At 44.3% G+C, this 130738-nt stretch overlaps 4 protein-coding genes across 8 annotated transcripts; 1 reads left to right on the forward strand and 3 right to left on the reverse strand.

Annotated features, from left to right (window-relative positions):
- Positions 1 to 36535: 36535 nt before the first annotated feature.
- USP24 (ubiquitin specific peptidase 24) lies at positions 36536 to 97285 on the forward strand. 4 transcript variants are annotated; one of them, XR_013775246.1, is made up of 68 exons: positions 36536 to 37037; positions 48931 to 49096; positions 50041 to 50108; positions 51514 to 51657; positions 52168 to 52290; positions 53169 to 53204; positions 53776 to 53841; positions 55349 to 55414; positions 56216 to 56290; positions 57003 to 57161; positions 58232 to 58346; positions 58853 to 58956; positions 60087 to 60194; positions 60663 to 60758; positions 60844 to 61005; positions 62237 to 62281; positions 62851 to 62958; positions 63564 to 63713; positions 64356 to 64487; positions 64967 to 65078; positions 65260 to 65336; positions 66196 to 66336; positions 66489 to 66542; positions 66724 to 66839; positions 67539 to 67605; positions 67757 to 67867; positions 68242 to 68340; positions 68419 to 68589; positions 69112 to 69197; positions 69327 to 69420; positions 69664 to 69819; positions 71922 to 72019; positions 72758 to 72853; positions 73007 to 73235; positions 74035 to 74194; positions 74473 to 74628; positions 75174 to 75244; positions 75981 to 76141; positions 76492 to 76553; positions 76888 to 77079; positions 77330 to 77447; positions 78756 to 78900; positions 79611 to 79730; positions 79959 to 80084; positions 80294 to 80392; positions 80603 to 80685; positions 80899 to 81040; positions 81365 to 81484; positions 81868 to 82088; positions 82500 to 82624; positions 83171 to 83312; positions 84181 to 84331; positions 85306 to 85401; positions 86033 to 86136; positions 86221 to 86334; positions 87076 to 87172; positions 87376 to 87492; positions 88102 to 88194; positions 88516 to 88618; positions 89517 to 89618; positions 90065 to 90178; positions 90416 to 90481; positions 90700 to 90766; positions 92695 to 92773; positions 93343 to 93418; positions 94128 to 94214; positions 94535 to 94645; positions 94802 to 97285. XR_013775246.1 is itself a non-coding variant. In XM_079313474.1 (68 exons), exons 1-68 carry the CDS (start codon positions 36732 to 36734, stop codon positions 94862 to 94864), a joined length of 7839 nt encoding a protein of 2612 aa, XP_079169600.1. In that variant the 5' UTR covers positions 36537 to 36731; the 3' UTR covers positions 94865 to 97285. The 4 variants fall into 4 exon arrangements, 3 of the variants coding, with proteins under 3 accessions (XP_079169600.1, XP_079169601.1, XP_079169602.1); XM_079313474.1 differs by having other exon boundaries at positions 36537 to 37037; positions 89497 to 89618; XM_079313475.1 differs by having other exon boundaries at positions 36537 to 37037; positions 88105 to 88194; positions 89497 to 89618.
- Positions 97286 to 98816: 1531 nt separating this feature from the next.
- On the reverse strand, positions 98817 to 104294 carry PCSK9 (proprotein convertase subtilisin/kexin type 9). The gene is made up of 12 exons (XM_079314261.1): positions 103402 to 104294; positions 103134 to 103319; positions 102906 to 103029; positions 102607 to 102740; positions 102124 to 102265; positions 101852 to 102048; positions 101564 to 101747; positions 101132 to 101302; positions 100763 to 100911; positions 100512 to 100677; positions 100084 to 100265; positions 98817 to 99853 (listed from the first exon to the last, which is right to left on the reverse strand). The coding sequence occupies exons 1-12, from the start codon at positions 103537 to 103539 to the stop codon at positions 99689 to 99691; spliced, it is 1938 nt and encodes a 645-aa protein (XP_079170387.1). The 5' UTR covers positions 103540 to 104294; the 3' UTR covers positions 98817 to 99688.
- A 3820-nt stretch (positions 104295 to 108114) lies between these two features.
- Positions 108115 to 111069, reverse strand: BSND (barttin CLCNK type accessory subunit beta). Its single transcript, XM_079314329.1, has 4 exons — positions 110814 to 111069; positions 109766 to 109845; positions 109209 to 109451; positions 108115 to 108547 (listed from the first exon to the last, which is right to left on the reverse strand). Exons 1-4 carry the CDS (start codon positions 110988 to 110990, stop codon positions 108307 to 108309), a joined length of 741 nt encoding a protein of 246 aa, XP_079170455.1. The 5' UTR covers positions 110991 to 111069; the 3' UTR covers positions 108115 to 108306.
- Positions 111070 to 111750: 681 nt separating this feature from the next.
- On the reverse strand, positions 111751 to 115077 carry TMEM61 (transmembrane protein 61). 2 transcript variants are annotated; one of them, XM_079313547.1, is made up of 2 exons: positions 114680 to 115077; positions 111751 to 112877 (listed from the first exon to the last, which is right to left on the reverse strand). In XM_079313547.1, exons 1-2 carry the CDS (start codon positions 115024 to 115026, stop codon positions 112466 to 112468), a joined length of 759 nt encoding a protein of 252 aa, XP_079169673.1. In that variant the 5' UTR covers positions 115027 to 115077; the 3' UTR covers positions 111751 to 112465. The 2 variants fall into 2 exon arrangements, with proteins under 2 accessions (XP_079169673.1, XP_079169672.1); XM_079313546.1 differs by having other exon boundaries at positions 111756 to 112880.
- Positions 115078 to 130738: the final 15661 nt, after the last annotated feature.

The raw sequence follows: 130738 nt of genomic DNA on the forward strand, positions 1-130738 counted from the left end.
CATGACCTAAACCAATGCCTATGTCACCTGCATTTCATTCAGACATTTCTTCAGGTCACAGACTAGATTTAGTTAAGTCACCATTTTTTTTCCCTGATGGCTCTCTGGTTTAATTTAAACCCAAGGATTTAAGTTCAAAATTTACTATAGATATTTAAGTATTTTTTCCCCCTGTAATTGAGCTTTTCTACCCAGAGGCAAATGCAATTTACTTTTTGCATTATGTTTGACAATTTAAAATGCATCTTTTGTGCTGTTTTTCAGTACAGTGGCTGCTAAGCCAGCTTTTTGTGACTCCAAGGATCATCTTATCAATGAAAGTAAAAAAAAAAAGACAGTTAAATACATGAATCATAGTAACTTCAAATAATTGTAATTTGAGTAACTGTGAAACTGTCAATCAAACATTGCACCTGTCTAAGGTAGTAAATATTCTTTTAAAAGGTTATTCTTAAAACATGATGCTTCTGGACCTGAAAGGAGGTTTAATCCATGGGTATTCATATCTCTGCCACTGATCACTTCTGTATGAAATGAACACACAATCCAAACAAGGATTAGATCTGCCAGTCAGGTGGTGGCAGTAAAATTCTGAATTAAAAGTTCTGACAGTGTGTCAGGCCACTCCTGCAATGGGAACTCTGCATAAATCATGGCAGTGCTCTGTGTCAAATGTTCTGTAGGAATAAAAGCCAAACTAAGTAGTAAGTGACTTAAATAAGACTACTGGCTTGCTTCAAATTATTCCAAATTAAGTCATTTTTGAACTTAAAACCTTTGGCTTAAAATAAACCAGAGAGCCATAAAGGAAGAAAAACCTGATTGCCATGAAAAGTGAGCTCTGAGTTCATGGATATGATTCATTTTCCCCTTTTCCTTTCCATCCATTCAGAGGCCAGCCAAATGCATCTCTTACCTGGCCTTTCTTTACCCTGAAACTCAGAGTAATGGGAGGAACAGAGGAGCTGATGTGGCAGGATGTTTGTAAAAGGTTCTGCTGTGGGTGTCCTGTGAATATACATATATATATATATATTTGTTTATACAGGTATAGTGTAGTGATAGAGAACATGGGCCTAAACAATACTTCTGGGTGGTATTAATATAGGATTTGCACAAAATCACATTTCTCCATTTCTTCTAAGCTGGGGATGGAGAGATCCCTCACACACACACCCACAAAACCCTCTCAGAATACGGCACGAACATCTGAAGCCCCCATGACTTCAATTTTTGTTGTTGATGCTCACTTTCATCACATCAGCTCTGAGCTGACTGCTTCTAAGAACATCACTCTCCACAACATGCATGGATATTAATCTTCCAAAGAGGAATTCAAATGGCAGAGTGGACCCTTCAGGGGAGGTGATGCCCTGGCTGCTTTTAATTAGAGCCAGCTTGTTTAATGAGGTAATGTGCTGTTGTGCTGGGTTATCTCCTGGAAAGACAGGGCAGCAGGCAAGCTGCTGGGGAGGGACACTTGAAAAACATCACAGGCAGGCTGTTTAATGTTAGCAGCATCATTCATCACCCAGGCTCTTTGGAGAGCCTGACAGAAGGAGCACGTCCTGTGGGGACTCCATCAGCCTCTGGCGTGCTGCTTAATGCAATTTAGCCAGATGTATCAAAGCAGCAGGCAAGACCCTGCTATTTGGACAGCATTTACAGCATCCTGGGCAAACAGTCAGGAAATGTTCAATAATGTGCCTTGCACAAGTGTGGCAAGAAGCAGATTCTTGGAGTGACGAGTTGCCAAGAGAAATCCTGGCAGTGCCTTTTAGTCACATGCTGGGTTTGTTGTTATTGTTTGAGGGGTTATTTCTGAAAGGGCTCTCTCAGGCTGAGCTTTCCAAAGACTGGATTTAAGGTGTCTTGAACACGCCCAGCTGGTTCCTGATCAAGAGGATGAATGTGAGCAGCAGGATCCATCCCTGGGGTGTTTGTGGTCTGGGCACAGTCTGCTGCAGGGCTGGGGCACCTTCCAGCACACAGAGCAGGGCAGAGCTGGATTCTGCAGCAGCCCCAACACCCTGCTCCCCCTGCAAAAGGGATCAGAGTTGTTTGGGCAATCACAGAGCAAACACCAGTACAGACAGGGAATTTAGTGGGGCCTCTGGCTACATCTCCAGGCTACAGAATCCAGTCTGGTATGCTGACAGCCTCTGTTTTGGAATCTGAGAGGGGTTCTGCAGAGTATAGTTCAACTACACCTAACTGTTTGACACTGAAATATTAATAATCCCCAAATTTTGCCTTATGGACCTCTTCCCAAAGTCTTGAGTATACCCACAGAGCTGTCTTTGGTTCCCAGTGTGGAATATTGTGTCTGTGAGATCTCTCCATCAGTTACACAGTTGGGGGATTGATCCCTCAGGAGAGCAGAGCCTGCAATAGGGACAGCAGATCCTCTGGGGAAAACAGGTCTTTCTGCTCCATGTCCTGCCCAGACAGGTGGCCACTGCCACCAGAGAAACCCTTGCCATGATTCCTGTGGGTGCTGAAAGCAGGTGGGGTTTTGCTATTTAAGCCTACAGCTTCTTTGCCAGCAAAGGAAGAAAAGAGCATGGTTAATGCACTGCCCCATGGGCTGCTGGCAGGAGATGTTTAACTTCTAAAGGGGGAAAAGTTCCAGTGGGCCTGGAAAAAGAATAGCTGTGATGTGTATTTTCATTCTTAAGCCAAAGCCTCATTAAATTCCCAACATAGAAGCAAAGCTGTCCATTGCACTTATTGCTGCTACTATTATTATTATTATTATTATTATTATTATCATCAAAGCTCTACCCAAAACCACTTTTCTGAGAAGAGCCCCCCCACTTCTCCCAGGAGCCAGAACTGCAGCTGGGGTGAGGGACAGACACACAACCCAGACACCTCCCCATGTGCTGTGGTGTCAGCTTCACCTGTGAATTCAGCTTTGGCTCAGGGCTGGTGCATAAAGATGTAAAATCCATCTGGGCCTTGCAGTCTTGGAAAGCTCTTTGATGGTGTTTCCAGCACCAGAAATGTAGCATGTGCAGAGCCTTGCATCCTGTTGCTAATAAGTCTGCTTTTACACCACTCTGCTACACTTATTAACTTTCATTTACATATTTTTCCAATAACCTTTTAAACAAGTGACTAGATGACCATAAATCCTGGAGAGTGAGGAGTGCAGGGTATGTTGGAAGAACAAGTGCTTGGGGCTCAGTTTAACCCCTTCAGTCCCCACTGGAACAGCCAGGGCCAGAGCAGCAGTGTCCTGCCCTGTGCCCAGCAGAGAAGGTTGGCAAGGAAGGGTAAATGCTTCAAAATTAGCAGGATTTCTTCTTGTATTAACCCAAGAAAAATACAAAACCTGATGCTGGTGCCAAGCCCCAAAATGCAAATTAATGCAGAATGGGGAATTTGAAATATTTTGCTAGCAAGTACACGCTGTGGTTCTGCATTGATACCCAGCTGTTGATGAAATCCCATCCTGGATTTAGCAACCAGGTTCACTAAACCAAAAGGCCTTTCCTACTTGATGATATATGAGGAGGCAAAGGAAATCTGGTCTGGCTTTTTAAGGCAGGACAGAATAGGGACAGCTGGGTGGAGTGTGTCAAACAACAGCACTATCCAGAGCCACAGACTCCTGTGTCAAAATTGGGGATTATTGGGGTGGAAAGGTACCAACCCTGCATTTCTAGGTTTGAGTTCTTCCTCCAACTACCCCTGGAATTCAACCTCCTCACTGAGAACATCGGTGACAGCTTGAAAGATTGTCCAATATATATTATTATTTTTTATACATATATACACATAGTTGCTTCCAATTACCCAGGAATAACTGTTTCCTCTACAGAGCCAGCTGCATAGATGGCTGAACAATCTGTCTGTTCAAACACACTTCAGTCAACTCTCTCTAGCTGATTTGGCAAGAATTTTTCTTCCTAGGACTGGATCTCCTCCAGTAACAACTTCAACAGCCTTTTGACTTTGGGTCATGGCTGCACCACACTGAATCCTTTCATTTGTCTATCTGCAAGTAATGATGGGAAAGCCAAAACACTGCCATGACCCTGGTTGAGAAAGGATCATTTAATTCTTTGTGCCACACATCCAGGTGTCAGCTGATTTTACACCACAAAACAGGATGGGTTATCTCAAAAACAGAGATCTGGAGTGGCACTCAGGGGCTCAAGCCCTGACACACATCCTGATAATCACACATTTTGGAAGTGACTTCTCACCTCAAAAGGTGCAAAGGATGATATTCTGCTATGACTGGAGGGTTCAGTGCAATGATGAGCATCAAGGGAAAGAAATCTCAGCTCCATGTAACCAAGAAAGATCTAGAAAAAATCTGCCAGCAGCAGCAAGGGTGAGCAGGAAGGGACAGTGCTGTCATCAGACTGTTCCCCCCTTCCCAGTCCCACCCTTTTGTGACAGTTCTGCTTGGGCTGTGGCTCTAAAGCTTTGAAAACTTCTAGGCAGGTTGTAGCACATGCATTTTACATGTGTAAATTTACCCTGCTCTCTCTAAAACTTCAGCTTGGAATGACAACCATTCATAAATATTTCACATGACACAACTGAGAGGGCAGAAGAAAATCTGGCCTTGATTAGCAACTGTTAATCAACTTCCCTTTCAATTAAATTTTGTTGTTCCAGATTCAGAGTGAGACCACTCAGTTTACAGTGTTCCCAAACCTTATGTTGCTGCTTGGCATGAGGCAACCAGACCCCAGCCTCCAAGGCTGCCATCCTAGCAACTTCCACAAACAGTGAAAGGCTATTTTGACAAAAATCAGCACTTTTCTGCAGCCATTCCCCTGATGACTCAGGGCAATCTGCTGGGCCTGAGTTTGATAAGGCCCCCTGATCTTAGTAATGCAGCTTAATCTCCAAAAGCTGGATTTCAGCACTACCTAATCACATTGGGCTCCTTTGCCTTTGCCAGCCCATTATGTTGCTGCAGGCTTCAAAGATTTTGGTGGCATAATGACATCTTCAGACCTACCTTTATGTATCTCCAGAATTCCCATCCAATCCCATGTGCCAAAGAGTATCAAGTTATTTTAATTGCCAGCTTGCTGCTTTAGGGGCACCTTCCTTCATAACTTCTGCTCTGCTTGTAATGATGAGATCTCTTGCAGATGCAGTTAATCAAAAAGATTACAATCACTCCAGAAACACCTGCATTGGAAATAAGTCTGGCTTTTATTACTATGAATTCCTACTGCTGACAAGCTCTAGGAGGAGAGAATGGGGGAAAACCCAAGATCCCTTTGCACAGCTGGAATATAAATGTGAAATTTTCTTTCCATTTATTTTTCTTCTGTAAATGGTTTAGCTGCTATTGATCAAGATTACCACCAAATAAAAATCAGAATCTACTAGCTTGTGGTGTTTTGTGTAACACACTCATAAAACAAATTTATGCCTTCACCACTGGAACAGGCCCTACTTTTTGCTAGATTATGTACAGAACTGGAAATAGTGTTCATTGTCAGGGCTCAGCAAGCAGACATTCAGGAGCAGGAAGGATCCTGTATTGGGATTACATATTGCATATGGAAGACAAAATACTCTAGCTGTTCTCAGATCCTTCATCTTCTTTACCCTTATGAAATTAAGGATAAATATAAAAGAGCTCATTAATTGTATGGATAGGTGCAACAGGAAGCAGAAAAGTCAGAATATTAAGGGAGCAGAACAAAGATGTGTAATTCACTGCAGGGTGGAAAGGAGTCTTAAAATTGTTGCAAACTCTTCAATTAATATCCCTATTACTGTGAATCTCTCTTTTTTTTTTTTTTTTTTAACTGTTGGGTAGGTGCCAGCATGGTTTTTCTGAGAAACATGAAGTTTTCAACCTTTACCTTACAGTGGTAAAGGTGACACAGTATTTCAAAATTCCAATTTTCAGATAATCAAAGATCTTGGGATCCTGAAAACTGGCAAAACAAGAAATAAAATGCCATTCCTTACAGGAAGTGGAAGGACATCCATGTCCACCAAGGACAGAATGGCAACAGTCTGAGAAGCAGCTCAAGGCACATTTATCAAGGAATGTTAATTTATTGAAGTCTGCTATAGCCCCAGACTCTGGACACAGAACTTTTTGAAAATTAAATATTGTATTTAAAAGCCATAGAGGATGTTCACAATTTTTATAGTTTTTTTAAGTAGCTGCTAAGCCCTGCTTCTACAGTGATCTACTAGCAGGGGAAAAAGGAAAATCCAAGTGTCCCCCTGTCTCAGGACTGAACTCTCACTGCCCACAGAGTCACTATGAAATGGTTCAAATCCACAACATCCTGCTCTCTCTCACTGGATAACAGCTCAAACTCAATATATGCCCAAAGGAATGATTTAGTTTAGTCTGTCCCACTGCTTCTGCAAGAGCTGCAGGAAAGAATCTCTAACACAAAAGCAGAAAATGTGGCCCCTTTACTGACTCCTGATAATAATAATAATATTTTTTTTTACCTTCTATGGGTTCTTAGCTTAGCTACATTTTCAGATTCATAACCCATCAGAGGCTGTGCTGGCACAGTTACTGACTGGTTTTAAATGGATGCATTTACCATGCATATCCATGTAATTTCATTTAAATAGCCTGGAATTGGTAGTAGACAACTAAGAAAAGTAATGGCCCTATCAGAGAAGATGCTCCATTAATAGCAAGGTGACATTTCATATTTTGAGCAGAAGGATTACTTAGGGCCAGATCCAGCAAACCACTTAGCTACCTACAGCTCAAGATGGATGTGTTGCAGATATCAGAATCCAACAAGACAAGACACAAACTCCTGCAACCTGACAGATTCTGAATTTTGCATTAAAGACACACACAAAGTAAAATATTCATACAGCATTGGAAAACAAGCCTTCTGTGATATGAGTAATGCTCCTTCTGGTCCTGGCAGCTTCAACAGGAGAGCTCATCCTAAGTGGTCTTCCAGTATGAAATTGGGAGAGGTGGATCAGAAGGGCTGAGGGAGGATTAAAGAAGGTTTAACCCTGGGCAAAAGAAGGTTTGAAGTGTACCTCTCCCACCTCATCAGGTTTTATCCTTGTGCTCTGCTGCAGAGGAGGCTGTCCCTGCTGTGACCCCCTTTAGGACCAAAGGAGCAGAGAGTACCACGGCTCTCCAGGACACTGTGGAGCACAACCTCAGTGAGCTGGAGAAATCCAACCTGCAGGAACCTTGGGTAATCTGAACTAACAAAATGAGAAACACTTCAGACATCCTTTCCTCTTTGCCATTTCTCCTGGCAGCTTCCAGAGCCCTCAGCAAGCTGGCTGAGGTCAGTGCTGGGCTGGAGTGACCAGCTCTTCGCTCATCACACAGTACTCAGTACATTGAAAAGGGTTCAGCTGTCACAAAGAACCCCTCATCCACCCACAACCAAGCTCCATTTCTTCTTTCCAGAGCACAGCCAAGGCTGCATTACTGAGGGGTGTCTAAAGATGGGCTGCAGGAACAGGAGGACTTTGCCATAGGAGGCCACTGAAGTAAAGCTCATTGCTGACTTCAGTGTACTTAAGTCAGACTTAGCCTGTGGTTAAATACACAAGTCCTTTGCCCTTTAAGGCTTAAAATAAATTTGCCTCAAACTACTGCATGGGCTTACATTACAATATAAATGATGAAAAATAAGTTGGCCTCAAAGCATAGTTTTGCTCAGCTGCTCTGGGCATGAACCGTTTCACTTGGCCTCTGTTTTCCAGACCACCTATCTCCCTCACCAGGAGGATGGAGAGAAAATAATCAAGAGGGGCTGAAGCCTATTTAGACAACTGGTTAGCTCCTTGCAAAGGGCTCCTTCTGGGGTAGAATATCCACCACAGAGGGAAAACAAAGCCTGCTAAAGGCTGGTCCTGGTGCTGATTCAGTGCTCTGGTGTTACTGGACAGAAAGGACCAGGTTTGTGGGTTTGAGCAGGAGCACAGCCTATGGTCAGGATCTGTGGTCCCTTTTTCCTCTCTCTTCCTCCTCCTCTGGCTCTCACCTTGCCTTCTCCCTCATCTTTACTATTCTTTATGTAAGGGCTGAACACACACAGAGTCTTGCACACTACAACTCTCATCACACCAATCACTTGACAGTGATGATCCCAGCACCCTTTATGGGATCTGTAACCAATTACAGCTGAAATCAATGTGAATCCATCAATATGAGCTCTTAAGCTTTACAACCATGGAACAGTGACAGGCAGGGCCTGCATCTTTTCTAATAACACAATCTAGCTGACTCAAAAGGGGAACTGTATTAAAATACAGTACTGCTACAGTGTGTCATATATGAAATGTCATATATAACATGTCATATATAACAAGAGGGAACGAACAAACTACAAAGACACCTCTGTAAAGGCATTATTGCACTGCTATTGAACAGTGCCTTTCAACAGCAAATCAATCACCAGCTCCCTTAAATGTACTTAGCTGCAGAATTACTGCATTTCTAATTTCTATTCCAATATTTTACCAGGATTATGCTGCCTTCCTAAGCTTTTTGACAGCTCTGCAAAGGTGACCCACTCCTGATCTCATCAGCAAACTTCCAGTGGCTGCCTTGCTGCTGCCTCTGTTGGTCAATCCAGGCAACTCTGAGCCAGCAGCCAGGGCTGACTGCACCTCACTCACATTTCATGAGTGCCCTGCACTGGGCTCATGCCTAGACTTGAACAACAACAAAAAAAGAAAAATTAAAAAAGAATTTATGATCTCATGAACCTTGAGAGCAGAGGCCCTTGAGCATCTTGTGAATGACAGCAGCATTTTTAAGTCTGGATCCCAGCCCACGTTTTCCATCCAAGAGGACTGAGAGATGTTTGGAATTACATAGCGAGGAATCTAAACTAAACCAGGTGTCTTCCCAGTTTTGCCAAAAAAATAGTTTGACACATACTAGCTTATAAATAGATGGTTCTGCCAGATCAAACAATGATATATTACACTGACCACTCAAACAGCCCAACAATGAAGCAATTTTCATGAGGATGCAATGCTTTTTTTTACTTTTTTAAATTGAAAATAATAAACAGATTGGTTTGTATTATCGTGAAAAATGTGCTAAAGGGTAAGGTCTGTGAAGAAAAATCTGACAAGTCATAGGTCATAAAAGTTTCAGTTCAAGCTTGTTCACATTATAGTGAAATAAATTATTGCTGAAAACTTCTTTCAAAGAGTTCCTTTTTGATTGGGTCTTGGTTTTAAGATGAGCAAACGCTTTAAATGTGAGCTATTTCCATTGTTTCTGAGCAATAAACATAAGGCTGAATAGAAAAGCAGAGACCAGAAGTTATTCCCACTGGTGTAAAAGAAAAGCTGCACAGTATTTCCTTCCAACCACAGAACACCCTTTAGCCTTTATCTAACTGTGATTATCCAGATCACCTGTCCACACATGAACACCTGAACAGGGAGTTCTCAGCATCATACAAGGCTTTTCTTTCTCCTACAGGAAAAATCCATAAACCCAGCTGACACTTGGGAAAATTCAATTCTGATGTTGACTCCAGCACAACCTGACTCCGTATCTAAGATTTAATTCCTTCTAAAGGAACTGTTTGTCATTTAATTCTCATTTTGTTCTTTCTAGATGAGACTGTTTCCATCATGATGAGCAGTGTCTCACTCAGGACAAAAGAGATTTTGAGGGAAGATGTGATGTAGAACAGTATAGCTGCACAGGACCAAAGAGTTCTTTGCAGAGACGGTGTCTGAAGCAGAATTACTCAGTGTAAATGATTCATGGAGAAACCTCTTTTTGCTGATAGGCTCTGGGCAGATGCCTGGATACAGTGATAAGGAGCTGACAGGGACCCAGCCATGCTCCAATGCCTTTCACTTCATCTAAAACTGCAGAGAAAATCTCCTCCCACATTTAAGTCTTTGGGACCCTTCCAGTCATGTCTTTCCCTTCTGACAGTCTTCCAGCTCCCTGGGACTTTCTGGCCTCCTCAGCATCCTCTTTTGTCTTCTTCTGCTCCCCCAAGGACAGTTCTGTTCTTTTTTCAGCTCATTCCACTTCCACAGAGGAAGTTCCTGGCGGAGATGCTGCAGGTGGAGCAGCCTGTGCTGGGACAAGCTGCCATCAGTTGTCCCTTGTCCTCACTCAGGACCCACTGGATCCTTCCAGAACAAGGTTTAGAATAAGGTTTAACCCATCCCAGCAAACTCAGCTCTCCCCCAGTGTTAGTTTCTAGCAGAGCTCTGTGCTCCAGCACATGAAAGTGCTCTAACACACATCACATATTTTTCCAGGCTCCACCACAGTGTCAGGCATAATGAAACACTTAATTATCAAACCTCAGAACTCGGGATTCCCCAGCCAGACAAATGCATCAGGGCCTGGCTGTGCAATCCTTCCTCTGCCCAGCACTTGCTCCTGGGGACAGGTAAAACCAGCAGGATGAGAAACAAAGAGGCTGCATGGCTATAGATAGGAATGAGCTCATGATGGCAACTTGCTCTGCCAGCCCAGGGAAAGCCTGGTTACAGGATCCAAAAGGCTACTTGGCACTTGAGAAGCAAGGAACTAAATCAGAGGCCAGACACCTCAACATTAGTCCAGGAATAGGAAATACCAAAATCATTGCATTCCTTGACTGAAGTAGCCTTGCCTAGAAAAGGTGGATCTAGTTGGAAGAGGAGAGTGGTGCAATGGGACACAAGAAAAGGATGGAAACAAAAAGACACCACTGAAATTACTCTCCTGAAACTTTGGGTTTTGTCCCTGTTTCCACTTTCACCTCTGAGACAGGACCAGCACTCTGAATTCTCAGGCACCACAAAAATCTGCATCTTCTGGGCCAAAGAACAAACACTTCCAACTGTGCTGGCAGCTGAAGGTTTCACAGTGCCCACATCACACAGAAGCACGGGGGCTTTTGCAGCATAGATCATTTATTTTGTGTTGAGCACAATTCACCCAGGAGTTGTTTCTCCCTCCCAACCTGCCAGGCACAAAATACTCACCAGCTTCTTTTTCCATTACAGATTTAAGATCTACCTGCAAAATATAAAAAGCCTGCAGCATGACAAACATGCAGAGTGAAAGAAAGGGAGGTTTTGTCTGTCACCACTGTCTGTAAATCTCTTTGGTAGCTGGGAAATGGTGAGGTGGCAGGTTTTCAGTACTGATCAGCTGTTATCTGACATGGATTGTATGGCTCTCTGGGCTTTTTTGTCAAACCTGTAAAGCCACTGAAACAATAGTCCTGGTTATAAGGACCCTTTCAGGGTGGAGTGAAAAACAAGAAACCTTTGCTGGAGAGTATCTGGTGTTGATCACAAAGAGAATAAGTACTACTTGCCCAGAGAAAACAAGATTTTTTTTCCACTAACCTCTTATTTTGCTTTCTCAGCAATTTTTTCTGTTTTCTCTAGTCTGCAACCCTTCTCTAGCCAGTAAATTCAATATCTTGTGAGATCTAGAGAGAACAAAGTGAGCATTAGACAGACAAACAAGGAAGGGGTCAATTATTGTATTAAAATCCCCAAGTGCATTGTTCTAGCACAAATTTCACATTTGCTTGCACATGCTTTTAACTGATTCCTTACTTTGTACCTTATAAATGGGCACCAGATGCCAGAGAGAATTATCAAAATTGCAGTGAAACTCGAGATCAAGTAAGCTTTTCCCTAAACTAAACCTATTTTTAAAATATCCTACATGCTTTCCCCTCCAAAGATATAACAAGAAAAAGAGCCTCTCTCCCAATCTGTCACCTTAAGAACTGTGCACACAAATTACAAAATCTCCAAGACTTTGTGACTCCCTCCCAATCACTCCCCTCTGGAGGCAGTGGAAGGACTGGAATTATCCTTGTCTCAAACTCAGCTTTCCTTCCCCAAACACAAACATCCAACAGCTGTAAAAATGGCATCAAATCGACTGCTGACCCTGCCAGTCCTGCAGTGCTCCTGCTCACCTCCATCTGCCCCTCCTGCCAGGCTGCAGCACAGGCTGCTGAGGAGCTGGGGCACAGCTTGGCTTGCTACCCATCTGTGTGGGCCAGTAGCCAAGTGATTGCACTTTACAATCCACCTTTCATGTCAAAACATGGGGAGAATTAGGCAACTTTTTAAATTGAATAATTCTTCAATCGATGTTCTTCTGTTGTTTGCTTTTTTTTTTTTTCTTGAAAACTTCTTTTTTTTCCCAATTTTTTTAATTAGAAACACCTTATTTCTCTCCTTCTAAAGCCCTCCTGGATTGAGTTAGGTCAAGGAACAGAAAGTTCTGTGTAAGTAAGATCATGTTAAGTTACTGAATCTTTTTGTGAACTATCTGGCTGCCTGCAGTGTGGCCAGAAGATTTTTTTCCCAGCATGTGAACAGAAGAGAGACTGCAAGTCTTTCATCAGACACTGCCTTTTAAGAAAAAAGTCCTTTTAGATATAACCTGTTACCTCAGGTTTACTTCATGCACTTTCAATGTGTATTCCTATCTACGTTTTTAAAAGATTTGGGATGTTAGAAGCAATTTTCTGCTCTGAGAGAGTTCTGTCAGGAAGCTGAGCCTACACAGCTTTCTAGAAGGTGTCACCTCTGTCTTGCTGTAAAGCAAAGAGCCACAGGTTTCTCCTCTCTAGAATGTTATGGGAGTTTCCTTTCCCACACCTTGAACCTTAAAAATTATTCTCTGATTTTTCTCCCTAGTATAATAGGAACTGAGCCCCTCTTTACAGTTCACTAATTATAAACTTTAAACCAAGTGTGACAGTTTCAGAAACTGGATTCATTTGTTTGATAAGACATCTTATAGACATACAAAGACATCATAAAAGACATAAAGACATCTTCTAGCTATGACCCTCCTTGAAGGACAGGAGCATCCAGTGGTTGGGTGAGAATCTATCCAACCTTGTGGACATGAACAAAAGCTGCAGAGTGCAGACTGTGTTATTCCAAGCTGAGAGAATGTGCAGAAAACCACCACCATGGGTCTTGTTCCCTTAGGAAATGGGATACAGCTCATCTCCATCAGTCAGGAAAACAGAAAGAAATGGTATATGGGCATCAAAATTACAATTTCATTACTGCCCTGTGACAGAAATCTCCCCTCCATTCTGTAGGGGGAAAATCAATTGAAAAGAAGGAACAGAAGAATCAAAAGAAGTTAAAGGAGATGGAAATTGCTGTATCTCAGAACTCTTACTCAGAAATCATGAGTGATGAACAAACTGCCACACAGCAGCTTCCCTCACTCCACATGCACCTGGGGAGCCTTTGTTACAAATTTGGGGTAGCTTTCTCACAAGGTACAGACAGAAACACTGAATCTAATGGTTTCCCATTTATTGTGGACTGCCACAGGGTCAGAATACAACAACAGCAAGTTATTTCTGGGCAGCTGGCAGATGCTTACTCCTGTGTCAAACCCTTTAGATCAGAAGCAGAGCTGAGTCCTGCTCCTTTTTAAGTCAACAGAGCTTCTCTGAGATCTCTCACTATGTCCTAACTAACCCTGCTCCTTATGGCAACTATGGAACACCAGGGACTGCCTGGATTAGACCCCTGGCTCTACATTGATTTCAAGTTAACACAGCCCTCAAAATGGGGGTGGGGTGCTTAATGCCTTTGGAAAACCTGCTCCACATTTTTCCATGTATTTGGATAGTGCAGAAGCACAGGGAGCAAGTTTGGAAAGTCACTTGTGTGATCTCTCACCAAAACTCCAAGGTACTGTTCAACAATCCAGCCTTTTGGGAATCTTTGCCTGCTGCTTACAGGACACTAATCATTCTTTTGACATAAATAGGAAAAGTTTTTTGCATCAAAGCTTGATAGGTTGGAAACTTTCTTCTTTCTATATATAATGCAGAATAACTTCCAGAGCTGAAGTTGCTCCCTATCAGTGGGAGCTTTGCCATTTGCTTTATTAAAACCCCAGTGTGGCTCTACAAGAACAGTATACACTTTTTAAGTGCAATTTGAATTCAGTGTTGTTGCATAAAATATTCTCTCTTCAATTAGCAACACCAGAGTATTTTGCCCTCTGTTGCATCTCAATATTTGTATTCTACATGAAAGTCTTTCAGCCACACTGTCAGCTGATGGGCTCAGCCCAATTTGCCAGCCCACAATTTTGCAGGTGAGAGTGATGAATTTACCATTCAATCCTGACAAACATTTGAATTTCACCCCCAGTTAAAAGACCTCTTTATTCTCCTCCTTTAAGTTTTGTAGAGGTTCTGCAGGATCAAACCCTTCCACTTCTTTGATGACTATTAATGATGTGCCCTGTCAGAGTCTGAATTTAGCATGGAAAATGTCCTTGGATGACCCAGCAGCAAGAGGTCATCACTGCATGGAGAGCACTCAATCCAGCACCACACCTCCTATAAGCCTTGAACTTGGCATTTCACTTGAGTGTGTAAAATGTTTGGACTCTCTGGAATTCAGAGCCTTTAACTTCAAAGTTCAGGCTCATTTGGCTGGTGATGGGCAGTCTCACCAAGTCACCCGTGTTTACTCCTAAACAGTCTGCTCCATATCCTGTTTTCTGGGATGTTTATAAGCACTCTTGGGATGCTGATTGTGTATCCTCCATTCAGACAAAACATCTTAAGTTCAGACCTTCCCTGGGTTGACACTGGGACCCCAGGGCTGGTGCACCTCTCCTATGGAGACATGAGAAAAGAAGGGTCTAGGAAATCTTAGAGCACTCTCCAGTGCCTAGAGGTGATCCAAAAATAGTGGAGAGGGATTTTAACAAGGGTCTGGAATGACAAGACAAGGGGGAATGGCTTTGAAGTGAAGGAGGACAGATTTAGATTGGAAATTAGGAAGAAATTCTTGGCTGTGGAGGTGGTGAGACACTGGCAGTGCCCAGAGAAGATGTGGATGCCCCATCCCTGAGGTATTCAAGGGCAGGATGGAGCCCTGAGCAGGCTGGGGTAGTGGAAGATGTCCCTGCCCATAGCAGCAGGTTGGAATGAGATCATCTGGAAGTTCCTGTCAACCCAACCACGATTCTATGATTTGGAGCCTGGACAACATGTCATTACAGTTCTGTGAGGGCACTTTAAACTCCCTGATGGCCAAAATATTGTCAATTAATTGTCATTGACCAGATTTTTGGTGAGGATTTTGCTACATGCTTGACCCACACAATGCCACAGTTGGACTGCTACCAGCCCCCAGATTTGTCCACCTGAAGCTACTCCCAATATATCTGCAGCCACAGCACAAACATGACTACTGCCACATCTTTCTGTGACTGGATTAACCCAGACTATAATCCTGATACAAATCAACCAGTGCAATAATTTCATTCTCCAGTTAGCCACAGAGTCCCACTGGTGTTTATAACCAAGGCCAGTAGCAAGCAGGCAGGTTCCTATGGCAGCTCTATTCTGAAGGGCAGCAGAACAGTCCTTGCTCCCTGTGGTTTAATTTGTGGAGCCCTGGAAAGCCAGGCTAGTGGGAAAAGGGTAGGGATAAAGCCATACTGCAGCAGCATTTTGAATGGATTGAAAGGAGGGTGGGAGGGAGAACAGGGGTCTGACAGCCAGAGGCAAGGAAGCTGCAGCTCTTGGGTGAGTGAATCCTGGACAAAGGTAACCACCAGGAACAGTTAATAACAATCCAACACACACAGGGCATGTCAGAGGCAAGCACTCCCATCCGAAATCCTGCCCACAGAAATGAGCTGACACTAATGAAAACAAGGGGTTTGGAAGCTGGATGGTGGCAGGAGGAAAGCAGAGCTGCTGTGTAACTTGCCCTTCCTGCCCAGACCTGCCAATGCAGCTGGATTCTGACTTGCAGCATCATCACTTTTCCTGTCTTGGCCTCCTGAACCTGCCAGCAGCCCCTCACAGTGACCTGCCAAACCTTTGCTATCCAAACTTTTCTCCCTTTGAACAGCTTGATAAGGGGCCAACCTATGCTGTAGCTTCTCACTGTGCCCCGAAGGGAGAATACAAAAAAGGCCTAAAAAGCCAATTGCACTTGTTTCCCCAGGCAGTTTTTGAACTCTGCACGGAGAGGCTGGAATGCCCCCTTCCACTTAGCAGAACAAAGGGCAGCCAACCTGCAGGGGTTTAAATCTGAAAGTTAAACATGAATGTGATTAATGTGTGGCTTTGAATTTCGTGTATTATTGAATTGTATACATTACTCCAGGCTCGGAGGTTTTTCCCTTTTATACTGCAACACAATTGTAAGTTCTGTTTGGGAGAGGTGCAGAGCAGAGAACACCAGGCAAAAGTATTTCCATATGTATTCCACAAATTCTCTGCCTGAAGGACTTGAACGAGCTGGGATTTATACTGTGTTCCACTGACCCCGAAAAAACAACTTGAAACAGATTTACAGAAGATGCACTGGAGCTCATTGCAATTGAAACACTGGATACTTATTTGACAGCCTCCAGGAATCCTTCCAGGTCCACCCTTTCCTGTGAATCTGCTAAAGCTCCAGAAGATTATCAGAGTTAAGCAAATGTGGAGATGTTGGATTTTAGGAGATGGGATGCCTCTCTTAACACCCATAAAAATGATCATCTCATGTAACCAGTGCTCCCACTCCAGAGTGTGAGTCCTTGATCCCATTTAAGCCATAATCTGCTGATAGGAGCCAGAAAGCTGGACCACACCACTCCTGTATGATCCTGCTGGCTTTGGTGGATTCTGCATCCCACCTCTCACTGCTGGGGAAACCTTTAGCATGTTTTTGGAAACAGTTAATTAACCCTGTTTGTTGCATACAAGGAGCAACTGTAAAGCACACCTGGACTATTCCAGTTTGGACTTCTTTATTCTCTTTCATACACAGTTTCCTCACTGCACCACAACATAACACGTGGTCAACAAAGGTCCTGAGAAAGCCTTGAAAGTTTTATTTTAGGGAATACAGTTCTTTGATTGGAGGGTTTCCCTGGGGATATCTTAAATGGGCTGTTAAATGGTCAGGATCTGGCAGGCACTGCCTGCCTTTCTGTGGCAGTGGATCTCCTGCAGGTCCTGTGCATTTTCACTCATCCACCCAGGCTGTGCTGTGCTCTCGTGGCACTGGTGATTCCACATGCAATTGTACAACACACCTGCACAAATAATGAACCTATACAATTCCTTGGCCTGGCACTGCCACTCAGTGTTAGAATTTTGATGTCCTGAGGAGCACCTTCAGCTTTGCCTCAAAGACAGGGCACTGTTTTCTCTCCCAGTATCTGAATCAGCCAAATATTCTTGACCTCATCCAGTGCAATCCCAGGCCCAACATGATGAGTTTGTGGAGAATATTCTGCAGCATCCAGACAGATCTTCAGAGGACTGTTTTCACTCGGGTAAGACCATTGTAAAGAGGGATTTTCTGTTCTGTCACACACCATCACTCAGCTCACAGTGAGCTTGCCTTCCATGGGATGCCTTCCCCACTGGGCTGTGCAGGGAGGATCTGGAAGAAATGAGAGATTATATAAAGAGTTCCCATTTTCAAAGCTAGGATCTAGATGGCTTCTCATAATTTTCTATGCCAATTTGCATCTGGAACTTCATTTGCTTGTGGAATGGAGCATGGCTGCTGCAGCAGGAGAGGTCTCTCTCCAGGAACAATTTCAGGAGGATGACTGACCTTTGTTTTGGACAGGAATATGAACTCTGCTGCCTTTGGACACCTTTGAATCCTTGTCTCCTATGCTTTAATCATTACTTTGGCCTATCACTAGCCAGGACATCGATATAAATTCTCCTAAGAACACAAGTAACTTCCCTGGCTTACCAAGCTTGTTACAGAATAATGCTTCTTTAAGTCTTTACTTCCCAATGAAAAGGTCCAGACTGTGGATATGGGAATTGCAGCAGTGATTCTTAGATATATGTCCAGTTCTGAGTTTCCCAGAGTCTCCCTGAAATACGTATAGAAAAATTTTTGACCACTGAGGACATTTTGGGAGCAGGGAAGTCCAGAATATCTAGAATTATCCACAGCCAGAGACCAGCCCTGCAACTTCATTCTTAGTCTGGAATCTGGCAAATGCTGTCCACTTTTACTTGCATGAAGTTTACAGAATCCAAGTGCAGCTCTGAGCTCTGAACTGCACAGACTAAACCTGCTGCTTCTCCTGCTCATCTTGGTGCAGTGCAGATACAAACCAGACAAAACACAACAACCACATTTCTGTCAAATATGTGAAAATTCAATTAATGCTTGGGACAGAAGAGCAAGTAAGTTTTGAGCAGGAGGCTGGACAAGAATGCTCTTGCAGTTCTGTGATTCTCAAACTGGCCATAAAGCACATACCAATGTATCAGTCAAAAATAGCAAAAATATAAAACACCTTCTGGGCCAGCCCCCAGAAACAAAATTTTTAAAATCTCTGTATCTCCTGTGCAAAATGGTATTTGCAACCCTCCACATACTGCTCCCAGCCCAGGGAGCTGCTGGTTTGCTGGGCATATCTGCATCACTTTTGGTATTGTCTGGCAGCAAGGCCTGACCCACATCTGAACTCATTCAGATATTTCAATAAATCTGCAGTTTCCCCATAAGTCTGAAATCCTTGGTTAGGACACCAATGTCCTGTGCAAAACAAACCAGCTCTCCCCATTGAATTTTGGCATGGCTGATCTTCCTCCAGTCTCTTAATTAACACAAGAGGAAAAAACAGAAAGTGTGACAAGACCCACCAGTGTCCTTTCTCTGTGTGCTCATGTGCCTCCATTCTTGGGGCTGACCCAGGGCACAGCTCTGCTCTTCCACAAGTACTTTCCATGGAAGCATTTCTTCTTTCCTTCCTTGGGTTTATTCAGACTCCAAACTTCAAATTCATCAAAACTGTCACGGGCCATTTGCAGGATGGGAAGATATTGTGGGTCCAATCAGAGTGGGTGTCACAAACAATTATCCACTGTGGAATGATCCCAATTAGTGAACACCCTGCTAACAGGGCACCTCCCCAAGGACACTGATTGCCTGTGACAGTGTATTTTCAGGATGTCTGCTGGAAAACTAGGACTCAAGCCTTTGTGGCCTGGCTCCTGGCAAATTCCTTGTTAACCCTACAAAAGAATCCACACATGAATAATTAAAAATAGATTGGAGTAGAAATTTAAATTACATTTAGCTTTGTCACCCAACCCCCTTTATAACAAGACCGACTTCTCATCTGGAATAAAATGGAAATTCTATTCCCTGTCTTGGCTTGTATGAGGCACTCTGTGTTTTGATGCTTTGCTCTAGGCTTTTGGAACTAAATAAAGATTTCAATATAAACACTCCCTTCCACTTTCTCCTTTCTTCTCTCCTCTTCTGTTGGTGCAAAAGTCTCAAAGAGTTGCCTGGAGGACCAGCTCAGTGAGTGTTTGAAATCCAGCTGCTTACTCCTTGCTGAACAAACACAGCCTTTAACAACCTGATATTTGTTTTTAGGGCATGAGATCACAAAGACAGGAACAAAATAAAGATACAAAACTAAGTATTTTCAAAAGTAACTTTCTGACCACCCAATTATCTCCTGGAATGGACTGGCTGTGGGTAGGATGAGGTAGGAAGGCAGATTTGGTCAGCAAGGTGTCTCCCAGCCAGCCCTCTTGCTCCCAAGGAAAGGTTTTCAGTGCCATACTCCACTTCCTTCCAAGTATGCCAAGTCTTCCCACACTGCTCAGTAATTCTCCCACACCTCAGAGATTTTGGCAGCCTCTCTCCTTCTCCTCTTGCCTGGAATAAGCAAACTCAACTCTTTAATATGTGGGGGCAAGTAGATTTATTTAACTCATCCCTCATACTTTCAGCTCTGATTTCAAAATGGTTGATTTGTAATTTCATGTCAGTAAACTCTACCCCAGCTGCATCTTCAGCAGGGATAAACTGCCAAATCTCTGTAGTTTCCATGGAGCTATGCCACTTGCCCCAGTCCAGTCCAACAGCCTGACTCCAGTTATCTTGCTGTCAGTCTGTCACACACACCCAAGGGCTCATTTTGCTCTCTCACACTAAAGCTTTAAGGGTTCCTCCTTCCTAAAGAATTTTGCTTGCAGATGTTTCTCTCATATAGAAAAACTACTTTTCCTCCTCTAACATTCCATCACTTTCCCACCAAAATGACCAAATTTCCTGGTTTCTGCCATGCTTCACGTACAAGGTACTCAGTAATGTTTGAAAAACATTGCACCTAAAACTGTCATTAAAATGCTCTTTACTGCTTTGCTAATGCACAGGAGGAGCCCTCAGTGAAATGGATGAATCAAAAACTTTCATCAGTCACATTGGTTGAAAATCTGCATGACCAGAGCCATGTATCATTTGTCATTTCTACTAATCCACACAACTGAGCTCCTATTCAAAACAAGCCAAACAATCTCGGAGGGAGGGCAAGATCTTGTAAGACCCTGTATCAAATGCTCTGCTAGGCTCCAACTGCAATATATCTAAGGCAATCCCTTTGTCCTGTGCTTTGCCTTTGCATGATTGAGGGTGAAATTGCATCACCATTCCCTCCCTGCCTCCCCCAGGCACAGCACCCTGTGGTTTGGAGCAATTTAAGGCTTAGTCCAAAAATTTGTCTTAACTTTTCTCCCATCTTGGTGGTCCACACTAAATCCCAACTCTTTCTCCTTTGCTTTCTTACCCCTTTCTTCCTGACCCATTATAGTCCCAGCATCCAGAGGTTCACCATTCTTTCACTTCAAACTGCAAAGTCACAGGGACAAAATGTGAGAGATCTCTGGTATGGCAAACTCAGTTTACTTGACACTGGCACCATTGCTTTCCTATCCACCACCCTCTTTCCAAAAGAGGTTAAGAGACACTCCAAATTCCTGTCTCAGTTTAGGAGACTGTTCAGCCCTCTGTAAAACTGCAAGAGGTATGGGCACTTGTGGATTTGGGAGAAAAAAGAAGGCTGGCTCTCTCCCAGGGGAAAGGCTTTGCACATCAAAATGCAGACAGAGAATCTGGCCCTGCTTTAAAGAGGAGGGACTCAGTTCCATTTGTAGCAGGGACACTGTGTGAGCAACTCCCTCTGAAGTCAAAGGATTTTTGCCCTGAGATATCCAAGGGCAGAAACCAGGAGCCAGAATCAGCCCTGGTGCCAGCTGATGGAACAAGCACCCTCCAGCTATAGAAAAACAGCTCCCAACACCAGGATAAAGCTGGAGCCACTGGAACTGTCCTTGCAGACACAAACAGATTTATGACCCAAAAATTCAAACAGAAATTATCGTTGCAACCACTGCTAATGCCAGGAGACATTCATTCCCTGCCTATCCACCCTGCTTGGCTCACAGATCCCAGTGGTCCTCCCTAGGACAGCCACACAATCTATGAGAAAGCACTTGGTTTCTGGGGATGCCATGAATTTTCTGCTTTCCCTACTGCACACACTGGCCAAGTAAGTCTTGATTTAGCTGCAGTAATCTCTGATGCCTGTTCCCACAGAGAGAACTGTTTATTTTATAGTGTCTCAGATGGATGGTAATAAACTCCCTGCCTCTGCATCAGAACAAGGTCACAGACCCAATTTGCTGCCCAGCAAATGTGTATAAATCCAATGTAAGCTACACAACCCAAAGGGAAAGATTTCACAGCTTGGCCAGCAGCAGCTTCCAGAGCTTTGGAGGAGCCACAGCACATTGGCCTAAGAGGGAAATCCACACACACACTGAGCCTGAGGCACCTCACCTTCCCAGGAAAAGTGCTCTGACTACATGGGGCACTGCAGAACAGCTTGAGAAACAGAAAAGTTCTGGAAGAACTCACTTTCTGGCCAAGGCACTTCCAGGCCAGAAGACTCTGATGGGTGTCTGAGTTGGTCTTTTGCTGCAAATGGCCACTTTAACACCATCACACATGAATGAACTGCCAGGGTTTACAGGAGGGCTCATGGTATTCCCAAAGCCAACAGCTTCCCAAAGCCTCACATCCAGCCAGCCAACAATTTGGCATGTGGTCACTGTGCCTTGACCACACAGTCCTGGGATCTTTGGGGCTCTGGTGTGCTCATTTCTGTCCATTTATCCAGAACACAGCAATGGAATTTTGACCAGTTTTATGAGCTTGCATAACAAAGGGGGCAGGTGGCACCTGGCCCAGCACAAATCCTGCCACTAAGAGAATCTTCCAGGATGGTCTGAACCAGCAGAGAGAGCTTTTACCAAACCAGCACGATCCCTCGTGTGGCTGCAGTGTTTTGGATCCAGTACTAACACCCTCAAGACAGTTTTATGGTATCACTGTGTGAGGACTCTGTTTGAACTCCTCTGGTTTAAGCCTTGATTTAAGCTAATGCATAATTCATAATGGGGATGATAACAGATGGCAACTTGTGAAGCCACAGGAACTCAATCAGTTGTGATCACATGACAACACCCTAAATAATTTAAATCACGCCTTGCTGCAAGACTCTGCTGGGGCCCTGTTACAGAGATGCTGATGCCACACTGTGGGAATCATCCTGCAAGGCAGGATCTCCTACCAAATCTCCCTTTTTGCAAAGGGACAAACTGAGGCTCAGTGAGGGGCTCTGTGTGCTGGACCCATGAAAGCAGATCCCTGGTGTCCTCCTGCTCCTCTGCCTCAGATCCCAAAAAGATATTTGCAAATTGTACATTCAGGCAAAAAGTGTTACTTTTAAAAACAGCCTGTCTTTCACAGCATGGCTTCTAACTCCAAGAAAACTCTCCAGAGAGGTTTATCCTCAGACCAGACACTCTCACATCAGAATATCTATTCTTCTCTAACTACAGGAGGAAACTGCCTTTCCGACACATGGCCCAAACCTCAGTGACATGGAGACCCTTCAGTGTCTCTGTGAGAGCCAGGAGCCCTGCCAAACACCTTGGCCACTTCAGGGAGCAGTGTGGGATGCAGAGATGAAGGGGTCTTCTCTTATGAGCTTCAGCACCTTCCTTTTGTTTTCATCAATTTCCAGGTTACCACATGCACATGAGATCTGGGGCACTGCAGGAAAGTTTTGCTTCCAGTGACTTGAAACAGTTTTCTGAGAAAAAACACTCTTTAGGAAAGAAATGTTCTAGGAACAATCCAGCATGCTCTGGATTACAGAAATGCTTCTACTGTCACAAGGGACAAAGCACCATAAAGAATATAAAACTTTAATGAATTGTTATCATCATCTCAGCATACTTTGAGAAGACACACTGAGTTTGAGCTTTCTCTGGAATTCCAATCAATCATCAGCAGCACAGTCAGTCCTGGCTGAAGCACTGGCTGCTCACCATAAGCTTAATTAACACAGACTGCTGCCTCCTGCCTCCTGACATATTACTGGGGAATAGGGAACACTGCCTACACCACATTCATCCTTAAACATCACTCGACTGCCAGACCATTTTTACTCTTAATTTCTAATATCACCATCCTTTTTTTTAAACACTGCAAGTATAAAAGCACTCATGAACTGAAATTGTTCTACAGTAACAGTTGCAGGCAACTTTCTCAAGAGAACATCTCCCAAACAGAAAGGAAAAACACTTCTAAACACTTCTAAAAACACTTCCCAGAGGTGTTTGAAGCCCTTGGTCTAAGCACAAGGCATGGAGTTCTTCAGCATGCTGGTTCTCCCCAAAGCACGAGTGTGTACCTTCTCTCTGGTGCAAAATTAGCATTTGGCAAAGGTGTTTGGAGAAACACCACTACATAAAACGAATCTGTACAAGATGAACCAGATTCTCAGGTGGACTAAAATCTGAATTAAAGGCAACTATGCCAAGTGACATGAGCAGAGATACAGAATTGTGTTCCCCTTAAACCAGTGTGTTAACAGTGAAAGACAGAGCAGGGAAGGTTAACAACAGTGTCCTGATCTTCAGGCAAAGATGCAAATCAGAAGACACCTCATGCCTTGGGGGATCCTAAAAAAAATAGGGGACTTCAAAGGCCAAGAGTAGCTGCAGCCAGGGGCAGCCAGCACTGAGGCAGCTCCCTAGCAAAGTGCCAAGCACAGGCTTAACTCTAGAGACTCAAGAGTGGTTTTGTCCATTGAGTTTGGACCTATGGAAGCCCTGCCTTTGTAAGGAGCAAAATCCATCCATTTTTGCCCCTGTGAGAGAGCCCAGACAAGGCTCACAGTCCCTCCTGCACTCCCCTCTCCCCAGGGCTGCCTGTATGAGAGCCAGCACAGACAATCTGCTCTTGCTGGGGTGGGATGCTGAGAGAAACCTCTTCCCAGCATCGATGGCTGCTGCCCTCCCAAAGTGACCTTCCCTGAGAGGGGCACTTTAACACACAAATTACCCACCTTGCTTCTCTCAGAAGGGAGAGAGGCACCACAATCACATACCCACCTGCTCAGGCTCCTTAAGGAATGCCTCTTTCCATCTGAAAGAGCAATCTGACACCTTTTTTTATTATTATTTATTTCAAGCTAGTAAGGACATGTCAGTCTGATTGCACAAACCATCAAAAGCAATGAACCTTACACTTCACGCTTATTACAGGGAATAGAGTTATGGGGCTTTTTTTTTTTTTTTTTTTTTTTTTTTCAAATGGAGAACTGGAGTGATCTGAACCCAGAGTGAACTTAATCTCCTAAACAGGCCCATATTCCAATCTCTATTCGAGTGTTTCCAAACTCCAGGGCAGGTTGTGTCTGGGTTGTGTCTCTTAGTCCTGAGCGTGCCAAGTGCTGCAGCTCCTTGACACACTCATCAAATTGGTGCCTTGGCTACCAGCCCTTGGGGACAGAGACAGAGCAAGGCACCAGATCCTGACCTTGGGCGATAAAAATGGTCAGTCGGGGGTGCAGGGAGCAGCTCCAGAGGATGCAGAGCCAGAGCAGGAGCGCCAAGGACAGCGCGATCCGCCGGCGCAGGGATGGAGGCTGCGATGGGGAGCGCGGGTGATGGAGCCGAGCCCAGCCGGAGAGGAAAAGCGCCCTGCCGAGCTGGGAAGGATCCATAGGCTATCCAAGAGTGGCCTCTGGTGGCAGCAGGACAGCAGCTCCCACTCGGAATGCGCTTTCCTTATCTCCCATTACCTGGGTGACTCATGGCAGTGAATAAACAACCCTCCCTAAATCGTTTTGGTCTTGCCGGCAGCTCTAAGGTCAGGACATGGGTTTGGTCAAGCTGAGAACTGCAAATCAAATTGTCTGGACTTCCCCGAGCTTGCCTGGGGCTTGTCCAGGCTGGCACCGACAGCTGGAGCTGCACAAGCCCATCCACAGAATTCACAGAATTCACAGAATTCACAGAATGACAGGGTTGGAAGAGACCTTCAAGGCCATCAAGTCCAACCCATGCCCTAACACCTCAACTAGACCATGATTTTGACTTTGCCTGGAGCTTGACACACTGTGGGCATAACCCCTGGGGGCTTCCCAGAGCTGCAGGCACATTTGTGTGCAGGGTGAGGGGACCTGACCCCCATGAGCAAGGCAGGTAAGAGAGATGAGATATTTCATAGTTTCTTTTGTTTGTTTGTTTGTTTGTTTGTTTGTTTGTTTGGGGTTTTTTTGTTGTTTTTTGTGTTGGTTTTTTTTTAATAGCCCTGTGACTCCATGAGAACACAGATATCCATCAATCTGTGCAGCCTCAGGACAGTGGCTGTTCTGAGACACTCTGACCCAAGCACTGCCTGTTTCCAGCTCCTACTCCTCCAAAGGTATTTGCTGTGATTACATGCACTTCCAAGTCACAGAGAGTTTTGTTGCTGACAGTAATTATTTTGATAAAAGATAAAACAAAAGAACACAATCATACTGAAAAACAGCCAACTTTTCCTTCCCCTCGCCTCCATCTTTCTCTAACACAAAATTTCAGTAATCTAAAAGAGAGATGGAGAATATTAATGAGGGTCTCCAGGCCATGAAAAAGATTGAATGCAATGTCAGGCTCTGCCAGGACACTGAATCACAGCACCAGAGACAGGCTCTGAGTGAGCATCACCTCAAAAGGGGTAAAGTCAGATATGTCTCTTTCAAATAAGTCTCTATTACCAGGTTGCTCCCACATCTCCATTCCATCTGGAAGAACAAATTCTCTGAAAAGTTTATGTCATAATTATGATCTTCCAACATTTACATAAAACTCTTATTTACAAGCAAAACCAGATGAAAGTCTTCCCTTGCATGCTCAAGAATCAGTCTAGCAGATTTCTGTGGTTTCTTACATCACTTTATTGCATACAATGATAAAATCACTCCCAAGCCATTTTTCTCACAGTTGATTTCACACAGTGCTGAAGCTACACATAAATCTTGCCATGAACTCCTGGAGGGAATGTTGGAATCACCTACCAAGTCTGCACCTCTGCCCGAGTTTATAAATCACAGCTCATCCCAGGTTCCTGTAATCTTCCCTTGGCTCAGGGATGCTCAGGAAAGGCAAGTTCCTCAGCTCAGATCCACAGCCCATCCACGGCCAAGGGAGGGCAGTGTGTCCTGCAGATGCAGCCAGCAGCTCTCATTTCCTGACTGCAGCCACATCACATTAACCTTCTTACAGCAATTAGATGTTGGGATGCATCCCTGCCTGTGTGGTGCTATCTAAGCCTTTTGGATGTTTTGGATGTATTGAAGTGCAGGCCTCAAAGGCAGGTAATTTCCCTCAACTACATAAAATCACAGAATATTCTGAGTTGGAAAGCACTCACAAGGATCATCAAATTCCAGCTCCTGGGTTTACTAAAGATTTACCTCAAACTGATGTTAACAGAGAAACTTCCTAACAGGTATGAAAGCAATTTTTTTTTTTCTGGAAATAATATTAATCAGCATCCTTAAGCTGAATGCAAGATATTTCAAAACAGGTTTATGAGGACAAGCAAAGACAACATCACAAACAAAACCTAGGAGCCAGGAAGAAGAATCATGTTCCCACTCAGAACAGGCTGAGAAGCTTCCCTGTGATTAGACATCAACAAATCTTCTTGTGGAAAGGTAAAAGACAATCAGATGCACTAACAATCCTGCTACATTAATCTTGCTCTTCAGGAAACTGCATGCTTTAAAAGGTGATGTCATTTGCAGCTTGCAGGAGAGAAATAATGGAAGCAAATGGCTGTATCTACTTTCAGAAGAATTTTTGAGAAGTTCAGATACTAAATCCTGTGTGCCTGTGACAGACTGCTCCAGGGAAAGGGCCATTCCCTCCTGCACACCAGGCTGAATCTGCTCCAGAAAGGAAAAGAAGAGGCAAATGAAGGCTAATGTTGGATGCAGCCTAGGAGGGAGCTGAGTGCATTTGCTGTGTAGAAAGAGCAGAGAACAGGAGAGGGGGCTGTGCAGCAGGAAAAGTGCTTCTCTCTGCTCTGAAGATGGGAGATCACACTGCAACAGACAGCTAGTGAGGAAACAACATGCTGCTTCTCCATTTCCTCATGTGCCCCCAGAAATCCACCCCATCCTATAGTCAATGCTGTGACTCACAAGTGCTGGATTATTTCCAGCTCTGCCACTAACCTCCTTTGCAGTGCTGGACAGATTCTCCCCTCCTGGTGAGGATTACTCTTAAATCAGAGCACGAGCTAGAGATGTTGAATATCTCTGCACATTTATATATAGCTCACCTACACATTCCACAGGAGGGCAAATGCCAATAAGCAGCTTTAATGGCAGCCCCTACAATGACAATGGCAGCAGCCAAAGCACTGCCACTTTTCTCCAGCATGTCCTTTCTTCCCACATCCATTATACTAATAGGGACAATTAAAACCTGGGAGAAGCCCCAGGACACTGACAATTAGTGACTGTAGGCCAGGCCTGAAACACAGCCAAAGATCAGTAATTACAGGTCTGTGAAACAGGCTGGGCAAGTCATGAACTGAGCACACAAATGACACCTCAGGTCCTCTCCCCATCCTCCCCACAAGGCTGGACCACATCTCACACATTTTCTGCACCATGCTGTGGCCCTTCTCCTGCCCACGCAGCAGGCAGAGCTTTTGACTTGCCAAACAGTTTGGCATAGATCACAGCATGGAGAGAGGAGAGGAGAGGTTTCAAGGCACAAACAGAACAAGCCCAGCCTGGCTGGTGGAAGGAGAAGGATTCATCGCTTAAATCTGGCTGTGGTCAGGACTCCCAGCCTCTGGGACGTGCTGAACATCAGGGCTGTGCCACTTGGCTGGACCCCATGAGCAGAAAAACACAGAGCCACAGCCTTCCCTGTGCATGACCTAGAGCAGCAAACACTTCTGTCTGTCTGTCAGTCAGTCAGTCTGTCTGTCTGTCTGTCTGTCCTCCACCCCAGAGCACAGCCAAGACCCACCCCTGAGTGCAGGGACAAACAAGTTGGATCACTGATGTGCAACCACATCAGCAGGACCTGGCTGCTCAGAAGGCTCTCAGAGGAATGTGTTGTTATGCTGGAGTTTCTGCCCCAAATCCTACAAGCTTTCAATCCTACTAGATCATCTGATAAGTACCATCTCCAGCAGAACCAGCTCAGGTGCTGCTACTGATTTCTTCCAGCATCACTATTAATTTAGCTGATTTTAAGCAAAGAGATTTTAAATTATTGTGTGTCTCTGTCTTTGCCCATTTGCCACTCTAAAATTAAAAAAAAAAAAATAAAAACAAAACAAAAAAAAAAAAACCTAACTGTGAAACACAGAAAACTCTTTCAGCCTTCAGCACACAGAGCACCTTTCTTTCCACTGGGGTCTCTAGCTTTGACAGAATCAGCCTCAAATTAAACTGGATCCAGCCTGGCCAGCAAAAGGGGACTTCTGCTGGAAGACAGGATTCAGGACTGCTCAGTAACATTAGGATTTACAGACTGGTCAGAGCCCAGAGCACCAGGTGCTGTAAGGATGAAGTAAACAGCCTCTGCTCCATAGGTTTTTAAAAGCAGCAGCTAAATGCAGCAAGGAGAAGCAAGGGAATAATTAACCATACAATTATACAGCCATGTAATGTCTGATGGAAATTGCCATCTTGAAGCAATCTGATTTCCACCATGATTATTTGTGGGCTGAGGGAAATAAGACTTTTCTTCCATGCTTTCAAGAAAAACCCTGGATGTACTTGTGAGAGCAGCATGCAGGCAGCAGAGATTGCAGCTTTTGGGGAGGGCTGGTGGCCCTGCACAGTGTAATGAAGCATTACAAAACAAGAAAAGCTGTTGCTGCAGTTGGGGAACAGATCAAAGGCCGGGAGCGCCCCAGGAGTGAAAAGAGCAGCTGATAAGAGGGTACAGGAGCAGGGCTGATACATGGGTGCGACCCAGCCCTGAAGCACCTTGCTGTGCAGATAGCGAGCCTGGGAATGAGTCACTGGCAGATCAAATGCCTTGTAAATGGGACAGCGGGGCTGTGCGTGCCAGCAGGCAGATGAGGAAGGAGAAATCCAAGGCTTTAGGCTGTCACAGCCTTGAAGAACCCCTTAGTGCTTCTGAAGAATTAAAGCCTTGTGATGGAACCAAAAGTCTTCCCGTGCTTCGTGCAATCCCACCTGCAGATCCTGAAGCACTGAGGCCTCTCGCTGGCACGGGACAGAGCTGAGTCCCAGTTCCAGCTGCCCTTCAGCCAGCACTTCATAATCTGCACAAAATGTCAGAATCTGCCTGAATGAGGAGTGGAGAAATCCTGTGAAAACGCAGCTGAAGCGATGATAATGTTTAAAACATTCAAAAAGGGAAAGAGGTTCTTCCATCACAGCCCCTCTGCCTAAATACCTCCAGCTTTTTTGTCAGGATAATGGTTTTCACCTCTCTCACCTCCAAACTCCTGCTGGTGCCAAGCAGCTGCAGTGTTCAAGTACAAAACCCTGGCAGCAGGAACACAACTTTGGGTTTCCAAATCACTGAAAGCACAAGGTGGTATTTTGACCAAGAGGAAGAGGTGCACTTCAACAGCAGGACCAGTCTTTAATATCAACCATTTTTTGGTGCTGATATAAAGCCCTGCACCACACAGGCCCCTACTGTTGTGGAATGCAGTAAAATAAAAAATAAAAGACACTAGATCTGTAAAATGGTTTCCATTTGGTAATCCTCTCCCTCAGACTCCTTCCAACCTATTCAGTGTTTCACTAATTAGAGCTTAAAAAAAAAAAATCCTGCAGCTTCACAGACTTGTTTCTCAAGCTTCAGCACAGAATTTAAACAATGAGAAACTGAGGAAGCAGGTCCTGCTTTAAAGGTCAGCACCTAATTCAGAAGGAATCTGCAGAGGGCAAGAAGCCAGCAAGGAGTTCCCTGTTCTATCACCTTGCACCAGGTTTCAGTGCACACCAGGGAAATCCAGCTGCTTTTGTTCCTGGGTATCAGATACACACCCAGCACTGAGAGCAGCCCTCACCCTCAGAGCACTGCGTGTCACTGCAGGCTCTGCCACCACACACACACCCTCAGCCAGGCTGAGAGAGTCTGGGAGTTCATCCCATCACAGCTGCACTTGCTGAGCTGTTTTCTACCTGTCTAAATACTCTCCATGGTGTTCCCCACCACAGTCAATGCGTGTTGGCAGTGGTTTCGTGCTCCTGTTCACAGCTTTACTGATTATAAGGCTGCAAAATCTGTAAGTGTTGGGCTGATATCACAACAGCCAGGACATTCACAGTGTCACACGTGTGTTAACATCACTGGCTCTGTGACAGCACTGAGGGATACCTGCAAGATGACCAGCAAGCAAGGCTGGGAGGACTCAAGCACAAAACAAAAGCACCCAAAGGCTACCCTGTACAACTGTGTGGTGCCTTACAGACTTGCTCTGTGCCACAAGAAGTTTCCATTTCAGACTGTTTCACTTCTAAAATGTCACTGCCTGAGCTGTCCCTGCACAAAAGGGGCTCTGCAGTCAACTATTACATCAAGTTTCCTCAGCTAACTTGGCTGCAGGAGAGAGTGAGCACCAACGTGTCTGCCCCTGAGTGGGTCTCTCTGGGTGCTGCTGCAGCTTGACACTGAATATCCTGTTTGTATCATTTCTCCCCTTCACCAGCAGCTCAGCCAGAGCCTCTCCAGCATCAGAAATAATTCTGTCCTCCCAGTCCATCTGTAACTGAACTCACATGTCAACACATCATTTATCTAAAGTGACAGTAAAGAACTGTAACCAATACAGGGAGAGAAATGATCTTTTAAAGAAGTGATTTTACCTACAACCACACACATTAAAAATGGATTAGTCATAACTGCAGGTTTTTTTCAGGGCTCTGTTCCAAATCTGACTCTATTGAATGGCTTCACTCTGCACTTCTGCATCTGAATGCTTTTAGCTTATTTTAAAGTTCAGCCTTAGTTTTCATTTCCCACAGGCTGCAAAGCTTGTTTCAGGAAGAAGGAACAACCTCCTTGCAGTTGTTTCATTTTCCAACCCAGAGCTGTGGAGATGTGTTGCAAGACTCACAAGATGGTTTGAGCTGGAAACAAACCCACACAGTGAAGCAGAGGGGGCAGATCTGCTCAGCCCCTGGAGTCAGCTGTTCTCTCCTTTCAGCCCTGTTTCCCTTAACATACTGTTCCACTCTTTCCACGCTCACATCATGCTGTTTCCATTCAGGGGAAACAGTATGAAACCTCATTTTTGTATTCAGGAGACCAGCGGGTACCCAGCAGAAAACAGTCGTGGTTCAGCTCCCGTTCCCTTTGGATGCTGGAATAACAACAGGGACAGGCTTGCTGGAGGAGGCACAGCAACACCACAAGATCTGTTCACCTTCTTTCCCTTGCAGCCCCACAATAGTTTGTATCTGCTGCAAACTTGTTGAGAAGCTAATGGTATCCCTCCATCCCCCAAGAGGCTTGTTAGATACCCATCTTAAAAGCTGTGTATTGAGCTAAATATTGTAATTATGATTACTGGTGTGCATGAGTCCCAGCTTGAAACCACGGGAAGCTGCCTCTTTGCAAATCATTGCTGACAGCAGGCGAAGCCTTGGCAGCTGCCCCAGCTCAAATCTCCTTTCTGGGTGGACAAAAGCTGTGAAGGCAGCAAAAATTCCTACCATAGACAAAGTCTAGAAGTGTACTGCAGGAATCTGTCAACTGGTGCTTGTGAACAGGCTCACACACTTCTTTGTGCTTGCTAAAATCTGCTTTGAGTGAGGCTGCACAGCTACCTGAGGAGTCAAAAGCATCTGTGCATCTACTTTCTTATTTCTCCATTGCAACTGTAACTTGGAGGGGGGTTATGAAGTTTGTCTCTACACAAACACTTTGAACCCCTCTGCTCAAGACAGCCAAACACAATTCATCAATATCTACATATAAGAAATGTGATTTTCAATAACTCAGGAGGATTTTCACTACATAGTTCCCGAGGCACTTCCTTAAATTCACCTATTACGTCAAGCTATAAATAAACTAGAAACAGGAAACTGGAAGAGACTGGGTGGGACAAGGAATACAAGGAAGGAAGGAATGAAAGATAAAATCATTCAGAAAACCTAGATTAATTCTTTGCAATACTATACAAATATTTGGTTCTACAATATCCCAGATTATCTTTTTTCAGGTAGTAAAGATATCTTTTGCCCCAACAGGCAGCTACTAAACAGCAAGTGCCTTGCCCATGCAAAATATCAGATTAGGCAGACCTCCATAAACATTATTTACAAATGTGCCTCTTGTCAATGTTTGATATTTTTAGGGGTATATTTCTCCCCAGCAAGTTACCTTCTTGCCTCCAGTGGGTGATGAGATTTCCTGCAAGACACCAATTGCTCTGCCATCTCTTTGGTTAATCTAATTTTAGTCTACAAAAAAGCATTTACCCTGCAGCCTGTGGAGAGTGTTTCAGTTCATCTGACAGACAGGACAGAAGCCTCTTCTTGAAATCCTGAGATCCAACTATATTAGCATCCTAAACCATTAACATCAGTCAGAAAAAGAATGTTCTCTTGCAAACAAGGGTGGTTGGGCTCACACACACTCCTCACTCATGCAACAACTGCAAAGGAATATTTTCCACCTGCTGTAGACCTCATTTTCATACAACTCCTTCTGTGCTTATGCAGCAGAGAGTGGTAGAATCCTGTCATTAAATTTTGTCCCGATTTCCCATATTTAGCCATTATTTATAAACAGCAAGTTTTATCTCATGCTAAGCTTCCCTCAGTAATGCATTCCTATGGTACCTCAAACAAAATAGGAGAAAGACACTCTTTTATGCAGAGTAAAACATGAAATTGAAGATTTGGTGGCAACATAATGCACTTTAGGTCTGTTCCATAATAATCTCTGAGTATTTATGCAACAATCACTACTAGGAAGTATAACAAAGAGGGAAACAAAATCAGGGTGGCATTGGTGTTTTCCAAGTACATAGCATTTTGGCTGGAATTTCCCAACAGCTGTAAACAACAAGGAAACCTCCAAGTTCAATAAGGCAGAGTCACTTCTTAGTTTGGCTTTATTTTCCACCAGAACAATGGAGTTGTTTCTCTTTGAGGGGAAACACTGCATTGACTGTTTAAATAGCAGAAGAGCTGTAAATACAGGATTGGCTTGAAAACAAAGGTTTTCAAGAAATAATAGAAAAGCATAAAAGCATTCTCATTAAAAAAAACCATATAATTCAAACATACCTACTGTAACATTGCTGCAGAAGTCAGTGCAATTTTCCATCACATTATATTTTTATTCTACCTGGCTACATCATGATCAATCCAAAGAGCCAGGTTCAATGTCACTGCATAACCACTTACCAAAACAGTGGCTTCTTTTCAAAAAAGACTTTTTTCTGTAACACAGAGGTTTCTCATGTCAGACATGCCTCAGGTTACACAATATGACACAGTCAGTAGAAAGCATCTACCTTCCACATGGTAAAGCTATCAAATTATTATAGCTGTGTTAATATTTAATTGGCAACTACACAGGCACAAACTCCAAGGTTTCTAAAGGCAGATCTCAGAGATATTTGTTCCCCTCCTTCAGTTTATTTCCTTCCCTTTTCTCCTTGCTGCTCCTGGTGCCCCACTGAGTGTCACTCACTGTTCCCTTTCACTGTTCTCAGACAAGTTTGCTCTGCTTCTCCCTTTTCTACACCTGGCACTGCATGAAAAACATTTGCAAACTGGGACTTCCAGGGTGAATAACATCTAGAAAAGGATGCACCCATTCCTTCACTAAGCTGGAATGTGTGATCTTCTCCTTCAAGCAGTCAAGAGAGAGGTGCTGTCAGTGAAGTCTGTACAAAATGCTTTGAGGACCAGCTCCCCTCACTGCCAGTTATGTTGAGTTGCTGTGTCCAAGTGTTATTCTCACCTACTGGTAAATTCAAATTCCACCCCAACTTCTTTCAGGACACTGGACTACAGAGTATTTGTAATTTAATGGCAAAACATCCTCTTCTTCGTCACTTGGGATTACAATTAGTTACTGCATCACTTGTGTAGTTTTCACTGATTAGCTCAACACAAATTTAAAGGAGCACTTCCTTGAAATAATTCCAAAAACAATAATGACATCTAATAAATTTTTCCTACGAACATTTTTTTTTTTTGCTTTAGTAGGGGAAAATTATGCCAACTGACTTCATCAGGCTGTGAGGATTAAACAATCATTTATAATACCCTTTAAAAATGAGAAAGTGTCATTTAAATGTTAGTCACATGAGTAAGCAGTGAGTCAATACTCTGCATATTAACTGAATGCATTTGAAGTGCTGGAGTTTTTCTGAAGCCTGCCAAGATTGAGCCATAACAATTTTTTATAGCTGGAGATCAGCCTGAATAAAAGACCTTCCTAAGATCCAGAAGGTGAAGATCAGAGTCATATGCACAATATCTCCATTCCACTGAATGTCAGCTTAGAGAAAAAAAAAAATCAGAGAGGATTGAGCAAGATGAAGGAGCTGTGATTACTTTTCAGGAAAGTAAATAAGGAAAATGAGATCACTGGTGCAATCTAAAAATTAATCAAAAATCTACCAGTCCAACAGACTGATCCATCAATTTGTCTCTTTCAAAGACCAACACCAAGCTCTGAAAGTTCTTGTTGGAGACCTACATACTGCTTGTGTCCCCTACAATTGCAACTTTCCTTTATGTTGAATGTGATTTGTATCTGAGACATATGACAGGGGTTTTTGGATTCCTAACTCCAGAGTCAGTCACTGCTAACACAAAATATTCTGCATGAAAACATGAGCCTCCAAAACCAAATGTTTATATGCAGATACCAGCACTGATCTTAACAAATCTTTTATCTGTTTCCTACTTCCTCCTCTTCTCTGGACACAGAGAATGCATTGTTACAATGAGGTAATAAATTTTGGCTGGGAGAGTGCCAGGAGATCCAGATCTGCTGGCTTCTGTGCAGTACAAGAGTTCACCAAGTGTGTTTACGAATACATACAACTTTCTCTCTGCTTTGGGCACTAGATTTTTTTTTTTTTTTTCTTCTGATTGTACTCTGCTTCATTGTGTACGTACAGAATGGTTTGGGTTGGAGGGCCCATCCCGGGCTGCCCACCCCCGGCAGATGGGATCCACACCGCCACCTCCCCCGGTCCCCGTCCCGATCCCCATCCCGGGTCCTAATCCCGGACCACATCCCCGCTCCTGATCCCGATTCTGTCGATCTGCTCCACATCTCCGTTCCCGTTCCCATCCCCATCTTCGTTCCCGTTCCTATCCCCATCTCCCTCCCGTTCCCATCCCCGTCCTCGTCCCCATCCCCATCCCTGGCCTTGTTCCCGTTCCCGTTCTTATTCCGGTCCCGGTCCCCATCCCCATCCCGGCCCCGTTCCATCGTCCCATTTCCCGGTCCCCATCCCCATCCCTGGCCCTGTTCCCGTTCCCATCCCCATCTCCGTTCCCATTCCCATCCCTGACTCCGTTCCTGTTCCCGTTCCCATCCCGGTTCCCATCCCCGTCCCCATTCTCATTCCCATCCCCGTTCCCGTTCCCGTTCCCATCCCGGCTCGGTTCCCGTTCCTGTTCCCATCCCGTTTCCTTTCCCGTTCCCGTTCCTATCCCCATCTCCCTCCCGTTCCCATCCCCATATCTGTTCCCGTTCCTGTTCCCATCCCGTTCCCATCCCGGCCCGATTCCCGTTCCCATCCCGGCCCGATTCCCGTTCCCATCCCGGTTCCCGTTCCCGTTCCCGTTCCCATCCCGTTCCCATCCCGGCCCGATTCCCGTTCCCATCCCGGCCCGATTCCCGTTCCCATCCCGGCCCGGTTCCCGTTCCCGTTCCCATCCCGTTCCCATCCCGGCCCGGTTCCCGTTCCCGTTCCCGTTCCCGTTCCCGTTCCCGTTCCCGTTCCCATCCCGTTCCCATCCCGGCCCGGTTCCCGTTCCCGTTCCCATCCCGGCCCGGTTCCCGTTCCCGTTCCCATCCCGTTCCCATCCCGGCCCGGTTCCCGTTCCCGTTCCCGTTCCCGTTCCCGTTCCCGTTCCCGTTCCCATCCCGGCCCGGTTCCCGTTCCCGTTCCCGTTCCCATCCCGGTCCGGTTCCCGTTCCCGTTCCCATCCCGGCCCGGTTCCCCGCTCCCCTCACAGCGCCGCCCGCCCTCACGCGCCCCCTCGGCCACGCCCCCTTCCCACGCCGGTCCATTCATCCCCTGCCTCCCCTCGTCACGTGACGCGGGTCCGGCGGGCGCTCCCCGGCCCGGGCTCCGCCGCCGCTTCCGGGCCGGGCCGAGGGCGGGGCCGGGGCGCGCGGGGGGCGGGGCCGGGGGCGGGGCTGGGCGGCCGCCGCGGCGGCGGCGGCGGGAGGGGAGCGGCGCTCCCGGCAACATGGCGGCGCGCGGGGCGGGCAGCGCCTGAGCCCGGCGCCTCTCGGTCCGCGGGGGTTTCCCCCCGGCCCCGGCCTCGTCCTCCTCTTCTTCCTCCTCCTTCTCCTTCTTCTCCTCCACCTCCTCCTCCTCGTGCCCCGCTCCCCGGCGCGGCCATGGAGAGCGAGGAGGAGCAGCACATGACCACGCTGCTCTGCATGGGCTTCTCGGACGCGGCCGCCATCCGCAAGGCCCTGCGCCTGGCCAAGAACGACATCAACGAGGCCGTGGCGCTGCTCACCAACGAGCGGCCCGGCCTCCACTACGGCGGCTACGAGCCCATGGAGAGCGGGCAGGGCCCGCCGGGCGGGCACGGCTCCCCCGCCGGCGGGCAGGGCCCCCGCGGCGGCGACGGGGACGGCGGCGGCGGCGGGGGCGGCTTCGACCCTCCGCCCGCCTACCACGAAGTGGTGGAGACCGAGGTGAGCTGCGGGCGGGCGGTCCCGGAGCGCTGGGAGCCAGCAGCAGCCCCTCTGTTCCCGGGGTCGGGGGTCGGCCCGGGCGTGCGGCCGGCGGGAGGTGCCCGGGACCCCCGGTGTCTCCCCGGGCCCGGGGCTCCTCATGGCCCCGCGTTCCCTGCCCGCCGTGCGCTCCCGAGCCCGTTCCTGCCATCGCTGCAAGGTGAAGCGCACCCAGGGTTTTCCTTGGCATTCCAGGAATGTGTGGCTACCGTAGGGCTCTGCTTTTCGCTCCCCCTCTTGTGCCTTCTTGCATAATCCCGGTGACTAAGGGCTGTGTATTTTTTTTAACTGTTTGCACAATATGTAGGAAAGCGCAGTGTGGGTATGACTTTAAATGCAGTTTTATTTGGATAAGCTCAGCGTAAGTTCTGAAATAGGAACGCAGTGAGGTCAAATGTTTTTCACAACCGAGCTTAAGCTCATAACTTGGGGCAGTGATGTAAAATAAAACTGAAGTAGATGGAAGTGCTGGAGAATGTCAGCCTTTCCCAGGTTCTCTCCTTCCTTCTTGTTTGCTTTTCTCTCTCTTCTGTCATATTCCACAACTCTGAACCTTTCAGCCAGCAGGTACACTCCTAGTGCTCTCCTTGCTGGAACAGTCTTGTAGAGCTTTCCTATAAAGCCTTCTCCTCCTCCTTCTCCTTTTAACCAAAACTTTCACAGAGTACTTATAAGAAAGGAGCTAATTAGTAGTGTCCAGACTCTGGGACTCGTGGAGGTGAGAACAGCAGAAAGCCCCTGGGTGTGATACCAAAGGGCCACCTTGTGCAGTCTCTGTCTCAAGAAGTGGTCACGACCAGATGCGTAAGCTCATGAATAAAACCAGGGAACCTCGTGTACCTTCCCAGGCTCCAGTGAAGAGCATCCTGAGGGTTTTCTGTGCCAGAAAAGCGCTCCCTCTCAGTGCATGCATGTGTACGTGTCTATAAATACATTCATGAGGAATCCACAGGCGTATCTGGTGCGTAGCTACACTTGCACAGATCATCCGTATCCGTAGCCTGGGCGCGCTGACGTCCAGCCCTGGGCAGTAAAGATAGGTGATCCTGCTCCCCGAGTTAACTGGGTTAGGTGCTGAGCTCCCCTAAGCTGCTGATGTGTGCTCCTGGAGTAAGGTGATCCGTGGGATGGCACGTGTGCTGTGCAGAAGCGGAGCTGCTCTTTAACTTCCCTGCGAACTGGTTTCCAGCCTTTCCTGTGAAGGGCTGAGAGTGAATGGGAGGATTTGTTGGCGTTTGGGTTGGATGTAGTTATAGCTGGGACAGTCTGCCTTGTCAGTGTGGCATTTCAAGAGAAGCTGTCAGTGTAAACTTCAGAGGAGCTCTCTTTTCCCTGCTCTTGTTCCCACTGTAACAACTTTTCCAACTCTCAGAGGATTCTCCCACCCCCCATTATTTCATCCTGTGTTTCTGATCAAATTTACTTAGGCTTTCGAACAGTTTGCTTTGCCACTTACGTTCTTGTTTGCTCTGACTTGTGTTCTTTTTAACCCACAGGAGGGAAGTCAAAACATTTTTCAGTGTAGGTAGATCACTGCACAGAGCAGGCATTTCAGAAGGATTGGGGTGTCTTGCTATATGAAACTTCATATAAATTCATACCTTAATTTAGTAATTGGATTCATTTGCATATGAGCATCTGTCAACTCCTGCACATGTATGCAAAACAGTACTTTTGTAATAAAAGACTTGCATCTGTAGAAGTCCTGAGATTGGAATTGTTGCCTGTGCATATTTGTCTAACACTGCAGTACAATTTAACACCTTTTGACATACATTTTATGAAAGGGAGAAAGTGATATATGATCAGTTCTTGGTTTTTTTATTCGTCAGCTGTAACCTAGCATTAAATTTAATAAGCTACAGCTATTCTTTAAGTGGTTAATCAGTAATTAATCAGCTTAATCAGTAGTTTTCCATTCAACAGAAGCTTATGGCATATGAAGCTGTACAGAAAGCCACTGCAGAAGCAACTATATTATTCATTGTAATCATACACATGATGGTGAAACATATTGTACCCCATGCTGTCTTGTGGTAATTCAGATGTTATTTCTGGTTTTCTTCCTCTAAGTATCATCTCTCTTTCTAACAGCTCTTCGAGTGTGTATTCCTCCTTCTCTTCATAATACCAGTTTTAACTTTTATTCAGTCAGGAGGAAGTGGTGTGTTAGATTTTTGGATTTTATATATCACCAACAGAGGATAAATCACAGGAGAAGAATTCTTAGAAATTTTCCCCTGAGTAAAATGTTCTAGTCTAATGCTCCTTGAACAAAAGTTAGGATTAGATGTAATAATTTAAAAATAACAAGAATGCTTTAGTCATTCTTCAAGACACATTTAATGGGTCTGTACTTTGAATTTACGTGCTTTTTTTGGCCGAGCACACTTTAGCATGCATATAAGAATAGGTCTATGAATGATTAAACACTTTACATTTTCCCTAATCAGTAATGAATCCATTATGTTTGCATATGCTTATTTGGTCTCTATTACATAATGTTAAAATCTGCTCAGCATTCATGTGGATCAAAGAAAGGCTTGTCTAGTGGTTTTCTTTGAGAGGAGCACAGCAACCAGATACATATCATACTAGTTAAAACATGTTTTCTTTAGATAAGATTTTAAAAAATCAGTGTGAATCCTCTTTCAGTGGTCCAGACTGCTGGTCTTCTGAAAGTATTAAAGAAGCCTGAATTTGGAGTCACTTGCCCAGAATCAAGATAGTTGCAGTTAGCTGGCTCAATGTATACCCTGTGCTTTCTTTCTGTAGGAGGCTTGAGGTGAAGATGTACATAAATTTCAATTTCATGAGGTTAAAACTTCAGTTTCAGCAGGCCACTGATTCCCAATTGCTTCAGTTTTAGATCAATAGCTGTGGTGTGCCTCTAGCTTTGATGCTGGCAGCATAACCACCCTTAAATCATCAAAAGGAAAAAGCCAGACAAACTTGGAAATGCAAAGGGGGCTTCAGTTCATTTGTGCAGTCTTCTTGAAACCACAGGAAAATTCAACTTGAGGTTTACAGCTGGTTGGAACTTTTGCCCTTTCTAGCACCAAACCACACTGACAAACTGAGGTCACCTGTTTTTCCAAGAGGCAACTTTGTGTGTTTGACATAACTTCTATGTTTATGTCTGTCAACAGAAGTAAATTCTTGCATTTTGGCAAGAATGTGGGGTTTCTGTGTTTATTCCTTAGGCAACATGCAGATTGTCATGGTGTGATTCTGTGCTGAGGGGAGGTGGGTGAAGGATGCTGTGCTCATCTCTTCATCTGACTGACAGATAAGCTGCTTTATGAACTGCTGCTAAATCCTTATAATTTAAGACAAGACTATAAATGAGTGTGATGACAACGTCTGTCAGTGTGTCCATGAATTGCCACAAGTGCCACTATTCCTGGCTTTAAAGAGTTTGAGAAGAATGGGGTGGAGGAGAGGAAGCTAAGCAAATGTGGGGATTGTGACCAGAGAACTTGAAATTGTGGGAAGGCCAGGTAAAGGTATTAAACATATACCAATGGTTTGTATAACCTTCAGTAAAACAATCTTAATTTGCTTTTAAAACAGCTTCTGAGAGCCATTACTGTGACCTTTCAGTTAAATTGTGATGAACAGATTATATTACCCCCTGGTTATTCCTGTCCCCTTCAGCATGTGCTTTTTTGATTTATGGTTTTTTTAGTTGAACTGGATCAAAAGCTCATACATGCCAGATTTTACTAGGTAAGGTTTATAATAAAACTTGCCCAAGGTTGCTTTTGAGGTGCTGTTTGACTGCAAGAGAAGGGATTTTGTAAAAAAAAAAAAAAAAACCAAAAAAAAAACAGGTTGGCAACTTTAGTGAGTGCCAGTGCCAGGAACATTCTCACTAGTCATGCTGCAGAACTGTGATGTTCAAACCCTACCTCTCCTCATCATTAAACTCAGGACTGAAAGCAGTTCTGCCACAGATGTGCTGCGTCACGGTGGGTGTGTAACTTAACCCCTGGTTTAGCTTTTAATGTGTAAAATGAGGATAATGGTGGGTGCTTTATTAGGAGAACCATGGATGTTAGGCTTGTGAAGTTCTTTGATCTTTGAATGGAAGGAGCTGTATTTATTTAAAGACAAAGAAGGTATTTAGCCTTCAAGCAAATGAGATGGATTTCACGCTACAATTCTGCACATTTGCAGTCAGACTTCTCTCTTGTAAGTAGTCTTGAGCTTTGCAAAAGTGAGTATTTCTTGCATTCTTGTGTGGAAGTTTAACAGTGTGGCTTGTCTACGAATTGGCCTTGTAAAACAATTAAGCAATCAAATAAAGCTCTGTGGTGGATTCTGGCATTGAGTCCCTGGCTGGATGCCATCAGAATGTCAAGTGGAATTAGTGTTTTAGCACTCCTGGTTTTCAGCATCACTGTTTTCAAAAATGAGTGGCCCTGGTGTGGAACCTCTTTCTGTATTCTGATTCCATTAACACTTCCTTGAAAGCATTTGAAAGAAAATACTCTGGGTTTCATTCTTGGTATAACACAGAACTAATAGAGATGCTACGTGAAGTTAGGGAAGTAGGGGTGATACTGAGAGGTGCAGCGGGTTAATTTTAAATGTAAGCTTTGTTTTGAATAACTCACAAAGTCATTATCATATAATGTGATCGTTAGGGTAATTGCTGGATTGAGAGGAGCACTCTAATTGCTGGTTCATTGGTGAAGGTGATGCCTGCAGGGTCAGTGAAGGTGGGAGACAGCTCTGTACAGCCAAGTTCTCAGCTGGGCAGGAAGTGTCTCTGGTATAATGTCCTCTGGAAGCATTTTTTGGTCATCTTCCCAGTTTACAGTGCTGTTCTGTGGCAGCTGTTAAATAAGGAAGTGAAATACTGAGGAAGAATGAGAATAAAAACAAATTAGCCAGTGTTAGAAGTTAATTCCAGCAAATCATTTGGATTGCTTTTGGATTAAGGAACAGTAGCTCTTTGTATGAGGAGGGCAAAGAGGAAGTGCCCGTTTCTTTTGTAAGCTTTTATTTTGAAAAAAACACATATTTCTGCTACTGTAGGAATAGCCTTTGGTATATATGTTTCAGGGGCCAAATTAAAAATTAATTTTAAAAGCCAAGATTCCCAGTGTTTCTTGCCACTTGATCTTCCTGCCACTGCTTTACAACAATTCTGGCTTTTCTGATGCCAGATCAGAATGCCTCTTGAGAGGCATTTAGTCACAATTTTGGAATTACACACTGTAAAAATCAGCTTCTTTGTCAGTTCTGGTTTCTGTTTCACTATGCATCAGTAGAAGAGAAATATAGATGAGTGTTTAACAGCATTGTTGAATTAATTTTCCTTTCCAGAGCTTGACCTTTGGTCACTGTAATGTTACAGTAACCACTTTATGTAGTGGTTCTGCAGCACTCCTCTATTAATTCCTGGTGGTTTGGCAAAGGGGATATAGTAGTATTGACTTAATTTTAAGTACTGAAACGTTAAGCATTTGTGATTCATTGTTTTATTGTTTTAAAGTACAGTGTTTGTCTGATATCACACTGAGTTATTCTGAGTTATTTGGGTACAAGCATGAGGTTTTGTGCTTATGAAAACTCAAGGGTTAGGAGGAATAATGGTGTTGACTCTGAGTCTGGCTGTTTGTAGTTACACTAATGGAGTAAGTTTTTAAATATATCCTCAAACAATAGTGAAAACACATAAGATAAGTGTTTTCCTTGGTTCCTTATGAATGGCATTCCTAACAGTGCTTTCCACGACCTCTCCCTCACCTACAACTTATCAGACTTCAAAATACATTACCAAAAGTGGTTGTAGTGAATCTCTGTCTCAGATTTCACTGAATACTGTGGTTATAGCAGCATAAAAGGGCAAAGAGTCTCCTTGTATTTTTGAAGTTAAATGAAGGTTTTAATTCAAGTGCTGTTTTTACAGAGCCTCAGTTGTTTTGTTTTGCTGTGATGCTCAGGACTCTGTTGATCTTTGAATAAGTAGGGAAGTACATCAGGGAATATTGCCTGGTAACATCACACCATCACCCTGGAAATCAGGGAGAGACTACAACCCATGTTTTCAGAAACTGAGTTAATTCTCAGCTTTGCTGAATTTATTTCTATTTTTCAAATTCCTCTCCTGTTCTTATTCCCAGTCTTACACAGTTCTGGGTTGTGAGGGATGGGGGGCAGTGGGAAGGTGCAGCCATAGGGGTTTTGTGGTTATAATTTATTATAATCCTTTACAGCTATTTAGGGTTTAGTATAAATATGCATCCTTGATGGTGTCCTTGTGCAACTCTCAGTTAAGGTCAGTGTATAATTCTTTCATATAAGCATTATGAAATACTAACTTTTTTTTCTTGTGACAAGACTGCATTTGTTTGTATAAAGTAGTCCATAACTAGAAATTTTAAGTGCTTCATTTCTGTGAAAAAATAACAAAACATCTGTGTATCTCACCAAGAAGCTTATGTTGTCTTAGCAGATCATAAACAACAGAAAACATTGCTATCTGTTGCTACAATTAAAATTTTTGCATCCAAATATGTTTCTCTGGGTGAAAATTCAAGGGTGAGATTCTGTATCTCTTAAGGACTGAAAACAGTTAAAAACTGTGACACTACTTTGCAAGTAAATATCTGTCAGTAAAACATTCAGGAAATCACGGTGGGTTTTCTTATTGCCAGATAAGAAACATAATGTGGAAATTCCATACATGACACAGTTTTTTGAGTCTTACTAAGAGTGACATAATTCACAGTAGAATGTCAAGCTTGTTCTTAGCAGTGTGGGTTCAATGGAACAGGCAGCTAAGAAATATTCCCCAATTTTGTTCCTATGTCTGCCACTTAACAAGAGCTGAAAGTTCTTTAACTGTCTGGGATGCCAGTTTATAAAAAACAAATAGGTTGCAGATATGAAAATGTGACAATTTTTAAAAATGTTCAATACCTTGTTATTGTTTATGTGTAATTTCAAGGTGGTAACTTCGAGCTATTTGAAAGGCTTTGAATTCTTACCTTGTATTTCTGTTCTAGGTAACAGAATATCCCCCTTTTATCAGTTAATTAAAAGAAAAAAAGGTTTGACATCCAGGCTTGAAAGTAAAAGCTGCTTTAATCAATAGTCTGGCAGGTGGAGGGACTGTCAGGTCATGACTTCAGGATTCATAGCTTCTCCCACAAATTGCTGGGCACAGTACATCAGAGAAATGCTCTGTTTTGATGGGTATTTGATGTATTTCTCTCACCTTGCCTCCACCTGAGCATTGCAAACACTTGTGAGTGGTCCATCAGTGCTGTGGCAGAGGGGAGCATCCCTGCTGACCCATGGCACTGGAAAAGCTGCAGCATGGGAAAATTGATTTCTTTATGTCTGTGATAAAAGCTGAAAGGTGCACCTCAAATCTTTGTCTGCTTGTTCTGGCTTTATGTATTTTTTTCATTACTGCTTTTCAGAGCAGTTAAACTTTGTCCTCTTTGTAGGTACATAGTTACAAGGCTTTGTGGTTTGGTTTTTTTTGGTTTTTTGGTGTTTTTTTTTGTTTTTTTTTTTTTTTTTTTTTTTGTTTTTTGTTGTTTTTTTTTTTTGTTGTTTTTTTTTTAACAGTGCAGTGAAACTTCAAAATCTGTTTTCTTGGCTATAAAATGATGGTTATTTTGTGAAAATCACGTACTAGAGAGGCACAAGGTGGAGGTAACTGCTTGGTCTGCTGGTGTCTTAGAAAGTCTGATCCTGTTGCTTCTTGAATGAAATGTGACTTTGGGGTTTTGTTTCCTAAGTTATACTGGATTCAAAAGTGTGAATGTGAATTAACTATGGTGATGATAGATTCTGTTGGTAGCCTCCTATCAAAATCAAATTAACGAATTAAAATTATAATTTGACTGTAATTTCGTTACTAAGGCTGCCAATTAGAATCAAAACAAGTCTTAAACTCCTTGTTATTTTATGTTAAGTGACTGGTATGGGAACTGTCAGTGGCTTTAGTTAAACAGTGCTTGATGAGTTAATTAGCTGAATACTGCATGAATACATTTTGAAGCTTTAAACTGTGACCTTTTGTCAATTCAAGTTAATTAATATTTCACTTTTTTTGCTAATCTTTGTTCTGTGTTATTCATCAATAGAAGGTTTTATGCTACAGATTTAAGCAATGCTTTATTGATCAGATGTTGAACAATTTTTTGTTTATTCAGCCTTGCAAGGAAATCTGGGAGGTGCCAGATTCCCAGAGAGAGAATCTTGAATCAGTGCTTGAGCCTGTTCCTGTGAGGGTATTTCTCTTGGGAGCTTGTGTGTGTGTGTTTAGCCATAACTGCTTTTTCACACCTTGAAAATAATAATTTTCACACCAGAAGAGCTAAGACTGTTAGATTGAGGGGATCTTCAGGGCTTTTGTGCAACAAGAAATATATCAAAAGGTGTGGAAAACTATATTAAAGGTTTGTTAGTAAAAGTTTGTTGGTCTCAGTATTTCAGCTGCAGAAGTACTCACAGATTCATGAAGTGCACCATGACTTCCTACTGCAGAAAAGAGTGATTGTAACAGCCTTTTACACAGTTTATCTTTGGATGACCCATTGGTTACCAGGAATAGGGTTGGGGTGGTTTTTTTGCTTTTTGCTATTCTATGGAAGAACATCCCTACAAATCCTTATCATGTTGAGGGCCAGCCCTGTGCTAAGTCTGTTCAGCCAGAATTGCAGAGTTCTGATACAGACCATCATCATCAACTGGCAAACACCATCCTAAAGTGACCTACTTGAGGGGAGGGACATAGCTTTTTTATATATATTGATTTATAAACAAGCAAACAAACCCCAAAGCCAAGATACAGAAAACCACTTTTTGGGAAGCTGACATGGCCTTCTCTCCTATTTCCTTTCATATATACAGTCATTTTTCTTCAAAATCTTTTGATTTCCTGCATGGACCTTTGTCAGTAGAGTTTGCAGTGACAGTTCCCAAGCTCCTCAATAACAGAGCATTAATTGTGCATGCATGTTCAGGGCTGTGTGGCATTTGTGAATGTCAGCAGATAAGTGATTTCTCCAGGCTGTGGTGGAGTGTGAGATCTGTGTGCAGATCTCCAGCCAACACAAAATGATGCAAGAGCTGGGCTGATGTTTCACCTTGCTGCAGCAGCTGCTGGTAATAAATCCCTCACTTTAAAGAGCACTGACCAAATTGATTTTAAAATTCTGTGGTGAGCAGCTTGGGCTTTTCCATGTGCAGAAAGATACTAATTATGAAAGTGCAGCAGTAAGTCTTTGAAGAGACTGTTTCTTGTAGTAGATTTAAGAAATAAAACTCAGTCTGCACTAATACAATATGAATATAGCTGTAATCTCCCAGAAATGCAGAGTGTTAAATTTATTAATGGTTTGGAGGGGAATTTAGGTTTTAAACTGCCTGGTTGTGTGTTTCAGGCTGTCACAGATTTCACAGGAGCTGTGAAGCTGTGTGGCTGTGATCTGTTCTAAAATTAATAAATGAACTTGATACTTTCTGCACTTGGTTTTAGTAGCAGAGCACTGTCAAGCAAGAAGGCTCATTGCCTCTAATTCCTGGAAAGTGCCAAAGGCATGTTCCTTCAATGCAAATAGTTCCCATTATTATTAGGGCAATATTCCAAATACCACAGTCATTTTTTTGTGTAACACCATCTTTTCACTGCACTGTTGGTAAACTCAATCTAGCAGTAGTCCAGATGTGTTCTAAGCATAATTTATTATAATATGGGAGCTGAATGTGCAGTGAAGAACATGTATTATTTCACTTTCCATATGAATTTCTGAGCCATGGACCCTGGCAATCACTTGTGTGGAAACAGGTAACTAATGAGCAGCATTGCTTGGATGTAGATGGGAAAGCAGAACAACAAGTGGATTTTTTCAGCTACAGTAGAAGGTCTGCATTGCTAATCTGCACCTCTGGAGACCCCAGTTGCTGTCATTGGGTTTGTTTAATGTGTAGCTTTCCTCCAGGGAATGAAGCAAGTGTTGCTCTGTTTCTGTAACATTTAATGAAATGTTGCTTTCCTTGGCTACAATTCTAGGCTGGACTGTAGTCCTTGGCCCAGCAATTGGGTGTTTATGTTATTCTCAGTCTGCCTTTATTGTACTAAAAGTTTGTTCTGTTATTGTGAGCACTTTCTTTATAACTGCACATGTGTTTTCTGTAGGAAATGGTTTTGTTTTCTGCATGGGTGTTCTTTACAGTATCTGTGTAATTAACAGTTTAATTCCTGAAAAATACTTCTAAATAATTTCAGTGTCTTTTCACATAGACCTTCAAACATCCCTTCTCCAAAACCTGAAGTATTTAAACAGGTCATGATTTGCTAGAGAGGAATTACATCAGACTTCCATGTGTGGTGCTTGATAAGGTGACCACAGTTTCAGAAGCTGATATTCAGTTCTGCTGAAGTACAACTTCCCATAAAGACAAATTGAGGACTGAGTGTTTCATAGGGGATTGGAGAAAGGTGGCACTTTATTTCCCAAACACCAGTAGGTGTTTTTTCCTTAGCAGTGTTCTGTTCCTATAAATTGTCCTGCTGCTCTCCAGAATGTTAGTAAATCCAGCCTGTGTGCTGTCCATGAACTTTAAAGGTTAAGCTCTGTACAACTGCTGTTCCCTTGGCTTAATGGTTTTGTACCATTATGAAAGTGAATGACACATTTGCTTTTTTAAAACAAGTCTAGTCTAATCCTACAAATAGCAAATGCAGTGAGAGAGCTGGAAACACACCTGTGTGCATACACTGATTTTGTTCTTGGTACACCATCTCCTCCAGAGTTCAGTTCTTTCTTTTTGTTTATTCCTTTATAATTTTTCCATTCACTTTCCTGACACTGTCTGGTTTTTACTTTCGAATGTGTTTCCTGCTTGTCCTTCCTCCCTCCATGTCCCTGGCTTCTTTCTCAGTGGGATCTTGTTACCATCCCTGCTCCTGTTTTCCACTGTCTGTCAGTGGCTCCTGCTCACTGCCAGGCCTGATCCAGACATTCTGTCCTTTCTCCTGCTGGCTTTGCTTGCTCTTGTGGAGGCAGGGGAAGGTTGTCCATGTGAGCTCTTTGGGTACCTGGCATCTATGAGAGGTTAAAAAATAAACAAAAGAAAATAAATGAATAACTTTTCTACTCTTTCTTTGGCTCTGCTGAAGCAGTTACCTCGTATGGCATTTAGTGGAAAGCAGAGGGTAATTCTGTGTCCTGTACACAGAAATAGCTGCTCTTTAGTGCCACCAGCAAGGGAACCTGTAAAGCTTGGCTGCAGTCACCTGCTTGCCTTTTCCCTCTTACCTTCCAGAATATTTGCCAGTAACTCATTATGACTTCATTACATTACCTTGTTGGACAGCTATATTTGATGTAGATTTATCTTTAGATTATTAGTTAGCAAAAGAAAATCTTGTTGTGCTTAAACAGTTTCTATATTTCTAATGTGATGGGGTGAAATGGACTTTGCTTAGAGTAAACTATTCCCATGTTTTACATGAGTTGTTGAACAGAGGATTAATGTGCAGATCTATGGAGATCTAAATTTGTACTCTACAGTCTCCCAGGGACTGGAAGTGCTTATCACCTGGCTCTAGGATCTGATATGCTATGGAACAAGATTTGCTGCTTAAATAAGCAATTAGTTAGCAATTAGTTATGTAAACATAGTAGTTATCTACACTAAATACATCCAGGTATGTAATCCCTTCAATTCAAATTGAAATATTAAATTCTACTTGAAAAAACACAAGCAGCCTCAGGGTTGAGAATTTGACATGGTTGTTACAAGCACAGCTGCCTTTTCTAAACCCTTTAACGTGTCTAGAAAACTGTTTCACTTGCACTTTGTCTTTTTTCACCCACAGAAAAATGATGAAAATGGGAATTGCTCTGGTGAAGGGATTGAGTTCCCAACAACCAACTTGTATGAGCTGGAGAGCAGAGTTTTGACAGATCACTGGTCCATACCCTACAAGCGGGAGGAGTCTCTAGGCAAGTGCCTGATTGCATCCACCTACCTGGCAAGACTGGGTAAGTTCCCTTTCACAATTTCACAAATTATCTGTTCAGAGAGTGTCACAGACAGAATGCTGGGCAGTTGTGTCTTCCATTTTAATCTTGCACCCTGCACAACAATCACATCTCTGGGAAAGTGGTTAACAGTGAACTGTTCTCCCAGTGCTGTAAAAAAAAAACACTGATCTCTTTTCTTTCTCTCTAAAGTAATTTGTTTACTTTAGTTTTTTTCAAAAAGTGGCACACATGTTTCTTTGTGTTCTAATAATTGTGAGAATTACATCTTTTCAGAACTAAATTACTGCCTCTTTTTTCCTTGTGCTGGTTATTTTCCATTCATAAAAGTGAGCTGTCCTCTCAATCCCTGCCTTACCATGCTTGTATAAGTGATTGTTTTTCCTTGGTGAAATGCTTATATTGCATTTGATCTGAATTTGACTCTTCTTATTCAGTACTTTGGCTGGGATTAAGAGTGTTTTGGAGGCACCACACCCAACAACTGGTGTATAATGAGAGAACAAGATAGTTTTTCAGTCGTGCCTGATGGCAGACTAAAGCAATGTTGTAATCTCTTGGAAGAATAGAAGTTGTTAAGTGGTTCTGGTTTGCTTCTCTGTTTCCAATCTGTGTTAAAAGGCTGTGCTTTAATTTGGTTTTGGAGGGAGGCTTTGGAGCATCAGTAATGTATGAATTGTAAACTCTGAAGTTTACAAGTTACTTATGGTGCTAATAATGCTTGTAGAAGCTGTAAAAGGTATTGAGAAATTAATTCTTAGTTCTGAAAGTCAGTTTCTTTCAAGCCATGCTATTTGTGGCTTAAAAAGCATGCTAGTAATGAAGGAACAGTAGCACATTTTTACTACTGCTGGTTTGAGTTGGTGTTCCCTCAAAGGTCCCTAAGGTCATCTTAAAAAGTAATTTTTTAAAAATACTGTTAAAAAGCACTCTTTTCTGTAAAGGTCTTTCTGATTCTGATGAGAATTGCAAGAGGTTTATGGACAGATGCATGCCTGAAGCATTTAAAAAGGTAAGTAGGTACAGTAGGCCTGTTCAATGTTTCTTTGTGTTGTTTGTCATGGAAATAGTGTTTTGTAATTCAGGCAGCTACTGAATGGGTTCTTAGATTACAATCACACTGAAATTATTTCTAAATTTAAATCATACAAGGTCCCAATTCTGTAACTCTGGCCAACTTTAGCACTTAGCTTTTTTTTTTATTTTTCTCTTAAATTAAGATCTCTGTAGTAATTCCCAGAGCCCAGAAAGAGGTTTAAAGACACTTGGATATGGCCACTGCTGGCAAGTTCATGGTCAGATTTCCATTAACTATTCTTTCTGTTATTTCTTTAGAGGGTTGCTAAACTCTTTTCACAATCCATTTAGAATTTATCTTTCACCTCAGTTCTCAATGCCCTGTGTTTCTCTAGGCTGTTGTGAATTTTCTCTGTAGAGCTCCCCAAACTAATTGACTTCCCACTATTCCATCCACTTTAGGTACTGTCTAAATTTTCTGCCCAGTTTTTAGACCATCAGTCTAAAAACACACATATACCTTTTAAAAAGTTACTCTGTCCTAGTGTCAAAATACTGAGAATATAATTCCATTCAAAGAAGGCAAAAACTTAAGGGAAAAAAAAATTCACTTAGTTATCAGTGTACTAATCTTATATACAATGGTTTTGTGTCTCTTGGTATTTTTTGCATATGAAATAAACAATGTGGATTGTTCCTCCAGAAGGATAATCTGTAGAAATCTAAATTCATGATGTGCTGGATTACAATTTGCTGAAATATTTACAAGAAACTCTATTAATGGTACAAGAAGTGATTGTATTTAAACTATTAATTTTTTTATCTGCTTCTGTTCAGACACAGCAGAAATTAAATGAAATTTGCAGATGGCAGCCAAGTGTCCTTTATAAAAAAGCATGAAACCAGATTTAAAGAACATGTTTCAGTAGGTGGAAGCAGCATTAAATACCTCTCTCCTGGTACATGTGCTTTGTTTTCCAATAGAAGCTGCTCAAAAAGTGTGAATTGGTAAATGGTTGCCTCAGCTGAATCAGTGCAGCTTTATGGCTGCCTCTTTCAAGATTTAATAGTTGTGTGTTCAATCTGCAAACAGATTAGTTTCATATTAGTTGTCCTTTGCAAAGGTTACAGTCTCTACTAGTGCATGCAAATGGAAAACACTTTGATAGATTTTATTTTCTGTCATAAACTGTGATTTAAGGTGTTCTTCCACAAAATTACAAATAGAATTAACTCTAAGCCATTAATGCAGAAAGAAGATCTGAAAAACACACCAGACAGTAATGAGTGCATTCCAAGGAAACTTTTATTCTGAAAACAGTCTCAGGAGTTGATAAATTTGTCCTTGTTTGTGACTGTGCTCAAAATTTTTAAAAAATTTAATTTTTTCCCATTGTTAGCTGTTGACATCCAGTGCTGTTCACAAGTGGGGAACTGAAATCCATGAAGGAATCTACAACATGCTCATGCTGCTGGTGGACCTGGTTGCAGAAAGAGTAAAACAAGATCCTATCCCTGTGGGCCTGCTTGGTGTGCTTACAATGGTATTTGGCTCTCTGATGCAGTTTCTAATATCTGGGTGTTTGGCATTTTGAATTTATGCAGTTGATACTTTTTGCAGCTGTTTAAGTTGTAGTTCATTGTCTTAAATCTGCAGCCATTGCTTGCTGCAGGTATTTTACAGTCAGTATGCAATTCAAAAGAGTGGGTGCTGTTCGAAACTTCTGAAAACAACCATTTAAAAAAAAATCACATTATTGTCATTTTGCTGTTTGTTTTTTTTTTTTAACTGATACTTTGAGTTCAGTTCCCTGTTTTATGGACCTCTGGTTCACATGGTTGTTGGATATTGTCTGTACAGAATAAAGGCTTCGAAATGCTTTGTATGGTGAGAACTGAGAGGCAGGAGCAGGGGCTTGTATTCAGCTTTATTTTTTGCTGGATCTTTAACTGTCAGCTAGGAGAATGCTCAGCTGAAATGATCAAATATCATCAAGATAAGTTTTGAAACTGGCATAAGGCACCTGTTCATTGCCACGGGCTTTTCTTTCAAGGCATTTAATCCAGACAATGAATATCATTTCAAGAATCGAATGAAGGTGTGCCAGAGAAACTGGGCAGAAGTCTTTGGGGAGGGGAACATGCATGCTGTCTCACCCATATCCACTTTTCAGAAGGTAAGCATGGCCTAAAAACTAGTTTTAGGGTGGATGGATGTCTTTGTTTCAGATAAGATTATTTGTTTAGTAGGTATTTGTAACACAAAGTTTAAATATGTCACCAAGAATTATTGCAAATAGACATGGAGTGTATGTTGGTCTGTAGGCATTGTGCTCTGATATTGTTCCAATTCTCTGTTAGAGGCTACATTTAGAAATGGGTATACTTTCATGTCTGAAGGAGCACAACAATCTGTGTGTTGCTTTAGACATGAAGCACACAGTGGGTGGATCTGTGTATCTAAGGACTGACGTCTGTCTGTTTGGTTGTTGAGTGTGAAATGACCAGGATAACTCCAAGTGTTCAGCTCTAGTAGAGAGTTCAGGCTTTTCTGACAGCTAAGGATAAAATACCTTCTACTCAAACACACTGGCAAGGAGGTAGTTTTTGAGGTTTGCACTGTCTTGTCACAGTTCCAGATGGGTGAGTCCAAAACAGCATCAGTGGAATTGATTTCTCCTTCAGGAAACAAGTTTGTGGCTGTAGAAAAAAAATTCTACATTGGCTGCTTTGGGGAAGTAATGTTCCACACTGCTACAGTGCTATAAATACAGCTGCTTGTGAGTCAGCAGCCACAATGTGATCTGTTACCACAGCACATGGGCAGTGATGTCAGGCAGAGTCCAAAACAGGATGATGCTCATGAGCACCAATCAGAGCTCCAGCTACACTTAATACAGGAGCTGTTCCAAACATTGTTTTAATGTGTATTAGTGCATCCATTTGAGGTGTGGGTTAATGGGCTGAACCTGTCTGTCCAAATGTCTGTTTCAGAAGATAAATGTTTAGCATTGATGTTGCAGATGCTAATTTGTTCCTGTTCTTATTGTTCAAGGAACCTCATGGGTGGCTGGTGGATCTAGTAAACAGGGTAGGTAAATGTAAAGCAGAATTGTCACTTGAATTCATTGGTCTGCAGAGATAATTTCTTCTCCTCCCTTCATCTTGCCCTGACTTGGTTTTTTCATTCCTCACTTTTCTGACAACCACCAAAAAAATAGAGATTTTAATCCTGCCTTGTAAAGTATAGCTTGCTCAGTTGCTGCCTTGTGTTTTGAGCACCTTTACCCTAATGTGGTATCTATGACTAGAGGAATTTGGGAGCCCAGCTGAGGCTTCAATCAAAGGTCCCCCAAGCAAAAGGGCCAGACCAGTCAGCTGTTGCTGTTTGAGGTCTACCTTTCTTCCCTATGTCCATTTTTACTCAAGGCAGAGTTTCTAGCATAATGCTTAGACCCTGCTACCATGTATAACTGTATTGTATTCCCCAATGCACCCCTGAATTCCCATGAAAATATACAGCTTTTTTTGGGGTGGGATATTTCATGGTAAAGGACATTTGTTGGCATCTCAGGAACTGTCAGTGGAGTATTTTCTATAATCTCTTATTTAAAGAATAAAATACTGTAGTTCATTGTGTAATACTGATTATTTTATTTCAGTTTGCAGAGTTGGGTGGATTTTCAGCAATACAGTCCAAACTCAATTCTGAAGATATTGAACTTGGGGTAAGTCCATCTTCTGACATGAGACTTCTCCCTTTCCATTTTACCCTTTGTGTAGAACCCCAGTGTCCCTTTTGGCAGTGCTTTTACCTTTTCTTTGGTACCAGAGTAACACTCCCACAGAGCCCTGGAGAAGTGCTGTCAGGCTGGAGGTCAAATGAGGCTGTACATAAGAATCCTGACTGAAGAGCAATTAAGACTTCACAGAAAAGAGGAGAAATTAGTGTACCTTTCTGCTAGCATTCAGCCTTCTGGTTAGACATCAATCCAAATAGTTTCATTGTATGTTCACCAGTATGTCCCTGGTTTTCTGTTTACTGCACCCATAGCTGCATTTAGCTGCAAGTTAATTGACTTCTGTCATTTATTACAGAAATCACTGTTCAAGGAAAAAAAATCCTTAGGAAGACAGACAGTGTCTAATACTCAACAACTTTTCAGGAGCAGTGTCTTAAAACTGACTGGTTCAATAGAGCTAGACTATTTTTGATGATGAAGTCTGACTTAGTTAGTTTTAGCTTCCTAACCTATATTCAGGAGACTTCCAATTCTTTCAAGCTTTGGAGAATGAGGAGGCTAAAGGGAGGCTGTCATCTGAAACCTTGTTCCCCAGTATAAAATCAGTCTATTTTCAGTGACATGCCACTTGGAGGGAATTCAGCTTCTTTTCTTGGGGTATTGATATTTTCTGCTTTATATAGAGATAGGTTCATATGTGAGCTTGACAGAAAAATATGAAAAACCTTGATTTACATGCCAGTTCTGTAATAGAAACTTTGACTTGATTTTGTTTAATGATTAATAACTGCTTGCTTAGGAAGGAAATCTGGGTCAGTGCCACTTAATTTGGGCCTCGGATTGCACTGCTGTACACTCTGTTCTACAGTTCTTGATCCAGTGTGAAAAAAAACCTGATTTTGATATTATTTATTGGCAAACAAATGCCTTTATACATTTAATTTCTTGATGATAGATCCCACTTTAAAAATCATGCATTGAAGAGATCTTGACATGTATATGACACATTTACAAAAGCTTTCTCCCACGTATTGCTTTGGGAAAGAAATTTGCCATATGGCTTTAACCTTAAATTTTGCATTCACACTTCTGATTGCTGTAGAGAGCAAGCAAAATGTGACATGTTCCTTTCTGTCTGTTTATTTCTGTGACTGAAGCAGGATCCGTCAGAGAACACTGAACAGAGTGATGAGAGGACCAAGATTAGTGAAAACTGGGAAGGCATATTTTATTTCAGATAAAAATATATAACACATACTGTATGCCATGTATAATATATAGCACATACTCTACTGTGTGCCATAGAGTAAATCTTTCTTCAACCATGTGTTGTTATAAAGGAGTTGCACACCAAAAACAAGCATAGCAAATAACTGGAAATATATGATATAAATAATACTTGTTCACCTTCATTTTCCTTTTAAGCTATAGATTGCTAACTATGAAAAGATTTCTTAAATATGCACCTAAATACTTGCTGTCTTTCTTTCAGGCAATCTCTGCATTAGTTCAACCATTTGGAGTTTGTGCAGAATATCTTAACTCTTCTGTAGTACAGGTAAAATATCTTTGTTATGACTTGTAAGAAGACTGAAAATTAATTTCCATCTGTGTTGATGTGAAACTGGTGACTAATTTGAAAAGCCTTCAAACCTCACGTTTCAGAAAGTACAAGAACATTTTGAGCATCCTGAAGTGATGAATAGAGGGCTCAGACAATGTTCAGAGTCATTTTCCAAGCAGTCATCTGTAATCATGTATCTACATCTGCAGCAGTGAGAAGCTTTACCACTGCCATTAGTAAGCTTCAGCAGTAGAAACCATGTGGGAAAAGAATCCAGCCTGAAGGATGAATTTTGCTTTTAGTTTAATTTTTTGCCTGAGATCAAGCACATGGATATGAGAGTTTACACTGCAAAAAATTGTAGTACTGGAAAAAAATTCACCAGGATCTCTTTGTATGTGCAAATGTACTCCAGGCTTCACTCCTGCCCTCACCACCCAAAACTGTTGACTTAAGTGACTGAAAGACTTTAATAGCAGAGGATGTAATTTAGAAGCCCTGGGAATAAGAGAGGCATATGCACCTAATATCTGATGTGTTTATAGAGGGCAATTGGTCTGTCTCTTTTTGCAAACCTGCATTACAGTGGTCTGAAATGGGTTCTTACTCTAATTGCTTTTTTTTCCCTGGACATAGCTAGCAGGATAGTTTTATCTTTGTTGTAGGTGTTGCTTTATCTCTGAGGTAATAGTGAGCTTTCAGCTAAGTATTTCCTTTTGCTGCAGTCTTTTGAGTAATTCAGTTGATTTCAGGAAACATGAAAATGATTGTCATGCCTTTTCTCACATTCTTTAGCCCATGCTGGATCCAGTCATTCATAAAATGATTAAATATGTACAGAATGTAGAAGAGAAGGACTTGAAAGACAAGGTAATGTTTTACATATTAAATATTTAGGAAGAACTTCCTGCGTGTCTTGGAAATGCTGTCAGTGTAAACTAGAATAGCTTTCTTCTCACTGGCAAGAGTACAGCCTGTTCTGAATTCTGACTGAATGACATAATGAAAATGCATTTACACAATTCCATTCAATACTCATTTCCGTAAATATCTGGTTTATGACCCTTTTTAAAATATTTTGCCACTGTTGCTATCAAATTTTTGGTTTTGTTGGTCCCTTTTGCAGCTTGCTGAATGCTCACTTCTCTGTCTCAAAGGCATTTACTGTCTTGCAGTCTGTTAAATTCATATTACTGTTGCATTAGCAGTTTGCTTCTGAGAATTTGATAGTAAAGTGTCTGCGTAACTTGTGGCTACTTCCTGCATTACCCTGAATTTGACATTCAGTTCTCTTAAATTGTCTTGACTTTTTGCTTAGTTATAAACTGTTAATTTTAAACAAGTAAGTAGTCATAGGCTGTTGAACCAAAGGAGAGCAATTTCCCAAATCTGAAGCTTCTATCAAAGGTTTCATTATATTAAAATTTCTACTGTACAAGTAATACTTTCAGATGTACCAGCTACTGTATTCTGATCAAACAGTCTCTGTTTGGTCACTTCGTGACTCACTAACATCTATAGCAGAATAACAAAAACACCAATGCCTCTGATTGTCCCTTTTTTGTTGTTTTGTTTCAAACAGAGACTGGTGAGTATCCCTGAGCTCCTGTCTGGGATCAAACTGCTGTGCATGCGCTTCCAGCCTGACCTGGTCACGGCGGTCGATGACTTGCGGCTGGACATTCTGCTGCGCATGTTGAAATCCCCCCACTTCAGTGCAAAGATGAATTCTCTCAAAGAAGTAGGTTGGCTTTTTGTCTGTGTGTGTGTGTGTGTGTGCACAAGAGCATGTGTTTAGGTAGGATGGGTTGTTAATAAGCCACAGAAACCACAGCCTTAAAAAAAGAGATGGCGTAATATTTCCCTGTAAGTTATGTTGCCTTAGCAGAAGCTCGGTTCAAAATTAACATCAGAACAAGTTAATATGACAGGAATTGTTTCTAGTATTAGTAGCCACTTCAAGGCCTCTTTAAGACACAGTTTGAGAAGTGTACTGTTCTAACAAATGCAATTTTAGGTTGATTTATAAGTAGTGGTCTGTGCTATTCATTGAATATTCACTCTGGGATAATCCTGAGCATCCTGTAGTGTATCCCATTTTTCTCCTTTAATGGGACTTAAACCTATCTCAATGTTAGTCCACTCACATCAGGTCATTGCACTACATATTTGTAGTATTTTATATTGTGTTCTTATTACAATTGTGTGTGGACACTGTAGTGTTTCAGAATCCATCTTTTCTGCTTTTTTCCATCTCTACTTATGAGAATATTGAGATGTTAAATCTCATTGCTGTTTGGTTCTTAATCATAAATGCTGTGTATCCGTGGTGAATTTATAAAAGTGCAGCTTTTGAAGATTTTAGCATAAATGTGCTTTTTCTCCCTCGAGTGAGGAGCCTGTATCAGTTCAGTATTGGATAAAAAGTAGGACACTGATTTGAGTGTAACAAGCAGAAGCCTGAGATAACCTACTTCTGACTTATCTGTAGAAAAATACCTGGCAGCACAGGCCAGCTTTTCTATGTCAGAATGGGAATAAGATTCTTCTGCATCAGAGACTGATGACATAGTATTTCTGGTTAGGAATTTGCCTTTAAATGGCTTAGTAAAAAACAAAAACAATTTAAAAAGCAACACCCCGCAAAAAACAACCAACCCAAAAAATTCCAAACACTTTCTGTACTCAAAATATTTCAGGATTCACACTTAAGCTTCATCATGAGCCTTTTTGAATAGATTTCACTCTGTGTGTGTGTGTGAGATGCAGGTGGGAATTTTTTGTTAAAATCTTACATTTTGCAATTTTTAGGTAACAAAATTAATAGAAGATAGCACTGTGTCCAAGTCAGTGAAGAATGCAATAGACACAGACCGACTGCTAAATTGGCTGGTGGAGAATTCAGTCCTGTCAATTGCTCTGGAAGGTAAGAACTCTCACAAAGCCTTTTGGCAAATTCTTTGATTTACTTAAATTTAAAAATCTCATCTCTCCTTTCCAATACATTTTAATGAGCACTATTAACCAAAGTTCAAGGTTTTTGTTGTCTCCAAAATAAAGTAAAATACTGCAAAATCTGTAACTATCATCTTGTCCTCTGTTTGACACCTGTGCAGATGTCTTCTGCTGTACCTGGGTTTTTTACTCTCAGTTTGTATATTGTTAGCCTCTAAAAAAACAGAGAAAAGAGATGTTTTTCTCCCCAAGTAATAACATTCTGTAGGTGTGCTATCAGATGTATGAAGCAAAACAAAATAAAAATGGAAACAGCCTTGTTCTTGTTCTTTGTACTGATACTTGTCTGTAACAGTAGAGTTTCCAAATGGAGGTAGCTTTGTTCTCCCTTTTAAAAGAATTAGTTATTTTATATTAATTTAATGTTTCTAATACTGTTTGAAATATATTCATTGAGTTGCCTTTCTTTATTTACAGGTAATATAGACCAAGCACAATACTGTGATCGTATAAAGGGAATTATTGAACTGCTGGGCAGTAAATTATCTTTAGATGAGCTGACTAAAATTTGGAGAATTCAGGTAAGCAATCAATACTAGGCAGGTTCTTTTAGACTGTCTTACAAAAGCAAACATTCCAATGAAGGGATTTTAAAAAATAATCTATACATCTCTATTAGATTTTAGCAGATTAATTAATGTAATCAATTCCTTCTGCTTCTTCTTTTAACATATAAAATCAATTGTTCTGGCAATTTCTTATATCACAGCTGTTAAATCCTGTGTTGAAGTTGAGTTCTTTGCAACAGGTGTTAAGAGAGTGCAAAAGTATTTGACTTGGCATAAGAGGTTGTCAGCCTGAAGCAGGTGACAAGAATATTTGTCTAGACCAAACTAGGATATTAATGTTTGTGACTGGAGGTATGGATTCAAAAGTCAGAGTGTGACTTTAAAGAGAGTGAGCTCCAACTGTATGAATTCCATTTACCTTCCTGTACAGACATAAAATTGACTGACAAGTCATGTTTTGGCCTTCACTTCAAGAATATTCAACTTATTACTGTGTGGGGAAGGTGGTTTGAGTGTTTATGCAAATGACACTTGGAAACTTTGACAACAAACTGATCTTCCACTGCAGGAAATGGTTTTCTTCTCTGTGCAAATGTTGATATTTTAGACTAAACTCATTGAGTACTGTCAGGTCTGCAGTTTGTGTGGCATGGTAGCAAGTCTTTAATGCTTAGCAGAGTTGAAATGTGATTCTAGCTCCCTCACTTTTATTCTTTAATAAAAAGCAGTACTTCCTCCCCCTCTCTGGCTGTTGTTACCATGGTGCTCCCATCCGTGTGGGAGGAGATCTTGTGTTGCTCATTTTTGAGTAAAGCCTGGAAGAGTTTCAAAGATTCAACACCACAAACGTGAACCTCACCATGCAATAGAAAAGGTGATGTTTGTACTGCTGCCACTGCAGCAGCTTGAAGCTGCTCTAATGATGGCAGACTTGTAGTTTCCTGCTTTAGAATTACTTCCAAAAATTTCTCAGCCAGGGAAATGAGGAGCACAGAAAATTTGCTCTGAACTTGTGTTTCTACCACATCAAAAGCTGCTATTCTCACTCTTCAGTATGAGTAGTAGGATAATGCTTACATGAAGGTTTTTCTCTTGCTTGTTTGGGTTAAATATCTACCTTCTTGTGTTTTCCTCCTTTTCAGTCAGGACAATCCTCCACTGTGATTGAGAACATACATACCATTATTGCTGCAGCTGCTGTGAAGTTTAGCTCTGATCAGCTCAATCACTTATTTGTTCTAATCCAAAAGGTGAGTTTTCACATGAATTTACATTCCTTAGGAAAAGAATTGACAAGATGTACTGTGCATCCTGCCTACTGAAAGGCAAATGTCTTGAATACACTTATATTTTCTATATAAATGTAAAATTTCTATTAAAAAAACAATTTTACTACTAACTTTAATGTTAACTCAGAAGCCTAATCTGCTACTGTCTTGCTAATTGACTTGGATTTTAAGTGCATTAGGTAGCCTGTCCTAAGGGATTTAAAGTGAGATTTCATTTTTATATTTAATCCCTACTAATATTTGAAAAAGAGTTGAGCAAACTAGTACTGTAACTCACAGCAACAGAAATAAGAAAATACTTATGGTGGAAACACACTTGTTTGTATTTTGATTTTCCTGCAGTAAAGCAATTGTGGATTATATTTTTATGTACACTTGAGATGTAACAGCCTGACAGAGTTTCTCTGATTTGATTTCTTTGCTGTCCAGAGCTGGGAGACAGAGAGTGACCGAGTGAGGCAGAAGCTGCTGAGCCTCATTGGGCGCATTGGCCGAGAAGCACGAGTGGAAACAACCACTGGCAAGGCAAGTGGATGGTTTTCCTGGGGATTTTTGATTTATTAAATGTAGAATTGGTAGGTCCTGACTATCCTTGCCCTTCTTCCTCCAGGTTCTGGAGGTACTTTGGGATCTGGCTCATCTTCCAACGTTACCGTGTAGTCTTATCCAGCAGGCCTTGGAGGAACACCTGACAATCCTCAGTGATGCTTATGCAGTGAAAGAGGCAATCAAAAGGAGCTACATCATCAAATGCATAGAGGATATTAAGAGGGTTGGTTTATTATTTTATCTTTTCCAAAATGAGATCTTATCTAGCCTCAGTGTTGCCCTTTTCTTTTCAAGATGCACAAATTGTGTGTCCCATCTGTAAGTTCTTACCTTGGGGAGTCCTCGAGAGGGGTAGGCTTTGTGTGAGCCACTTTGTTGATCATGAGACTCATAGTAAGTCTCTTGCCTTTGTTTTAAGCAAATTTTCAGCACAAGGAGTGATCAGTTTATGGGAAACTACCAGGATGGGCCCAAGGTTAGAATTTGCAAATGGAACCACTTTAAAGGTATGTCAGTATTTTAACTGTCCCTTTCATGTGAAAGCCTAGATTAGTTTTTTTTTGAGTAAAGCATGTGTTCTGGCATGACCATTAAGTCTCAAAATGCAAATCAGTATTTCAATCATAGTAGCTTTGTATTTTAGTAAAATACTTAACTCTTCCTGTAACATAAAGAAGCCATTCCCAAAGCTGCCTGTACTGTTTCCTGGCAGCAGCAGAGATGTGCATGGCTTAAAAGACTGCATATATTTTCTCCTGCACTGTTCACATAGCAGGCAGTTTTTCTTGAAGCCTTCAGGAATGTTCCTGTCTTCTTTTTTTTTTCAGCCTGAAGTATGCTGTAAATAAGGAAAAAGGCTTGTACTTTTTTTGTTCATTTCTTTCATGATAAATTAGGTTTTGTCTGTGTTGCAGCATCTGTAGAGGTTTTAGATGTTCAGGAGGTATAGTATGTTGGGTCTTGATAGTGATCACACTTCTGTGTGTGTGTTCATGAATATGAATTTCAAATCTTGGGTTCTCAATGTCTATGAAAGTTACAGAGTTTGTTTTTTTTCCTTTTGGATCTTCTCTGATGCTTTCCTAATCTCATTGCTTTTCATTATATTCTGGCAAGGGCTTTTACAGAGGTGCTGCTGTGGGAAACACTAACAAAAGCTGTAATTGTAAACTAGAAGGGATTGGGGTAAGCATACAGCAGACATCTAAAATACATGGTGTTCTTATTTCCCTTCATTAGGGAAAAGAATACATGAACTGGGAGGGAATGAAATGCTAAGGCAGCTTTCTCAAATTTGTGAGGGAGTCTTCAGTGGAGAGCATTCTGTTATGGGCAGGTTCCTTCAGCCTCTCTGAGTGTGTAGGTGGTATTTGGGTGTTGGTCAGTATTTAAACCAGACATCACTTCTCTGAACAAGCAACCTCAGTACTGGTCTGTGTGGTCAAACTTTACAGAAAATGAAGCCTCCCAGAAAAGTGATGAGCAGTTCTAAAAATGAGGTAGGAGGGTTATTCTTTGTAGGATCTATTTCAAAATGCAGCTTAAGTATCCTTTGCTTCCTATCAGGAAGCTGCTTGCAGCACCAATCAGAAATTTCTTGTCTCTTAAGCCTCAGTAGTATTTGAAATTCTTTCTTCTGTTGCTCTTGCTTTAGCAGTAAGTAACATCATTTGACTGGATTTGCCCTTTTATACAATTTAGACCTGCTTAATCTCCCATAATTGAGGAAGGTGGTGGTTATCATCTCTCCTTGGTGCAACTGAGTTCTTTTTGGCTACTTAATTTGCATGTTCTCTAGCAAGGAGCTGGTACTTTGGGCTTAATAATAGGGATAGCAAAATGGCATATTTTTGGTGTGTTTTAAGGGACTTCTTGTAGAAAGTGAAGAAGGGCACTTTGAGTGTTTGAAAAGGGAGCAGGAACAAGTACTGAAGCCAGCAGAGGTTGTAGCTGTTGTTTTGAAGCAGCAGCATTAACAACAGTAGGCTTCTAGGAGTCTGAGAGGAAAGTGAATCTGTTGTTGAGCATGTACCACATGTGTAATTGTTTTTCCCTTTCCTGCTGCCAGTCGTCCCAGCACAATAATCCTCAGTTTGTGTGGGTGGTGCCAGCCTTGCGTCAGCTCCATGAAATCACACGTTCATTTATTAAGCAAACTTACCAAAAGCAAGATAAGGTAAGGCTATGTGCTGACAAGATTTTTCAAGCCTTTGTTGTGTGTGTAGCTCTGCCAAACATGGAAGTTTGAATTTAGAAAAAAAATCAAGAAATTAGCTAATAAACGATTTTCAAAGTAGTTTTAGTGATGTAGCATAAATGAACTGTTGGAGTAGAGGTCTGTGCTGTCCCTTTGTGAATGTGTGTTTGTGTATGTATAAATCTGTTTGCTGTGTCAGGACTAATTTATTTTATTCTCAGCTTTTTGTAGAATAATTAACAGGCATGTTTCTGTTAAGAAACAAACAATGGCTAATGTTTAGACCAACTGCTTTGTAATTGAATTGACATTGACTCTTGGAAAACAGACTAAATTACCAGCAGTTATGTGTGCTATAAAGTGGCTGTGTGGAGTTGTGGGGCATTGCAATCTGCAGCACTTGTGTTTCAGCACATGCTGAAAACACCAACATCAGGGGGTTGGGTGCTTGGAAAGGGAAGAGCTGACTTTGAGGGACTCCTTCTGGTAAGAGATGTGTGTCTGTAAAAGTGCATATTGCTATATACAACTCTGCTTAACTATTACTTTAAAAACATCTTTTTCTCTTTTATTCTATTGCCAAGAGCATTATTCAAGATTTAAAGAAAAACTTTGAAATAGTGAAGTTGGTGACAGGAAGCTTGATATCCTGTCACCGTTTGGCTGCATCTGTGGCAGGCCCAGGAGGGCTGGTGGGAGCAACACTGGTGGATGGACGATACACTTACAGGGAGGTACTGAATTTCTTCACCTTCTTTCATTTTTGAAATTCACTGGTGAATAATTACTCTAGATTTTATTTCTAGTTCTTATTTTTTTACAAGTTTTACTACTTATCTATGAAGCTTTGTTGTACTTTGTTGTTATATAGAGGAAAGCTGTATAAGCATGAGTTCCTTAGCAAAATCTTTACCAGGTGAAGTGTAGATCTCCCCATCCTAGAATCTGTTGCTGCCAAGCCTGTGCTGCTTCCAGCTTCTTCACCAGCTTCTGTTCCTGGTAGAGGTGATAACCCTTGAATGTGTTGTGAAGCTCTTAATACCTGCAACAGATTTGCTGATCAGTACCTAGAAGCCACATACACAAGTAACAGTTTGTTGTTAATGCTTTGATAATTATTTTTTCCATGCTAGTTTTGACTTAGTGTGAAATATCACCACCAGCAAAGTAAGAGCAAATCCAAGGGGACTTCAGTGTTTGTTTTTAGAAAGGTAGCCACAAAGTATGTTTAAAATAGAAATAAGACTCACAAACAGTTTCTGTTTCCAGGCTTTTCAAAGTGTACTGTTTTTTAACAACTAAATATGCAAAAAAAAGAACGCTCAGAGTTCTTGTTTCAGAAAGAAAAGCTTGAATTTTTGTTTCCTCTTTCTCAGTATTTGGAGGCACATCTAAAATTTTTGGCATTTTTTCTGCAAGAAGCCACTCTTTATTTGGGCTGGAATCGTGCCAGGGAGATCTGGGAATGCCTTGTAACTGGCCAAGATGTTTGTGAGCTGGATCGAGAGGTAAGAAAAACTTGAAAAGTTGGTTTCTGTGGTTGCAGAAGGAATTTTAATGGATCAGGAGCAGCATGTGTGTTTGTTGAGACATGTGGAGTGTGAGTAGTCATGCATTTTATGCTTGGTGTAGGCACTGTTAGGAGTTCACTTATGGCCAGGATGCTCTTTTAACATTAAATTTGACTGGGAGAGGGACGTTGGCTGAGAGATCAGTTGGAGATGCTGGTTTGGAAAGGGGTACATGGAGGTTGGTGCAGATACAAGAGACATTCAGCATTATTTGGGTGAAAGATGGCTATGAAGTACCCTTGAGCTGCAATGCAGCCTCCATAACCTGTGAGGTTACCCTTATGGGGTTTTGAACCTCTTGCTGTAGATAAAACTTGTGCAAGATGAGTTACTGTGGTATCTGATATGGTTTGCTGTATAAAACTAAAATATTTGATGTGACAGTGGGGTAAAAATTGTCTGCTTTTCATTCACAGATGTGCTTTGAGTGGTTTACAAAAGGGCAGCATGATCTGGAGAGTGATGTGCAGCAACAGCTCTTCAAGGAGAAAATTCTTAAACTGGAATCATATGAAATTACTATGAATGGTGAGAAAATGGATTTGGTGAATAGATTTGGGATTGAACTATATACCAGAAATTTCCTTCCTAAGCCTTTAAATCAAGCATTAACCAGTTCTATAAATCAGTGGGTCTATCATTTTGATCTTTATTAGTTATAGAGGGAAAAGATCATCTCCTGTATTTGATTACTTTTTTCCACTCTCAGGTTTTAGTTTATTTAAGACATTCTTTGAAAATGTGAACCTGTGTGACCATCGACTGAAGAGGCAAGGAACTCAACTGGTGAGTGTGTTCTGGCAAGTTCATCCCTGTGTCCTCCCTGTGTCCTCTTAGGGACAGGAGAAGGTTGAGACAAGGATTGTGTAGTTTGACATGGTCATGTTTGTATTAATGACCAGATTGTCCTTGTAGCATTAACCTTGTTAAATTCTGAAGCTCAAACTTTGACAATTTCAACAGTTCAAATTCAACAATTGACTGCTGGAAGCTGATTTGTAGCTTGTAAAACTTTGCAGGAGAAATGACTAAACTATGAATTCTAGTGTGCAATTTTTTCTTCTTCCTAGCAGAGAAACTCCATTCAAATTATTTTTTGTTTTTCTTCTTTGCATGGGAGTTAAACTTATCATATTTAAATTCAAGCCTACTATAATTTTTAAGTCTGATCCTTCAGTGGTTTTGTTAAATTAATGGTTATGTGTTAAGTAGTTTTCCACAGGCATTTTAGATCATTATCACAGAGAACTTACTTCAAATGCAGAATTTTTTGCCAAGTATCACAGCAGGTTTTGTGATGGTTTATTGTGTGGTTAGTTATCATATTGACTTTTTTGAAACAAATTCCATTCTAGATTAAATTTCTTCATGCTTTTAAATTTTTTAATTTTTCAGTTGGCTTGACTGAGATTGTTCTTTGGAACTTATTTATCCACCAGTAAGCAGTTTTTTTTTTCTTGTATAAATGCACAAATGTGCAGCAGTTGGTTTAACTTTGCAGAGTGCCAAAGTTTGGCAGCATGTTGGAAAAGAAAATTTTTAATTTGTAATCAGAAGGTGCCTTTCCAACACTTTTGCCCCTGTGGTCAAGTCACTACTGTATAAGAAATTCAGTCATGTTTTACTGTTGTTCTTTCTTGTGTAGAGCGTAGAAAAACTGGAATTAATAGGAATGGATTTCATTTGGAAGATTGCAATGGAGTCACCAGATGAAGAAATTGCCAATGAAGCTATTCAACTGATAATAAATTATAGCTATATTAATCTAACTCCCAGATTGAAAAAGGTAGGCATATATTTGTACATAAATGTGCTTTGACATTCATGAAGTCTTGATACTCTGCATGTTCAGCTGTGTGATTTGTTTGGTTCTGTCAGTTTGTGTAATTCCCATGATTTTAGTGTAAATTCTAATTAATTTGTACATTTTATCTTTAGGATTCAGTATCACTGCACAAGAAATTCATTGCTGATTGCTATACACGATTAGAGGTAAAAGACAAATTTTAATTATTTTCGTGCCTACATCCTTTTGGTTCTGTATCTTAGAATAAGAATACTTGTCTATGATGATTCTATTTACAGAAAAAAAAAATTTCTTTCCACAAATATTTTTTGTCCTCTGAGCTTTCCAGGACATCCTGACTGTCCCTTGCTGTGCTCTGTGTTGCAGGCAGCCAGCTCTGCTCTTGGTGGTCCAACATTAACACACGCTGTCACAAGAGCTACAAAAATGCTTACAGCAACTGCCATGCCTACAGTGGCAACATCAGTGCAGTCTCCTTACAGGTAGGCAGCCCCTCAAGGAAGAAATATGGCACTAGGCATTTGCTCCCAGCTGCTTCCCACAAGATTTCGAGTGCTAATTAAAATTCTTGGTAATTGGTAGTTGTACATTCTGGTGGTTCCTCAGTTGAGTATTCCAATTGCTATGCAATAGGAGTTCCAGAGATTTTGAAAAACCTGTGTTTAAAAAAAAAAAACAGCAAGGAAACAAAGAAAATCGAAGCCAAATAGACATTAAAAAACCCCAAAACAACTAATAAAAATCAAAAAAACACCCTGCCTCCAGCCCCCCAAAAAACCAAAACCAACTAACCAAAACAAAAAACCCCACAGGTTATTACCACCCTGTTAATCATGTAATTTTTCTGAGGCAGTGGGATTTGGGTGTGGTCCTTCTTAAATTAGGAGAGAAAAGGTTGTTTTTTCAACCTCGAGCTTAATTTAGTCATACCTGAATACATGTAACTTAAATAAAGGAACTTAGGGTGGGACTTATAGAAACATGAATCTTCCTCTGAAGCTGGCAACATCTCAAGCAGTACAACATGAACCTCTTGGCCTGTTTTCCTAGTTCATTTCTGCTGAATTAACTCCAAGTTTAAGGAGGTACCTTCAAAACCAGACAATTCATGGTGGTTACCCGTGGGTGTTGGAAATGGATCTGCCAGACAAGTTACTCTTGTTTTCAATGTTTATCTTTAGGTCAACTAAACTTGTAATAATTGAGAGACTGCTGCTGTTGGCAGAGCGTTATGTGATAACAATAGAGGTAAGATGTGTAATTTCCTACTAGGCAAGGCTAAGAACACAACTTCCAGTTTTATCAGAAACACTCCAAGTTATTTAAACATGCAGCTGTAGTTACCATCACAGAAATGTCTGTTTTCAAGATATTTACTGTCATCCTTCTCTTCCTGCAGGACCTTTACTCTGTTCCCCGAACTATTCTACCTCATGGTGCCTCTTTCCATGGACATCTTTTAACCCTTAATGTTACATATGAGTCTACCAAAGATACCTTCACCATAGAGGTAGGTGTGCCCAGCTTGTGTGTGTGCCATGGACTGTTGGTTGTGTAGCCACTCTTGGTGGGTTTTATGCCTGGACTGAAAACAGTAAGATGGTTATAAAGATTTATGTAATTTTGAAAGCTGTTCTTGAAAATGTTAAAAATATATATGGAAGTGTCCGTGGACCAAATTATTTTGATCATTAATGAATTCCAGAATGGGAAAAATAAGTTTATTGCTCACTGTGAGTGTTGGATCATTTCTGCTCTGTCCTATCCTGTTACTCTTATGAACAATACTTTTACCACCCTATACAGGAAGAGTCTTCCAGAAGATTTTTTCTTGGCACTTACTGCTCAAGCAGACTTACTGAACCAGTGTTGTTTATTTCACAGGCTCATAGCAATGAAACTGTAGGAAGCGTCAGGTGGAAGATAGCAAAGATGTTGAATTCACCTGTGGAAAATATACAGATATTTGCCAATGACAGCCTGGTATGTTAACTACAAAGAATTCCCATTCTTTATAAAATAGTCTTTTCCAGAACTAAGCATTACTTTTTTTTCTTGCAGCTAACAGTAAACAAAGATCAGAAACTACTCCACCAGCTGGGCTTCTCTGATGAGCAAATCCTTACAGTAAAAACATCAGGAAGTGGGACTCCATCAGGGACTTCTGCAGATTCCTCAACCAGTTCCAGCAACAGCAGCAGTGTATTTAGTTCATCCTATGCAATGGAACAGGTACAGCATAATATGACCTGAAGCCTTCCCTCAGATTTTTCCTGAAGCAGGGATAGATGGGGGAAGAGAGTAGGAGCTCCAGTAAGATCTTCCAATCTTCAGTAATCTGGTTTTGCTTTTAAACTGCAATTGAAACAAATAATCTAAATACACAACTGCCTTGTGCATGCAGGCTGGACTTTATAATCTCTACTCTGTCACCTGTGGTAGCCTGCTTAGTGTTTATTTATCTTCACAGGGTCTTTTAAACAAATAGGATCCATCTAGTTTAATTTTGAGATTGTATTTGTTGAGGGTAGAGATTTCCACATTTTCACTACTAATAAAGCTGCAGTATGAAAGTAAACTAAGAAGCATCAACTGGCATGTTCAGATCACTCCTGGTCTGCTTTGTATTTTGCTTGTCATAACAGCTGACTTCAAAAATTGACTGTTAAAAGGAGAATGGAATGATGTAAATGTTAAAGTTACATGTGACAGAGAAGGGAGAAAAAGACATTTGTATTTCTGCTTAATTCTCAGGAGAAATCCCTCCCTGGGGTGGTCATGGCTCTGGTGTGTAACGTGTTTGATATGCTTTACCAGCTTGCCAACCTGGAGGAGCCAAGGTAAGCTGATTAAATGGTTGCTGAGTATTAAAGAATTGCTCACAGTGCCCGGTTTGAATGCTCACTGCACACTATGTGCAGTGTGGCTGAGCCCTTGTTTTGTACATGTAACTTCTGATTTCTTTTCAGGATAACACTGCGAGTGAGGAAACTCCTGCTCCTGATTCCCACTGACCCAGCTATTCAGGAGGCTCTTGATCAGCTTGATTCCCTGGGAAGGAAGGTATGGATTAAATAATTGATCATGGTGAGCTACACAAAGAGTATTTTACTACTAGGTTCCTTTAATTCTCTGTCAGATTATTATATACAGAGGTTTTGAAACTAAAGCAAAATAACATTCATGTTAAGTCAGTGTTCATTATTTCCAAGCAGCCAGAGGTGAGAGAGTTGCAAGAAATGTATTCCCAATTACAGCTAAACACAGGAGTCTCAAAATATTTCTAATATGGCTTTTTCCTCCTAGAAAACACTGCTTTCAGAATCCAGTTCTCAGTCTTCAAAATCCCCATCCTTGTCTTCAAAACACCAACATCAGCCCAGTGCCAGTTCAATATTAGAAAGTCTTTTCAGATCTTTTGCTCCAGGCATGTCCACATTCAGAGTGCTCTATAATTTAGAGGTAAGAAAACAAATTTGCTTTTTTCTGTGTTTTTGAGCAGTAAGAGTTAAATATTTCCAGATTTTTTGGCAGGAGTCCACTGTGATGGGGTCATTATGAAAAGTACAAATATTGTGACACAGGCTGCTTTTATGCATCTGGTAAATTTTACACAGAATGAAGGGACAGAAAGTTCCCTTTCAGGGACTTAAATGAGAAACCAGGCCTCTCTTTGTCTAATTTGCAAGGTGGAAGAAGTATTCTGAAGTAAGTGGAGAGGAGCAAAGAAACATCCAATTCTTATTGTTTAGATAAAATTCCTGCCTGAATCTCTAGATCTCTGAATATGCAGGTTTTAGTGTGTGTGTATATATATATATAAAAGTACATATAAAAGAAAAGAGATGAATACATAGAACTTCTTTACCCCTAAGCATTCTCCTAAATTCTTTAGCCAAAATGCTCTATTGGGCCCTGTAAATATTCTTTCCTAGAGTTCAGTGAATGGATTTTAAGGATTACAGGAGTTCAGCTGGTGTTGTTGGTAGGACACTGTAACCTGCACACTAAAAGCTCAGTGGTTAGTTGTACTTGCAGGTCCCACTGTCCATGACAAATGTGATTTGAGCAGCTTGAGGTTGGAGGACCAACTGCCAACTGCTTACAGAACATTAGACAAAATTATTCTCTTTCTTTCATGGTGTATGCCAAGATTACTGTAGGAATTTTCTCATAGTTGCTTCCCTTTAGGTTTCCACAGTCTAATGTTAGCTCTTCATCTTCCTACACTGTTTATCACACTCCTGCCTTAGGATTCCCCCTTTTCTGTACAGCTGGAGTGAAAGATACTTGATTATGTCTTCAGAATATGTTGACAAGTTCTACAACTCAAAGCAAATGGTTCAGGGTGTTGTGTTGAACTGACAGGTTACATTGCAGTAGGATGGGACAGTTATCTGCTGCTTCTGTGCCAGAGAAAATAATAAAAGCAAGTAATAAATTGCTTGCTTTTCTGGCAAGAGATGAGAAGAAATAAATTGGATTACATGTGTAGATTATATGAGTGGACTTGTTCCTCAACTCCAGTCAAGCCAATTGGAAGATGGTTTCTCTCAGGAAAAGGAATATGTGTTCTTTTATCCCCTCAGCTGGTGATCTGGTGAAAATATGGGAACCAGTCTGAACTGCTTTCTGAAAAAAATGTGCACAGGAAATTTGCAAAACATATGAAAGAGATGAAAATTGAATGTTGCAGATGTCCAGGGAATTATCAGATTTCATGCCTGGAACTCTGTAAAACATTTTTCTGATCTGTGAACAAGAAGAGATGTATTTTGTTTGCAGCATTGTTGGCTGTACATGCCAAGGAGACTTTTCAATACAGCAAATAATATCAATGAAGTTTTCTGGGATTTTGGGAGGGGCCAGGGTTTTTTTGGTTGTTGGGTTTGGGGTTTTTGCTGGGGGTTTTTTGGTGGGTTTGTTTGTTTGGGTGTTGGGCTATTTTTATGTGAAGTGAAATGGATTATAATCATAAATGAGAACTGACCCACAGAGACCACAGACTTCCTTCTAGCCATGTTTCTGAGGTATTTACACTCTGAAGTTTAGTGCTGATTTAAAACAGGAGGGATGAGAGAGTGGTGATGTTCATAAGGCCTCTAGAATTACCTGAGCAATATTTTACAAAGAAACACCAGAATAATAGTAGTACAATTACATTTCAGAAGGTGTGAATTAGGAAGTAAGTCATCTGTAGCATATTTTATGGGGTACTGTGAATTGAAAATCCAGAACCAAGAAGAGTTTGGGCTCCTAAGAAGCACCAAGTGAACCAGAAGATGACATTCCATGTATTTCATCCATTCCCTTAACATGTAAACTGCAGTGAGAAAAAAAATGCCCTTTGATTCAGAATAAACATCTGTAGTTGCCATAGTTGTTCTAAGTATTTGAGATTTATTGAATATATGAGATTTCTCTTACTGACTGCAGTTTTGTGTAAGTGTATTATTAATTGCTTCATTTGTAGTGGATTTTTTTTTTCTGTTACACTTTCACACTTCAACAGGTAAAGATCATTAAGAGGGGTGGTAGTTTATTCTGCTTATTTATTATTGTAGGTGCTGAGCTCCAAGCTGATGCCAACTGCAGATGATGAAATGGCAAGAAACTGTGCCAAGTCTTTCTGTGAAAACTTCCTCAGAGCAGGAGGTTTGAGGTTAGATTTCAAAACCTTGACTCAATTTGTAGTACTTCATTTAGTTAGAAGTTGTATGTGGTTTCCTATTTCCGCACTGTAGCACACTAATACACCTGTCAGCTTCTTTTTCAGAGAAAAAAATCCACCCAAGGCTCCTCTACCACTGTCCAGTAGCTGTCATATTTAACAGAGTACATAGTGTTAAACCTCAAAATCAAGTTAGGCACAAATAAGCTTCTGAAATGTGGCTTGTACTAAAGTACTTGATATTTGGATAGTTTTTGACATTGAAGTGTTTAAATCCAAATTTGCAAGTGTTTACATTGCACCTCTTCTGTGTAGACACCAGTGGACATTTTAAGCAAAGCATAGGTCATGCAGTGAGAACCAAATTAAATTTGTAATTCCAGTCTTGAAAAGTCAGACTTCAGATAAGAGTTGAGGTTCAGTCTGAGTGGTTTGGAAGACCTGGCAATACTGATAGTGTAAGATTCATCAAGGACACTTTGCTCTTAATAATTCTATCCATGACACTCCTCTGCCCAAAAGATCCTGAAGCATTTTCCAGCAGGAGCAGAAAGCTTTCATCTGTAGGTATAAAAGGGGGAAATGAGGATGTTGGCTTCCAAAGAAGTCAGTTCAAACTGGGACTTGGCTGAGTGAATAGGAGGAAGGAAAGATAGAGTCAAATTAATTGCAGCTCTCCTAATGTGAAACATTTCCAAATGGAGTCTGTCTTATCAATTTGTTTTTAAGTTTGGTGGTGAATGTGATGCAGAGAGATTCCATCCCATCAGAGGTGGACTATGAAACAAGACAAGGAGTCTATTCCATCTGCCTGCAGCTTGCAAGGTATGTAATTGCTTCTCATTAGAGAAAGTGCTGCTTTCTTGCCTTTTAACTTGCATCTTTTAACATTTAAGATTAATTACTACTTTGACTTGTATTCCATTCACTCTACAAGCTTTCAAATACAAAGCTGATGTTTTGACTCTGTGATTGCAGGTTCTTGCTGGTTGGGCAGACCATGCCCACGCTGCTGGATGAGGATTTCATGAAGGATGGGCTGGAAGCTCTGTCCTCGCGGCCCTTCCGCAACGTCAGCCGGCAGGCCAGCAGGCAGATGTCCATCTGTGGGACTCCTGAGAAGTCCTCCTACCGCCAGCTCTCTGTGTCTGACAGATCCTCCATCAGGGTGGAAGAAATCATCCCAGCTGCCAGAGTTGCCATACAAGTAAGGAGGTGTTGGATGGTTTTGATGCAGCAGTGACAGCTGTATAACTCAGAGATTTTGAATCAGTCTTTGGCACAGGTTTTTGTCTTGTTGAGCCTCTATAAATCTTGACCATTACTGCCTCTGAATTTTAACATATTCTCATAAATTATTTTGGCACTCCAAAGGACAGCAGTACTCCAAAAGTGCTTACAAGGAATAGATGTACACAATAATCTTACTTGTGGTTTATCTTCAGTCATGCTTAACTCTTAAGATCTTACTCCTGTTAATTTAAAGGAGAAGGTTCCTGCTTGATCTTTTGGCTTTATAATCCATGATACTTTGAATTAGAAAGAATTGGACAAGATGTTTTTTTCAAATATCTCGTTAAGAATTAAATTTGCTTGACAGTACTGTGGAGAAAAAGGAATTTTTTTATTTTCAGTACCTTAAGAAAATGTTATTTGAAAGCCCATTGAGTCCAGTTGAAAGAAACCTCATAGTTAATGTGTCAAGTATGCTGTGTTAGGTTGTTGGGCAGTGCTTCCCAAATGGATTGAACAATTGAAATCAACATGCCTGCCTCCAGATAGGTGTCAAGGGCATCTATCCTGGTGGAGGATTTAAAAATTAATTACTTCTCCTAAGATAACAATACTAATCTCTCATTGGGAGCAAAGATCCTGAATCTGTGTAGAGAAGAGAGGAGAAAACAAATGTAAATATCAGTTTGACACGATCCAGAAGATCCATTCCTCAGCAGATACACAAAGATTGGTGACTATCACAGGAATGACTCTGTTTCTTGCTCCTGCAGACCATGGAGGTGAATGATTTCACCTCCACAGTGGCTTGTTTCATGCGCCTCTCCTGGGCTGCTGCTGCAGGACGCCTGGACCTCGTGGGAAGCAGTCAGCCCATCAAAGAGAGCAACACTCTCTTTCCTGCTGGGATTAGAAACAGACTTAGCAGCTCAGGTGGGTTAACTGTGTCCCTAAACCAATCTAAAAGCATTTGGTTTAATCTTAACACTTTAGGAGCTTGGAGCTGAATTCATTGGATTTTCATCCTCTTGGGTGTCGTCCAGCTTGGGACACTATATAATTAAATCACAAAAAATCTGAGCAAATTTGTGTACATTCATCATACATTCAGAAAAGTTTTTAAATTGCAGAGAATTGACCAAAAGCTGAAAACATCTGAGTAAATTTTAATGAATTTGAGCACTTATTCTGTTTTTTTTTTTTTAATTCAGGAAGTAACTGCAGTTCAGGAAGCGAAGGGGAGCCCACGGCACTGCATGCTGGGATCTGTGTGAGGCAGCAGTCTGTGTCCACCAAAGATGCTCTCATTGCTGGGGAAGCCTTGTCTCTCCTGGTAACCTGCCTTCAGCTACGTAGTCAGCAGCTAGGTATGGAAGAAAATTGGATTATTCACTATTTGGAGTGTAAGCCAGCTGGGAGGAAGCTTTTGGATACAGTTGAATACAAAAAAAAAGAGAGAGAAACTTGTAGCTTTGTTAGCTGAGACTGCTCAAGCTAAAAACACAACATTTCATTAAAAATTACATAGATTTTTTTTTCCAGCACTGAAATAAGGCATGTAGTGCTATGCCTTGGTGAAATATTCTGGGAAAGCTGACTTACTGCCAGAATATAAATACTTGCACTGCCTTTGAAGTCTGTAATTCTCTAAGTGCTGCTGTTTGCATAGCTCCTTTTTAGTACTTGAGTCTTTGTGTACAGGAAGTGTAAGCACTGGTGGTACAGAAAGGCAAGGAAAATGCTTTTATATCATGGTGGCAGCCCCTGGTGAGGGAAGGAGAGCAGGAATTAGCCTTTACTACTTTTTTGTATTGATGTCCTCTTGGTCCTGTGATATTTTAGTGCTAGACTGTAACTGACTTATTTTAAAATAATATTTTTAATAAGCTAACCTGGTACTTTTCTGTTGCAGGATCTTTTTACAATTTGCCTTGTGTTGCTGATTTCATCATTGATATTCTGCTTGGATCACCAAGTGCTGAGGTGAGGTTCTTCCACTGAAAACTTTCTAAATGCTCCTTCTGAAATGTGTATGTTTTGATAATTTCATATAAAATAGTTTTCATAAAATTGTTTATTGCAAGTATTGTTTATTGCAAGATTACTATTTGAATAAATAACCTTTGTCTAATTGTTAGTAATTCCAGGATCTGGTGATGGGTTGATAGAAAATGCTGTAGTATTACATTTTCTAGGCTTGCTTCATCCATGAGATGCACAGGACTGTGCTGTGACTAGTCTAAAGAAAAATGGTCTCATTTTGATGACACAAATTCTGTAAAACTAGTACTTTAGTGAAAGTTTCAAGTAACTTTGGTTTGGGTAAAATTTAATGGATTCTTCTGAACTTCTGAAAATTTATTCCAGGTGTCGGAATCCTCCTAAAATTCATTCTTTTTTATTTAAGATTATCTTGTATATTCTAAAATCTATTGACTTTTATGCTTACTTGTTTTCATCACACGTCATCTATTCTGCATGAAGTCATTGCATCTTTCCCCTTTATCTATATTTATAATTTGTGTTTATCAGAGGTTTTCACTCAGGGATGAACAGGGTTTGTTAAATTTCTAGAAATCCTAGCTGATGAGTGCAGAACTCATAGCTTGGTTTGCACTATTGCAATGTCCATTTTTTTCTGTTAGATTTCTAACATAACAGGAGTGTGGGGATTTTTTTGCAACCTTTGAGTAACTGCTGGTGTTTGACACTGTTGCAGATTCGTCGCGTTGCCTGTGACCAGTTGTACACCCTTAGCCAGACAGACACATCAGCTCACCCAGATGTACAAAAACCAAACCAGTTCCTCCTGAGTGTTGTTCTTGGGGCCCAGCTGCCTCTTTGGTCACCAACCAGCATCATGAGAGGAATCAACCAGAGGTGAGTCACATGGGTATTTATTGAGGAAGTAAATCTGACATATTTTGAAATGAGCATTGGAAGCATTAGACATCCTGCAATTTATAGAGGAGCAACTGAAGTTAAAGTCTGTTGTTGCACTGTTGTCAACTGATAACTAGAATTGCTATGAGGTGAGGGAAGAAATGAGGATTAAATATGACTCCTAGCATTCAGAAGTAGCTGCTAGGAAGGAATGTTTTTTTAAAGCACACCTAGATGGTTGTGCTGCTTTGGGTTAGATGGACAGAACACACAGACTTTCAAGACAACTGGCTACAGAAAAGTTTATGGTTTTAAATATACCTTTCTTCTATTTATACCTGTTGCAGACTTTTGTCCCAGTGTACAGAATATTTTGACCTGAGATGTCAATTACTGGATGACCTGACATGTAAGTATGTGCAGACACCTGATTCAGTCATTCTGATGACAGCTTCCAAGCTTATTCTACATCTTTCTGTAGAAAAGATTAAGAATTGCCTGCAGAAAGGGGTTACTGCACCTTGAACTCAGAGTGGCCTGCCTGTATTCTAGTGTTCTTGGCAATGGGGAGCTGCAGGACAGTTCATTCCTTCTGGAAAGTGACCTGAGTTCCTGGTGTAAGGTTTACTTGATACACATGGGGGAAAAACTAGACCATTACCAAACTGTTTGAAATTCTTTGTATTTATATTCTGCATTTCCAAAGCTGCTGATTTTTTACTGTGCTCTTTTTTTCCTTGCAGCATCAGAAATGGAGCAGCTGAAGATAAGCCCAGCTGCCATGCTGGAAGATGAGATCACTTGGCTGGACAACTTTGAGCCCAACCGAACTGCAGAGTGTGAGACTAGTGAGGCTGATAACATCCTGTTAGCAGGACACCTCAGGCTCATCAAGACTCTCCTTTCACTCTGTGGGGCAGAGAAGGAAATGGTTGGTGAGTATTCCTCTTTAAATTGACTAGACTGGTGTGAATTCTGCATTAAGACATGATTAGACAGCTGTGTGAAGACATCAGTAGAAGCGATACAGAGCTCTAAGGACTGATTTTGGCAGTACCTTTAATATTTGATAGAACATTTGTTGATGTGGTGCCATGAAGTGATTTTGTTGTTATGAAACACCTTTTTTTGGCATTTGCAGTGGTAATGTAAGTATTTAACAGTAGATGTGGATTGCTGTTTCAGGTTCATCTTTGATTAAGCCATTGTTGGATGATTTCCTGTTCCGAGCATCCAGGATTATTCTGAACAGCCATTCCCCAGCAGGCAGTGCTGCAATCAGTCAGCAAGACTTCCATCCAAAGTAAAAATTCTTATTTTTTTTATGTTGAGTTTTGTCTTGAATGTCATGAATGTCAATATTAAATCCTACAGGCAATAGGATTTAATACCAGCAGTGGAGCATTTCTCTCCAATTTTCTACATTTCCTACATAAATGCCCAAATAGCATTTTATATTTTTTTGTGTGATCCAGTATCCTTGTATTTCTGAACTTCAAAGTCTGTGCTTTGTTAGATCAATGATGAACTTCAGGCACAGCTTAGTGCTGATTTCATGAGTCCAAAGAATATTCCTTTAGCTCATTACTGCTTGGGAAGTTGGCTAAATTGGAGCAGGAAATTAACTTCCCAAGCTCCTTGTAAAAGAGAATTTCAAAAGTTCCACTACTTTTTTCCCCTTCTCCCTGCCTATTTTGTAAAAAAAACTAACACCAAGCAAGTCTCCTTGCACCTGAGAAAGCTGATATAGCCCAGAATAGATGAACTGGAGAAAAAAGAGTGGGCTTTCCTCTTCCTGTCACAGCTGTTATGGCTATACAACATCTGAAGGGATGGGTGTAAATTAGCTCATGTGGAGTTCTGAGCTAATGCAGCTGCATTGTTTGTGTTGTACTGAGTAGTTGGTGTTAAATCAGGCATATCCTCACTGCCTTTCCACAAACCCAAAAGAAGGTTCCAGTGGATCATTTAACAACCCCTGAAATGAGTGGGACTTGATCCACCTTAGTGCTTTGCTCCAGCTTTGCTCCACTGCATTTCAGCTGCACTGCATTTCATTCCAAGCTCTTTTGTTGTAAATGAAGTAAAGCCTTTTTCTTTGACCTTCAGAAGAAAGGGCTGCTGTGTTGAATGACCCCTGAAAAGAGCTGAGTTGGGAGGGTCTTGTACTGGTCTTTAGCTCAGGTCTGAACTCATCTTCTGTAGCAAGGATGTTGTCTGGTCTAGCTCTTCTCAATCTTCCCTCCCTGTAAAAAAGTCATTTTGTCAATGTTACATGATGGAGAGTGTCTGTTTGTCCTCAGACATGCAACCCATTCTTTTAGAGCTCCTACTTTTCCTTGCTGCTGAATGCTGGAAGTGTATCCATGTCAGCAAAGAAGCCTTGTTTGAAGTAGTATTCCTTTTGCTACTCTTCTCATTGGATTCTTCCCCATTCTCCTGCCCCAAGAAAGAAAAAAAAAAAGCACTTTGCAGTCCCTCAGGAGTGTTTAATCACTCAAAGTGTTCTTTAGAACATTAATTGTTGCTTGTTCTGAGTAATACAGCTTTCTGGAATTAGAAATAATTGAGTCATCTAGGCAGTAGCTCTCAGATGTGGTTTTCTTTGCAGGTGCAGTACAGCAGACAGCAGATTAGCTGCTTATGAAGTGCTGGTAATGCTGGCTGATAGCTCACCCTCCAATCTTCAGCTTATTACAAAGGAGCTGCTTTCTATGCACCACCAGTGTGACCCTGCACTCACCAAGGAGTTTGATGTAAGCAAGAAGCCTTTTTTTTATTTGTGTTAGCATAGTTTGGAGTGCTCTGCATGGTTTATTTTGTTGCTTCATTCATGAGATTTCCATGGTCTTCAATTTAAAATGCCACAATGCAGCTAAGGGTAAATGCAGATACATCTGTTCTTCCTCAGAAGGAGATACTCCAGTGTGTCTTTGTCTGTTATTGTCTGAATAAGGAAGAAGTATTTCCTAAGTATCACAAATTTTATTTGCTATTACATTTTAGGCCATTTTCAACAGTGTTGTGCAACGTGTTAAATATTTAAATGACCATATACAGTGGTCTTGCAGTTTTTCAGAATTTATATTCCTGATTCTCCATTAAATTGCTCTTAACAGCTCATATACAAGGGGGAATGGTTTTAAACTGAAAGAAAGTAGTTTTAGGTTACATATTAGGAAGAATCCTTGTGAGGATGGAGATGCCCTGGCACAGGTTGCCCAGAGCAGCTGTGGCTGCCCCATCCTTGGAAGTGTCCAAGGCCAGGTTGGGCAGGGCTTGGAGCAGCCTGGGACAGTGAAAGGTGTCATTACCCATGACAGGTGGAACTGGATTAAAGTCCCTTCCAACTCTAATCTATTCTGTAATTCTACAATATAAAAGTTGTTATAAAATCTACTAAATGTTGTTGGAATCTCATGTTTTTTATAATTTATTGGGACAAAAAATATATTTGTCATTCTAGTACCTTCCACCAGTGGACAGTCGCTCCATTTCTGGATTTGTGGGACTGAAGAATGGTGGTGCTACTTGTTACATGAATGCTGTTTTCCAGCAGCTGTATATGCAGCCTGGTCTCCCAGAGGTAATTAGTTCAGCATCCAATAAAGTCCTCTTTTTGGAATGACTTTCATTTGAACCACTTCATCTTAGCACCATTTGTAAATAAATTGTAAAATAAAAAGTCAATTGTGTATATATAAATATGCACAATAAATACATATATTAAGTTGTAGTGCTGCATGCCATGGCAATTGACAGTAATGATTTTTCCAAAAAAAACAATTTAATAAGTTTATTTATTTCTTTCCAGGCCTTGCTTTCCATTGATGATGATACAGACAATCCTGATGACAATGTGTTCTACCAAGTACAATCTCTTTTTGGTCATTTGATGGAAAGCAAGCTGCAGTATTATGTACCTGAGAACTTTTGGAAGGTATTGCATCCTTTTGCTTAGAATCTATAGCTTTTCTACTTTAAAAGTAATTATTTATTCAGCCTTTTCTAATTGCAGAATTTATAAAGTAAGTTCTAATTCAAAAACTCAAAACATGTTAAAATAACTCATTTATATTAAAAATTAATTTTCTTAGTGATATATGTATGAAACAACCACCTTTTAACATACATTCATATTTTATACAGATTTTCAAGATGTGGAATAAGGAACTTTATGTTAGAGAGCAACAGGATGCTTATGAGTTCTTCACCAGTCTTATAGATCAAATGGATGAGTACCTCAAGGTAAAAACCTCAGCAATTTCTTTCTGATTCATATGCATATCCTTGGTACCTTTTTTCTTTTTTAGCTTTGATCTTTAGAAAAGAAGGCAGAGAGCCATTTGGTTTATTTTATAATGTGCACAGTATTCAGCAGTGTAAAATTCCTACTGATTTATTGGTCTTCCACCCTGCAATATGTCCAACTGATGTTTAACTTTACATCTCCAACAGAAAATAGGAAGAGACCAAATATTTAAGAACACTTTTCAAGGAATCTTCTCTGATCAGAAGATCTGCAAGGACTGTCCTCACAGGTAATTTCACATTTAGTGCATCAGTTACCAAGTTATGTGCTCCCAGAACTATTAAAATATGTAGGTCACAGTAGCATTGGAAAATAGATGAATGCTCCTGTGAGCATCACAGCTTTGATAGCTGTGGGACAAATGCAATACTCTTTCCTGAACATATATCTTGTTCCTGTCAGTTGGGTGAGTCCTAATTGTTTTTTTTTTTCTTGAATTTAGGTATGAGCGTGAGGAAGCCTTCATGGCTCTCAACCTTGGTGTGACTTCATGTCAAAGCCTGGAAATATCACTGGATCAGTTTGTTAGAGGAGAGGTTCTGGAAGGAAGCAATGCATACTATTGTGAAAAGTGCAAAGAGAAGGTATTGGTTCTTAATTTTTGTGAAAGAAGATTCATGTGCTGTTTGATGTTTTCTAAACATTACATGGTCATGGAGACCATGCATGATGCTGCTCATTCTTGCTGTGTTGAGGACAAAAGGTTCAATGCCTGTTACTTATGTGGTAAACTAAAAATTCAGAGGGATGGTAGGATGATAAAGTTTTATGTAGCATATTGAGATGTATCCCAGTGATCCTATGGACACCCTGCTTCCCATGGCTGGATTTTCACTGTGAATCTCTAGAAGGATGCTGCAGATTGCCTGGGGTGTCCCATAGAGGTGATATTCTTGTTTCTTTTCAAGAGAACTACAGTGAAGAGAACCTGCATTAAGGTCTTACCAAGCCTGCTGGTGATTCACCTGATGAGATTTGGCTTTGACTGGGAAAGTGGCCGTTCTATTAAATATGATGAACAAATAAGGGTAAGAAAACTTCTCTTTATGGTGCCTTCCCCAACTACTTTGTGTAGTGGTCTCTCATTCTTGCTAATCATTTTTCCTTCTTTTCCCCATGTTTTCATGTAAGGATTTTGAGCATGTGTACACTTACAGCATGGTAGTGCTACAGAAAATAAGTGGTTTTCCTTAGAGCTTTCCTTGTTAGCAACATTTTTAGGGTCCTTTCAGAAAGCAAGGCAAAAAACCTACTTAAAGAGAGTTTATTCTTTAACATCTGTGTAATAAGCATAAGAAATTGAAGTTCCATATTTTCCTTTGTGGGAAGTGTTGATAACATTCTCATAAAATTACAGGGAGTGTGAACATACTGCAATGTCTTGATTAATCCAAAAAATCTCTTCCACCAGTTTCCCTGGATGCTGAACATGGAACCTTACACCGTGTCAGGGATGGCTCGTCAGGACTCATCCTCAGAAGTGGGGGAAAATGGCAGGAACACAGACCAGGGAGGAGGAGGCTCCCCAAGGAAGAAAGTTGCCCCTACAGAGAACTATGAGCTCGTTGGTGTGATAGTGCACAGTGGGCAGGCTCATGCAGGGCACTACTACTCCTTCATCAAGGACAGGAGGTAAGGGGCAAGAAGGCTCCTGGGGGATGCTTGAGAGCTGTCTAAAGGCATGGAGCCATCCAGAGCTCTACTGGAACCACTCTTCCCTTTCTCAATACCTGTCATGAGGCAATGACACAGTGATGTGGGATATCATAGAATAAAATTCTCATTAATTCTTATGTACCTCGTATTGCAGCTTGAGGGTTTCCTGTGACACTGAGTTGCAGGTGATGTGCTTCTCAAAGTTTTAATCAAAGTTATTTTTTAAAATGCAACTTTGACATCAATTGAACTAAGCTTTCTTCTTACTGTCAAAACAAATGTGAGTTCAGGCTTGTCACTTCTAGGCTATTCAGGGAAGTTTGTTTTTTTACTGAGACGATCAACTAACTTTGTTTCTGTTGTGTTTCTGTTGTGTTTTGATCACAGAGGATGTGGAAAAGGAAAGTGGTATAAATTTAATGACACTGTTGTTGAAGAATTTGATTTGACTGATGAAACCCTGGAATATGAATGTTTTGGTGGAGAGTATAGACCTAAAGTCTACGATCAATGTAAGCAGAAGCACAGACTGATTTACAGTTGATTCATATTTCATACTGACTTCAGCAGCAGTAGAGCTTAGTCCATTATAAGTGCTTTGAGTTACTTGGGCTAATAACCCTTCTGAACCATTTTTTACCTAAAGCCTTCCCTTTACTGAAGGACATAATAGCTTGTGTATGGCCTAATATAAATTGAGCTATATTCACTGTTATTCAGTGTAGAGATGAAAAGCAAAATGGCACATTGTTAATATAGTTTTTTAAAAACCCCAACCAAGCATAGAACAGCCCTTATTTTAGGCTAGTGAGAATGCCTTCATAGAACACTGTGTGGCATCATGTAGTTGACCTTTAAAATGCTTTAAGAAATTTATTCTAAGTCCATTTCCAATATTCACCTTTTTCATAATTCCGACAGTTTTAACCACATATTAATCTTACAAATTCACACTGCTGCAGTTCCCATTCCTTGTACCCCCAATTTTGCTTCCATATAGGAACTGGGATAAGTACTAAACCTTCATGGTCACTCATGTGCTGCCTTTTCCCCCCCAGCAAATCCCTACCCCGACGTGCGCCGGCGCTACTGGAACGCCTACATGCTGTTCTACCAGAGAGTGTCAGAGCAGAACTCTCCTGTGCTGCCCAAGAAAAGCAGAGTCAGTGTTGTGAGGCAGGAGGCTGAGGACCTCTCCTTGTAAGTTCCTCTTCAACCCAGAATCCTGGGAGTTTGCATTTTCTGTGTTTTCTGACAGTGATCCCCAAGGGAACACTGCTTTTGACTTGAGGCTTTGGAGGGAGCTTCCAAATTTGAGTGATGGAGTTAAAATGATGGATGTGTAGTTGAATGGAAGTGTGTGGTGTCACATGGTGAAGGTTTTGGAGTTTGGGGTTTTTAGAGTATAGTAATAGGTGTGGGAGAAGATGGGGGTTCTTGGGCATTGCTCCTCTTTGCTCCTCCTTCCTAGTTTCAGGTAGTTAGTGCTGCACTGCAGGTCACAGGTGTTTGGTTATTGGGTCAAAAGGATAAATAATCTAGTTGTTAGCTCTTAATTGGATTGTTTAGCTGTAAAAGACATTCTAACTAGTTAGATCTACCTTCATGTTGCTCACTTTTGGCTGGTAGCTAGAAGTGCTGCAAGAACTCCCTGTACTTTAGATGAGGTTTAATAAACAACTGAGACTGAACACAAGAAAATCCATCTCTTGTGCTTTTATCCTGACTCTGAAGGCAGAAGAAATAATAAAGTGGTGCAAGAGCAAGCCCCCTACAGGATTCATAAAGGTTTCTCTCATATTGATATCTAGACTTCTCTCCACAACTAAGAATTGAATAATTCCTGTCCAGCAAAGCAGTATTGTGACCCTTCTGTTGTTTTGGGTTGGTTTATAAGCTGCTTGTTTATTGCTACTATTGCAGCAAGTTCAGGCTGACAGCCTCAAAAAATATTTAGGCTGCCATCAAAACTGCCTTAAGATCACTCTGGCTTCACTGGTATTTTATACCTAAACAATAGATTTATTGTAGCATTTCTTTATTCACCTTCAGTTTGTTTTTATTCCAGATCTGCTCCCTCTTCACCAGAAATTTCACCCCAGTCATCACCTCGACCCCACAGGCCCAACAGTGACCGTCTCTCCATCTTGACTAAACTGGTTAGAAAAGGAGAAAAAAAGGGGCTTTTTGTGGAGAAAATGCCTGTGAGAATATACCAGGTACAGCACCCTGAAAGTGGCAACTAAATGTAAAATTTGAGTGCATAGTGAGAGAAACATAGTAACTTTTAAATGTTACCTTGAAGTAATTCCCTTGTAGCAAAAGTAGAAAGCAGTTCTGGATTCTGACATAAAGTTACTAACAAGCTATTTAGTGATACCTAAGCTGTACCTTCTTACAAAATTGGCTCATAAATTCTTTGCTTTGAAGAAACTGCAGGCAGATGAATCAAACATGAGATCTGGCAGCAGTCAGCATGCAGGCAGGGAGAGACAACAGCAGAGAAAAGGTGCTTCATTTGGAGTACACTTGAGAAGTAATGGAGATGATGGCAAATTACAGTGATCCTCAAGTTCTTGAGTTCACAAGAATGTAGAAAGAGGAGGAGCAGTGAAGAGAGCCTGCATCACACACACAGGGAGGATAAACTCTGCAGGCTTTGTCTGGCCCTGTTTCAGGTCATTAATACTCACTTTGGGTATTATTTATCTGGAATTGTATTATTACAATGAGCAGAACTTGGCTTCAATTTTTTTCTCATTTGAAAAAAGGCTTGGCATTTAAATACCTTATTGTGGCTGCAGCTTGTAATTACACCAGGACTCCTTGCTCTCTGCATCTAAATTTGTTAGGCAAGCCTTTCTAGTTTGAGGGGTGTTCTCTTGGTTTGTTTATTAAAAACAAGCAAAAAATAGAACTTATCTGCAATTTCTTCCTTTTCTCCCTTAATAGCCAAATGATTAAATCCCTCATCTGGTGTTTTGTAATATCTTTAAAAGAAAATCACTGGTTTTATACCAGGTCTTTTAAGTCTCCTATATGTATTTTTCCCTCTGCTGAAGTAGTAATTCAGAGGGAAAACAGAGTAACTTTGACACTGATTTTTAAACACCATACATTTGCATAAAACATGAAGATTCAGTCAAAGAAGTGTATTTTGGCAACATTTCTTTTTCCTTCTTTTACTGTATAGATGGTGAGAGATGAAAACTTGAAATTTATGAAGAACAGAGATGTATACAGTAGTGACTACTTCAGTTTTGTGCTGTCATTAGCCTCCCTGAATGCTGTAAGTACCTGCATTTATTCCTAGAGTGTTCAAAGTATGTTGGGTAAAATGGCCACAAAAGCTATTTGGGTCAAACCAGGAAAACTGGAAGCAAATGATTTTGCTTTTCCAGACAAGATATTCCTTCTCTCCAGTAATTTTTGATGCTGATAGCATTTATCTCAAAGCAAATTCCAGCCTCCTTTTCTAGTACTTGGAGAAACATCATTTTGCCCCAGTAGAATTTATTTAATAAACCATACCTTTTATAATAATGCAAACTGAGCTCTAGAGGGACAGAAGTCCCTCTCCATATGGAAGGTCCAAAAGTTGGTGTAAATTGGCTCAAAGTTGATAGAGTTTAATTGGTAATAGTTTCTTAATTAAGTTTTTCTAAATGGAGTCATAAACAAACAGCATTCATTAAATCTTTGAAATCCACAGATCTTGGCCTTACAGCAAGTTTGCTCCTGTTTTAGCATATTTATTAAATAGCACAGTCAGCACTGGAGACTGACTTAGCACAGAAAAATGCTGTGGTTTGTTTTTTCCAAGTGAAACAACTTGAGTAGGACATGTTGATGTGTTTAAGAGACAACATGTGTGCTGCAGGCATCATTCTGCTCTGGAGTAAATTTGATATCTCTTTCAGACTAAGGTAAAGCATCCCTATTATCCCTGCATGGCAAAGGTGAGCTTACAGCTGGCAGTCCAGTTCCTCTTCCAAACCTATCTGCGAACCAAGAAGAAACTCAGGTAAGGCAAACAAGAAACTTGGTTTAGTTTTGGGAGGTGTCTTTTCCTCCTGGATTACTGATAGCTGTCCCTGTTTCTTTGAAGGGCTGATACAGAAGAATGGATTGCCACCATAGATGCACTGCTCTCCAAAAGCATTGATGCTTGTCAGTGGTTGGTTGAGTATTTTGTTGGACCAGAGGGCAGGGAACTTGTGAAGTAAGTCCTGGTAATTCTGTCTGAGGTGTTTTGTGTTTTGTGTGGATAAAGCTTCCTCTTAACATAATCTGGCTATGCTGATGTATTCCCAGACAGCTGACTGTGCACATTATTTAAACAGACAATTTAGATAATGACATTGAGTTTTATTTCTAGTATTTTCTCTGTGCAGCTTTCTGAGAATGTTGAAAATCAAATTGGATAGTGCAGTGTGTACATGGAGGAGGATGCAGGTGATGAATTGAGTGAAGGGACTTGAAATGTGTTTAAGTTTGTGTGGTCAGCCCTACAAGTGGTGGGAAAGGAGAACATGGTGAAAGTCTTGGGGGTAAGGTAAGGTAAATACTTACCTGACAAAGATCACAGATAAACTGGGAAGATTTTCTTCTTTCCAAGGTAAGGATCAGCTAATAGGTGCTTTGAAAGCAAGTTATTGGAGATTTGACATGCTGAAAGAAGTGTGTTAGTGTAAAGAAAATGTTATCTTTTAATTTGCATGGAAAAACAGCATCCTTTGAGAGCTTTTTTTAATGTAAATGAATAAATATATTAATAGGGATATTATAGGCCTTAGTACAAGCAGGAGTGTGTGAATAGAAATTAAAGCTTACCCACAAAAGTACAATACAAAACTTATCTGAACTATTAAAATAATAACTACTAAACACCACATTTAATCTCAGCAGCTGTGTGTACACATTGATTCCAGTTCTCTTTGCAGCTTCACCTTTTCTCTTCCAGGACTTTCCTCCTGGAATGCAGTGTGAGGGAGGTGAGAGTTGCTGTGGCCACAATCCTTGAAAAAACCCTTGACAGTGCCTTGCTTTATCAGGAGAAGGTCAGTGAGTGTCACCTCCTCTCCTTTGCTTGCCTCTCCCTGGTAGCTCTTGCTCTGTTTGTAGGCAGAGCTGATCCTGGCTGTAGCTCTGCATTTCTGGAATAGATTAATGCTCATCTCTTCCTACCCAGGAGGTATTTGAAACACTGAATTTTAAAGCACTAGGCAATTCTTTATAATCAAAAAAATACTTTTTTTCACAGTTAAAAACTCTACATCAGTTATTGGAGGTGCTACTTGCTCTGCTGGATAAAGATGTACCTGAAAACTGTAAAAACTGTGCTCAGTACTTTTTGCTATTCAATAACTTTGTACAGAAGGTAAGAAAACATTGTTTTTTAATTTAAATTTTAAAAAGCAGTAATAAAGCAGTTATTGAACCTTATTCAAAGAAGCTTTTCAGCACAGTGAAACTCAGAACTTTTTATTGGGAGTAATCAGGTTTGTTTTGTTTGGTTTTTTAAATATGGATTAGGATAAAATCACACAAAAATATACCAGCAATATGTACCAATGGAAGATGTAATTTCCAGTGGCTGAATTTTGGTTATCTCTTTTGAAGGGTTATATGGGGTTTTTCTTTAAAGAAAATCATATATGTATATATTAAAAAATCAGACACTCAGGATTTTTATTCCATGGGGTGCAGAATAACTGACTAAATTTACTATTTCTATTTCTCTCTTCTTTTTTCCTTCTTTTTTTCTTGTAAGACATTTATTGTGCATCTGCTGGTTCTGCTCTGGTTTGTGTAATGTTGTGTAGAATGAGACAGCTCTTTAGCAGTGTACCTTATTGATCTGTGTTGGGTTATTATGGGGGTTTTAGAGTGGAAAATGCAGGTTTTAGCCTCTGCATTTTTCTTTTGCTGTCTTGAGCACTAATTCTTCACCTGCACAGGAAGGTGATTTGTTGGTTTTGTTTCACAGCAGGGAATAAGGGCTAGCAGTCTTCTCCTCAGACACTCTGCTCTGAGGCACATGGTCAACTTTCTCCTTGGCCCCAACAGGCAGAGCAACCAGGTACAGTTGTGTTGTGCTGTATTTTGGCCATCCACATGTTTTTTGTGATGTTTAAATTATAAAGAAATACTTTTCATATGATAGAATAGGCAATTCCTTCAATTTCTCTCTAAACTTCATGCAAGTGTGAGCCCACCTTTGCCTAGTTAGCATGGAAATAACTCTTTTGCCAGAAGTGAGCACGATATTTTTGATAATAATAAAAATTTTACCCACTCCAAAGTATTGCACCATGGTGATGGACTGTAAGAACATTATTTTGGCTTAACAAAGTCCATTAAATAAAGCAAAGTTAATGAAATCTGTCTTTGGCTCAAGCAGAACCGCAGGTGGAGTTCAGCACAGGCACGTGAGTTTGGATATCTTCACAACACTGTAGCACTTCTTGTCTTGCACTCTGATGTCTCCTCACAAAGAAATATTGGTAAGAATTGGTTTTATGTCTTTTGGTGATTTGGCACTTCAGTTACATTGACTGGGAGTAACTTAATATTAGTGAGGGAAATATAGTAATTTTGAATTTAAGGCAGAAATGGTGATACAAGGTTGATTACTTCTGATTTTGTTGTAAATGTATTGAGAGGCTGTGGCAAACAGAAAGTATTAGGGGGATGAAAATCTTGACACTGACAGTTTTGTACCTTCTTTCCTTCCCCATTTTGTACCTTTCTTTTTCCCCATGTGCCTAAAAGATCTTTTCTCATGTGAGTTGAGCTGCATTGTTGGCTGAACACTCACAGGCTGTATTTTGTTTAGATTTGTGCTGTCTTTTACTAATCTAAAGGGGAGTGTTTAGATTAAGCTACTGAATAACAAACAATTAAACACTCTCCTAGTTACTTCTTACAAGAGTCAGAAATATCCAAATAAAGATGATAAAGGAATAAGTTAAAATCTTCAGTTTCCAGAAGGAGGAATTTGACATTGTCTTATAAAAGAATAATTTAATTTCTGTCTGAGGTTGAAAGAAGTCAAAAATCAGAAAGTAACAGGAGAATTATAAATATTCTGGAGATGATTACTGTGCAGGAGTGATTGGGAGTAAAGCTGAAGCTCAAAATATTGATAGTCTGTGGACATTTTGATTTGACCTTCTTGCAGTTTTTTTGTCTGTTGTCACTACAATTAGTGACATTTCCGTGTGCAAGGGATTTATTACTTGGAGTGGTAGCACAGGAGCTATAAACCAGTTGAGAAGAGTGTGATGAGGGATTTCATGGTGCCAGATGAGCAGCAGTGTGTTCAAGGTGTGTTAGAACAAACTAATCTATGAGTGGATTGTTTTTGTATTTGCTATTATAGCTCCTGGTCTCTTTAAGCAGCGTCCACCTCTCAGCATCACTGCTTCAGGGCCACTTCTGGCACTCCATGAAGAAGTGGAAGCCTTGCTATTCCTGTCTGAGGGAAAACCCTACTTAATGGAGGTACCTGTTCTAAATTCTGCCCTGCTTGAACCTAAAAACTTATCTGATGTATTCCTTTGACACATCCTTTCATAAAAACACTGAATATCCAAAAGCAGTGGCTATTTTGAGCCTAAACAAGAAGGCACCTTTAATTTATTGACATCTTCATATTGTGGTTTATCCCTAAGCTTTGAGGTCTGGTTTTATGCACATTTTGCAAGCTGTCTATGCAGCTTTTTACCATGTCAAATGCAGGTGCTAACTTGAGCTGATCTGACTTAATGGATGATGCTCAACCAGGCCCTTGGAGGTGGGCATCAAGAGCTGAAGGGCTTGGGTTCAGCCTCCTGGGATATGCAGGCACTGGGAAAAAGAGCTGCATCCTTCTTGGGAAGGACAAACATTGTGCTGCAGACTTATTTTCTGGAGGACAGCTTTGTGTGAAGGGTGTGCTGTGCCCACAGGTGATGCACGCGCTGCGGGAGCTGACGGGGTCTCTGGCGGTGCTCATGGAGATGGTGGTGTACTGCTGCTTCTGCAATGAGCACTTCTCCTTCACTGTGCTGCACTTCATCAAGGTACACACAGAAGCAGCCTGTCCCATCAGTGCTTCTCACAGGCTTTGGTCAATCCTTGTGCATTGACAGCATCGCTGAACAATCAGTACAGTTTGTTGGAGGGGGTGTGGGGATTTAAGTTTTCTAAGGTCTTTACTGTTTAAAGTAATGAATTTTCAAAAATCTGTAAAGCTGTCTTGGAATTCTTTGTTTCATCAATGTATTTTGCTATCTAAGTAACTTTGTTCTTACATGCAGACTCAGCTGGAAACTGCTCCACCTCATGAACTGAAAAACATATTCCAGTTACTCCATGAGATCCTGGTAGGTGAAGGGCAAAGACTTCTACAGGATAGATTTTGTTATTGTGTGATGTGTTATTGGTGTGTAATGAAAAAAGTCAGGATTGAATTGGTCATTTCAACATCCACACATTTTAATCTTTCAGTTTGAAATTTTGTTACTTCCTAAATTTCTGTCTTGATAATCCAGTGAGATGAAACTTCACACACAAATAAGTTGATGCTTTTCTTTCCTAACAGGTTATTGAAGACCCATTGCAAGTAGAGCGCATCAAATTTGCCTTTGAAACTGAAAATGGATTAATAGGCAAGTAAGCCAGTGGGTGAACACTCCTGTCCCCTACTGACCCTGATGGTGGTGGTGGTTCACTCCATCTCCTGGTTCCTCATCCTCCTAAACTGTTCTACTTCTCAGGAAAAAAAAACTTGACACATTTGATTTAGCCACTTTCACTCAAAAAATGCTCTAAGAAAATCCAAAATAAGCATTGGAGTGTTACAGTGACATCAAACTAGAAAGGAATTGAATTGGGAAGGAGAGCTAACTTACTTAAATAAGGGGCAGATCAGGGTGTATATATAATTGGGGGGAAGAAAAGTACCTTTGATTACCACAACAGAGGAACTGTTTGAATCCTGTAACCTTAATTTTTATTTCCTATACATCTCAAGACACTGCTGGTCTTTTTGTTTTGTCAGCATCCTAATTGCCATAAAAAGAAGCTGGTTCAGCACAGCAGGATGCTTGCCCTGCTAACTGCAGCAGAGCCTCACAGTGGGACAGGTGCCTCCCACCTGTTGCTGCTCATACAAATTGTCTCTCCACTGGATACAAAACTTCACTGAAGTTACTGAAGCATTCAAAAGCAACAGAAAAATCCCAGAAGTAATGAGAGCTCATTTCATGTGCATCAGGAGAAGCTTTGGTGTTTAAATGGAATGTGGGGTAACACAGAGAGCCCCTCTGATGGGTTAGTGCAGCTCAGGTAATTCTTTCCTGGCTGTTTGAGTGAGGAGCTGCTTCAGATTGTGGCTTTCACCTTCAGTTATTTTGGATTCTGATTTAGTAAGAAGGAATATTTAGCTTTGTTCTTTATTTCTCTCATCAGTGCTCCCCTGTTTAGTAGTTTGCATGTATGGCTGATGGCAGAGAAGGAAATATGCAGCAGTGTATGAGAATAGCTAAGTGATTATTTCAATTTCTAGATAAATTGGTCCCAGTTGACCAATTCTGTGCTGTAACTTGGGCAATACATGACCCTTTTTCCTCTGCAGAGAAGTGCAAGTGTTCAATTGGATTTTTATGTTAAAGGCTTTGAGAGCTGCCCTAAGGTTTGGGAGTGAAAGTTGCAGTTTTACCCTGAAGTTTCCTCACAACAGCATTGAACAGCATCCCTCACACTGACTAGTTTTAATCCAGGAAAGAGAAATCAGCAAATAATAGGTTTTGGTGGTCCTTAATAGAATGTTTGTGCATAATTTGTAGTATAGCAGTGCTGTAATTTTAATCATCTGCTCTGCTTCAACAGTATTAGAACTGGCAATTTGCAGTTCCCAAACAATTTTTTGCCAGCTTTGGAGGTTTCACTACAGTGTTCTTTGCTGACTGCTATGGACAGAGCAACTTTTGAGTAGCAAATCTGATTGGGGCAGCTCCATGGAAATTTTTGTGCTTCTGCTCAAAGAATTTTGTTAAAAAGGTGGAAATTGGTACAGAAAACTTCCTGGTAGGAATGGCCTGGGGTTTTGCCCAAGTCTGCCATGCATCAGTTTCATGGCTGTTGAATTCTGCTATGCTTGTTTGTGTGAAGAAGCTTTAAACATTCCTCTGGCTTTGCAAACTTTGATCCAGGTAGAAGCTGGTGATCTGGTTCATTTATGGGGGTTTCAGACAATTTTTTTTTTCCTTCAGACAAATGTAACCATAGTGATTATCTAGCATAGAATGGATTATAGGGGAAGAATAACTGCATTAGGGCTGTTTAAAATTCAGGTACTGCATTTGAAAGATCAAAGTGAAAATGCAGCAGTTCTATTTTTAATGCAGCAGAGTTGTGGAAGTACTCAAGACTGGCAGCACTTACAGCAGTGTGTTTAACACAAATACTCATGCTAACATCTGTAGAAACAAAATCTATTCCCTAACTGAAAATTTTAGCTTCATCTTTGTTTCCAGACTGGCTGGTACATGGAAATGTGGATTGTGGTTTCTAATCCATGTGTTTCTCCCCACAGCCCTGATGCACCACAGCAACCATGTGGACAGCAGCCGTTGCTACCAGTGTGTCAAGTTCCTGGTTACTCTGGCTCAGAAGTGAGTAATGAAAGTTACAGAGTCTCAGATCCCTGCCTTGGGTCCCTCTGTGATTATTAAAAAACATACTATTCCAATTTTTTAATCACTTTTATCCTTTGTTGCTGGTGCAAAGTTACACGTGCCAGTATGAAGTGAAATCTTTACTTTTAGGTTGGTACATAAAGGGATTTTTCAGGTAATAAATGGGAATTGCTGTTTATAAAGAAAAAAGCCATTCTGCAGAGTAGGAGTCTGAAATTAACACCAGATAAACATAGGGAAACTGTTCTGGATTTTTTAAATACTATCATTCCTAAATTCTCTTTGCTTAGAACGTGGCATATATCCCAATAAAGCATAATTCTGAAATATGTGAACCTGTGGGGTAGACTGCTTTGAGTAAATTTTACTAGGCATTACTGCTCTTGCTAATTCAATTAACAACAGGGCTATAGAGTTGAAGTCACTTTGCAGTGATAACTGTACACACAGAGGGCAGCAGTGCAAAGAGAGAGAAGTCTTTGTATTTTTTTGTGTTGGCCAGAGTGCCTTGTTCCTGACTAATGAATATCATTTCAATTCCCAAGGTGCCCTACTGCAAAAGATTACTTCAAGGAGAATTCCCACCACTGGAGTTGGGCTGTGCAGTGGCTACAGAAAAAGGTAATTTGGCTGTAACAGGGGAAATTGTCCCTTGTTTACAACAATAATCATGGATGGATAATCTCCATCCTCTGTATGGCTCTCTAAGATGGCTCTAAACACAAAATACAAGCTCCTTCATTTTTTACAAGGACTACTTGGATGCAGCTAAATCTGATGCAATGCCAGAACTTCAGTAGCCCCCCCACATGTTTCAGGCATAAATGCATTTACAGTGAATAAAACCAAGTGTGAATGGTTACAGTGATTATTCTTTGCTATGTGGGAAGCTTTCAGTGCCACTTACTCGTGTTGGAAGGCTTCAGTTTTTTTAAAAAAGTAGTTTTCCATTGCCTGTGTGTTGATGCAGGAGAATGTTTAAATGATTGGATTTCTTACAGAATCATCACAGTTTTGCACAAAGCACAGCTGTTGACTGATACAGCTTTTCCTCCCATACTTGTAGTATTTGTTCTTCCCTCTAAACTCAACATAGTTTGACCAATATATCATTCATAAATATCCAAGAGCACTTTGGAAACTTGGAGCTCAGCAGAAGTTGGTTGCTGTTTTTTCAGCTGAGGGACAATAACTTTTGTGGCTGCATTTAAAGTGTCTCCATCTCAATGCCAGAGGATTCAGGAATTCACCCACCATCACAAGTAGCTGAGGCTTTACACAAATAAAAATCAAATGGCAAATTTATGGCTTTCTTGATTTTTTTATGCAGATGTCTGAGCATTACTGGGCTCCCCAGAGTAATGTGTCCAATGAAACATCCACTGCAAAAACCTTCCAGCGCACTATTTCAGCACAGGTATGTGTCAGCCCTGGCAGAGCATGCTAAACTTGCTTCTTTTCTTGGAAGCATCTTTGTGTTTGGCAGCTTTAGTCACCATCCCTGGAAGTTAAAAAAAATATGTGGATATAGCACTTGAGGCCATGGTTTAGTGTTGAACATGGTGGTGGTGCTGGTTTGGCAGTTGGACTTGATCTGAAAAGGTCTTTTCCAACCTTAATGATTCTGTGATATTTCAGTGCACTTCAGAGTAAAACAATTTTTTTTTTTTTTTAATAATTGTGAAATGAAGGGATCATTATAACCCCTGACACTCTCTTGGATTTTTTCCACCTCAGGACACTCTGGCCTATGCCACAGCCCTGCTGAATGAGAAGGATCAGTCTGGAAGCAGCAATGGGTCAGAAAGCAGCCCAGCCAATGAGAATGGAGAGAGGCACCTGCAGCAGGTAAAATAAGAGCAGATTTCCCCTCTGGTGTGTGGCTCTGGGGGCAGCTCCTCCCTGGGGCTCTGGTCAGAACCATCACTGACCACACACAAAACAACTGTGCATCTTACAAAAGTGACTTTTTCCTTCTCTCCCCATCCCTTGTGTGTTTGGAAGGGCTCAGAGTCTCCTATGATGATTGGGGAGCCTAAAAGTGACCTTGATGATGTTGATCCTTAGAGGAGATCCCTGTGAACACAGAACCCAACTCAAACATTCAATGCCTGGTACCTGCTGGAGCTGGAGTCGTGTTGCTTATGCCATTGGAAGTCTGGGGGAGCAGTGGCTTTACAGGACCAGAGGAGATGCTGGAGGAGGTTGTTTCCCTGAAAGATAAAAGCATTTTTTTAGCCCTGAAGGCTTCAGATCAACAAATGCTCTAGAAAGCTGCATCTTCACCTGCAGTAGCTTGTGACAGTCCAAAACACGGAAATCAAGTTTGTCAAGAAGATTTTATCAAATACACAAACGCTAGTGGTTGAATTTTTATGTGAACATTAAATGAGTGAATGTAAAACTGTTGCTTTTCTGTGATGCTGCAAAAAAAAATCTTTTGGTTTTTATACAGGAAAAAAAAAAAAAGAAACAGACTGCCCTTATGTATGGAGGGCAAATTTTTAATCTTTCTGATAATATTGAATAGAAATATTCAAATTTCTGTAAAGATGTGTGATGACTTACATTTCATTGTAAAATATTAGTTAAAGAATGGGTTTACATAAGGACTTCTGTATTTAATATGTCTCCCTGCTAATTTGTAAAGCTTGTGATGAGAAAGATCAGCAGGATTGCTCTGTAAGAAGAGTGATTCCTTACAGAATGATTTGGTAAAGGAGCTCTGGAATGAGTCATCTTTCCCAGTATCTTTCCAAAAACCCTTCAGACAGCTGGGAAGGGCAGTAAAAGAAAAGCTTTGTTCTCTAGGTATGCAAGCATTTATTATTCAAGGATGTTGGTGAATTTTTAAAAAAAAAAAAAAAAAAAGTTAATGAGTAGTTTAAAAGAAAAAAGCACTTTAAGAAGGAATTCTGTTGCAGTTTTACTCATTAAATTTTTTTAACCTTTGGAGACATATTGAATAAAATGTAGTCTCAGTCATGGATCTGCAATCCACTTGCTTATGCTTTGAAATTACTGAGAAAGTTGGTATTGGTTGTATATGATGAATAATTCCTTGAGTGAGCTGGGAACACTGTTGTTTATAGCAATTTTAACACAGGGAAAGAAAGAATTGGCTTTGTTTGTATTTTCACTTGACCAGGCAACGTTTAAAATATCACAGCTCTTTTAATTTGCTCACAAATAACTGGAAACCAGTTGGGATGATTTGAGCACAGTTTTGTTTTCTATGTCAAGTGCAGTTCAGTGATTTCTGGCTCTGGATTCAAGCTTCTTTTGTGCCAACTAACTTCATCTTTTGTACATTTTGTGTTTGTCACATTTTCTGCACTGCTTTTTGCCTTTATTTATGGATTCTGCCTTACTTTAAAAAAATTATATAAACAAACATGCACAGAAAATGGGGGACATCTTAAGGAGTGCCTGGGTACCTCCAGAACAGACAAATTTGCCAAGTTAAAGGCACAACCAGCCAAAAAGTGCCTTTTTTTTGTTTCTTTTCACACACTGCTGCCAAAACACAGAGCAGCAGACAGCTTTTCACTGTTGTGCACTAATATTGAAAGTAAGCAGTCATTTCACTGTTGGAAGTAAGCATGGGATGTGATGTCAGCTGTACAGCTTTGTAACTTATTGTGGGGTAGGAGATTGCAGAGGGTAAATCTCTCACTTTCCTTTTCCAAACAATGTCTTCACAGACACAGGGCAGAGTTAGCATTTTATAAATGTTTCTGATGATGTGTTGGGACATTTTAAATGTGACACATTTCAAATTCATTTTGAAATTAATAATTTCTTACAGACACCCCCCCTTTCCTTTCTTTCCCCACCCCCAAATGCTTTGGTAACGAGTCACAAATCTTCCCAAGGTCAGTACACAGTGGTGATGGTGATGGGAGAAGTTCATCTTCCTTTGGGTTGGCACCATTGTCACTTCAGGTTCCTGTTATTTCCTATGGAAACAACATCCTCGATGGCTGCAGGCCCAGGGAAGCATTGGTGGGAATTGCATCAGGATGGCTTCATCACCACTGGGTACTTGAAACCAATACAAACTTTTTCACAGTTCTGCTCATGCTTGTACAAAGTCAGTGGTTATAATTTGCAATAAGATGATATTTGGTCACTTATTTTTGTTTCCAGCTGCTGTCATTTGAACCTGCTGAAGATTATTTTTTGGAAAATAGAGTTCAAGACAAAAAAAAAAAAACAAAAAAAAAAACCTGAAAAAAACTCACCTAGTTTTTGTGTAAATTGTGATGCATTTATATGTTGTAATTTTTACTGCCAATCTTTTTGGATGAAAATGTTTTTATACAGCTTACAAAATGTTCAGTGAGGAGCAGCCACAGCCTGCCTGTGAGCACTCGGGGAGATATTGTCCAATTAATGCATAGACATTTGGCACTGGAAAAATAGGCAGTCTTGAACAGTCTTGGGATTCCTGGTCAATGGAATAAAGTTATCCCTTTCACAAAAAAACTAGTGTAATCTTTAGACTGTGCACACACTCTTGTCTTGTTGATCCTCTTATCCTGAACCTCCCTGGACCTGCAGGTGCTGAGCTCCTCAGGGATGCCCTGATTGCTATTTTGGCTCCTGTCCAGAGCCAGAGAAGCAGCTGAGTGGCCCTGGAGCTGCCCTGCTGTATCTCCTTATGCCACAGCATGTGCTGGGGCTCTGTCCCATCTGCAGCTCTGTGCAGCTTCCCCTGACCTGGGCAGTGATTCACTCTGGCCACGCTCACAGTGGTGGATTAGAGCTCTAAGGACAAGCACTTTTCACTTTTCCAGCCTCTGCTCTCCACTGGTACTCCTGGGAGCATGGACTGGGCATTGCAAACTGCTGTCAGGACTGGGATCAGCATCCCTGGGATTAGCCCTGCTCTCCTGAATGTGAGATCTTTTCCACCTACCCCCCTACAAGGCACAAAGCAAGGGCTAATCTTTTAATATTGTTTCCTTCCACCAAGCTTATGAAGGCTTGAACTGAGCTGGGGAAGCTCTGCCTGGCTTATCAGGCATGGAACATGCTCACACCTTGTGCTGATCCTCCCCTCTCACAGGGGAGGCAGCAGAGCTGAAATCCTGATGTGTGTTTTGAGAGGTGACAGCCCAAGGAGTCTGCTGAAAAATCACCCTCAGTGTCAGAGCTGTCCAGGAGCTCTCAGGCTGACATCCCTTTTTCTTTTCTGCCTCTTTGTGCAAAACTCAGGTTCCAATTGATGAAATTATGGGCTGTAATTATGTCCATGTTATATAATTACATGTTTGGATTAGGGTTGGGCTTTTGCCAGCTTTAGGTAACAAGGTAGAATTAGTTTCAACCTTTCAAAGTGGTGTTTTGTGCTGGATTTGTCTTCTCTTGCCAATTAAAGCCAGAGTAACAGAGCTGCAGGAGGTTTTTGGATGGGGAAAAACACCCAACCCAGCCAAGCCTGACAGGTTAACCCGGAGCTTGAGGCATCAAACTGCATTTTTTATCTATCCTCAGATAACACCACAAAAATTATATATTGTAGTATCAGGAGGCTGCTAAACACTGAGAGAAAAGTGAGACCCAGCTCTGGTGGCTTCTGGTGCTTCTCAGCCTTTCCCTGCTGTTGGCATCTCTGAGCCAAGCTTTGTCTCCTTCCTGGGGCTCCAGCCCTTCCCCAGTGAAGGAACAACAGCAACCCAGGCTCAAGGGCATCTTCCTAAAGCTGGATGATGTTTGTTTCCATAACTGGAAGCTCTTGCCCTGCACCACTGTTGTTAAAACAAACTTCTGGTGCTGTGTGTGTGTGGACAACAGAGCACAGCCCAGCTGTGGGCAAGGGTGCCTCTGCTGCCTGTGCCAACTTCCAAAGGTGCCATTGTCATCCAGGAGCACTTTGGATCCCAGGCAGGGATCAGATCCAACGTGGGGCTGCTCACCAACAAGACTGAGCTCTTTAGGGCAGCTGCTGGATGAGTCCCCCTTCCCTCTTCCAGACCAGTTCCCCAGGGGAATGTCTATGAAGCCAGACAAGAGCACAGGTCCATGAATTTTATTTTAAAAAGACATTTATAAAATGTTCATTTATAAAACTCCAAATAAATATTTAGGGTACAAATGTAAAAACTAAGGTGCTATGAAAGCTTTTCTTTATTCTGGGGATTTTTTTTTTTAAGGAATTACAGCCTCCTGCAGTTCTATGTGTCCTGAGAAGACCTGAAACTGTTAACACATAACACCAGCAGATCATTAACTTTGACTTAACAACAAAAAAGCACTAATGAAGCAGTAGCTGACTGTAGCAATGCAGATAAAAATCTAATTAACCAAGCAGGCTGTTTAAAGTACAGCCCTTACACTTGACTCAAAAGTAAAGAAGTCTCCTAGGAATACGATTAGGCAATTATGAAACTGCCTAAAAATGGCCAAACTAAGATTTTCCAGGTGCTACACAGGATTAGCTGACAACTAATGAGCAACTAACCAGGAAATGAAGGAGCAATTCTCACAATACTTCTATCTTTAAAAAGGTGGTGGATTTTTCCTATGTTGGGTGACAACACCGTGACTTGTTCTATCAAGGTGTTTATAGGAAGAGCCAGTGCATGGCAGGGAAAGGATTCTGGGATGGCTCCAGTGATGGGACAGGGCTCAGGCTGCATGGGGGATGCTTGGAGAGTTCTTGCAGAGCCATCCTGGATGCTGTCCCTGTATCCTGACCCTGCTGTGTGCACAGGGAGACAAATTCATCCCCACCAGCGCGGCAGCCCAAGTGTGGAGATCACCAGCTGCATGTCAGAGCTCGGATTGTTCTGGAAACCCTGGAAAGGCACCGAGGCAGGGCCACACTGGTCCAGCAAAGCCCCCATCCCCGCAGTGCCCCAGGAACCTCTGGAGCTCAGCCTGTCCCTACGGGCGGCTCCGGCAGCAAACGGCGACGGCCGCGGCCGAGCTGCCGCCGGGAGCAGCGGCTGCCACGCAGGAATCGTGCAGGGCATAGGCTCCCAGCGAGCCGGGGAGCCCCAGGGCGCTACAGCCCGTCAGCGTCCAGCCATCCTCACAGGACACTGTCACCTAAAGGGAGGAGAGGCCAGCACGGCTCAGGAAAGAGCCTGCCTGTCCCCCATGTCCCCACGGGCCAGCGTGATGGGACTGCTGCCACCCGGCTGGATGGGATGGGGTGTCCCGTTACAGGTGGGGACAGCCACAATGGGATGAAGACACCCCAAAGCCCATCAGGGTGGCAGGGGGACAGGCAGAGACAAACACACAGCAGCAGGCAGAGGAGCATGGCCCATCCCTACCTTCTCCTTGGGCTCCAGGGCCGTGTGCTCCTTCAGCTGGCACTCGAGGCTGGCAGTGGGGCAGCACAAGGCGTGTGCCATCACCCCTGCCCTGCTGGCACAGCGGCTGGGCCCCCTCCCCTGCCCCACCACGGGCCTGCCACCGGCACCCAGCACCACGGATGGGGAGTGGAAACTGCACCCTGCCCGGGGGAGAGTGGATATTGGCACAGGGCAGACACAGCAGCATCCCAGTGCACACACTGGTGCCAAGGATGCCCCAAGAGAGCCATGAACCTTCCCCGCTCCTGCACACAGCACATGTACCTTCCCTGCCACCCCAGCAACCCCACCCGCCCTTTACCCCCCAAAACCCAGCGTTTTTCTGGAAGAAACACCCTTGTGTCCACCAGGCTCAGAGGTGTGTAACCCGGTTTGTTGGGTGTTACCAGTCAGCACGTGTTCTCCTGGCGAGCACTCGGCCCCCTCGGCCGCCGGGGAGCTGGCACTGATCCGGCATTCAGCCCTGGGCCACGTGCAGCACCTGGCGATGGCATAAACCCCCTGGCCGCGGAAAGCGCCGTGTGCCACGCACTGCTTCTGCCCGTCCTTGTCCTGAGCATGGGCAGCACAGCGTCACCGGGGGCTGGGGACACCCTCCGGGGCCAGCGGGCACCCCGGGGGCAGCACCTCTGCTCACCTCCATGTGCTCCCCCAGGCCGCTGCCGCTGCGGGAGAAGCTGGAGCAGCTGAGCATCTCCTCGGTGCTGGCGCAGCGAGCCACGGCCGTGGAGCGCCGGGCGAGCCCCGAGCGCGCCGACCACACCGAGCGGCACAGCAGCTGCTCCTCTGCAACGGGGCCGGGGCGTCAGCCGGGGGACACCAGAGTGGCACCCACAGTCATATCCACAGTGACACCCACAATGTCACCCACAGAGTCACCCAGCGCCCACGGCACCGACCAGGCTCCATCTCCGCCCATCCACGCGAACGGCTGCAGCCAGACCCAGCCGCCCCCGGCACAAGGGCAGAGCTGTGCCGAGCCCGTGGCAGGCAGCGAGGTCCCCACCTGCTCGCAGCCGTGTGGGCAGCCCAGCCACGCTGTTGGGTGTCTGGAGGCGCTGCTCCGCCGGGATCCACGCCGTGTCCATGGCGTTCTTGGTGGAGAAGAGCAGGAGGCGCTGCCGGAGCTCGGCCAGGCTCAGCTGGGGCTCGGCGCTGAGCAGCACGGCAGCGATGCCTGCAAGAGCCCGGCAGTGAGAACCAGAGGGGACACAGCACCCGCACAGCTCCCGTGGGCAGCACAGCTCCAGGGACAAGGGAGGAGCCATCTCCACACGGGGTGCGGGAGCGCTGTGCAGGCTGCGGCGCCCAAATGAGACAAACCAAACCCAGGCGTCGTGGAACACAAAAATGCCCCCAGCTCAGGCATGCCTGGAGCCCTGTGCCAGCACCAGCAAGTGAAGAACCAGCCCTCCCTGCCCCTCGGAGCGCATCTCGCCTGCCACATGCGCGGCCGCCTGCGACGTCCCGCTCCGCGCCGTGAAACACGTGCTGCAGTCGCTGGAGGCGCCGATGATGTCGTCCCCCGGGGCAAACAGATCCACGCAGCGGCCAAAGTTGGTGCCCAGGGTGCCGATGGAGGCGGGGTGGTCCTCGCTGTCCGTGGCACCCACCGTGATGACCTGGCAGTGACAGCGCAGCACGGGAGCGGTGGCGCGCCCAGCCCTGGCCCCAACCCGGGGAGCTGGAGGGGGTCCCGAGCCCCAGGGATCCCCACAGCCCGTACCTCCGGCTCGGACGCAGGCGAGTAGAGGCACGCATCGTCCTTGTAGTTGCCGGCAGCCGCCACCATCACGGCCCCCACCCGTGCCATCCTCCTGCAGCCCGCGTTCAGCGCGGGGCTGCGGGCGCCGGCCAGGGGCAGCAGCACCACCGGCGGCGCGTCCGGCCGAGCCTGCAGCGCCCTGCTGATGGACTCCAGCGCTGCGAGGGACAAAACAGCGTCGGAGGAAGTTCCAGGAGGGATCCTGCTGCTCTTCGGGGCACGGGGTCACTCACCCATGAGGGTTCCGCTGACGGTGCCCTTGCCCTGGCAGTTCAGCACTCGGAGGCTGCGGATGTTGGCGCCCGTGGCCACCCCGGCGTCGCGCCCGCTCAGCACCCCGGCCACGTGGGTCCCGTGGCTGTCACACTTGCTGGCCTGTTTCATGTCCCAGCCGATTGCATCAAAGCAGGTCTGCAATCCCACAACATCCCCCCGCCCCTTCCCACCTGCATTCCCTCTTCCATCACACACACCTGTGCTACCCTAGAACCCTTTCCTAGAAAGAAGCCCTGCCCGACCCTGCCATTTCTCCAAATAGACAATTTTGAGGGTCCAAATATTCCCCAGGACCACAGCTCCTATTGCCCGTCCTGCCCAGCATTTTGGTCCAGGCCAAGTGTCTGCCTTGTTCTGGAAAGCCTCACGAGCCTGCCCAGGATTTGGTGGATGAGGGGGTGCTCTGGCCAGGATTCAGCATGTGGCACCTCAGGACTCACCTGCCTGTGGAAGTGGGTGCCATCCTCCTCGGGGATGCTCTCGAAGCCAGTCACAGTCACCTTGCCCTCGATCTCCCGGTGGGTGGTCTGCACGCTGGTGTCCAGCAGGAAAATCTCGACCAGGTCACCTTTATCTGCCAGGGATGCAGCAGGGGAGAAAGGCAACCACTATCACGGTCACACAGGCCGCCTGGGTTGCTCCCAAAATGCAGCTCCAGACCCGCAGCACTATGGGGAAGAGGAATATTCCCATTCCTCTTCCTCAAAGAGTCGCCCCGCTCGCACACCCCAGCGCTTACTGGGAGGACTGTAGGCTCCTGAACTGGGCTGCGGCGGCACGATCCTACCCAGGTTCCAGGGAATGCTCTGGGCAAAGACGTAGGCATCCTCCTCAATGTACTTCACGTGCGGCAGCTTCAGCGCCTGCGGTGAGATACGAAGCTCCTGTTTCCCCCCGAAGCTGGGGCTGCCACTCGCACCAGTGCCCGCCGCAGCTGCTGTCCCCTGCCACCACCCTCTCCACGTACCGTGTCCAGGACGTCGCTGCTCATCCTCACCAGGAAGGCGGGCAGGAGGTGGAAGACGTGCAGCAGCTCGGCCCGGTGTCCCCGCCGAGCCGCCCGGGCCTGCAGCCGCCGGGCCGTGCCCCGCAGCTCGGCCTCGCCGCCCGCCCGCAGCATCACCACGTAGCGCCCGGGCAGCCGCCACGACGCCTGCGGGGACACGAGCAGCGGGCTGGGGTGCGGGGGACACGCACCCAGGAGCGTGGCTGGCCCCCCACCCCACGCTCCTCACCTTGGCGGCGCGGTGAAAAGCAGCGGGTCCCGGAGGGGCGGCCCCGACGGCGGCTTCCCCCTCCTCGGCCGGCGCCAGCGCCAGAACCAACTCCGCCAGCGCCAGCAGCAGCGCCAGCTCCAGCGCCCGCGGGGACATCCCGACGGGCAGCACCGGGAGACAACGGGACCCTCCGCACCGGGGACAGCACCGGCGGGACCGCCCAGAGGCCGGAGCGCACCCGCGGAGTGCAGGGGCCGGAGCCCAGAGCGCACCGCGGATCTCAGGTCCCGGAGCGCATCCGCGGATCTCAGGTCCCGGAGCGCACCCGCGGATCTCGGGTCCCGGAACCCGGAGCGCACCCGCGGATCTCGGGTCCGAATCCCGGAGCGCACCCGCGGGTCTGTGGTCCCGAATCCCGGAGCGCACCGCGGATCTCGGGTCCCGAATCCCGGAGCGCACCTGCGGATCTCGGGTCCGAATCCCGGAGCGCACCGCGGATCTCGGGTCCCGAATCCCGGAGCGCACCTGCGAATCTCGGGTCCGAATCCCGGAGCGCACACGCGGATCTGCGGTCCCGAATCCCGGAGCGCACCCGCGGATCTGCGGTCCCGAATCCCGGAGGGCACCGCGGATCTCGGGTCCCGAATCCCGGAGCGCACCTGCGGATCTCGGGTCCCGAATCCCGGAGCGCACCCGCGGCTCTGCCGGTCTCTCCGGGCTCAGCGCGGCAGGGCGGGGATCACGCCACGGCCGCCGGCCCCATCCCAGCCGGGCGGGTTAAGCATTAACGGGGCCGGGGGAGGGGGTGCGGGGCGCTGGGGCTGTGGAGAGAGGGCAAACGGGGCCGCTGCTCGCCCCCGGTCCCGGCGGATCGCTGGGGGCTCTGGCGAGCAAAGCGCAGCCGCTCAAGGGCTGTTTTCAGAAAGGGCTGAAAGCTTTAATGTGCCTCCTACTGCCTCACTCCACGAATAAATTCCCGTGAAATCCTCTAATCCTGTTTGGGCATTTTTTACAGAGTCGTCACACATCGCAAATGCCCTTTTTGCGGGAGGATCTCGGCGCTTTCCCGAGGGTCTCCACGCCGCTTCCCACCTCCGCCCTCCCGCAGCACCGGGATCCCACACTGCCCCACATCCCCAGTGACCTTCGGCAAACCCCGTCCTTGCTCCCGCTTTTCAGGGAAATAGGAACATATTTGTGTTTTGGCTGGTTATTTATAAGTTACTCAGAGGTTGTATGTTAATATGGATGCACATGTTTTACACAGATGTGTGTGTTTCGTGTGGATTTGTATGGTTTGTATTGTACTGGATGGTTTGTGTTGCAATACATTGTACCTATATTGTATGGATATATGTTTTACATGGGTGTGCATGTTACAATTATGTGTGTTTCCTATGGATGTGTGTGGTTTGTATGCACGTTTCTGTTTGGATGAATATGTTTTATAATTATGTGTATGGATTGCATGGACATTAATGTTTTATATAGGTGTGTATGTTTTATAAGGACGTGTATGGTTTATACGGATGTGTGTATTTAATATGGATGTGAACACATCCAACATTTGTATGGGAAATGTTGATTTTTTTAATGAGACCTCAAGTGAGTGCCTGAACTCTGGTTGGGGTAACTGCAGGGACCCCAGATCCTGCTTGTCACCCACTCTCCTGCAGAGAGCTGACACTGGAAGGGGTCAGTGCTCAGAACACTGATCATGGGGACAAATCTCACTCCTGATTTTTGGCTCAGCTTCCTCAGCGCTGCTAAATGCCACAACGCACCACTGGGGCCTCAGGAGGTTTTTGAGACAGCTGAGCATGGGGGACAAGTCTCCCTGCGTTTTTGCACAGGGGACAATCCGTGTCCCAGGGAAGGATGGAAGGAGCCCAAAGAGGAGGGAGGGGGTGTCGGAGATCCCCCCAGTTCCACGTGCATCCCCACGTGCTGAGGAACCCATGGAGATCTTTGCCCCAGCTCCAGGGAAGGGATCCCAGCTCTCACACTCCAGGAGTGAATATCTGCCAAAAGGCTATTTTTTTTTTAATTGAGAAATTATTCAGAAATAGCCTAAAATTTGCATTTTGTACAGGAGAGCTCTGTTTCGTTCCTGGCTCACTGCGGGGCTCCCAGCGTGTGTCTGTGTGAAGGGGGAGGAATGAGAGAGCAGAGGGAGCATCCGACAAGGTCTGAACAAGGGGAAAAAAGGATCCTCAAACCCTGCTGCCGTTCCTCCGGGCGGAGAGATGCTCCGGGAGGTGCGGGCCAGGGTTCGGTGCCTTGGGCAGAGCATCCCGTCGGTAAAAACACGCGTCTCCACAAACTTTTGGGAGCGCTTTCGGTATGTGTAAGTATTTGCACCATCGCGGCACTACCGACATACGTGGGAACTACATCCTTTATTGCACCAGCCGGGAATCGAACCCGGGTCGCAAGAATGGGAATCTTGCATGATACCACTACACCACTGGTGCGCTGGTGTCGTGTCCTCCCGCGGGCCGCCAAGGGGTCGGACCTGGCCCCGTCCCACGGGGGGACACGCGTGGGTGACACCGCAAGCTTTTGGGGACGGTGACACGTGTGGGTGGCACATCCAGCCTTTGGGAAGGGTGACATGTGTGGGTGGCACTGCCAGCCCCTGGGGATGGTGACACGTGTGGGTGGCACTCCCAGCCCCTGGGGATGGTGACACTCGTGGGTGGCACTGCCAGCCCCTTCCCCGCCCATCGGCTCCCAGCCGCGGGTCCCTGGGGACGGTGGCACGCGTCCCCCCCAGCACAAGCTGAGCCAGACCCGGGGCTGCTGGCAGCTCTTAATGCCATGCAGGAATGTCCCGGTTCCCACAATGTTTAACCTCTGCCGGCGCGGGAGCCGAGTCCTTCAGCTCAAGGATGCTGGGCCAGGGATGGGGGATGCACATCCAGCTGTGTGAAGGGAGAGGGGAGAGAAGCCAGGGTCTGTGTCAGCCCCCTCCCCTGCCTCTGCCTGGAGAAATGCTTCTGAAAAACAGATTCATTTTGTAAAAATGAGTGTCAAGCCATGAGGTAGGAATCTCCTCTGTGAGGAAATTCTGAGACTGTTCAGCCTGGAGAAGAGAAGGCTCCAGAGAGCTTAGAGCCCCTTCCAGAGGAGACACTACAGGAGAACAGGGAGGAACTTCGGGCTGTGAAGCCCTGGCATTGTTTTCCCAGAGAAGCTGTGGATGTCCCGGCTTTGGAAACATTCAAGGCCAGGTTGGACGGGCCTTGGAGCAACCTGGTCTAGTGGAAAGTGTCCCTGCCCATAGCAGGAGGCTTAGAACAAAATTCTCTTTAAGGTCTTTTCCCAGCCCAAACATTCTGTGGTTCTATAGGTAAAGGCTTCTGGGTCTCTACCAGATTCCCACACTCCATAGGAAAACTGACACAGTGACATCCTGCCCTGGGTAGTCTTTGAAACTCAGAGAGCCATGGCCCCATCCAAACAGCATTCCCAGAGCCACCACACTCCCCCCCACTGGGAAGGACAGGCAGGAGCTGAGTACATGCAATCAGTCTGGTAGTGCTTCCTCCTGGAGAGCCTCTCAATCCTGTGACAATGTTTAGCCAACAATGAGCCTTCATTCCCCACCCTCCTGCTGGCCATACACCCCAAAGTTCTCCCTGCCCTTCTCCCTGGCTGCTCTGGTGACACCAAGGTGAGTGAAGGGGGCAGGAGTGTCACAGGGGTGTGACACCTCAGGTACAGCCTTTTCTTGCACACCCTGCCCTGTACCAGCAAATCACTCCCTGGGAGGCAAGGGAACACAGGAACATCCTTCCAGGGCTCTCATGCTCCCTTCCCCTGGGTGCTGCAGGACAGCTTTGCCCCACTTTTGCACTTGACGGGTTGGAACTCCAGGGTTTTTAAGCTCCCTTCCACCTCAGTTCTGTGATTCTATGGAATTTGCTGAAGACGTGCTCCCAAGCCTCCTGGGGCCATGCCAGGCACAGATCCAGCCCAGCTTTCCCAAATCAGAGCAAGGGACTCTCAGCATCCCTGTGCTGTTGGATCCACTGAGGCTTTGATCCAAACCCAGCTGCCCTGGGGAGGCTCAGCCTCACAGATCCCCACAGCCAAAAGTTGTGGCTCCCAGCAGTGCTGCCATCTCTGTGTGCTGTGGAGAGCCCCTGTGTAGTCCCTGTCATGGTGACAAACCAGACTGACCCATCCACGTGGTTTGGAACAAACTCTTTTTATTCACAGAAAATTTGGGGACGGTGGGTGCCAGCATGCAAACCCACCTGCAGCAGTTGACACTGACCCAGCAGACAGTGTGCACAGCCACCACCTCAAGTGCCATCACCTGGGGTTTGGCTCAGCTGTGCCCTCCTCCCTGTGCCCCCAAGAGAGCTGGAAGCTGGTCCTTGTGCAGGAGGTAGGGGACAGCACCATCTGTCACCTCCATCACCCCTCTCCCTACCTGGAGATATTGAAGGCTGCCTGCTGCAGGAGGCCAAATTTTAATTTCAGCTGAGCTTGGGAAAATGGGAGAAAGACTTTGAGGACAGCTTTGCCTGGTAAAACCCACCTGCACCAACCACGTTTTACTTACCTAAACCTGATCTTGCTCCAAACAGCAAAGCCAACCCTTTCCATTCCCAAGCACAGTATTTAGCCCAGATCCTGCGAAGCCCAGCTTCTCTGTGCCCACCCAAATGGCTTTGGCAAAGATGCCTTGTCCATATTCTGTTGAATTCAGGGAGCCCTTTGGGTTTGGGGGAAATGACAGCCTGCTGAGTGGCTGGGTGTGCACAAGGGGGGCAGCATGGCACAGGGACAGGCAGGAGCCTGGGGCTGCTGCACTTTTGGGGATAACCCCCTTTCCTCCAGGCTGTGACCTGTGTGTCCCCTCCAAAAGGTGAGTCCATACCAAGTGTAATTCCTCCAATTCTTCCCAGGAAATCAGTTTTCAGGCTCAAAAACGCCATCACTCTCCTTGAGCAGCGCATCCTCCCGGAGCCCGTAGTACAGATCATCCTCCTCCCCGGGAACTTTCCGGGGGGCCCGGGGCTGCTCTCCCCCCGCCGGGGAGCTGCCCGGGGTCCGGCTCTGTGGCGTGGGGCTGCCGGGCACCGAGCCCTCCAGCGATGGCGTGTCCATCTCCTCCAGCAGCGATGCCAGAGGGGCGTCCCCCGGGGCGGGGCTGCGGGGACAGGGGCACACCAAACACGGCTCAGGCCACATCCCAGCATCACCAGTCCCCTTGTTGGGTGGCTGGAGTGCCCTGGGATGTCCCTATCCCAGCCCTTGGAGCCTGCCTGACATGGGGCTGTCTTTGCATTTCCTGAACCTACAGCTCTGCACCCATCCCAGCTGTAGCAACATTGTGGTAGGTGCCCAAGTCCTATGCCCTGAGCCTGAACAGTGACTCCCATCACCATTGGGATGAACCCCCCAGCCCTTTGGGACCTCCCAGACCAATGCAATATATGGCATCTGGTTTGAGGGTCACATGCTGGGTATCTCATTTCTGTCAAAGTCTGATCAGGAGCTTTGGGGTTATTCTTGTGAGGGATGCTGTCTACATTGGTAAAATGAAATAAAAGCAAAAGGCGAAAATACAAACATCAAAATGCAAATTACAACTGAAGGCCATCTAAATTTCCTCCTGGGAGATAATTTGGTTCAGAGAATCCCTGTGGGTTGAGACACCATGAGTTGGGCCAAGGGTGTGGATGCTCAGTGCTGTGAGAGCAGCAAAAGCCCCTCTGCATCCTCTCCCTCTCCCAGTCCTGGGGGTCTGATCCCCCCATTTTCACCCCACATCCCACCAGTGCCACCCCAGCCCTGCAGGAATCTCATACCAGCTTTCTGCTGCTGTTTCCAGGCGAGGTGCCAGGTCCTGGAGGGGGTCCCCAACACCCCCCAGCTCCCGGTGGATCTCTGCTCTGGCCTGCACGGCTGACTGGGAGCAGCTGCGGGGTCTGGGCTGTGCCGAGCCTGGGGGTGGAGCTGAGCTCAGCACCTGCCTCTGGATCTGCTCGTAGGACGGCAGGCTCTTCTCGTAGGGGCTGGTGGTCTCTTGGCTGGGGCAGGGGGCAATCAAGCTGCAGGCAAAGGGATAACAGGGTGCTGAGCAGACCTGGACCCCGTGGAGCTGGGAGATGCTCAGGCACATGCACACAGGGCTCCAGAGAGCTTAGAGCTCACTCTGAGGGAGTGGCTTTGGAGGCCACCAAGGCACTGCCCACACCAGCAGCAGAGCCTGCAGGAACATCACTGGATGCGCTGCATCCCCCAGCATCGCTCAGGCTCAACCCTGGGGGATCAGGCAGCCCTCGCCTCTCCCAGCCTGATCCCTGCTGGGCATTTTGTGCAGCTGTCCCCAGTGTCACACACATCACCCTGCTGTGGGACCCACCCTGCGTCCTTCTGTGGCAGCACCATGGGTTTGTGGTCCAGGAACCGCTGGGTCTCGAGGTCCGCAGGGATGAAAGTTATCTGGGGGAAAAGAGAGGCAGAGCCCAGGGGCTGTGCTGGGCACCACGGGGACCCTCAGCCCTCAGAGAGGGAAAAGGGCCAGAGTGTCCCTTCAACTGGGTTTAGGGTCTTTTCCCACCATGTTTGGATGCTTTCCTTGGAAATGGCTTTTTTGAAGGAAATCAGTAAGGGATGAATGAGCCCAGCACAGCCCTGCCCTCAGTGCCTTTCCCCCTGTGGAGTCACACATGTCCCCAAGCCCAGAGGGAGTCACAAGGCTCATACAGGACATCAGTGGCTACACCAAAGGTGTCCCATCCTTGAGCCTGGAGCACAGTGGCAAAGCCATATGTCCCTCCTAGCTGGGACTGAGCTCAGCTTTGAGGGTGTCTGCTTCACCCCAGTCCCAGAGAACACAGCTGCTTTCAGAGGTCCTGGCTGGTCCTGGGTCCTGAGGTGGCTCCCCCACATTTTGGAGGGCAGCCAGGTTGTTGACAGGCCATCCAGCAGTGCCCAGATCAGTCCTACAGATGCCCTCTCCTTGGAAAAAGCCCTTTCTGCCAGTTTCCCAGGGCAGGGACGCGTGGCTGCTCCCTGTGTTGGCAGTGCCCTTGCCAAGGAGACTGGCAGGAGAGGACTGGCTCGGGGGGGACAGGACCCTCTGACCTCCATGGTCACAGCAGTCCCTTCCTGGGAGCCTGCCAAGCCCCAGATCCCAAGGAAGGGGCTGCATGGGAGAGATGAACACAAGTTTACTTCTTTGGGATTGTTCCCTGCTGCCTGTCTGAAAGCAAAGCTGCAGGCTCAGGGGGTGAAGGAGATGGGGCACATCTTGCAGGCATCAGCAGAGCACAAACCTCCCAAAACAAATCCCCCTTCATATTGCTGCAGCTGGGGACACTGAGGCACATCCAACAGCAGGCAAAGCCCCCCAAGCCCAGCTGAGCCCTCGAGCCCCCCAGGGTGCTCAGCAGCAGGAGGGATCCTACCTTTGGGTAGCACTGGCACATGCTCCAGGTGATGCCCACAGCCACGAGCAGGACACCCAGCACACAGAAGGTGATGTAGTACTGGGGCTTCTCCACGCTCATGATGAACATCCCCACCATCACCAGGAAGAATCCCAAGATGATGAACCCGTAGCGGAAGCTCTTCTCCTCTGCCATGGGCTCCGGAGGGGAGAGGCAGCAGCAGAGATTTTGGGAAGCCCAGCTCAGCTGCTGCCTGCTGAGCACACCTGCAGCGTGAGGCAAGGAGTGGTTTCTCTCTCCAGAGGCTGCCAGGAGCTGAGGATCAGCTGCACGTTGAGCTGGTCCTGCCCAGGGCTGAGCCAGCCAGTTTTTAATGGGTTTGTAATGAATGCAAACACTGCCCCGCCGTTCACACTCCAGTGGAAACACCCGCACGTGTCCGGGTAACCTTCCCTGCAGGCACACTGAGCCGGACCCCAGCCTGGGCAGGGGCAGGGAGGGAGAGGGGAGCACCCTGCAGGGATGGGCACCCGCAGATCAGCTGCTGCTGCCGGGATTTTCCCAGCCCTGGGCACTGGAGCTGGACTTGGTCATAACTCCGAGCTGGCACAGCCCCAGGTGAGGGGGATGCCAGGGCCCAGCACGTTCTCAAGGGCTGTGGGAGTGCAGCAGGGGAAGAGGGAGTGCTCCCGGGTCTTTTTGGAGGAACAGACCCTGCCTTGCTCTGCCTGAGTGCTAAGGCTGCCTTACTGGGCAGCAAGTGGCTGTGGAGGAGGAACTAAAGCCTGAAATGGATGGGATGAGGTTGGTCCACCAAGGCAGAGTAAAGACTGAGTATTCCTGTGCCCTGTGTACACTCAAGTTGGAGCTGGGGTGTTAAAAGGTGCCACCTTCCCACCACACATCCAACAGCCAGGTAGTGTTTGTTTTATTTCCTTGATTTATTCCTTCATTTTATTCCCTTGATATACCTGGTTTATGACAAATAATTATACTGTAAACAGTGTATTAGATGTGGCAGCAGCTTCTCAGCCACTCTGCAGCCCTGCAGGGCCACAGGGGGCACAGGGCAGCCCTTTATTTTGGTGGGATGCAGGAACAGGCAGCATCCCTGCCACAGCTGCCCTTTCCTCTGGGCAAGGCTGCACACCCATCCGTGGAGAGCAGGGAGGGAGGAGGCTGTGCCACTCAGGATGGCTTTTCCAGGAGGATGCCTGGAATGCCAAGTGCACTTGGATGCTCTGACCACAGGCATGACCCACTGAGCATCTCCAGCACCAAATGAAGTGAGGCATGGGGAGTTAGCATTTAGGGAAGCAAAGTGGAAGGGATGGAGACAGGGCTGGCAGGGGCATTGCAAAGGCAGAGAGGTGAATAATGCAGAGGGAGTTGGGCTTTCTCTGGCCAAGTTACTCAGTCTTTGCTGCAGATTTATTATTGGTTGGGCATCCCCCAGCCTGACAGGAGCTCCCCAGGGTGGGCTAGAGCAGGGAATGCAAAGCCTGTGAAACCAGCAGCGGTTTTATTAAAAATATGAAATTTTTCAAACATGCCAGTTCCCCCCGACGCTCTGAACACAAGGAACCACCATCCCAACACACGGCTCGGACAGCCAGGAGAGTCTGGCTGCCCTTCCCGCCCCTCCCCACCCTCCTCTGACCCCACAAGGCTCAGTTTAAAGCTGAGGGGCTGGGCAGCCGCCCGCAGAGTCCCGGCCCGGGCAGCCCCCGCTCAGAGCCCCGGACGCGGATGCTATTGATGTTCTCATGGATGTTCTCACTGATGCTCTCACTGATGCTCTCACCGATGCTCTCGTTGATGTTCTCATAGCTCGGGGGAGGGGTCCCCTGCGGCTCCGGGGGCTGCGGCGGCTCCAGCCAGGACGGGCTGGGGCGGAACAGGGCGCTGTCGGAGGAGCTGCGCCGGCGGCCGCCCTGCCAGCTCTCGTCCTCCTCCAGGTAGCGGTACAGGGGCGGCGTGAGCTCCTCCTTCCTCCCCGGGGGCTGCACGTAGGCCGGGGCGCCGTGGGCAGGTCTGCAGGTCAGCGCTTCTTCGTAGGTGGGGATGGCACTGGCGTCCCAGCTGCTGCCAGGGAAGAGGAAGAAACACAGCAGTGCACACCATCTACATCCCAAAACCCAGCTGGAACATCCCAGTACCCAAATGGAGCATCCCAGTACCCAAATGGAGCATCCCAGCATGCAATGGACCATCCCAGCACTCAGCTGGAGCATCCCAGCACTCAGCTGGAGCATCCCAGTGCCCCATTAGCTGGAGTGTCCCAGCATCCCATCAACCCCATTGTCTGGAGCATCCCTGAGCATTATTAACTCTGGGGACAGCACACGGGGAGGTTTTGCTGGAGTGTCATGAGTCCAGGGGTGACCATGTCAGCTGCTTCCTGGCACCCATGGGCAGAAGGGTGTTCTCATCTTGCCTAACCCCTAACTCACCCCCTGAAGAACAGAGGCTGCTGACAGAGGAGGGAGCAGTTTGGCACAAGAACCTGGACAAGCACCAGGCACCCCACCATGGTCACACCCCACTCCCATGACAGCCAGAGCCCTCCCTGCACTGGCCAAGCCTGGTGCCACTTCCAGCAGAATTTTCATGAGTAAACACAGCTTTGTGTACAGGGAAAACCTCTGACAACCTTTGCCCTGCTTGGCACCCTACAGAATGGTGCAGACCCAAAGCTGGGGATGCTGTGGAAGCAACTCATCCCTGCAGATGAAACCCAGCCCGGTGTGCTGGCAGGGTACAGCTGGTCCAAAGGAAAAGCCATGTGCTCCACAGGGATGCCTCCATCCTGAACTTGGCAGATCTCTGTCCCAGACAGACCCAGAAGCCCCAGGCTTCTCTGCCAGGGATTTTGCCAAACAGCCTCAGCTTGCACAGGAATGCTTGGAAATGTGGAGAGGGGGATTTATCCCAGCACAGGAGGCTTTGCTGGGGCTGGAGGAGCTGCTGCAGCACCAGCACTGCCAGGATGCTGCATCCCATCCAGCAGGGGAACTGGGAGCTCAGGGAAAGGGACACAGCAAAATTCCCAACAGGGACACAGCAAAATCCCTCCCTGGGACAGGGAACCTCCCCCCAGATACCCAGACCAGCTACAAGCTCACAGATAATCCAGATGGGCATTGAAACCCCTGGAGAACCAGGAATGTGCCTCCCACTCCAACTGTGTTATTATGGTTCAATGTTCTTAAGAATTTCTTTTAGTGCTGCTTTTCCCCAGAGCCCGATTTATGCCTGAGCCAAGATCTTTGCTGTGACCCCATAAAGCAGCACTGGGAAGGGTTGGCTGGCTCAGCTTCCACAGCTCTCTCCAGGAAAAAAAAAAAAAAACCTTTTGATCAAAAAACTTCTAAATGAAGAAGTGGGAATAAATCTCAGGCTCACACTGGAAGATTCAGGGAACCTGAAAAGCAACAGTGGTGTTCAGGGCAGGGCAAGGAGTCTTTCTACACCCTGAAATAAAGGATCTTCTGCCTACATTCCTATCTTGATGCCATTCCAAGGATTATTTTCCTTATTTTTTTCCCCATTTAACTCCCTTGTAAGAAAGATTTTGCTTCCATTAAAGATGTTTTAAACACCCTCACCCTTACAGAGCATTGCAGACCTGGGAGACCATGACTGGAGCTCTAAGTGACCCCTCCCCACCCCCACATCCAATGGGTAACCTTGCTGAAGAGATGTGATGGCCCTGCAGGGTGAGGAGAGCTGGGGTGGGCAGGGGTTTGACATCAATGATCAGGAGGACAGCACAGAGCACTGCTGCTCTGTGAGTTCAGCAGCCAGCAAGGTTCACCTCAGGCACAGCCAGACCCACCCTCCACCTCTGCCCAGCCAAGCAGTGGCAGGGAGGAGTCTCCCACCTGCAGTTCCACTTCTCTGGAGGCTCAGCCGTGAAGTACTGCAGGTCCCTGGGGAAATGGTACTGGTAGCGCCGGGACACCACGCTGGCGTTGGCCTTGACGGACCAGAGCAGCCCGAAAACCAGGAGGATGCCGCCGATGCCGCAGCAGAAGAAGCTGACGGAGCGCAGCAGGGCGCCGGGGGCCGAGGGGCTGGGCACGGCCTCGGGGCCCCGGGGGGGCAGCAGGCGAGCCCCGCTGCCCGAGCCCACCTCCCCATCGCTCCACCAGGCGAAGCACAGCGTCCCCGTCACCAGCAGCACGGCCCCCACGATGGTCAGCCCGTAGCGGAACGAGGCGGCTGCCATCCTTCAGCAGATGGCTTAGGAGGGGACAAAGGGGGCACAAGGCATGAGAGACAGCCCTGTAAGACAGAAAGGTGCCGGGTTGGAGCGGGAGAAGCTGTCGGAGGAGAAAATGACCGAGTGAGGAGCTCTCCTGGGATTGCAGCCTCTTTAGCCATCATTATGATCCATCACAAAAGGGCATTTTCACCATCTCGGATGGAAGAGCGAAGCCAGCGCCAGGTTGGACCCATAAACTTCCCAACAGCCTCGTAAAAACATCCTAATTTTCACAGAACAACACAGCACTCCCATAAAGGCAGGAGACACCCCAGCCCCGGGCGCTGTCATAGCTCTTCTCTTTGGGTTTTATTCCAGATTTCCTTCCAGACCTGGAGAAATGACAGCTGGGTTCCCTGGGTTTTCAAAACATGGCTTAAGGAAGAGGTTAGAGAGAGGGACATACATTTAAGATGTCATCACTTCCAAATTATCAGTGTGCCTGTTTCCTCCTCCAGAACTGATGACATTGGAAAAATCTGTTCAATCTTCATCCACATGAAGTTTGGCACACAAAACCTTGCTTGCCTGGGTCAGCTCCAGCACAAACCTTCTCAAGTTCTTGTCAAGATCCATCTTGCAGGTGACAAACCACCTTCACCCTCCCTATCAGGGTGGTTTGGGGTTGGTTTGACTGCAAAAGAGGTGAGGTCGTGCCACATGTTGCTGCTGGGTGGCCCTTCTCAGCTAAATGTCACATACAGAGAGTCTCCCTGGTGCTGGAAAACTTGGGGATGGGGAGCTGGTTTGTGATCTCAGTCCCCATTGCTTTCTCCAACAAACAGCAAGCATCTGCTCCCTCAGCTTGTGCAGCTCCCTAATAATCAACTAAGCAGGGAGGCAGAGAGGTCCCACCATGTCCCCTCTGGCTCTGCTCACTGCCCAGCAAGAAAATGCAGGTTCAGTTCCCACCCCTCAATGGACAAAAAGCTCTGGACCATGTGGGAATTAAGCATCAACATCCCCAAACAGTTTCAGTCCTCCACTGTGAAGGTTTGTCAGGGTGGCAGTGCCAGAGGAGAGCCTACACATGAGGGATGGCCAGGACAGAGGAGGAGCTCAAGGTGGTGGACAGATGGATGACCCACACTCAGCTGTCACCTCTGCCTTCATCACTTTGCCTCTGTGTCAGTAACAGGACCATAATGTGGTGGCTTTGGTGTCCATTCCTCCAGGCAGGGCTCATCCCCTACAGAGGGGTCTTAAATTGTACCCTGAGATCTGGAGCCAGAGCTAGGCATGGAGCAGAAGTCCAGCAGGGACTTGGTGTCATCAAGGTCAGGTGGAATTATGTTATTTCAAGCTGTTATTTATCAGATGGGCCCACTAAATGGAAACCAAATTACCTTGCAGTGAAAGAAACACTATCTGATCTAATCAACATTTAATGAAGGGATCTGATGAGAAATGAGATTTAGGAAAGCTGCAAGAGTGGGAGAGCCCCAACAGCTCACTCCAGCTTTTGTCCCAGGGTCACAAGCCCCAAATGCCACTGGCTGGCTGTGGCCAGTGCTCAGTCATGTTCCTGGGCTGAGAAAAGGCAGAGATTCCCTCTGTAATGAGGGGCAGGTTTGGATGCTTCCCCCTGAATGGCAGAGGCTTGGCTGAGCTGAGATGGAGGAGAGGTTGCTGGAGATGGTGTTAGATGCTGTCAGGGATCAGCATCCCCAAACCATCACTGAACATGAGCAGGACACAACAGAGGAGCTGGACTCAGGCTGCCTTGCAGCAAGGGATGCTCAGGGGAGCACAAGGACCCCACTGACCTGAGAATGCAGCTCCTTTGGACAGAAATGTGTTTTCATGTAGAAATTTCAGCATAATATTTAGAGAAAAAAACATCACCCAAGAAACCCCCAACAGCAAAACTCTCAATCCAACTGTGAGGAAATGTCAGGTCACTCCAAACTGAAACACTGAGCTGAACCTGTGCCAAGAGTTGAAATGTTCACCTCCTGCAACAAACACTCTCCTCATTCTGGGGTCAGACTGGTGCGGTCTGGGAGGTGCTCTGAATTCCCTGGAGAGATTTTGGAGATGCTGTGATTCCCCTGCCTCGGCGTGGGGAATTTTGCAGTCTCCAGCACTGAGCACATCTGGGAGAGCTGGCAGCGAGGGGGAGGCGGAGAGAAGGTGGAGAAGCCTCTGGGAGGTGATGGATTGACAGCTCGAGAGAATAAACTCTTCTCTCTCTTGACAAACCCAGCGCAGCGCAGGGAGCGGCGCTGGAAGCTCCCCCAGAGCTGTGCGGGGGCAGCTCCGCCGCTCTGGGTGACACTGCCACCGCTGGGTGACATTGCCAAGCCCCCTCTCCGGCTGCCACAGCGCTCCTGAGCATCTCTGAAAGATCCACGGTGCTTTATCAGCACACCAAGCTCTGGAAGAAGAGGCTGAAGGAGCCGGGGCAGGAGCGAGGTACGAGGCTGGGGCAGGACCCGGAGCTTCCCGAGCCTCTCCCGGCTCCACTCCCGGGCACAGCAGCTCTCCCTCCCCGTGAGCTTTCCCAGCACAAGTTTTCACAGACCCGCAGCAATTGCTGGCTCTCAAGCACTCTCCTCCACTCTCCGAGCCACCCTGACATTTTGTTCCGCCCTGTCTCCTCCTTTGACCTGCTCTGAAATAGTTTTCCAGGGAATAGATTTGCATGTTGCATGTACAAACAGATACGAATGTTGATAGTTTACATAGTTCCAGTGAGATGCTGAGAATAGCAGCCCCCATATAAAGTTATGCAGATGGTGATTCATAGGGTCTACTAAGCATTACTCAGAAAAACGCTCTTTTCAAGCAACACCAGAAAAGAAAAGAGTTTTCAACCTCTCCCACCGCCATCAAGCAGAAATCCACCTCCGCTCCCGTCCCTCCAGGGCACTTACAGACCGTCCTTCCATGCGGGGCTGGAGACTTTAATCACAGAAGAACGCCGGGCAGAGATGCACCAAAGCGTGAGCATGTCTGCAGGGAGATCCCTTCCTGCCTTTATCCAAATCTGCAGTTTTGTTGTGAGGGTTTGGTCACCACTCGAAACAAAGTGATAGCGATGCCTTGGAAGAGCACCCAAGAACTCCGGTGAGCATCGAGGGCAGAAAGGAGAGCACCTGCATCCCCCAGCCAGGCTCGGGGCCCTGCCTGACCCCCACACCCCCTCCCCTGCGGGGGTGGCTGTCCCCGGGGTCTGTCCCAGCCGGGGTGCCCGTGCCCCCCGCCCGCCCCGGCTCTGTACTCACCGCCGCCCGCAGCCCCGCTCCGGAGCGGCGGCTCCGCCGAGCCCGCGGGGCGGGCGGGGCCGGGGCGGGCGGGGGGCGGCCCGGGGAGGCAGGGACCGCCGCTCCCTCCTTCCCTCTTCCCTCCTTCCCTCCTTCCCTCTTCCCTCCTTCCTCCTTCCCTCCTTCCCTCCTTCCTTCCTCCCGGCTCCGCCATCCCGTCCCGTCCCGTCGGGGCGCTCCCGTAGTTCGGGTTCCCGTGCTGCTGGGACACCCCTGCGCTGGGGACATCGCTGCTGTCCTGTGTGTGGTCTCTGCCCTCAAAGCCTTGCTTTCTGGCCGCTTTAGTTCTCCTCACCTCTATATCACTCTTTCCCGTCTGATAGTTGATAAAAGATTCGTGTTAATCATAAAAATATTAGGGTTTGTATAAACCAGAATACTAAAGTCTGAAGTAAAGCATGGACCCTTGATAGAGGAAAATATATGATTAAATCATTCTGGTTTAAATCCCCCTGCTATGAATATTATGTTTTCTAAATAGTTTGTATCTCCTACCGGTTTGTTAAATCAGACTTTCCAATAGTCTGATAGATTTTGTAAAATCAGACTTCCTGCCTTTATTTTATCAATGCTGCCTATCTACAAAGACCAGAACTTCCCAATTTCTGCTGGTACTATCTACCCAGACCAGATGGTTATCACTGAGGCTGACTCCCAGAGATGTTTATTTCGGCCAACACTGCTTGCCTGGCAAAATTATGACAGCAAAAGACCAAAAATTATTAATTACAAGAGACCATACTATAAAGAGAAGCTGCAAACCAAGGTTTGACAGAGTGTGGAGTGACCCCTCACATCTCCCCAGCACTGCTTTGCTCTGTCTATATAAAATAAAGCAATCTAAATTTTGCTGAATATCAAGACTTGTTTCTCATTTAAAACATCCTCATTCATGGTATTAGAATGGTTTGGGTTTGGAAGGACCTTTTAAAGGCCATGTAGTCCAACCCCCCTGCAACCAGCAGGGATATCCTCAACTCAATCAGGCTGCTCAGAGTCCCATTTCACCTGGCCTTGAATGTCTCCAGGAATGGGGCATTCACCTCCTCTCCGTGCCAGTGTTTCATCAACTTCTCTGTAAAACAATATTTTTTTCTTTATAGCTAATCTAAGTCAACCTTTTTTTAGTTTAAAACTTTTTTTTTTATTTTTAGTTTAAAACTTGCAGCATTCAGGACACCTAGATATTAGACAAGTTGAGGGTGCTGTGATCCAAATTTCAGGATATTCGGTGTGACAGCATCTGGATTCAGGCACAATTCCTCATCACAGAGCTGGAGGGAGATTTGATCAAGAGCTGCCCTACCATGCTGTGCATCTCATAAATTCACACATCCACAGATCCTCCACGCTGCCCTTGGGCTACAGCTGAGCATCACTGACAGGCAGAGCCATTCCTATGGCTACCCTGGGCTGCTGTTCCTGCTTGGAGTGCTCATCTCACCAGCTCTAAACCAGCTCAAGGTTCACCTGCACATGCTGCAGGGACTGCTGCAAAGCCCTGCTGTGGAATCCATATCTGCTTCACAGATGATTAGAAGCTGCTCAGCCCAGCTGAGAGCATGTGGGTGTACAGCCCCGTTTCCCTGCAGCCACTGTGGAGTTTTACAGATGGCAAACTGAGGCACACAGGGGGCTGGCTCACACAGGAGTGGCTCTGCAGCAGGTTGGGTTTCCATCCAAGAGCAGCATGGGGCAGAAGTCCCCAAGGCCAGCACCCAGTAGTGTGAGACCACTGTGAATCAGCAGTCACCCTGTTGAAGGACAAGAAGACAACTTTTTCTGTTCAGATATTGTATTTAACTGAAATTTGGTTTCAAACAGCATCTGAAACACTTCAAGGTGGTGTTAGAGCATGGCTCCATGTTACTCCAAGCACAGGGCTGCAGGCTGAGATGGCTTTGTGCCAGCACAGTTTTTTCAGCCCCATAACCATCCACAACCTTCTGCCTTGCCCAGAGGTCTGGCCTACAGGCAGACACAAACCCATGACAAATATTCCACCACAAAGGCTGGAAGTGCTGAGTGCTACCAGCACCTTAGCAGCACCTTGGCCAAAATGTGTTTTCCCTCTCTGAGAACTTTCCTGCTTGTGGACAAGGTACTGCAACATAGAGCAGAGGGAAAGGGCTTCTCCAAAATCAAGACAGAATATCTGTGAAAAATATGTAAAACATCCCATGTACGGTGAAACTGCAGTGGAGAAAACAAGGAGATATAAAAGACAGTTACAGCCCCTGCAAGAACAAGAACAAAGGAGGAACAGGGAAAGAGATTGTTCCAGTAATTGCCTCCCCCAGGTAAGGATGCTGAGCCTGAGCAACGCTGCTGGCACAAAAAAAAGTGCTGCTTTTTGATTCACTGTTCACCTAATTTTGCTGCTGCAGCAAATCACATGTAAAATAGTGCATTTCACTGTATAATCAAGATAAACAAGCTTTGTTCATTAGGGGTGTGTGTGTGCAGAGGCATGCACTCTCTGCCCTGTCACAACAGGATGGGTGACACCAAGAGCACCAAGTCAAGACTGAATTTGGGTGCACCAAGTCCAGAGCACAGGCTCCCTGCCAGAAACCTGATTTGTGGGACCTGGGCCAGGCCACAGGTGTCCATCAGTGATTTGGCACACAGGACACTCATCCCATGCCCAGCTGCCTCCAGCAAGAACCTCTGGTCACACCCACTGTGACAGAGTTAATAAAGAGCCACTGATGTGGCTTCAGGGGTCACATCTCTGCAGGCATAATGTGTCCCTGCTGTCCAGATCCATGGAGAAGCCATTCCAGGGGCTGGCACACCTCGTGTTTCCCTTAGCATGGGCCATTGGGCACACTGGGTGTGTGCCTGGCTGATGAGGGGCTGTAGCACACAGCCACAAGCATGTGCAGATGGGAGAGGGTTCCTGCACCCAGAACGTGTGAAGCAAAGGAAAAACCTCCTGCTGTTTATCTTTGCTTTAATTTGCATCTCCTTAAAATGCCTAATTAGTCGTGCTAGTTGATACACTGGCTCAGGCACTCCTACTTAATCCAGTCAGCAAAGCCAGGCTTTGAAAATGTTTGCCCTACATCTTCACATGATGCAAAATTCTCTGATGTCCTTTGGGGCTGGACCTGCAGCTGGACATGGATGTCTCTGTGGCAGTGCTGCTGCATGGGCAGCTCAGGCTTTGGGAGCACTCCTCTGTGGTGTCCATCAGGAAAAGCCAAGCATTTGGATGTGAAAGGGGAGCAGCCCCCTGACCACAAAGTGGTGTGTGGTTTTTTGGGTAGCCCACCTCAAAGTACTCCTTCTGCAGACCAGCTGTGGTCTTGAGCTAAGACTTTATTGAATGCCAAAGTCCTTTTTATACCACATGTACTTTGTAATACATCTTATTATTTAGTTCCAATGGCTTTACTGAGTTTGAATTAGAATATAAGAATGAGATGTGTATAAAATTGTTTAAGATCAATTTCTGATGTTGTTCCACCATTAGCTATGTCCATCATCTAGCAAACTACAGGACCCAAAACCTCTGAGTGCTTTAAAACTTAAATATTTGCTTACTCAACTGTAAGGATGTCCCAACCAGCAGCTGTAAATCTGCACCACACCAAGGAGCACAACCATGGTGGAAAATTTTGGAAAGGGACTTGTAAAGCACTGATAGAATCATCCAAAGAGGGCTTTGTGGACAAGCAATGTTCTCAAATTTCTTCAGCTCCCTGTGTGGGACTTGTGCTAGTTCAGGAACACCTGGCTGAGGTGCCAACTCCTCTTGGGGCTGTTGTGTAGAGAATTGGTATGATAAAGCTTTGGGTTTCCTGTAAGGGAAATTTCTGTGTTGCAGATGAGGACAGAAGGAGCTTCCTAGGAGCTTTCCAACAAAAGCTACAAAGGATTTTAAATCTGCCTAACAAGAGATGGGGAAAGAAAGGACTTAAATCCTGACAGATCATCTCTGTCTTGTCAGACAAAACTTTTCCTGAGCTCCTGGAGATTTTTGCCTTAGGGGAGCCCTGTGTCTGAGCTTCTTTCTTTCTCCAGGAAGAGGCACCAGGGTTGTGTTACACATGGGTAGCCCACCACACAGTGTGGTTTACATGCCACAGCTGCTGCAGCTCTGCTGGAGTGTGAGCAAACATTGATTTCCAGCCCTGTAGGCTCCTCAGTCAAGCTTGATGTCAGTCACATCTATCACAGCTGAGCAGAGAGCCATAGGAGACATGCCCTGCTGAAACACAGCAGCTTGCTTCACTCCCTACACTGGACACCTGAGCTGGAAGCTCCTGTGTATCCTTGATTCCAAATGCTGATGTTCAAAGAAGCAGCAAGAACTTTGATTAAACACAAAACTGGCTAAATTTGCTTCCCAGTGAACTCAACATTAGATGTGAGATGAACTACAACCACGCTGACATCCCCAGGACCTGGTGCATTTTCCTGCCTCTGCTGCATGCAGCTGTTACACAGCTCTCCAGGGAGCACTTTGTTTATTTTTCAGCACAAGAAAAAAATTCAAAAGAGAAGCTCAAAGCAGCATCAATCACAAATTTAAGATAAAAAAGGGTGGAGCAGCCATCCAGCTCTTCTGGTTGCCACCATGTGTGAAGCTCTCAGTGCCCAACACACACCTGGCCCAGATGTTCCACAGCTGTTTTCCTTTTCCAGTGCCCCTGCATTATCCCCCTGCCTGCCTTGGCATCAGGCTGCCCACAAGCACTTGTTCACATCAGTGTGCTGTGCTGGGAGGGGGCTGAGGGTTAAAATGCTGCCAGAAAATTTTGTTGGAAGCCTGAAAGCCTGGGGAGAGATACAAGGAATGGCTGAGAGGATGAGTGTTTCAAGGTTTCTTAAAGAATCACCAGCAAAGCTATCAGCAAAATCAGATTTAATATAAAAGCAACAGCACAACAAAGTAACAAGGTTGACTCTGTTACTTACTAAATGGTTAAAGCACAGAGAGAAAAAAAAAGCAAACAAAAAATCCAGTGTCAGTCAATCCAAACCAATATAAACCCAACATTATCTTTGTGAAGGCAGGGCTGGGGAAGGGGATACAAAAGGATAGGAGAAGGTAAGGATAGAAAGGAATACATCCAAAAGGCACAACAGTTCTTCAGTTAACAGCATTTAAACTTAACAGCACTTAAACCTAACAGATTTAACTTGTGTTATCAGTTAAGTCAAACAATATAGCAAAGGATTCATATAGAATTTACTATACCACAACAGTAACTTACCTACAGGCCTAACCTTCTTACAAATCTAAAATGTTTAAGAATCCAGGAGAGCAGCATTCCCAGGACATTTGATGTAGCACTGACATAAAGAGTCTGTACAAGATACCTGGAAGAAATTCCCTTCTAATTCAGTGAAATACTCACCTGGGATGCCTTTGGTGCCCTGCTGTGCCCAAAAGTCTGTCTGCTTTCTTCAAAGCTCATCTGCAACATCAGCTGCTGACCCAGTGAGAGCTCTGTGATTTCTGCCTGCACACCTTGCCTTGCTTTAACCCAGAACATTTACATCTCCTTACAAGGGTTTCTAGGTAACTGAAGACAATTTTGAAACTCTGCAAGAAATGACAGGAGGTGAGTTTGGGAAATAACAGGCTGCAGCTTCTCTGTAATGGCATTAAAAGAGTCAGAGGATACCAACACTCATCTCCAGTGTCCCACAGCTCCCTCAATGGGGAATTTTCTCTGTGGTATGAGGCTCTGAGGAGACCCCACTCCTGATATTCTACTGATTTCTGCCTGGAAGAAACAGCACTAGCAGAGATTTCTCCTATGGAGGTGTAAGAGCAGGTTGCTCCCATCTCTTCCCTCGATGTGTCAGAGAAAAACTGACTCTGTACTGACTTGGAAGAAAGAGGGGGATGTGAAGATGAGTAACATTTGCAAAGATGCATGTGAAGAAACAGCTGGAAGATATTGCCTAAACTAGTTACCTTCAGACTGAAAAGAAAGGTCTCAATTTATCATATGGAGCTGACTTGTATCAGCATCTCAGACTGTGACAGGACCTCACAGAAACCACCATGAGCAGCATCCCTGAGACACAGACCTACCTGCCATCCCAGATGGAGAACACAGGCTTCCCTTTCCTTGACCTCCCTGGGAAGCCACCCAGGATCCAGAGAGTTAATCTTGCTCCCCAAAATGTATCCTGTCCTTTTCTTTGGCTACTCATCTCATTTGAAAAGGTGTGGTCTCACTTCCCTGGTGCTTCTCCTGTGCCAGAGAAGTGTCAGCTCTTGTTGGCAGATGACTGATTTCCTCACAGAGGGATGAAACTCTCCTGCCCTATTTCATTCTGCCAGTTCCAGCATGAGGGATAATTCATCCCAGCCCTATAAACTGCATTAGGCTGGATGTAAGCAGACACCTCCGTGCAATAAAAGTTCAGAGCTTATTAAAGGTATTAAATACCATAGATAATGGTAATTAACTGCTATGGGACGAAATAGTTGTTTATTGCAGGTTTATTTCTCAATGTTTTCCTTAAGCATTCTGTTAAAAATGGGCCTTGCCAAGGATGGAGAGGGCAGGAGGAGACAGAAAACAGCTGAGTCTGCAGCTCAGCACATGAGGGGCTTGGAAAAGCACCTGAGTTTAACATGAGCTAGGGGCAGGATTAGTGCATTTACCCATTCTCAGATTTTTTTTGTCTGTCACAAGGTTTCTGTTGGAATCAGTAACCATATTTTGATGCTTACTGGAAGTACAAAAAAATTGGGGTTTGGTTGTGCTAGGACATACAGAAATTGATGTCTCATTTTACTAGGTAAGGCTCTAACCAAGTTGGAATCCACAGAAATTCCCTGTATTAGAGGAAACTGAACAATCACATCCTCATCACCTTCTGTGCAGACACCTTTCCCAGCCACTGATTTTCAGAGCTGAGGACCAGTCAATTTATCCAGTCTCAGTCTGAGAATCCTTCTGTATCTCCCTGAGATGATCCACACATGGGAGCACATCTTGTTCTTCTCCACAGAAAGGGGCAGGAACCTCTTCTCAAAGCCTCCAGCTTCCTTCTGCTCAGTTCCATACACGTGGGAGTCGCTTCCAAGGCACATCTGCTGTTGAAAGGAGCTGAGCAACTTGGAGAGAACAAATGCTGGCAATCAGATTTCGACCTGATTTTATACTGAGTTTTCTAGTGAAAAAAAAGGACATTTGTAGTCTATCAGCACAGCACTGAACCATGATAAATACGCCTCCATTTATCTTCAGTAAGACCAATACAGTTCCTTATTACTGGAACAATGGTATATTTTTGTCACCCTTAATTATTAACTTATCTGGCTGTGATTTCTTCGTTTATTAAAAGGATATTCTAGGTGACTTTAACAGCAATACAACTCTTATATAACCAGCATCTTAAACCCTTTTTTTCCAGCCATTCTCTTCCTTTTTTTTTTTTGCTTTGCTCACAGCTTTTCTACTTTTCTTTGGCATCAGTAAGTAAATCCAAAGGGCCAGATCCTCCAGTTTCCACTGATGTTTTTGGAGCATGGCCTGGAGTTTTATCAGTTTACATCATCTGAGAGTGGGCCCATGAAATTTTTAAAACGTTGAAATAAATGAAAGCAGACAGGTGACAGAGTGACAGCACCAGACAGAGAGAATGGACACAGCCAGGGCAGTGCAAGCCTCAGCTTTATTTGGATACTGGGAGGCTAAACACACAGGCAGGTCTGCTGAAAATGGGTGAAAAATTTGGCCTGTACAGAAAAACAACCTGCAGTGTTTTCCTCTGGTGACATTGGCAAGCCTACATCATCACTGAATGATTGCTGGGTGTTCCCACAGCATTTGCCACTCCAAGCAAGAAGATTCCAGAGGCAAGTGATGGCAGAGGGTACCCTGCAGTTAATCCCCACCAGCTGTGGTTCACAGCTGCCTTCATGACAAATCTCACCCTGAGCATCCTGGGAGCCTCTGGCACTTGTGTCCATTCTGTCAAGAGTCTGAAATAAAGCATTTATTGCCTTTCAGTGCCTGCAGCTCGTTTCTGATGCCCAGCACAGTTGGTGTCCCCAGGATCTCACTGAGAGAGGAGACAGGGGAGCATCACAGTGAAGAAACTTCCTTCAGCCACTTCTCCTCCTCAACCTCAGGGCTGTAAAGCCAGCTGATGGTTGCCATGAGCTCATTGTCCCTCTCTGCTCACCCAGAGGAGCATGGCCTCCCTCAGCCTGTAGTTTGAGAACCCCAAGTTCTTCAGTAGCCAGCTCTCCACACCCACTACCATGCCACAGCCATCTCATTTCTGCCACAGAGGACACTACCCTGGTGACAAAGAAGGGAGGGCTGAAATCCTTTCCCAGTCTGGCTCCCTGTTTTGACAAGAGATTCTTTTTCTAAATCCCAGACAGGGTATCCTTTCAGAGGCAGTTGTAAAGCTGGATTTAACTCACATCACAGAGAATACACGAAAGCTCTCGTGTGTTCTGCAGCACTGGGGGTTTTTTGGTGGCTCTGTGAATGTGCTGACCAGCAGCTGACCTTGCTCCTGATGCAGAGCAGAGACACTGAAGGGTAGGACACACTCTGCCATCATCAGTATTCCTGAATTCCCTTCACAGCCTGCATCTGCTTCCCCTCCAGGTGGGGATGGGTCCCACCAGCCACCTACAATAGCTCATCACTGGAGGAGTGGAGCCTTGTGACATGATTGGTATCAGAGCACAAGGGATACAGCCCAAGTATCCTTGATTCCTGCAGCACCAGTTATTCCATCTCTTGGTGAAGCCCTTCCCTGTCTGAACAAGATAACTGCAGCCTTGAGAGGACAGAGGAAGGCAAGGGAAGAAGAGCAAAGTCACTCCAAGGACTCAGTGTGGTGGACAGGGGGACCAACCCACATGGAGAACTTTCCCCACCAGGGATGTTAAACACGTCCTTCCACATTAGGTCCACCTACACCTAAAACAGCCTCACCAATCTAACCTTGCCTAAGCCCTCAGTTGGTGTTTCACTTCCCATTTTAAAGTAACTAAAAATGTATTTTCCCTTTCGGACCCATTTCCCAAGGGCCACCCCAGCTGCAACTGCTGTACCAAACCCTCTGCTCTCCTCCTCTTCAAGCCACCACACACCTCTACTCCCACACATGAAACCTGAGAAATAGGTCCTGTGCAAATAGATATCCCATTGATAAATATGTTTCAAAAAAACCCATCTGGAAGCTGGTCAGTTGAGTAGGGACACTACATTCCCCCTACAGGATTTTCCTTCAGGGAAACCAAACATACTTTGGATTTCTCAGCAGAGGGAGCTTCTCACAAGCAGTTTGAGCAGCACCTCCCTCCAGCCCTCTCCTGTTCCAAACAGCAGCAGCTTTGCACCAAACACACGTGCAGGGAAACCAAAGGCAGGTGACTCCTCACCATCAGCTGGTTTGGTTATGGATTTAAACAGGCTTGCAGTCTTCCCAAAATTCTTTATTAGTTTTTGCAACTATTCCTGTTAAATGTCTGTCCTGCCAATGTCCTGGGACTGCTCAGCAGCAGCTCTGTGGCAGTCAGTACCAGGGCTGTGAGAGTTTGCAAGAAAAAAATGGGCTTTTTAATGCTTTTCAATGCCTTCCTTTGGTGCCACTGAAGGCTTCTTTAATGGAGACAGAACTCTTCAGCCTACTTTTGTGTGCAGCTCAAATGCTCTGTATGTTGTGGCCATGCAGCGTGGCCAGCAGGATCAGGGCAGTGATTGTCCCCTGTGCTCGGTGCTGATGAAGCCTCACCTCCAATCCTGTGTGCATTTCTGGAAAGAAAGACATTGAGGGGCTGGGATGTGCTCAGGGAAGGGCAGCAGAGCTGGGAAGAGGTCTGGAGCACAAGTCTGAGGTTGAGGGAGTGGAGGGGGGGCTCAGCCTGGAGAAAAGGAGGCTCAGAGGGAACCTTCTCAGTTTCTACAACTCCCAAAAATGAGGGTGGAGGCAGATGGGGATTAGGGTTTTCTCCTACGGAACAAGGGACAGGACAAGAGGAAGCAGCCTCAAGCTGTGCTAAGAAGGTTTGGATTGCATATCAGGAATAATTTATTCACATAAAGTGTTATCAAACACTGGAACAGGTTGGCCAGGGCAGTGATGGAATTATCATCCCTGGAGGGGTTTAAAAGCTGGGTGGATGTGGCATCCACCATGAAGATGATGATCTTCAGCAGCTTTTCCAGCCTCAATCATTCCATGATTCCATGACTCTGTGTCCCTTTTCCCATCTCCCTGGACAAACAGCTGCATCTTTTATCCAAAAGCCTTTGCATGGCTGCCAGCATGCCCTGCTGGGTAAGGAGCAGCCCTGGATGATGCTGTCACCTCCCCAAGGGGATGGAGAGCTCTGCCATGGTCAGTGCCAGGCCCTGCTCTGCTCCCAGCCTGTGTGGGGTGAGCTCCACCAGGGAGCTGATCCAGGCAGGGAAAAAAAAACAAACTGGTTTAAAGCAAAAATGTTTAATTCTTCAGTCAGATCAGTTCTCCAACCTGTTTTACTGAGTGACAGCAGAAGCACTTGTGCTGCACAGCATGCCCAGAACAGCATGAGTGGGTGGATGGGATGGCAGGAGAGGGAGGCAGGGAGGGAGGGAGGAGAAAAAGGGAAAAGGACTGCTTTTTTAAGAAGCACTAACAGCTTAAACACACTTAAAATGTTAATTTAATTGAAGAAACCAAGGATTTTAGTCTCACCAAGCTACCAAGGGAACCTTAGCTCTTCCAACCAGATTTGCAGATGATGTTTTCCTAAGCCTGCATAGATCATTGGATGATGCTTTGCCCAAATAACTAGAATAACCAGAATTGAAAACCATCATCATTTCTAATATCTATCTCCCCTTCCCTCATCCTCTTCTCGTTCCTGTGTTTTCTATGCCTGGCATCAGTAACTACATGAGCAATTTGACCATAATCTGAAGGGTGGTTCACTCCTCTGCTTTAAAGTACTTTCACATCACAGTATTTGAGCTCACCTACCCCCTTCTTGTTGCCTAGGGCCTTACAAAAACAAGAGTAAAACACGAAAAACATTACAGGCATTTCTAATGGTTCATCATAAAAACAATTTCAAAATATTATTTACACTGAAGGCATAAATATCCCCTTATGAATAAATGATGCTGTTATTCAATAAGCCCAGTGCTTGATCATATTCAGATCAGGAATAATTATTTAGGTCCTTCAGAGAGGTTAAAATAACCTCTCTTAGGGCATGGGAACCTTCTTTGCATGAATAATTTCCATCAGCAGATGAACTGATAAATAAAAGCAGATAACATCAATCAGCTCAGATGTAAGAAGAGCCAGTGAGCAGACTAGGCACAAGTGCAACAAATATAATTTGGCTACAAATAAATTTAGTCTGGAAATTAGGAGACCCTTTCCAAATATGAGAGCTGTGAAATCTCAGTCTAGTCCTTCAAAAAAAGCAGTAGGACAAAACCCATAAAAGTTAGCGTGCTACAATTTCCATCCCTGGAATTGTTCCAGGCCAGGTTGCATGGGGACTGAGCAAACTGTTGTAATGGAACAGCTCTAATGGCTGAAGGGTTGGGAGTAGGTGATCTTTAAGGTACTTCCAACCCAAACCATCCTGTGAATGATTCCATGCAATCATGAAGTGGGCTTCTAAACAAAGCCTTCCATTTGATGACAGCTGAAAGGTGTGGCTGGCCTGCCCCAGCTGAGCTCTGAACCCTGATCCCTCTCTGTCTGGAGTTTCCATCTCCCAGCTATCAACCATCTAAAGGACAAGGTCAGCATTTCCCCTGCTGGCAAACAGGAGTCACTGGTGTTACATCACCAGGCTGTGTTCTCACAGAACTCCTTGATTCCCTGCTCCTCTCTGCCATTCCAGGGTCCCTGGCAGCACTGGCTGTGCCAGGACCTCCTGGGGCCGTCACTGGATCTCTGCCACTGCCCCCTCAAGCACCACGTCCCTGGAGGGATTTTAACTTCAAAAAACAAAGCCTCATCTTTCTCACAGACTTTTTTTTATCTTCTGTCATGTGGTTCGGTCATGGATAGGAATTTTCTGCCGGGGTTTTAGAGAGCAAGTTGTGTTTTGGAGGGAGGTGCCCCCTTCTTGATTCTAGAAATGGAACTAAGAGGAATGTCGGATTTGTCTTTACAAACAAGCTGTAGATCTTCTTGTAGATAAGACTAGCACTGAGAGATATAAATAAAGCAAAAAGGACTCCTCTCTCTCCTTTGGACATAAACCTCTGGTGTTTGGGGATTAATTTTCCTGACAGAACTGCACAGCACTTTGGATTTTCTGTCGGAGGCACCTGCACTGCTGGGTTCTCTGGTGTCTACAGCACCAGAGGGATGCTCAGGTGAGGGATGCTCAGGTGAGGGATGCACGGATGAAGGATGCACAGGTGAGGGATGCTCAGGTGAGGGATACACAGATGAGGGAT

This window comes from Erithacus rubecula (genome assembly GCF_903797595.1).
Source record: "Erithacus rubecula genome assembly, chromosome: 10".
NCBI classification, from domain to species: Eukaryota; Metazoa; Chordata; class Aves; order Passeriformes; family Muscicapidae; genus Erithacus; species Erithacus rubecula.

What these genes read in the sequence shown, in the direction of transcription:
- TMEM61 (XM_079313546.1), bottom strand. Translation starts at nt 115,026, where the DNA reads ATGGCAGCCGCCTCGTTCCGCTACGGGCTGACCATCGTGGGGGCCGTG. An exon ending in CCAGAGAAGTGGAACTGCAG is followed by an intron (nt 112,881 to 114,679) that starts GTGGGAGACTCC and finishes CTTCCCTGGCAG; the next exon opens with CAGCTGGGACGCCAGTGCCA.
- PCSK9 (XM_079314261.1), bottom strand. Translation starts at nt 103,539, where the DNA reads ATGTCCCCGCGGGCGCTGGAGCTGGCGCTGCTGCTGGCGCTGGCGGAG. An exon ending in CTTTTCACCGCGCCGCCAAG is followed by an intron (nt 103,320 to 103,401) that starts GTGAGGAGCGTG and finishes GTGTCCCCGCAG; the next exon opens with GCGTCGTGGCGGCTGCCCGG. An exon ending in AGGAGCCTACAGTCCTCCCA is followed by an intron (nt 102,741 to 102,905) that starts GTAAGCGCTGGG and finishes CATCCCTGGCAG; the next exon opens with ATAAAGGTGACCTGGTCGAG.
- USP24 (XM_079313474.1), top strand. Translation starts at nt 36,732, where the DNA reads ATGGAGAGCGAGGAGGAGCAGCACATGACCACGCTGCTCTGCATGGGC. An exon ending in CACTCACCAAGGAGTTTGAT is followed by an intron (nt 78,901 to 79,610) that starts GTAAGCAAGAAG and finishes TTGTCATTCTAG; the next exon opens with TACCTTCCACCAGTGGACAG. An exon ending in TGCAAGGACTGTCCTCACAG is followed by an intron (nt 80,686 to 80,898) that starts GTAATTTCACAT and finishes TCTTGAATTTAG; the next exon opens with GTATGAGCGTGAGGAAGCCT.
- BSND (XM_079314329.1), bottom strand. Translation starts at nt 110,990, where the DNA reads ATGGCAGAGGAGAAGAGCTTCCGCTACGGGTTCATCATCTTGGGATTC. An exon ending in CTGCCACAGAAGGACGCAGG is followed by an intron (nt 109,452 to 109,765) that starts GTGGGTCCCACA and finishes CTTTGCCTGCAG; the next exon opens with CTTGATTGCCCCCTGCCCCA. An exon ending in GAAACAGCAGCAGAAAGCTG is followed by an intron (nt 108,548 to 109,208) that starts GTATGAGATTCC and finishes CTGTCCCCGCAG; the next exon opens with CCCCGCCCCGGGGGACGCCC.